Source organism: Neoarius graeffei, chromosome 5, assembly GCF_027579695.1.
Source record: "Neoarius graeffei isolate fNeoGra1 chromosome 5, fNeoGra1.pri, whole genome shotgun sequence".
Taxonomy (NCBI): domain Eukaryota; kingdom Metazoa; phylum Chordata; class Actinopteri; order Siluriformes; family Ariidae; genus Neoarius; species Neoarius graeffei.
The window spans coordinates 48,965,731-49,109,909 of record NC_083573.1 but is presented as its reverse complement, the minus strand read 5'-3'; the positions used below and the strand labels follow the sequence as shown (position 1 = coordinate 49,109,909).

The 144,179-nt window shown below is 41.2% G+C and overlaps 1 protein-coding gene across 10 annotated transcripts; it reads right to left on the bottom strand.

The window, feature by feature from the left end:
- Positions 1-70,681: 70,681 nt before the first annotated feature.
- On the bottom strand, positions 70,682-123,420 carry mroh1 (maestro heat-like repeat family member 1). 10 transcript variants are annotated; one of them, XM_060921898.1, is made up of 43 exons: positions 123,166-123,420; positions 121,988-122,085; positions 119,250-119,395; positions 118,137-118,268; positions 117,857-118,019; positions 117,415-117,513; positions 115,850-116,001; positions 112,000-112,140; positions 111,680-111,772; positions 111,201-111,279; positions 110,629-110,742; positions 110,321-110,394; positions 109,408-109,530; positions 107,021-107,128; positions 106,068-106,212; positions 105,440-105,483; positions 102,947-103,088; positions 102,355-102,407; positions 102,117-102,224; positions 101,833-101,952; positions 101,213-101,335; positions 100,934-101,080; positions 95,477-95,503; positions 94,569-94,691; positions 92,855-92,934; positions 90,536-90,674; positions 89,838-89,933; positions 89,651-89,755; positions 88,854-88,989; positions 88,387-88,499; positions 84,879-85,031; positions 84,498-84,652; positions 84,228-84,393; positions 83,555-83,760; positions 82,709-82,846; positions 82,467-82,581; positions 78,035-78,181; positions 77,557-77,745; positions 73,145-73,294; positions 72,856-72,990; positions 72,597-72,699; positions 72,375-72,440; positions 70,682-71,923 (listed from the first exon to the last, which is right to left on the bottom strand). In XM_060921898.1, the coding sequence occupies exons 2-43, from the start codon at positions 122,016-122,018 to the stop codon at positions 71,847-71,849; spliced, it is 4,956 nt and encodes a 1,651-aa protein (XP_060777881.1). In that variant the 5' UTR covers positions 122,019-122,085; positions 123,166-123,420; the 3' UTR covers positions 70,682-71,846. The 10 variants fall into 10 exon arrangements, with proteins under 10 accessions (XP_060777881.1, XP_060777876.1, XP_060777877.1 ...); XM_060921893.1 differs by having other exon boundaries at positions 121,988-122,066; XM_060921894.1 differs by having other exon boundaries at positions 121,988-122,062.
- Positions 123,421-144,179: the final 20,759 nt, after the last annotated feature.

The window sequence follows — 144,179 nt, the reverse complement described above, 5'->3', positions numbered from 1 at the left end:
CAAATGAGCCAATATTTGGCATGAAATTTCAAAATGTCTCACTTTCAACATTTGATATATTGTCTATGTTCTATTGTGAATACAATATCAGTTTTTGAGATTTGTAAATTATTGCATTCCGTTTTTCCTTACAATTTGTACTTTGTCCCAACTTTTTTGGAATCGGGGTTGTACATACGGTACACATAGACACACTCATTCATACCTTGAGGCAATTTAGCATAGCCAATCCATCAACTGAAACATTTTTTATAAGGTTTTCTCTTAGGAACTCAGAGAACATGCACAGGATCTCCACACAGATGGTAACAGAAGCTCAGGGAACCTGGAGGTGTGAGTCAGCAGTGCCACCCACTACACTGCTGCACAAGGCCAGGTATTATGAATAATCTACATAGTTTGAGAAGCAGATTTGGTTTAAAAACTTGTGTTATTATTTAACAAAAAAAACAGAATCAGGGTTTTTTGTAAAGCAACATTTATATCTAATTTATGAAAAGTGTCTTGGGTGTCATCGCTTTGCAATGGTCAGGAAGTTTTCTGCCACAGGACAGTCTTCAGGGCAGATGACTTTGCACTTTCCAATGACTTCAGAATGCAACAGACTTTTTTGGTGTCTTATTACCTTCAAGAGAGAAGAAGTAAGTGAATCTAGTGAGGGAATAACCGTTTTCTAGTTGTTATCATGTAAGGGTGTCACGCCTGCGTGTGTTTGTGCTTGGAGTACGCAGCGGTGCACCTCGGACTGCAACTCATGTTCATGCTGTGCTCATGTTCATTAAGACTAATTGATGCCGAGCACCTGTTCCTGACCACAGCACAATCAAGGCTCATGTATTTAAGGACTCACAGGACTTTGCGAAGTATACATGCTGCGTCACGTACCTGTGTATACCAAGCCGTTTTATATTGTGTTGTTGCTCTGGTTTTGATTTTGTTTGTTTTCCTGATCACGTTTTTTGCCTTGTCGAGATTGGATCGTTTGCCTTTTGCCGGTCCGCTGCTTGTTCCTGTTTATGCTCTTTGCCTCACGTTTCTGTATTGTTTACCAGCTTGCTTTTAATAAACTCTTCTTGCGAGTACATCTGTCTATCGCCTCCTCATGTGACAAAGTGATAACAGGAACTAAATTGTACCAACATTCCACAACCTTAAATATAACTATAAAGGGTGAAGTAGCAGGACAGGTAATTCACTAACTAACTAAAAATTGTGATTGCTGCCAAATTGCTGTTGTGTAAAAAGGAAAAAAAACACTTCAGGATGTGCTTTTATTACAAAAGAATCCCCTTTTGGGTTAGTAATCCCATCATGAAATATTTTTGTACGGTATATCAATAGACCAAGTTATGGATATTTTCCTATAACAGGACACCCCCTTGTATTTTATTCCTTCCATGTCTCCCACAAAGGCACAAGACTGCAACCAAAGCTAACATGGGTTTTTATGATGGGGAGGGAGTTCAACAAGCAGTAAAACCATCCTGTATCTCAAGGTTCCATTCTCTCCTAATCCCCTACAGCTAAAATAGAGAAACAAAAACATTCTCATTATTTTCCAAGTGGGCGATAGAGTCTATCATTGTCAGTGGGCAAGCGTCAGATGGAGAAGAATGAACTGGCACGGCACCCTTATACAGATAAGCTCACTTGGAGATTGATGATGGCATGCAATGGATGCCTTATCACAATGGACTGGCTCAGTGCTATCTATCTCTTTAGAGAGTATCTTCTCATCAAGGGTAACACAAGATGAAGAGTTTATGAAGACAGATGCTTCACTCTATAAAGGAAGCCATGGTGAGATGGAGCTGAGTTGGTTTGTTTATGTTGTCAGCCATGGTACTAAAACTCCTAATGTCCCATGGCTTCATGAGCACCATATTGTCACTAAATGAAGTGCTGAACTGCTTGGGTCATCACTAGGGCAACTCCTTATGCAGTCCCTCAGTAGTCAGCTCTGTAAAGTCCCATCGTAGTGGCAGCATTTTCAGCTCAGGTTTGTACAACCATAGAACTTTGAATTCACCAATATAGCATTGTCAGCTACACAGAGGACAGCAGGGAGTGTTTGAGAAGTTTTAACAAGTAGTTTTAACAAGCTGGACTGCATGGTTCTGCATTGCGCTTTGATGCTCGACGTCGCTGCGCTATGATGGTGTTCTGTCCTTAATGCTCTAAACAATCAGCATTTAGACTGGGAGAGCATGCTGCGATTGTCTGCATGTGATTTGCCTAATGAATGATTGCCTTGATTATGCATGGGATATAATGAATAAACAGAGGGTGAATATGGATGAAGAAATTAGTCATTACAATGGAAAGAAAAAGATGTATTAAATGATGAATAAATGTTCCACTATATTCATAAACCCTTGCTTGTTGTCCTTCGAAGATAAAAGAGCATTCTACATTAATCTATTATTAAGTTTCAGCAGCAGAAAAGTTGCATTATGTGAAAAAAGGTCTATCTTTTATTATGAAAACAAAAAACTGGTTATTCACTGCAGAAATTTTGCATACAGTTCTTAAGATTCATGATGAAAAAGAATTTGATTAGTAATAATAGTGTAGTTTTGTTGAGGTGTGGCTCACTCACAACCTCCCGTGGTGTATCAGCATGTTCATACACACAGGTTTTTTTTTTTTTTTCCCAGATGGTGCATGTGAGACAATATATTTGCCTGTTCTCTCTCTCTCTCTCTCTCTCTCTCTCTCTCTCTCACACACACACACACACACACACACACACACAAATAGACTAATCATTTGCACTGTACTTACTGTCCAAATTAAAACATTTAAAACTGAAAAAAAAAAACTCACAGCTGTTGGTTAATAAGTGTGTATGTAAACAAGTTGAAGTTCATGAGTTTTAGAAAGAGTTGATATTATGCATGGAGAGAATATTGCACTAGAACAGAGAATGCAGACTTCATTGCCAGAAAAGAGTGTACATTTAATAACTGCATGGCACAAGAACTGTTTGGCAAGATAATTGTATGGTACATCATCTTTTACACTAACTTCTGTTACAGCCATTACAATAGCTTATATTACATCCAGTACACTAACTTCCTTTGCTGGGGTGAATGGCCATTCTTGCTGCCACTGAATTTCTGGTGGAAGTATTCAAACGGACTAAAAATGTTTTTCTTTACTGATATGATGACCACATAACTTTTTAACTTGCCATGCCTTAATGTTTGTTTTAAAGTCCCTGTGAATGCGTTGCATGGTTGCTTGAACAGTAGTCTAAATAAGCAGTAGTCTAAATCACCATGTCCCTTATATTTTTATTTTGGACCTGTCATAGCAAGTTGCAATAATGCAGAAATGCATTTACAGTTTAGAGAACAAAAGTGTCAGATTGAATTTGCAAAGGCTTGGTGTGGCTGCCAGTTTTTATCCCTAACAAGCAGGAGTACATCTGATTCATTGCTCAAGTTGTTTGAAGACCGAGACCAATTATGTATGAATATATAGGAACTAAGATAGAAGAAGAAGCACTTTCTCCATCACCTGGAGGACTCCAGGCTCCTAGATCTGAGCAACGTCACTCAGGAAGAATTAGGTCTAGTGACTTCATCCTTCTGCTCTGAAACCATTACCTTACAGCTGAAAACAAATCCATCTGCTGATTACTGTACATTTTGTTTATGTTACTCTTGCATTTCATTTGATATCATGTTCTCATGACTACACATTGTCATAATTAGCCCCTACCAAGCGGGACTACAGCAGTCTGTAGTCATAATGGCTGGACTATTCCCAGCCAGCAAAGGACAACCATGCAGAAACTAGTGACCAATCACGCATGCAGCCATGACAGACAGGTCATTGCTGGCAGTTTGTCTGTAGCATGGCATATAAGTGATGTTTTTTTCCCATACATCGGATTTGCATCTGCCATGCCTGCAGAGAATTCAGTCGTCTTTTAATTACTTTTCCTGACATCAATGCTGAACTCATGAACTCATTTTTGACCTCTGTGCTTTTGAGCTAGAAAGTTGGAAAAGATGGATTTGCTTGTCTTATGTTAGCAACATGCTAGTCAGCTAATGTGAGCAATATGATTTATTTTTAATGTTCATTTACCTTCCAAAACTGTATGATCAGTGTTATATATTTAACAATGTGTGTATACTGATTGATCTAAAGCAAATACTGTTTTAAATAATGACATTTAAAGTGGAGAAATGGTACTTTATTTGATAACACTTTACAATACTGTTCAACAACTTATAGGTAACTAAGCAGGAATAAATGAGCAGTTCTTCATTAACACCTATCTTATTCCTATAAAATACAAAGGACTACTAGTTAATTACACAGTAAGTATGTTAGGAGGCGTTCACTATTAACTATGCAGTAATTAACTGGGTCTTAAGCGGTACTTATTGAATCTTACATGTCTCCTGCAGAACTATTAGATAGCTATGGCTCTTTTATAGTAACTACAGATTCATTACTGATCAACAAAAATTAATTCCCAAAAGCAAAGCCTAACCTTCCTCCTGGAGATTTGCTACCTTAATACAACCCTGATTCCAAAAAAGTTGGGACAAAGTACAAATTGTAAATAAAAATGGAATGCAATAATTTACAGATCTCAAAAACTGATATTGTATTCACAATAGAACATAGACAACATATCAAATGTCGAAAGTGAGACATTTTGAAATTTCATGCCAAATATTGGCTCATTTGAAATTTCATGACAGCAACACATCTCAAAAAAGTTGGGACAGGGGCAATAAGAGGCTGGAAAAGTTAAAGGTACAAAAAAGGAACAGCTGGAGGACCAAATTGCAACTCATTAGGTCAACTGGCAATAGGTCATTAACATGACTGGGTATAAAAAGAGCATCTTGGAGTGGCAGCGGCTTTCAGAAGTAAAGGTGGGAAGAGGATCACCAATCCCCCTAATTCTGCACCGACAAATAGTGGAGCAATATCAGAAAGGAGTTCGACAGTGTAAAATTGCAAAGAGTTTGAACATATCATCATCTACAGTGCATAATATCATCAAAAGATTCAGAGAATCTGGAAGAATCTCTGTGCGTAAGGGTCAAGGCCGGAAAACCATACTGGGTGCCTGTGATCTTCGGGCCCTTAGACGGCACTGCTTCACATACAGGCATGCTTCTGTATTGGAAATCACAAAATGGGCTCAGGAATATTTCCAGAGAACATTATCTGTGAACACAATTCACCGTGCCATCCGCCGTTGTCAGCTAAAACTCTACAGTTCAAAGAAGAAGCCGTATCTAAACATGATCCAGAAGCGCAGACGTCTTCTGTGGGCCAAGGCTCATTTAAAATGGACTGTGGCAAAGTGGAAAACTGTCCTGTGGTCAGACGAATCAAAATTTGAAGTTCTTTATGGAAATCAGGGACGCTGTGTCATTCGGACTAAAGAGGAGAAGGATGACCCAAGTTGTTATCAGCGCTCAGTTCAGAAGCCTGCATCTCTGATGGTATGGGGTTGCAGTAGTGCGTGTGGCATGGGCAGCTTACACATCTGGAAAGACACCATCAATGCTGAAAGGTATATCCAGGTTCTAGAGCAACGTATGCTCCCATCCAGACGACGTCTCTTTCAGGGAAGACCTTGCATTTTCCAACATGACAATGCCAAACCACATACTGCATCAATTACAGCTTCATGGCTGCGTAGAAGAAGGGTCTGGGTACTGAACTGGCCAGCCTGCAGTCCAGATCTTTCACCCATAGAAAACATTTGGTGCATCATAAAACGGAAGATACGACAAAAAAGACCCAAGACAGTTGAGCAACTAGAATCCTACATTAGACAAGAATGGGTTAACATTCCTATCCCTAAACTTGAGCAACTTGTCTCCTCAGTCCCCAGATGTTTACAGACTGTTGTAAAGAGAAAAGGGGATGTCTCACAGTGGTAAACATGGCCTTGTCCCAACTTTTTTTGAGATGTGTTGTTGTCATGAAATTTAAAATCACCTAATTTTTCTCTTTAAATGATACATTTTCTCAGTTTAAACATTTGATATGTCATCTATGTTCTATTCTGAATAAAATATGGAATTTTGAAACTTCCACATCATTGCATTCCATTTTTATTTACAATTTGTATTTTGTCCCAACTTTTTTGGAATCAGGGTTGTATAATTCATCCTGTTCCAGCACCTCAGTGTCTAAAATGTAAACATTTATATGAGTTTTTAGGTCTTCTCAGAGGAGCACAGGGTAGGAGTGTTGTTTTTATTTAGGCAGTCAAGGTCTAAAGAACAAACTGTACAACAATAACCTCCAAAAGTACAATGATGTAATGTCACAATTAGTAACAAATTCCCTATTAACATATTTTCAAATTTGTTTATAAAAATTATTTGAATAATAAAAATTAGTAATGAATTATCATTTGTAACACTATTCCACATCATCAATAACTACCGAAGAACTACACAGTAACACTTCAGTCATTACTAATGAGTTTAACTTTATTGTTTAAACTCATATACATACAGTTAAAATACATGCAACCAACATTATTAAGCAACTCATACAACTTAAAAATGTTATGGTACAAAACAGGGGTGACAAAGGGCTGACGTTTTCTTTATGTACCTATAGTAATATTTCAGCCTGGTTACCAATTAGCCTACTTAAATCTGTGCGATGTCCAATGTGTCATACCATTTAACAAAAGTGATATAAGATTGCATTACAGGGAATATGACAAGCTGGCAAGGGTCTAGACAAATGTCTTGGATAGATGGCTTCAGCAATTGCCTCTTTTCTTGAAGCCATGCCCATATATAACTGTTGATGAATGCCATGTTGCTTTTAGAGGAAAATATGCCCAGCAAGCCTAAAAAAAATCCAGGATAAAGATATTGGCTGCCTGTGATACAAAATTAAGCTATGCTTGGAAAGTGCAAAGTTACACAAGGAAAACCTCCAGGTAGTGACCCAGAAAAGAACCAGGGCATGAGGGTCTTCCTGGATTTGACAGTTGGACTATGCGGTCACCATGTGATTTGCGACAGTTTCTTCACATTCTACATACTTGGGGAAGAACAGTTGAAAATAAAGCTCACAATGTTAGGGACCATAAGAAAAATAAAACATGCTAGAGTTTCCAAAAAAGCTCACTGAAAACAGGAACAGAAATGTGACTTCTTCTGTGTTTGCTTTTACTGACACCACTGCGCTTTTGTCATACTGTCCCAGATAGATAGATAGATAGATAGATAGATAGATAGATAGATAGATAGATAGATAGATAGATAGATAGATAGACAAACAAACAAAAAACAAATAAATAAATGTCTTCTTGCTAAACCCAATGCATAAAGATGCAGCTGTGAGCAGCAGGGGGAAAATACTGAAATGATTTTGGATTATAATGAGAGGAAAGGTGGGATAGACAGTTTGGACAAAGTCACTGCCACATATAATTAGAGAAGAAAGCCTGCCTGTGGCAGCAGGGGCGTGGCCAAGCAGCAGTCTGTGAATGGAGGGCGGGGTCGGGGAAGGTAAGTGGCTAAGTCATTCCACCTGCTGTCAATTGTGTGTGTGTGTGTTTGTTTGTTACAGGGATGGAGCATAAAAGGAGAGAGGGAGCAGAGAAAGGGAGCTCTCTCCCTGACCACAATGCATGTATGAGTGAGTGAGAAAGAAAGAAAGAAAGAAAGAAAGAAAGAAAGAAAGAAAGAAAGAAAGAAAGAAAGCTAAATAAAGTGGTTTGTGTAACATCAACTCTCGCCTGCCATGCTTCTGTGCTCCACCCACATCAGGAATTGTTACACTGCCCATGGTGGCTTTTTCACCATCATTGGTGTAAGCACTTACAATGCTTTTGTCATTTGATGTGAAGTCAACAGTGATTGGAAGAGTGGTAAAATGAATTGGAGGGGAATTTTCTTGGAACAGTTAGGTCAGGCCCTTCTGAAGCCTCAAATAGAGAGAAGAGATTATCTTCCTGGATCACAACAAAGCTGAACCCCCTTATAACCCGACTGCAGCAACACCAGCAACAGCTCTAAAATGTGGAAGGCGCCATATTTGCATGGAAAGAAATTATTCAAAAACCCAAGTAATGTGTGTGAAATGCCAAAAATATATCTGGAAGGCACACACAAACCCTTTGCATGTATTGCACAAAGTTCAGCCTTACTTGAGTGCATGGGCAGCACTGGGAAGGGGCCAGGGGGTGCTGTAGCTACCCCTAGGATAGCCATAGCACCTCTTTAGCACCCCTAAGAAATTTCTGTGGTTTATATAGAATTTTTAATTTGTGAATACTATAATTTATAATTTGAAAATAAATAAATACATTAATAAAACAAACTGACTATTTTAAACTAAAAAACATAAAGCCAACAGAAGTGATCTGATTCAGCCAATGGGCCCAGCACGCACTGAACTTTTGACTTTACTTTCACGTCCTGTTAGCCAGAGCGCAATTTTTTTGTAACTTAGCATGAGCAAAGTATTAGTAATATTGCAATGGATCTTTTTTTTTTAACTTCATAAATGTCCACGCGTGGAGACTCAATCAACCGAGGCATTGTTTTCTATCTGATATCCAATGGCAAGTGCATGATAGTTTTCCTCTGTTGTCAATTATAAATTTAATGCATTTGGCGGTTGAGGCACAAATTCTGACTCTTTATAGTTATCTCTATGCAATGCTCCTTCACATAACATTAGGTCTATGGAGCAGAATACTGTTGATTCATTAGTAGAGGTGTTGGTAACTGACAACATGAGCCTGTGATCTCAGAATCTGAGGCTGAAATGTGCACAAATCTCTGTGTCTGTTATTGCCACTTGTGCGCAAGCCCTGGCTATGGCATAACTGTGTGAAATTTTATATTCAGAGGTGTGTTTACATAGGCTGGCTTGTGCACCTTACATCTATATCCCAAGAGCTGAATATCTCGCCTTGTGTTTAACATAGAATGGCATTATAAATGTTGAGGAGTAGTTATTGTGTGTGTGTGTGTGTGTGTGTGTGTGTGTGTGTGTGTGTGTGTGTGTGTGTGTGTGTGTGTTGGGGTGTTTTAGTAGAAATTAGAAGGGTGCTCGGAGAGCGCAGACCTCTGCCAAGGCCAAATGCCACAATGTTAGCAAATGTGAAACTAAATATGTTGAGCCACTCTGTGGGTTGGATCTACTCCAAAATCAAATGTATTCTTCCTTGGCCCATGCTATACTTTTTCACCAAGTTTCATGAAAAAACCGGTTGTTTTTACATAATCCTGCTTACAGTCAGGCAAACAAACAAACCGAAAGCATAACCTCCTTAGTGGAGGTAATTAAACTGTGGAGACCAGCTCATTAATCGGAAACCCTAATTTATCAGAGCACCCTCACTGAAAAGTCAAGCAACTACATAGCACCAGCAAAAGAAAATCTCTGGTGCTGCCCTAGCTTGATTGTTACCTCCATCCTTCTATTCAGCCTTTGTGCCTTGCCGGGCTAGAGACTAGCAGTCAGTTAGGCTTGGAATCCTTATGTATTGTAAATAGTGTGTACATAGTTTGTCTCAGTGTCTTTTGGGTCTAAGGGGCCGTGTGTGCATGCATGCGTGTGCGCACGTATACATGGAGTGGGCTTGTTATACACTGGAAATTTGTACACAGTTAGTTCGCCTATTGGACAAGTACAACTTTGTACTTGGACTGCTTGATAGTCTATTTAGATTTATTCTTTTCTCAATTGTATACATTTGTACTCTTTGGGGTCAAATTGACCCCAAACATAACCTATGTTATTTTCCAGGATAATACAACCCCAATTCCAAAGAAGCTGGGATGCTGTGTAAAATGGAAATAAAAACAGAATGCAATGATTTGCAAATCCTTTTCAACCTATATTCAATTGAATACAATACAACGAGAAAATATACAATGTTCAAATTGATAAACTTTTTTGTTTTTTGTAAACATACATTCATTCTGAATTTGATGCCTGCAACATGTTCCAAAAAATTGAAGCACAGACATGTTTCCCATTGTGTTACCATACATCACCTTTTTCTTTTAACAACACTCAGTAAGCTTTTGGAAACTGAAGACACTAATTGCTGATGATTGGAAAGTGAAATTCTTTCTCATTGTTGTTGATATACAACTTCAGCTGTACAACAGTCTGGGGTCATATTTTGCATTTCATAATGAACTACACATTTTCAATTGGAAACAGGTCTGGGCTGCAGGCAGGCCAGTCTAGTACCCATACTTTTTTTTACTACGAAATCACGCTGTTGTAACACATGCAGAATGTGGTTTGGCTTTGTCTTGCTGGAATAAACACGGATGTCCCTGAAAAAGATTTCTATCATGGTTTACCCAGAGAAAATGTCACATGAAGGGGACAATCACTAGGGGTGTTAAATGACACGTGTGCAGCACTAGGTTTTATATTCTAAGTTAATGACAAAAGCAGTGGAAATGAGACATAAGTGGTGGAAATGAGCTTTCTACTAAGGGTGTCTTGGCTCAATCGAGACAAGGTGAGTAGCATATGGGAGTGGCTCAGAGTAGAACTGCTGCTTCTCTGCATCAATAGGAGCCAGCTGAAGTGGTTTTGGCATCTGTCTAGGATGCCGCACAGACGCCTCCCAGGTGAGGTGTTCTAAACATGTCCAATTGGAAGGAGACACCAGAGCAGACCCAGGACATGATGGGGAGACTATATCTCTAAGCTGATTTGGGAATGCCTCTGTGTCCCCCAGAAGAGCTGGAGGAGGTGGCTGCGAAAGGGAGGCCTGAATACCTCTGCTGAAACTACTGCCCCCATGATCTGGACCCGCAGAAAATGGATAAACAGATTGAAACAGATTTTAAGGACTCATTATATTGAAAAAGATGTTACAAAGATGTACCATTCATTCACCCATTCATCCAAGAACCGTGGGAATCCCCCACCCAGTTTTAATATGAGCTATGGACCCGAGACAAATTCTCTTTGCCTCAGAAAGAGTACAGACTAAAGTACAACCCAGAACTAATTCCAAGCCAGTTTCTCCAAACAGTTCTAACTGGTCTCCAGGACAATATGATTCATATAGACCAAAAAGCCATACTTATAAAACCTGCTGATAGAAAGATGAGATTCTTTTGGAGAAAATGAATATTGTGTATAGCCTAGGAATTGAAAGAAAGAAAGAAAGAACAAAATGTCAACCACAACAAAAGCAAGGATTGTAAAGGTAGCAGCTGTGAATAACAAACAAGAGAAATTTGAACAAGATGGCTACAACCCCTCTGTTGCTCTCCTCTTCTTCTTCTTCTTTTGGCTGTTCCCATTAGGGGTCACCACAGTGGATAATATTCCTCCATCTCCTCCTGTCCTCCATATCCTTTTCTATTGCACCAGTCATCCTCATATCATCACATCCATAAATCTAATTTTTGGTCTTCCTGATTTCCTTCTACCTGGCAACTCCATCTCCAGCATTATTTTCCCAATATACCCTGGATCTCTCCTCTGTACGTGTTCAAACCATTTCAATTTTGCCTCTTTCACTTTGTCTCCAAGTTGTTCTACATGTGCTGTCCCACTAATATACTCATTTCTAATCTTGTTCAACTTTGTCACTCCCAATTAAAATCTCAATATCTTCAACTCTGCTACCTTCAGCTTATCCTCCTGTCTTTTTGCCAGTGCTACTGTCTCCAAACCATACAACATAGCAGCTGGTATCACTACTATCTTGTACACTATCCCTTTCACTCTTGCTGGCAACCTTCTGTCACAAATCCCTCCAGACACTCTCCTCCATCCATTCCAACTTGCTTCCACTCTCCATTATTTTGTACAGTTAACCCCAGATATTTGAACTCATCTGCTTTCACCACCTCTATTCCTTGCAGCTGTACCATTCCACTGTCCTCTCCCTCATTCACGCACATGTACTCTTTCTTGCTCTTACTCAGTGCATTTACATGCACATCCAAATCGAGCTATTGTCGGTAATCGAGCTAAGGGTCCCAGCAGGGGTGCCAGAGAAATCCAATCCTACATGCACACAAGGAAATCGAGCTATTGTGTGAGGTACATTGTGCACCCGAGCCACAGGTGGCGCTACACGCCCCATCATGTTGGTATACTTCCGGTTGTCGTCATGAAGAAGAGCTATTCAAGAGTATAAACAAAGTTATCAGCAGTGTTGCCAGATACTGCTGACGTTTTCCAGCCCAAAACATGTTCAAATCCGCCAAAATGAACTTAAAACCGCCCAATCTGGCAACACTGGCAGTTCCGTGTTCACAAGTGTGCTCAAAGCTCTTAGGCTTGCTCTAACAGACTGTATGGCTACAAACTGTCCTGCGCAGACCACTGTTTTGTAAGACAACTTATTTTGCACAATTGTATATTTTTCTAAAGTCCATTTTTTGCTTACAAAAAAATATTTTTTTTTGCTTACAATTTAACTTATGTCTTAATAAACACACAAAAAAGTTCAATTGTTTTGTTTTTATTGACATTCTTCAGATGTTGGACATATATATACACACACAAATACAATGAATTGTTTATGTACACAATTCACAGCTATGCAACAGCTGTACAGATGTATTTGGTGATACAGTAAGTGAGCTAAATTTTAACAGTGCAAACAATGCCACAAAAAGAAAAGATTCATGCCGTTGTCATGATTCGTTGTCATGCCGACCGAGGCTGTTGTGTTTCCCGCTTGTGGTCTCGTCACTCGTCACTTCCGGAAGGGGCAGTGCTGAAGTAAGTAGCTCGACTACGTAGCTCGATAGGATATACATGCACTAAGTAGCTCGGCTAAAATCGCATAATCTAGGTCGTGTAGCTCGATTCCGAGAAATCAAGTTCGGTTCGATTTCAGCCTAGCTAAGGTGTTTCCATGGCATTTAGAACTTCGATTTCAGTCGAGCAACGGCAGAAATTCGATTCTCTCTATGTGCATGTAAATGCACTGAGTGACTTACATTCCCCTTCTGTCTAGTGCATACCTCAATCAGTGCGTTTACATGCACATCCAAATCGAGCTGCTGTCCGTAATTGAGCTAAGGGTCCCAGCAGGGGTGCCAGAGAAATCCAATCCTACATGCACACAAGGAAATCGAGCTATTGTGTGAGGTACATTGTGCACCATACCTGTCAACCCTCCCGTTTTTCTCGGGAAATCCCTTATTTTGACTTATTTCCCGCTGTCTTCCCGTTTTTTTATTTTCCTGAAAATATCCCATATTTTCACAATATAAAAAAGTCGGTAGGTCCAGAATTCATGACGCGCCTCTGACAGGAGTTTACAGCAGGAAGTTGGGCCATGAATTCATGTCCCCGCCCTCTCAGGCATCAGTAATTACATAACTACGTCCGGAGGCGAGGCTGAACAAGTGATTAGGTCCAGTGTTGCCAGATTGGGCGGTTTCCCGCCCAAGTTGGGTGGTTTCAAGTTCATTTTGGCGGGTTTTGAACATATTTTGGGCTGGAAAACGTCAGCAGTATCTGGCAACACTGATTAGGTCTGAGGTGAAGATGGCGATGCTAATAGCTAAGAAAAACATTAGCCTCTCTTTCTTTGATGATTTCAATAAGTGCGTGGCTGGAATGTTCCCAGACTCTTCCATCGCAAAGAAATTTTCCATGGGGAAAACGAAAGCCTCCCAAATAATCAAAGGTAAGCTACACATGTTTACATTAAGTATGTCCTGGCTAAGACCTCATAAATAGCCTAGTGTAAACTAATTGGTGTATTAACTGTTTTATCCACTCATTGTCTATTTTATTTTCTATCTGAAACTTACCCATTTTAAATCACTCTTGGTTTAATATCTTATATTACTCTTTATCTCTTTATTACTCTATCTATCTATCTATCTATCTATCTATCTATCTATCTATCTATCTATCTATCTATCTAGTGTTCCGAGGCCATGACTATGGTAAAACCATAATAAATTGCAATGGAATTGAATTTATTGACTGGTTATATAATGACCTTTCTTATTTTAACATAAGATACGTATTTTAGCCCTTAATTTGGGAAATAACTGGTACCACTGAAAGCAAATAAAAATAAATGTATAGTTTATTCGCAAATGCACTCTATAAACCATAAGCATATTGAGTTTGGGTCTTGGCTATCACCAACATGCACCAGAGTACAGGAAATCACAAATACTAGATAGAAAATTGCCCCCCATTCAACTACACACCCACTTTTGGTGAAGGGTATGACTTTCCGAAATTTTCCCTTATTTTGAGTTAAAAATCTGGGAAATATCCCTTTTTTTCAAACCTCAAAGTTGACAGGTATGTTGTGCACCCGAGCCACAGGTGGCGCTACACGCCCCATCGTGTTGGTACACTTCCGGTTGTCATCATGAAGAAGAGCTATTCAAGAGTATAAACAAAGTTATTCCGTGTTCACAAGTTCCGTGCTCAAGCTGTTAGGCTTGCTCTAACAGACTGTATGGCTACAAACTGTCCTGCGCAGACCACTATTTTGTAAGACAACTTATTTTGCACAATTGTATATTTTTCTAAAGTCCATTTTTTGCTTACAAAATTTTTTTTTTTGCTTACAAAAAATATTTTTCTAAAGTCCATTTTTTGCTTACAATTTAACTTATGTCTTAATAAACACAAAAAAGTTCAATTGTTTTGTTTTTATTGACATTCTTCAGATGTTGGACATATATATATATTATATATATACACACACAAATACAGTGACTTGTTTATGTACACAATTCACAGCTATGCAACAGCTGTACAGATGTATTTGGTGATCAGTGTTGGGCACGTTACTTTCAAAAAGTAATTAGTTATAGTTACTAGTTACTTTTCCCAAAAAGTAACTGAGTTAGTAACGGAGTTACTTTGTCATAAAAGTAACTAATTACCAGGGAAAGTAATTATTCCGTTACATTTTGTCCCCCCCCCCCCCCCCCAAAAAAAAAAATCTAATTCAATTAGTGTAATCATAATAAAAGTGAATGTTAAATGTGTTTAATGACTGAAATGGACACTTAACAGAACCAGTTAGTAACATTATCTACACTATATTAATATTTTTGTGGGACAATGTGAGATAAGACATCTATCAAATGTAATATATTTTTGCAGTTATTAAAATTATGTTACTAATTACTGGCCACTGACGAGGACAAACGCTTTGTTCCTCGACATAATGTGCATTGCACGTAAACACTCTTGCCTTTTATTTCAAGTAATGAAAAGTCCTGGCTGTATTTCCAGTGTGAAAGCGCAGTGCTGGGCTGACCGCTCGCCATCGCTGGGTCTTCCGATTGAAAGTGCGCAGTAGTGCAGTAGGCGTGGCCTACCTACATATGTTGTCCAAATCTACTCTGATTGGCTTACTGTGCCGTTGTCTCGTGTCTCCCCGCCCCACACTAAAGCAGAGTAAAGAAAGGCTGAACTAGCAGCGTGCCAGATGAGAACAGCTTTAATAAAGTAACGCATAGTATTTTATTGTAAGTAACGGGAACGGCGTTATAACGATGTAAAAAGTAATTAGTTAGATTACTCGTTACTAAAAAAAGTAACGCCGTTAGTAACGCCGTTTATTCTAACGCCGTTATTCCCATCACTGTTGGTGATACAGTAAGTGAGCTAAATTTTAACAGTGCAAACAATGCCACAAAAAGAAAAGATTCATGCCGTTGTCATGATTCGTTGTCATGCCGACCGAGGCTGTTGTGTTTCCCGCTTGTGGTCTCGTCACTCGTCACTTCCGGAAGGGGCAGTGCTGAAGTAAGTAGCTTGACTACGTAGCTCGATAGGGTATACATGCACTAAGTAGCTCGGCTAAAATCGCATAATCTAGGTCGTGTAGCTCGATTACGAGAAATCAAGTTCGGTTCGATTTCAGCCTAGCTGTGTTTCCATGGCATTTAGAACTTCGATTTCAGTCGAGCAAAGGCAGAAATTAGATTTTCTCTAATGTGCATGTAAACGCACTGAGTTTCTCCAAGTTTTCTTTCACTTGCTGCTCCCTGTTCTCACTACAGATCAAAATATCATCTGCAAACATTATTGTCCATGGGTCTCTTGCCTGGTGTCGTCTGTCAACCTGTTCATTACCATTGCAAACAAAAAAGGGCTTAGGGCCGAGCCCTGGAGCAATCCAACATCCACCTTAAATGCCTCCATCATTCCCACTACACATCTCACAGCTGTCACACTGTCCTCATACATATCCTGCACCAATCTCAAATACTTCTCTGCCAATCCTGATTTCCTCACGCTATGCCACAAATCCTCTCTTGTCACCCTGTCATATGCCTTTTCTAAATCCACAAACACACAATGCAGCTCCTTCTGGCCTTCGGTATACTTTTCCATCAATATTCTCAAAGCAAATATTGCATGTGTAGTACTCTTTCCTGGCATGAAACCATATTGCTGCTCATATATCTCCACCTCTCCTCTTAGCCGAGCTTCCACTCCTTTTTCCCATAACTTCATGCTGTGGCTGGTCAACTTCATGCCTCTATAGTTACTGCAGCATTGAACATCACCCTTGTTCATGAATATTGGTACCAGTGTACTTCTCCACTTCTCAGGCATCCTCTCACTTTCCAAGATCTTATTCAACAATCTAGTTAAAAAGTCAATTACCATCTCTCCTAAGCATCTCTATGCCTCCACTGGTATATCATGTGGGCCGACTGCCTTACCACTTTTCATTCTCTTCATAGCTCTCCTTGCTTCCTTCTTGCTAATCTGCTGTACTTCCTGATTCAGTATCTCTCCCTCAGCAAACCTTCTATCTCTTTCATTTTCTTCATTCAACAGCTTCTCAAAGTACTTCATCCACCTTCTCAATACACACTTCACTTGTCAACACATCTGCATCCTTTATCAGCCAAACCTGCTGCACATCTTTCCCAGCTTGATCTTGTTGTCTTGCAAACAGGGGCGGAGCTAAGGGGTGGCTGGGGTGGCCGTGGCCACTCCAGGGCATGCCTTGGCCCCGCCCTGGCCACCCCAGGGCCGGACAATAAAATTTATAAAACCGATATGTCCCACGAAATGTTAGTTCCGCCCACTGGATTTTTGTTCCGCCTATTTGGTTTCTGCGGGAATGCATATTATCATAGCACACAAACATTTCGCGCGTTCAAGCAGCAGGTGGATGAGCAGGTTGTCGTGACGGTGGTGGTATCAGATAGTCATGGTCTAGTCCGACAACACAACAACCTACGAACTACGTGAACGTGCGATTAATTTGGGAGGTAAGTTATTCATCTCTCATACTCTCTTCAAGTTTTCTCACTTTGTAGACATACAGTTACAATTCTGTCCTCAGACAATTCAGAGTTCCAGAAATCTCCACTCTGCCACTTTGGTTTTCGAAAGTATCCGTTTTACCGTAGGTGACTGAAACCTTCGTTTACATGTAAATGCAACCGTACAGATAAATATGCGTCTTTATAGATATCCGGCTACAATGGGATTTGTGCTGTGTGCACACATACTGGACAGAAAGATCCAAGCAGGCATCGAAAAGCCTTCAGGCATACTTGATGTGACGAAAATACTTGAGCCAAATCGTGAAGTTTTCCATGAACTATTCAGGTTGTATAAAATCACAGTCACCATCCCTGTGAGCACAGCTTCATGTGAAAGAAGTTTCTCTGCACTGAAACTCATTAAAACGTACTTGAGGTCAACGATGGGTGACAGTAGATTGAACAACTTAGGCTTGCTCAGTGTGGAGTCTAGCCGAGCCAAATGCCTAAACTTGGATGAGTTTGTGAATCACTTTGCTCACTCTAACCGCAGAATACAACTTTAAAGTTAATGTTTGTCTGTTACATGAAAATATAGAGATGCTGTGTGTTACTGGTGGGAGTACACATTGATTGATTAATAATTGTCACACTCATACATACACAACACTCATGCATTCTCTCAACACACACTCTCCCCCTACCCCTCTCTCTCACACACACACACCACTCATGCACCACATTTCTATATTTACATGTAGCACACTCACTCATACACAACACTTTTGCACTCTCTTAACACACTGTCTATCTCACTCTCTCTCACACACACACACACACACACACACACACACACACACACACACACACACACACACAATTTGTGCACTACATTTCTATATTTACATGTAACATTCATACACTCTCAACACAGACACACAACTCATGCACTAAATTTTTATATTTAAATGTAACACTCATGCACTGTCTTAACTCTCTCTCTCTCTCATATATGAACACACTTCACTCTCTTAACACACACTATGTCTTTCTCTCACTCACTATAAGATACAACTCATGCACTCTCAACACACACCCTCTCTTACACACACACACACACACACACACACACACACACACACACACACCACTCATGCATGATGCACTACATTTCTATATTTACATGTAACACACTCACTGGTATACACAACACTCGTGCACTCTCAACACACACACACCACTCATGCACTCTGAACACACACTCACCCACACACCACCCATGCACTACATTTCTATATTCACATATAACACACACAACACTCATGCACTCTGAACATACACTCTCTCTCACACACACACATGACTTATGCACTTAATTTTTGTATTTACATGTAACATATCTTCACACACATACACAATTCGTATACTACAGCTCATCTATATCTACATGCAGTGCACTTTCCCCCTCTCTCTCTTACATACACACACCACTCATGCACTACACCTCATCTATGTCATGTGTTACATCAGTGTAACACTTTCTCTCACTCACACGCACACTCACACGCACACACACATTTTGTAACTCAACACATTTAGTTTGTACAGTACTTACAATGGACAATATCACAACATGTTGTAAGTGTTTACATATGTTGTATGCAGGGTGCAATTTGTCAAAAAAACAGAAGGAGGGATGGTTTTTTTTTAATCATGAAACGTCATAAAATTAAGGTAACAATAGGCTAACAGCTCAATAACATCCGATGATATCAAATGAATAACACTAAATGAAAATGAACACTAAACCAGAGATAGTAAATTCATCTTCCTATCTCTCTGACTAAATACACGAACACTAACACAACAAAGTTCGCATTGCTTGTCGCGTTGCTGTGATGTTTCTCTCCCTCCGGATTAAATAAACAGTGACTTGAAAATCACTAAAATACATGAATACTAAATGAACAGTTTGCTCTGATGGCGCAGTTCACATTGTGCGCAGCTTTCCGATTTAAACTGTTTTTTTCTCATCCTTATACTTCCTGTTTCATGGACTGTAACGGATTTGCTTATTTAGTAATTTTAATACAGAATTTACTTTGAAATTATAATCAGACACTCCAACGTCCCCCCTAAAAAAAAAAATCGGCCGTGAAAAAGGTGGCATCCGCCAAAAGGCGCGCTGTTTGCATCCCTGCATAGAAGGCAAAGATATTGTTATTATCTACAATGTATCTATTTGCTGGGGACGTTCATGAACATCAAAGCTGCCACTTCAGGTCATTTTGAAAGTGAGTGCAATGTAGACCATAGAAAACTGTGTCACAACATGCCTGTCATGTCAACTTTTTTTTTGGTTTGTTTGTTTTATTGACGGGGTTGTCCCCGAGGATTTTTTTTCAGCAGAGATAAAAACCAGAGGGGGGATGATCCCCCCATCCCCCCAGCAAATCGTACCCAGGTTGTATGTATGAGTTAAGTATACAAGTATTTTCCTTTTCCTGAGCAAAGCACTCTTTATTCAAGCCTGATTAATATCCTTACTACTTCCCAGGTGCCTGGGACAGGTGATCTTTTAGTTTTTACTTTTGCATTTTAATAGTGATCATTAAAATCCTGATGCTTAACTGGAGTAAACAAGTTGGATGGTTTCTTTGTTTTGCAGATGCTTTATGTTACATAAATAAATTAATACATTAATTTCTGACCTGTTGGCTCACATGGGTTTTGTTCATGAGTTAGGCACCAGATATGCCACCAGATACATCAGAATACAGGAAATCAAATCTAGCTAATTCAAAATTTCCCGGGGGAGGACCCCCGGACCCCCCCCCCCCTTATTTAGTCACAGCATGGCCACCCCTTGTATATCCTTGGCCCCCCTTTGGCCACCCCATGTAAAAAATCCTGGCTACGCCACTGCTTGCAAATTGGTACAGTCCCCTTTCTCCTTAGTGTCTAACCTTTCATATAATTCATCATACACCATTTCCTTTGCCTTTGCCACTGCTCTCTTTGCTTTCCCTTGCATTTCCTTGTTTTCTTGTCTGCTCTCTTGATCTCTCTTTTTATCCCAGTTTTGCTTTGCCAACTTCTTCCTCCTTATACTCTCCTGGACTTCCTCATTCCACCACAAAGTCTCCTTTCTTTGTCCTGATGCCACTCCCAGCACCTTCCTAGCTGTCTCCCTCACCACTTCTGCCATAGTTGTCCAATCATCTAATACCTCTTCACCCAATGTCTGTCTCACCATATCCCTAAATTCTGACTTACAATCATCCTGCTTTAACTTCCACCATCTGATTTTTGGTTTATCTTCCTGTTTCTTCCTCTTTTTTTTTTTTACCTCTCAGGTCATTCTCCCAACCACCATCTGATGCTGCTTAGCTACACTCTCCCCTACTATCACTTTACTGTCTCCAATCTCCTTCAGATTGCATCTCCAACATAAAATATAGGCGACCTGAGAACACCTTCCTACACTCTTATATGTTACTCTATGCTCTTTTTTCTTCTTAAAGTATGTATTCACTGCAGCCATTTCCATCCTCTTTGAGAAATCAACCACCATCTTCCCTTCCACATTTCTATGCTTCACTCTGTACCTACCCATCACCTCTTCATCACCCCTGTTCCCTTTTCCAGCATGCCCATTGAGGTCTACTCCAATCACCAATCTTTCCTTTTCTGGTATACTTTCAACCACTTCATCCAACTCATTCCAAAATTCTTCTTTATCCTCCACCTTGCACCCCACTTGAGGGGCATATGCACTGACAATGTTCATCATCACCCCTTCAATTTCCAGCTTCACACTCATCACTCTGTTACTCACTCTCTTTACCTCCAACACACTCTTAACATACTTTTTGTTCAAGATTACCCCTACACCATTTCTCTTCCCATCCACACTGTGATAGAAAAGCTTGAAACCATGTCCAATGTTCCTGGCCTTACTTCCTTTCCACTTTATTTTTTGTACACACAGGATGTAAATCTTTCTCATCTCTATCATATAAGCCAGATTTTTTTCTTTTTAAATAGTCCCAACATTTAAAGTTCCAACTTTCAATTCCACTCTCTTGCCTTTTGTACTCTCATGTTTCTTCCGAATTTGCCTTCCACCTCTCTTTCTCCTCCTTTTCCCACCAGTAGCATAGTGTCCATTGGTACCATGCTGGGAAACAGTTCCAGTGGTGGTCATTGTTAACCTGGGCCTTGACTGATCTGTTATGAAAGTCCTCTTCTTCATCATCTGCATAGTTGATTTGGCATGAGTTTTATGTCAAATGCTTTTCCTAATGCAACCCTCCCCACTGATCCTGGCTTGGGACCAGCACTAAGAATACACTGGTTTGTGCACCTCAGTGGCTGCCCCTGACAAAACAGAATAAAACAAAACAGAGTGAAACTTTGATGTAATGTGAAAATATGATAGTAATCTTCACATAATAATCTTCACATGGAATGTGGAGTGCGGATGGCTGAATAAGAGGATACTGAGTGGGTGACCTGTCATCACTGTCGGATGTCCATTGCTATCAATGATTATTGCTTCATTAAGATGCACAGAAATGGAGATGGGCCATGAGGACCACACCAGAGCTCCTCTCCTAATGAAGTGCCTTGCACAGTAAGGTAAGACAAATGATGTCATACCCCCATTGTGTTGTCTCTCTGGACCTCCAGACCTGACGCCAAATGGTGCACAAAAGTGCCACAGACCTGATGGGTATGGAAGTTGCCCCGGAGTGACAACTCATCTTATTCTTCACCAGTTGTGAGTGTCAGAAAAAAGATAGGAATCTGCATTTATGTGTTGACTACAGATAGCTGAATGGGAAAACATTGCCTGACCAACATCCAAGCCCCAGAATACAGGAGATGTTGGATAATCTAGGGAGTAACTCTTGGTTCACAGTGCTGGACTGGGGTAAAGCATATCAACAGGGCTTTGTGAGTGAGAGCAGCAGACCATATACCACCTTCATCATGCCATGGGAGTTGTATGAATATGTTAGGATCCCATTTGGTCTTACCAACACACCAGCTGTTTTCCAGCACTACATTGAGGGATGTCTGTGAGATTTAAAGGAGAGAATATAGGTCCCTTACCTGGATGATGTGCTGGTGTTCAGCTATGACTTTAATCAACACTTTGAGAATATCAAAAAAGTGCTCCAAAAACAATGTGGGTAGTGAGGCAATGTGGTATCATCTCATCTCATCTCATCTCATCTCATTATCTCTAGCCGCTTTATCCTGTTCTACAGGGTCGCAGGCAAGCTGGAGCCTATCCCAGCTGACTACGGGCGAAAGGCGGGGTACACCCTGGACAAGTCGCCAGGTCATCACAGGGCTGACACATAGACACAGACAACCATTCACACTCACACCTACGGTCAATTTAGAGTCACCAGTTAACCTAACCTGCATGTCTTTGGACTGTGGGGGAAACCGGAGCACCCGGAGGAAACCCACGCGGACACGGGGAGAACATGCAAACTCCGCACAGAAAGGCCCTCGCCGGCCACGGGGCTCGAACCTGGACCTTCTTGCTGTGAGGCGACAGCGTTAACCACTACACCACCGTGCCACCAATGTGGTATCAAACTAAGGAAAAAAGTGTCTTCTGTTATGTTGGCTGCATCATCTCAGCTGAGGGATGGAGAATGAACTCAAAAGAGGTAGAGGTAATGCAAGCCCTGAAGTAGGAGGACTAGTCACCATCCATGAGAGGAGAAAGTTAAATGGGCCTTCTCGTTATTATCAGTCCTAAATATCCAACTTCTCTGGATTGCCCATACCCTTGTATACATTGCTGGCAAAACCACAGATTGAGCAAAAAGTAGGTTAAAAAAAGAGGAGATTAGGCTATCAGCCAGCTCAGCTACTGCCATCCCACCCAGTTGAATGGACTGAAACACAGAAGGAGATCCTAAGCAAAATAATAGACCAGCTGTGAAACCCACCTATTGTGGCATATCTTGACTTGGAAAAGTCATTTGTGCTACATGGTGATGCCTTGGAGGAAGGCCTGGGAGGGAGCACTCAGAGTCATTGCTTATGGGTCTAGGACATTAACCACAGCAGAAAGAAATTACTCAGGGAGAGAAAAAATAAATAGAAATATAAATATGAACATAGATGGTAAAAGAGGGCTCAGATAAGTTACTATAATATGCTGAAAGACTCTGTGGCACTGTTTCTACCACTGAACAGGATCTGGTGCACCCTTTTTAATGAAATCAGTCACTGAGCCAGTATGGTCTGAATAGTTAGATTAGATGGATTAGATTAGATAAAACTTTATTGATCCCTTTGGGAGGGTTCCCTGAGGGAAATTAAGATTGCAGCAGCATCATTACAGATAAACAGAGAAAAGAAATAGAGAAAAACTTCTAGATAAATTAAAATAAATTAAGTATTTACATATACAAATATAAAATAATAAGATATGGGGAAGAGAGGAAGGGGAGAGAAGTGGGGTTAGGGTAAGTGTGTGTGAGGGGGAAGCAGGAAAGATATTGCACTTTATATTGCACATTATATTGCACATTGTCCGGTAATGCTTATTGTTAGGCTAGGCTAGGCTACTGCTCCTTCCCGTCCTCTGTCCTCCTGTTACCCCTCCTCCCCCCCAGAGAGGAGTTGTACAGTCTGATGGCGTGAGGGACAAAGGAGTTTTTGAGTCTGTTCGTCCTGCACTTGGGAAAGAGCATTCTGTCACTGAACAGGCTTCTCTGGTTGCTGATGATGGTGTGCAGAGGGTGACTGGCATCGTCCATGATGTTCAATAGTTTGTCCATAGACCTCTTCTCTGCCACCATCACCAGAGAGTCCAGCTTCATGCCGACCACAGAGCCAGCCCGTCTGATCAGTTTGTCCAGCCTGGATGTGTCCTTCTTGGATGTGCTGCCCCCCAGCACACCATGGTGTAAAACAGGACACTGGTGACCACAGACTGATAGAACATCCACAGGAGTTTCCTGCAGATGTTAAAGGATCACAGCCTCCTGAGGAAGTATAGCCTGCTCTGTCCCTTCCTGTATAAGTGATTGGTGTTACAAGTCCAGTCCAGCTTGCTGTCCAGCCACAGCCCGAGGTACTTGTAGGAATCCACAGCCTCCACCTCAACTCCCTTGATCAGAACTGGTCGTGACCTTGGTCTGGACCTCCCAAAGTCAATGACCAGCTCCTTGGTCTTCGAGGTGTTGAGCTGCAGATGGTTCCTGTTGCACCACACAGCAAAGTCCCTCACCAGGCTCCTATACTCCTCCTCTCTGTCGTCACTGATACACCCAATGATGTCTGTGTCATCAGCAAACTTCTGAATGTGACACAGCTCCGAGTTGTAGCAGAAGTCCGCGGTGTACAGGGTGAAGAGAAGAGGGGCCAGCACCATGCCCTGGGGTGCTCCAGTGCTGCTAATTACAGTGTCAGACGTGATGTCCTTCAGCCTGATGTACTGCGGCCTGTCACTGAGGTAGCTGGAGATCCAGGTGACCAGACAGGGGTCCACTTGCATCCTGTTCAGTTTGTCCTGAAGCAGTAGGGGCTGGATGGTGTTGAAGGCACTCTAGAAGTCCAAGAAGAGGATCCTCACTGTGCCATTTCCCTTATCCAGATGTGAGTGGGCTCGGTGTAGCAGGTAGAGGATGGCATCTTCCACACCACTGCAGATGGCTGCAGTGAGGGAGAGGGTGGGGGGGACGTGGGCTGGTTGAACCGATTGAAGAAGTCATTCAACTCGTTTGCCCTCTCCACTGTCCCCTCAACAACTCTGGTCTTTGTATTATGGCCTGTGATGGTTTTCACACCTTCCCATACCTCCCTCATGCTGTTCTCCTTCAGCTTCTGCTCCACCTTTCTCCTGTAGCTGTCCTTAGCTTCCCTCATGCAGCGTTTCACCTCCTGCTGTGCTGCTTTCATCGCCTCTCTATTCCTGCTCCTGAAGGCGGCCTTCTTCCTGTTGAGGACAGCTTTGACTTCCTGTGTTACCCATAGCTTGTTATTAGGGTAACATCGTACAGTCTTAGCGGGGGAGACCATGTCTGCACAGAAGTTGAGGTAATCTGTCAGACAGTGTGTCAGCCCCTCTATCTCCTCACAGTGTGGGCTAAGCAGCACATCCCAGTCCATGATGTCATAGCAGTCTCTGAGGGCATCTTCCATTTCAGGGGACCACCTCCTGATGGAGCTAGTTGTTGTAGGCTGCCTTTGGACCAGTGGGGTGTACTTCAGCTGTAGACAAACCAGGTTGTGGTCAGACCTCCCTAGTGGGGGGAGGGGTGTGGCTCTGTATGCATCCCTCACATTAGCATACAGCAAATCAATTGTCCTGTTGTTCCTTGTTGGACAATCTGCAGCCTGGTAAGAAGCAGCCAGAGTCCAAAGTAGCATGATTAAAGTCCCCAGAAATTATCTTAAATGCCTCAGGGTGCTGTGTCTGCAGCCTTGCTGTGACAGAGTGAATCCTCTCACATGCAGCGGCTGCATCTGCCTTCAGAGGGATGTAAACACAGATGGTGATCACATAACTGAACTCCCTTGGAAGATAATATGGCCGCAGGCTAACGGCTAGCAGCTCCAAGTCCGGGCAACATAAAACTGTCTTTACGGAGATATGTCCTGGGTTACACCAGTGGTTGTTGACATAAATGATGAGTCCCCCACCTTTACTTTTCCCGCATGTATTAGTGTCTCTGTTGGCTCTCACAGCAGTGAATCCCCGCAGGTCCACATTAGCATCCGGTACAAGGTGTGTTAGCCATGTCTCTGTAAAGATAAATAAGCTGCTTTCCCGGTAAATCTGCTGGTTGTTCAGAGCGGAAAGCTCGTCGACTTTATTCGGCAGCGAGTTCACATTCCCCATGATAATGGAGGGAATGGATGGTTTGTAGCGCCGCCGGTTGTCCGCTAGCCTAGCCTTTAGCTTAGCTCCAGCTTTGCAGCCCCGGGGTTTCCTCCTCAGCTCAGCTGGGATGGGGTGTCGTATCCCGGCTCGTCCCATTGTTTTCAGGGCCAGCAGCTCCTCTCTCAAATAAGTGAGAAAACTGGCTCCTGGTTGCATGTTAAAGTTAAATATATCCATGTTATATAGTTGAACACACTATGCCTTCGTAAGAAAAGCAAAAAAGTAAAAAAAAGGTGGAAAAAAGAGGTTTAAAGAGCTAAAAACTACAGAGCTACTGGAGAGGCAGCCATCTCACACAGCGCCCAGCTATAACTCAGCATAACCTAGTAATAATATCATTCCAGTCCCCAAAACTCTCACTTTTTTTAATCTTGTGTCGTTATCAATCACAGTTGCAGTTGTCTTATCAATTTGGGGATGCACCAACACATGGACCAATTATAAACACAGGCACCATACTTGTACTATCTAATAGCTCATCCATGATACTTATATCACTGCCAGTTTTTACTATAAATTATTATGTAATCTAAATAAACAGCTGAATATTTACTAGGTGTGTAAACCTCTGGCTTTCACATTATATGACATGATTCTGTCAGGACCACTTTTGTCAAGGAACTTTATTTACATTGCAATATTTGCAATAAGTTGTATTTGGCAGGTGGCTCTGTTCTGGGACCTCCCTGCCCTTCCATGTGCATAATGTGGAAAGCCTTGGGGCAGGGACAGCACGCCTTCCTGCTCTACCATGTGCCTACATGGAAAGGCTAAAGCAGGGAGAGTCGCAGCAAAAAAACCCAGAGGGTACAGAACAGAGCAAGCATCAATGGCAATAGAGATGACATTGATTAAGGTCAGAACATGGGACCTCCCTGCCCTTCCATGTGCCTATGTGGAAAGCCTTGAGGCAGGGAGAGCACTGACCTTCCCTTCCATGTGCATGGAATGGCTAAAGTGGGGAGGGCAGCAGCAATGGAAATGGCATGGGTTAAGGGGATGTTCCTGGTATGCAGTGATTATTATCTATCAGAAGTGGTCAAAAAAAGGACAGTCAGTGAACTACAGAAGAGCACCTGTAACACAACTGCTGAAAAACTTAATGCTGGCTAGATAGAAAGGTGTTAGAATGCACAGCGCATCACAGGTTGCTTGTATGGGCTGAGTAGCTGCAGACAATTCAGGGCACTCATGCTGACTACTGTTCACTAAGGAAAGTGCCTACAATAGGCATGTGAGCATCAGAACTGGACCATGGAGCAATGGAAGAAGGTGACCTGGACTGGGTTGTGAGCAGGCATCAATGATACAGAAATGACATTGATTAAAGTCAGCATAAAAGGGGAGGAGCTGGGGTGGAAGTGGGTTGCACAATGGCTTTCAAAGGAAACAGCAAAGGTAGGCAGGTTAAAGCAGCTTAAATAAGGTGCTCTATGAGAGATATGCCAATAGAATGCATAGAAGGGAATCAGCTGAGCTGTCAGCTGATGTGGGCTGGTTTGAGATAAGCTGAAGTCAACTGATGTAGCTGGGATTGAAGGCTGAGCTTGCCTTTGTGGCCTGCCAGAACTTATGCAATGCTTGATGTCTGTCAGGACCCCTTTTGTCAAGGAGCTTTATTTACATTGCAATATTTGCAACAAGTTGTATTTGGTGGGTGGCTCTGTTCTGGGACCTCCCTGTCTTTTAACGTGCATATGTGGAAAGCCTTGGTGCAAGGAGAGCGCACCTCCCTGCCCTACCATGTGCCTACATGGAAAAGCTAAAGCAGGGAGAGCTGCAGCAAAAAAAAACCTACTGCACCAGGCAGACCTCCCTGGCCTTCCACGCCCTCATGGAAGAGCCAGCAGGAGGAGCCTGCCAAACTACCAAGTAGGAAGCAAGCCAAACCAAGATGAAATGCAGTGAGGCAAGCTGAAGCTTCACAGATTGCTAGTTGGGGCAACACAGCTAGTAAGTTTATACAGAGTGCCTGAGCAGCTATGCAATACATTTATTGTTTAACCTAGCACAGTTGAATGAACAGGGCAGGTCAGGCTGGATGGTGCTGCCTCCAGGCGCAGTTGACAAAATTCTGAAATTCAAAGTGGGACAAGAATCAATCATTTGTTGTCCAAGCCTGGAACATCGGCTGTTTAAACAATGAAATTATCCAGTGCAGAGGACCTGTGAGACGTCTCATTAATCTATTAATAATGGAACTGAGGAGCGCCCTTGTTATTGATGTTTACAGCTGCCTCATGTGCCAAACAGGATTTGCTTCTTGACCAGTGTTTACCCCACAGAAGATGAGCTACACGATTGGGTAGATTCCATTAGAGCAGTGGAAGAAGTGTTAGCTGACAAGGATGACAATTCTTTAGGCCATGCATTGGCAAACCACTGATTATTTAACACCCCACTCTCACCCCCACCAACCAATGGAAGGGGCTGCATCTGTGAACAACTTAATTGCTAATGGAGATTCCAGGTTTCATTATAGAAGAATGAGATACCGTTCCATTTACCCAAGAGAAGGAGACCAGAACCAGCATTCAGATCTGCAGCCTGTGTCCAAGCTCACCCTATCATGGAGTTATCTTCAGCTTTAGAGAGGTCAAGAAGCCTGGATACAAAGCAGCATCCCTGGGGAATACTGCACATTTTGTAATTAAGATGCCCAAACATAGAAACAATTCCCTTTTGAAATTGCTATTGCCTCCTGCACTTCTCATGACCTCTCTTGAAATGATTTGATTTTTCTGAGAGGCAATGAAGCTTGCACCCAGTTGCTGTCTAAGGTGATACCTAGTTAAATTAAGTTTATTTGTATTGTGTTTTTAAGACATTGTCGCAAAGCAGTTTTACAGAAAATTAAAGACTTTAAACATGAGCTAATTTTGTTCCTAATTTATCCCCAATGAGCAAGCCTGTGGCGATGGTGGCAAGGAAAAACTTGCTCAGGCAAAATGAGGAAGAAACCTTGAGAGAAACCAGACTCAAAAGGGATCCCATCCTCATTTGGGTGATAACAGATAGCATGATTATAAATAATTTGCTTCTATAATGGTGTCCTACATAGTCACAAAGTATAACTGTGTAACCAGGAAAATCATGATAGTTTTAGCATGAAGTCTGTTTTGTTGAAGTTATAAACTGTTCATTGATGCTTTGCACGTCATCATTATGAAAAGCATATAAATCAATTATTAGGCCTTTTTTTCTATCTCTCCCCTCAAAATATTTATGGGGAGTTATACCTGTAGGGTTGACGTGAGTTGTCAGATTAAGTATTTGGGCAGTGACATCTTTGTTCTGCATCATCAAGCTGGCCCCATGGCTAACTGGGAGCATGGAGGATGTAAATAAACCCGCTACTGCTGGGAAACGCAAACTTGTAGAGGGAGCCGACCAGACTCCAGGGCTTGGATTCTGGAGTTCATGGTGGCAAGTGACACTGGACATGGCTGACAAGAAGTTATTCGCGTATGCTCTCTTTGGGCAGCAGAGTGGCCAGAGCTGGGACTGCACGGAGGTGCAACAGTGTTTTCATTTTTGGCAGCTTTCCTAGGAGCAGAGGAGCTGAAAAGATTTGCAGCCGGGGGCTCGATCCAGATACCCCCCACAATAACGCAAACAGTTCCTTGAGGGAAGCTCAGACTGGAGCTGTGATGCTATTTATTTATATGATTTCCAGGATCCTGGGCCCAGGCCATTCATTAAGCCTGGGAACAGAAGATTTCTACTTGCCAAACAAGAACTCTGGTGAATGGAAATGGTGCTCTCTTGCAAAATGGCTTGCAGAGGAAGCAGCAAAGGTAGGCAGGTTAAAACAGCTTAAATAAGGTGCTCTATGAGAGATATGCCAATAGATTGTGTAGAAGGGAATCAGTGGAGTTGTCAGCTGATGTGGGCTGGCTTGAGATCAGCTGCAGTCAGCTGATGTAGCTGGGATTGAGGGCTGAGCTTGACTTTGTGGCCTTCCAGAACTTACACTATGCTCAATTTTTGATTCTTAAGGCAATGATTTAATACTTGTCAGGTATGCGGCAGGAGATGGATGTAATTGCAGGAAGTTTTTTATTTACAAGCATGCATTATATACAGGACATGATGCAAGGTGAGAGTAACAAACACTAACAAATCTGAAACTGAAAGCAGAGTCATAAACAGGAACATAAACCAGAGTCATTAAACAAGATGAAAAATAAATGTAACAGTAGCAACTGAGATAAAACATTGCAAAGTCTTTGAGTAAACATCCTTATCGGCATGCACTGATTACACTTCAAATAAGCAACAGGTGTGAGCAACAGGCTTGAGCACATGAAGGCGTGACAGAACCCCCACAAGAGCTCCCTCCAGGAGCTAAAATCCTCCTTGGGCTGCCTCAGGTTAAAGGGCTTAGCACAAGAAAATGTCCCCTCAGAGCTCTGCGCTGGCTATGTGTGGACGTGGAGCCACGTGGATGGTCTTCGGCGTGTGAGAGGCTAGATAGAGGGACCGCTTGCTGATGACGAGTTGGTCCTATATTCTGCATCACATGCTGCTGGTATGGGGAGACCAGTCTGGGATGCCAGGATGACGATCGGCAACCAGAAAGGTACTACTCCTCCAGGGACCTTGCTCTGGGGGTTTAGGCTCCACCAAGTCCTCATGGAAGAAGCAGCACTGCAGCAAAATCCATTGGGTGGCTGCTCAACCCCTTCATATTGAGCCCCAGCCACTGGGGAAAAACAACAGATCCTGGCTTGAGCACCATGACATTAGCGTGGGACTGTCCAGCGTGCATGTATCTTCCTGCTACATCCATTGTTGAGGCAAAGTATTCTGTCAGGTATGTGGCAGTAGACAAATGTAATTGCAGGAAGGTTTTTATTTACAAGTGTGCATTATATGCAGGATGTGATGCAAGGTCAGAGTAACAAACACAAATGAACCTGAAACTGAAAGTAGGGTCATAAAAAGGAACATAACCAGAGTCATTAAACAAGGCGAAACACAAATGTGACAGTAGCAACCAAGATAATACTTCTCAAAGTCTGTGAGTAAACAGCATCCTTATAAGTGTGCACTGATTGTGCTCCAAATAAGCAGCAGGTGTGTCTAAGGATGCACACAATATGCTCCCTGCATGTGGATGCGAGCTGCCACTTGAGCTACACCAGGCTAGAGTGTGTAAAGGTATGACAATATTTGATAATACCACTGAATCTGCTATAATACAATATGATACGATTAGTAGACTCCAAATTATATGTGACCAACTTTATTCAGAATTTGAGGGAAGTCTAACGGTGCTTCAATAATGATGATGACATAAAGAAGGACTATTTTATGTATCAGAGTTACAGCAAAATCACCTTGCTAGCCTATTTACACAACAGGGTTTTATATATATATATATATATATATATATATATATATATATATATATATATATATATATATATATATACCAGTTGTCTGTTCTTTTTGGTAATAAATGTATAATCAATTGCAATCTACAATAATTGATTTAGAATAAATTATAATAGATAATGATCAAGTTATAATTGTTGCATCAATCACTGCTTTTTACTTCAGTGCTTCCAAAATTGATCCCAAATTCCCTAATATTTACTGTGGAGCTGTACCGCTTGGCCCATTAGTCTTTGAAATGTAGCCCAACAGGCTATATTTACTAGCCATGAGAAATACAATATTCTGTGTAGGATGATGTATTGCTTAGAACCTTTAGGAATACGCAGTTGTTTATATTTTGTTGAGTCTAGTGTGTCTCTTTTACTTTTAAGATGCAAATGTTTCCTCAGAAATCTCACAGTAAACTCTGACAAGATTTTTTAATAATATTGTTTATTAGCAAATACAACTGACCAACAGTGTGAACAGCAGCAGCTCATCAAGCTCAGTTTTGCACTTTCTTAAAATAAGAAGTAGCATGTGGTTCTTGCTTTACCTGTAATTTTACTGCTATAATCTACACCTACACTTTTTCCCTCAGCATCAATCTGTCAGCATCATATTGATAAACCAAGGACATAGGTGGAATCTCCATGAAGTCACCTTGCTGTGATTGTGCAATGACTGCAGGGTCCTTGATCAGTGAAGCTCAAGCTAATTATTGGAATTCTAGGCAAAGCAACACATTAGTGCACGTCCTCATGAAGCGGACAGCATTACCCATACTAATGCGCTCACCCCATGGCCGCTGAGCAGTGATGAGGTTGCAGCCTGAAGATTTTGCCTGATTATGCAAAGCTTTGTGAGGTGATATGGATTAAGACTAGACGACTTGTTACTGAGTAGCCAAAATCAGCAGCATTAACGAGAAAAGTTGCAGATCCAATTTAACTGTGCATCCCAAAGCAAGGCCATTGCAATGTTCTGTCTGATCAAATTGGACAGGATGCAAACAAGAACGTGCAATATAATCTGATTGTTTTTAATAAAAAGAATATAAAAGTATCCTGAAATTTAAGAATTATAAAATAATCTAATCACCATGTCATTTCACCACAGAAGATGTGGTTTTAAGCCAAAGCATCATCTCTCTAAAAGAAACAGAAAGCTGTGATGAGCTTTGTGTGCTCAAAGTGTTACATAAGTAATGATTTTATTATTATTATTATTATTATTATTATTATTATTATTTCTACGTTTCTCCATATATAGATGTTAAACCGGATTTGTCCTCAGGAGCAAGCAACAACTAGTAGCCTAAGGTCCAAAGGAATTTAATTATTTCTTCATAAGCATCATTTTCATTTTTCCAAAGCTTTATGCAATATTCTTGCTGTTCCTAACAAGGCAGTCTTTTGGAGATGTTCTATTTTAATATTCATGTCGATCTTTTTAATCCATTGACCTAACTTATTTGATACTGCTCCAAGGGCTCCAATCACAACTGGGATTACTTCCACCTTCTTCAAAGACCAAAGTTTTGCGATTTCTCTCTTCAGGTCTTGGTACTTTTCTATTTTCTCATTTTCCTTCAATCCAACTCGGCTATCCCAGGGCACTGCTATATATTATTATTATTATTATTATTATTATTACGCACTTTACTTTGAGCATACAAAGTGCACATTGACAAAAAAATACATTAATTCAGTTATGAAATAAATAACAGAAATTAATGCAATCATGAAAGAAATAAGTACAAGCCTATGAACATGACTATGTTTTATGAACATGAACGAGTATGTTTTAAAGCTGGATTTAATATAAAAACTTATCAAGTTTTTTTTTTTTGCTGGTGTTCTCAGAAAAATTATTCCAGAGCTTATGGTCCTTTATAACAACTTTTTTTCCCAAAACACATACAAATGTACAAAATATTTGTCAGAAAGGCAAAGTATTCTGTCAGTAAAGGCAGGTTGATTGGAGACAGATATATGTGCAGGAAGATTCTTTATTAAAAAAAACAACAACAGGCATATAGTCTAAAACGGCAGGCTGAATCAATAATGATAAACTGGCAGAAAGTTGAGTGAGGCACAAACAGACTAAACAGGGCAAGACTAGACTGGAAACCAAAACACAGAACAAGAGTCAATAACCAGGAAGACAACACAATAACCAGGAAGACAACAGCTCAGTAATGGTGGTTAACAACACAATACTTTGCACTGTCTGGGAGTGTGCAGCATCCTTTTATGTGTGTGCTGATTGCGCCTTAATGCGGGGCAGGTGCTGGTCATTAGAGGTGCACGCTGCACAGAGTGGGCGTGAATGAAAGTCTGTTGCACATGGCAATGTGTGCAGATATGACAACGTTATTTGTTAAAATTGTTAAAATATTAGTTGCACATGTTACAGTAGGTCTCAGGAGGTTTACCTTGTATGCGCTAGCCCTTAAAAAACATGCCAGTGGTGTGTACAGACTTGAAGATAATCTGACCAAAATCAGTGACACAACATGATTCCCTGAATGATTGCATTTGAGCTTGCTGGAGTTCAGGTTTTAAAAGTTGCTTTCAGGAAGGACTTTTTTATGGCAACCTTTACAAAATCTTGTTGCCATGGGGGTGGTTTTTCACTACTGATTTGACAACCACGAGAATTAGCTAAACTGTGCAACTCTAAAACTGTCATCACTGGGATCTTATTTACCTCCTCCAAAGGTCTACAAACTTCTGCAAGTTCTTTTGTATTGAAAGCTCTTTAATTTTCCTTATGGTGAGCAATGACAAAGTGATAAATTCCATTTCTATCTCAAGCTAAATATAGCAAATCCAAGGTTTTTGGAAATCAGAGCTCAGGGGCTGGTCAATAATTTGCCTGTCCAAATAGAATGCCTATATTAAAGTTTTCTGTTTCCAAAAGTTGTACAAATCCAAGTAATAGTCTAAATCTGTTACACATTGTAATTAGCTGCTTTTGCTTAAGGGCAAAGCATGTTATAGATTTTTTTTCTGTAATGAGATCAGCACAGTCAGATTTAGAGTTCTGTGTACAATTCAACAAAAGAATTATCCAAAAATCTCAGTTCCAGATCAGAATTTAACCATGCTTACTATTACAATCATCTACTGTCACCAGGGGTTCTATTGTCTGCATATCATAGTTACAGTGACAAGTATCCATATGGTCACAAACATCGGATATTAAAGACATTAAAGCCTAATCATAAATGCCATGTTTGTACATTCAACTGTAACTATAGATAGTTTTCACTGATGTCACGGCATTCTGGGGAACGCCCTCCAGCCGCCATCTTGTGGGGCAAACAAAACGGACCATCAGGCCCGGCGCCAGGAACAGTTTACTAAGGGGGCAATTAGAAATCGCAAGGGGGCAAATATTTTTCATATAGTGTGTAGTAGTGATGGCGGTCTGACAACGTGTTTCAAACAATTAACTGCGCCAACCACAAAACCACGGCCCCGAAGGTTGCTTTAGTACAGGAAAATCATGTGACATATTACCAGGGCAGTTGCGCTTTATCAACACCCATGCCCACCTGTTAACCCTCCCCTCCAATTTTCTCACAGACACGCGTTACAACCAGAAAGATGCCAAACATAAAACAACACACACAAACCTACAGGCAAGTCCTTTAAATTTAAAATACATACAAATAGCTCCGCGGCATGAAAACAAAACGTCAATGCAAGTCTAAGGTACTTGGCTCGGCGGCCAAAATCATAATTTAAAAAAAATCAACAGACCCTGCAGCTGCACCAGTAATAGCCTTCCCGACTCGCACCGAGTCAACGCTAACCACTTAATCCGCGATCCCAGTTTAGGCGTGTAGGGGACAAAACACTCTGAAGTGATGAATTTTCACCCCCGCTGCATGGGAGGTGATGTCAACGACACATATTCTTACGCTATTTGTGCACAAAGCGGACCATATATGAACACACACACCAACATAAACGGAGATAAACTTAGCCTACAAAGAAAGAAAATGGATTCACAATATTGTGATTGAATTCGTTTAATTCGGTGGGGGAAAGACTACTCCCGTAAACTGACTGCATATTGCAGAGACAGTGCACTTGTAACTGTAGACTACATGCAAAACCCCCGCCCGCACGACCCCTCCCCTTGTCCTTATCACAGGTTTGTGTGTGCGCGGCTGTGTCAGCATTTCACACATACACCCACAATAACAATTAAGAAAACAATTAAGTGATCTGAGTCTCCGTTGAGGGGGCGGGGCTGTAGCCACGAGGGGGCGATGCCCCCTTTCACCCCCCCACGGCGCCGGGCCTGCGGACCATCGCCATTACCGGCTACGTTATCTCAGACAAATTTATGAAGTTATATAGTCAGTTTTCTAAAATAAAGATCAATGTCGGCAAAATCAAGCAAACAGAAGTATATAGATACATTAGACGGCATGTCACGACAACAGTATGCAGCCAAACTGGCCTTGATTGGGGGAATTGACCCCTACGAAGTGGACAAAGATGCATTTTCAAGTGACTATGCAGGGCTGCCAAAGCCTGAAACTGCCAAAGCCTGCTCCAAAGCCTGAAACTGACTTCATCAAACTTTAAAGGCTGTCTGATATATACAACTTTATATATTCACAGCGTGCCTTTTCAGGGGCGCAGATAGGATTTTTGAACTGGGGGGGACTGAGCTGTCAGCAAATGATTCCATTTTGTATATATATATATATATATATATATATATATATATATATATATATATATATATACATATACACACACATACACACACACTACCGTTCAAAAGTTTGGGGTCACTTTGAAATGTCCTTATTTTTGAAAGAAAAGCACTGTTCTTTTCAATGAAGATCACTTTAAACTAATCAGAAATCCACTCTATACATTGCTAATGTGGTAAATGACTATTCTAGCTGCAAATGTCTGGTTTTTGGTGCAATATCTCCATAGGTGTATAGAGGCCCATTTCCAGCAACTATCACTCCAGTGTTCTAATGGTACAATGTGTTTGTTCATTGCCTCAGAAGGCTAATGAATGATTAGAAAACCCTTGTACAATCATGTTAGCACAGCTGAAAACAGTTTAGCTCTTTAGAGAAGCTATAAAACTGACCTTCCTTTGAGCAGATTGAGTTTCTGGAGCATCACATTTGTGGGGTCGATTAAATGCTCAAAATGGCCAGAAAAATGTCTTGACTATATTTTCTATTCATTTTACAACTTATGGTGGGAAATAAAAGTGTGACTTTTCATGGAAAACACAAAATTGTCTGGGTGACCCCAAACTTTTGAACGATAGTGTGTATACATGTTATTTCACCTCCCTCACTGTCATCACCAGGAACTACCTGCAGGCCAGGACAATGATAACATTTTAACATAGCCTATGGAAATCCAAAGTTTACACATTATCATCATGCACAGAAATTGCAAAACTGCAAAACTAGTTTTAAAACCGCTAAGTTCCAACTGTTAAACATAGTGAGAGGCTGGGCTACGTGTGTGTGTGCAAAGTGTAAACCAGTGCATCCTGACTTTCTAACTATGCCTGTGTGTTGCGTGAGCGGCAGTCAGTCAACAACTCTTCGCAAAGTTTCCTTATGAAACAATATGCTCGCTGAAATTATGGCAGGGAACGCCAGATTAACATTAAAACTGCCTTCTGAGCACTGTATCTACAGGCTACCACTGAAAGAAGGAAGCTACCAGAAAGGCATCACTCCGTACGATTTTACTTTCACTACGACATTACTTTGAACAGACTATCAAAAAATTGCAAGGTGATATGATAAAGTAAGGCACAGTTTACTTACAGTCTTTTTTTTTTGAAAAAACGATGCAATTGTTTTCTGCCTTTTGGCACCCTTCATCATGCCGTGTTGGGGTCCTGAACTAGGAGGAGCTGTCCCCGATATGCCTGTCAAACTTGTTGTGGGTAACCATAGCAACCAAGCTCGAGCTCGCAACCTGTGCAGTCTGCGCAGTTGCAACTATGTATGTACTGCTGTGCACCTCAATAAACTGAATGGTAATTAGTCTTTTGATTTTTCCGTGAGGTTTGCCTTATGCAAAGACGTTTTGCATACGTCAGCATAGACGTTTTTTCCTCCCTATAAGTGGGGGGGACCGAACGAGGTGAATTTAAATCTGGGTGGGACGAATCCCCCCCGTCCCCCCCTCTATCTGCGCCCATGTGCCTTTTGTCGGATGCCGCCTTTTTCACGGCTGAATTGCGCAGATCCGATTTTTTTTTTTTTTTTGGGGGGGGGGGGGGGGGCGTTGGAGTGTCTGATTATAATTTCAAAGTAAATTCTGTATTAAAATTACTAAATAAGCAAATCCATTACAGTCCATGAAACAGGAAGTATAAGGATGAGAAAAAAACAGTTTAAATCGGAAAGCTGCGCACATTTGCGCAGTCCTGCACACCGCTCGGGCTGCTCAAATGTGCGCAGCTTTCTGATTTAAACTGTTTTTTTTCTCATTCTTATACTTCCTGTTTCATGGACTGTAACGGATTTGCTTATTTAGTAATTTTAATACAGAATTTACTTTGAAATTATAATCAGACACTCCAACGCCCCCCCCTAAAAAAAAAATCGGATCTGCGCGATTCAGGCGGCATCCGCCAAAAGGCACGCTGTTTGCATCCCAAACACAAATCAAATCATACAGAATAGACCTAAAATGTTTTTCAAAAATGACCCTTGCGTGAGTGAAGTGACAAGTTTCAAATAGAAACGTGACAAACGAGCAATATTAAGTGTACATTACAATGTAAACGTACACTCAGCGGTTCCAGTTAGGCATTCTCCAGAGATTGTTCACATGATGTTTTGGTTTCCAAAAACAAACTTAAACACAATTGATTGTTTATTTAAACAACTTACCACTTATAAAATGATCGGAGCAGACTTTGCTGTGTTTGGAAGGCTGATAAACATTGTGGTTGATTCTCGCAAGCCATAGATTTCTCCTTTGTATGTTGAGTTTCTTTGTTTGCTCGCCTTCATGCTCCCGTACAGTGGGAATTCCATAAAAGCTCCGCTTGACTTCATCATCTGACCTATTACGACAGCCGTGAATACAACAGGTGTGCACCATTGCTAGCTTTAAATAGCCTGCTTGGGTTCTTTTGAAGACTTTGTACTCGCGCGTTACAATGTGTGCTCAGTGACCCGTACGGTAAGCTTGACCCGCAAGATGGCCGTCACTAGGGAATCCCTGACTCTGTGACATCATGTGAAAACTATCTATAGTGTATGTATAATATAGCTCATCTAGATGTCTCTAAAGTTGTCTGCTTCTGTAGGACACTCTGGAAACTAGTCTTTATTGGCCTGTGAGTGATTTCTTCAGCAGCTGATGATTGTATGAGTGTAATTCCCCACAGCATTGGCCATCAGGTCTCACTTCACCATCAACACCTTTTACAGCAGCTTTATGACCTGCTCTTTATCTGCCTACATTTTTGCTTGCTCTTTTTTGTGTCTTTCATTTCTTTTCCCCTCCCCCATATCTTTTTTCCTCTCCCCTTCCATCTCTTCAAGGTGGTGTAACAAGCTGCCAGGATGAAAGAGAAGTGCAATGGGAGGAGAAAAGGGGCAGAATTGAGCAGAGAGCTGAATCTCATCCACATCTCCCCAGACCCAATTGTTCATCCCAAGTTGGTGAATACCATCATCCAGCTATGGGTTTGGGATTGGTTTTAGCCATTGGACAGAAGCCTAGGGACATGAGCAAAAATCTGACAACAAAGAGAGAGCATTTCTGTGTGATGTAATAAACTGGGATACAAACCCATTAAACTGAGGGGAAAAAAAGAAAGAAAGAAACCCTGTATTGCCATCAGCACAACCTATCGATTACAACCCCATGATGTCATTTTGGCTGAGGTGCTTCAAAATAAAGGCATCACAGTAAACTACACTGAGCCTATTGCACAAAGGTTCCTAATAGGCCTCTGTCACTGAAAAAAACTGAGATATTTTTGGAGTTCTGAGGAGTCCTATTTCTTTATGGCAGAAGATTCTGATCCTTATGGACTCATTTCAGATACATATTTATTCTATGCCAACTCCCTATTCAAAAACAGGAAATTACGCACTATCTGGCTGGGCTGTGAGTTGTAAGAGAACAAAAATGTATATGGACTGCCTGGTGATTCTCAAAGAGTCGGGTGGGAAACTCTGCCGTAAGGCACAACCAGGGGACGACAACAAGGCTTTTCTAAAAATTTTCTTTTGTGTTGTCTCACAGAGTCCTGAGGGTGAATGTCCCAGCTGGTTACTCAGACATTGGTAGCAGACAGTGGTGTGTGTGTGTGTGTGTGTGTGTGTGTGTGTGTGTGTGTGTGTGTGTGTGTGTAAGGAAAGCTGCCTGGTGTGCCTGATCTAATCCACCTGCCTGTGTTGGACTGCACTCGTCCAGCTTATCTCAGGCTTAAAGGAGCTCTCCCTGCTGTTATAGCATGGAAACAGCAAAGGCCTTATTTTCTACCATTTGTATATACAAAATTAGTTTCATATGGTTGATTATTCAAATGTACATCTATTTAGGGCTTAGTTCATTGTGACCAGTTGCGCTAAAGCCCTAAGGTATTATTGTTTATGCTGATGGACAAACCATCTGGTGAAGCTGAATCTGCATGATTTGAAATGAGGGTGTAGGGAGGGGTTGGGACACATCATAGAAATGCTCTGTTTTTTTTTTCCTTACTGTGTATTTGAAAAATAATACAAAAGAACAGTGATTACGGCTGATAGATACGTATGCAACCTATTATCTTTGAATACCCTCCTTGTAATATCCCACCTCACCCCTGCCAAACACCAAAGAAAGGGTTTTTTTTGCATATGCATAACTGTTTAGGTAGAATATATAGATTTTCCCCCCTTAATTTATCCAATTTGGTTGCCTGCAACCCATCTACCAGCCAGCTCACCTCTATCATGTGACAACTACCAATAGCAAAGGTGAGGGTGAAGGCTAACACATGCTTCTTCTGAGACATGTGAAGCCAACAAACCAAATGCTGTCTATGCTGCATCACAGGGCAGCAATAAAGACACTTGGAGGAATACAATATCTACCCTCTTCCACATCCAAGCTCAACGTGCGGCTCGATCGGACTCGGTGTGCTGTAGCTTTGTACGTTACTCTGTGAAACTCTCTAGCGCCACCAACGGCTCAAAGTCTCAGGTAAATTTCCCATTCATTTCTATGGAGTTTTTGGAAAACTGCACACATCCCCCCCCTACGTCTCCATGGCCACCCCTTAATGTCGGGAAACTTTGCACACTGTTTCTTCACACAGTCAAGGTTCATCTCAGACTCCCATGATTGGCTAATACTGCTGTGATTGAGAGGGGTGAGAGAGTACAGACAGATTTGCTCTGTTGGTTCCCAGCCATCGGTGGCTTGCTATCTTGGGATGATAGGGCAAACGCTTTTCTGTTGTGACACTCAGGAGTCCTGAGAGCCACATTTTGAAATGTAAGAAAAATGAAAATGTTTATTTGTATGATAAATTGGTAAGAAGTTTACTTCACTTATTAGTTGTTGTGTAACCACATTTATTTTGCATTTTATACTGCTTTGGCAGAGCCATGTACAATTTGCAATACTGTATGCACCATTATTTTTGAATAATTTCCAGCTATCTCTCCATTTAGTGTACCCTATGTGAAGAGAACATGTTCATTAACCTGTTCTCTTCACTCTTTAAGCCCTCTTTGAGAGCTCTTAGCCCAAATTGCACTGAAGTGCCTGTTCAACGTCTTAAAATTGAGATAGACTGACAAAAGGGGGAACAAAGAGAGATCAAGAGCCTCCTATGCATCCTTAATGACAAAGAGGCCACCATTTCAGACACCAATTACTCAAGCAGATAGGACAAACGCACATGGGGAGATTTGGAGGTGGTCAGTGGGTTGATACGAGTGAAGGGAGGCTACGAGATCATCTTCCTATGGGATAAAGTACTGTATAATCATTGGGCATTAAGTTGAGCAATTATTGGCACCATGAAGCGAATATTTGTTGGGGGATCTAGATTTAATTTAGTCACAATATCAATCCCAAACAAACTTGCAGCCCTAGAGGCCTGACTTTGCCTGATAAGACTTGTGCTTCCAGCTAATCCTGATTACAGAACCCCCTCATGTACAAACTATGCACAAACACACACACACACACACACACACACACACATTCTAACAACTGGGATTGGCAATGAAAGATAAATTTATAAATCATAGACAGACAAGAAAAAAAACTTGAGAAGTGTATGGTTGTATGTTTCTGTCTATGTATTGTTGTTAAAGGGTGAAATAAGAGGCTATTATTGCGTCTAAGGGTACCAGATGAAAGCTGTTCTGTGTCAGTGGCTGACTAGATTGTGTGTGTGTGTGTGTGTGTGTGTGTGTGTGTGTGTGTGTGTGTGTTGATGGGTAAGAGTGACAGGGAAGCATCAGGCATCCAGTGCTCATTATCAGAGATTTGTGTGTGCGTGTGTATGTGTGAGTGCCTTAATGTATTCATCTAACCATTTTGATGACTGTGAGTGTGTTCACCCTGCAACCAAATGCTGGGGTGTGTGTCTGTGTGCTTTCGGCCGCTGATGTATTCCAGCAGCCATGTGGAAGGCTGGGCCGCTTAGCATGCGCTACAGGTCCCTTTTGTCCCCAGAGACAGTGATGAACGAGCACTTCCCTCACATAAAGACCTGAGTGTCACACACACTCATACACACACTCATACACACTCACTATCCAGCCTCAAATTCAAAAGAGGCTCTAATTAAAATGGTTTTTACACATTCATAAGCAGTGCCAACAGAGTGCTGGTCTACCTATAGAGATACAGTGTGTGTGTGTGTGTGTGTGTGTGTGTGTGTGTGTGTGTGTGTTCTCACTCTATATATTCTCTGACTATATGAAGATAAGCTATATGATCTGGTGCATACATTAGTGACTGCCAGTATAATTATATTCTCTGACTATATGAAGATAAGCTATATGATCTGGTGCATACATTAGTGACTGTCAGTATAATTATTAGTATTCGTAAAATTATGGATAGCTAGTTTTTAAATGAAGGATGTCCAGCAAAAGAATGACATTATACACCATTGTACTTGTGTGTTTCAAAGGGCAGGTCACTGTTCCGGATCATCTGTGTGCCGAGTCATTTCTCAATGTTTTTTTAGGAGCCACAACAAGCATTCACACCATGTGATTTTACAGGAGTGTCTTCAGTCTGAAACAAAGCCCAACAATTAAGTCTAGAACCAAGATTTAGGATTCAGCAGTCACAGAGAATTCTTTACAAAAGACTGAGAAAGTTATTAGAAGCAAGGGAAGAAATTACTTACTGTCAGCTATTTTACTTATCCTTTTTTTTCACATGCTCTCTGACTGGAGGTCTCTGCTGGATCCAGCAACGAGCAAAAGCTGTGTGGGTTTTTATTTTTTATTTTTTTGTAATTAGTGTCTGTTGTGGATATTATTACCAAGCTCGGGGATGTTTTAATACCTGCAGTGAAACTAACACACTTAGCTCTGCTAATAAGCTTTCCTTTGGCACAACATCTGGACTCATCACGTTTATTTTTATCTACAGCAGGAGTTTCATTCTCCCCTCACCATTTTGATGTTTCTCTTTAGTGAAAGTCAGTGAGCATACAATAAGCTATTGGTTTTTGTTTGTTTGGTTTTAGTTATATTTCCTGCTTTTGGGAGGTGCACCAATATCGTAAGTTGGTTTATCCTGTCATGACCGTAATGACAACACCTACAAATATAATACAAATAGATATTATAACAGCATGTGCACACCCACAAAAAGCTCCCTCTAAGAACAAGAGCCTAAAGAACATGACAGTGCAAGAAAGGAAGTGCCATATGTATCCATCCATTATCTGTAGCCGCTTATCCTGTTCGTGCCACACATATTCAGTGTTAAAACAGCATAGGTGCATGTATGATAAGGGGCATCTTTATATGACTGGATAGAAGTACTCTCACTGAAACAGATTGCTTTAGATTGCTAGATGCTGGTTAAAATAAATTCCTGGGTCCCTTGATAAACAAACCTTTATTAAATGGCTAACAATTAAGGCGACAGTCATTACCTGTAATTTAGGCTCTCAAATATTTACTGGAAGAGTGGTCAGGGTAATTGCTGGCTTTACCTATTTTGCTGGCCCTTATCAAATAGCTCTAGATTAAACAAAGATCATTTTTGTCCCTAAATTGTTTAAAGCTGGCAATGAAGATCGTTATCATTAATCTCAAGTCAAATTGCCTACCATGTCGTTTGCTGTACCAGAGACAATTAAATGATGTGCGGTGGCAGCCTATCCTCCTGATTCCTCTCTCCCCAGGATATCCTGCGCTCTCGTTCCCATGGAAGATTCCGGGTAATTATTCCAATTAGTGCCAGTGTGAAGTGATTAAACATATGCAGCTATCACTGAGGGAAGATTTCACCAGGTGTTCCTCTCACGGTATTTCTCCCTCTCTTTCACTTCCAATCCAATTGTCTTGAAAAAGAAACATGATTTGGAGTGTCCAAGCTGCCTGTCTCAGCCTCTCAGGGAAAGCAGATGCTCCTTCTATAATTATTCCCTGTTCGGAGGATGAGGACTGACAGGGCTGATATGCATCAGTATAAATTGGTATGGAGTGACCTCTGGCCATGACAGTACACTGAGGGCCAACAGACAAGGAGCAGAAGGAAGGTTCAGGTCTTAGTACACTAACAAGCAGGCAGCATGGTACATGCAAAGTTGATGGTACCATTAAGACCAGGACAGGATTCATTCAGTTTTGTTGCTTTTCCTCATCCCTCTTTTTTTCTAACAAGAAGCTGGACTGGAAGGAGAAGTTAGCCACAATAGGACATTTCCATCATCCAACCCAGGCTTGACTTTTTTCTTTATTCTCAGATACATTTACATGCTCTTCCTTTCTCAGTTTGAACTGAGACAATAGCTGACATATTTCAGATAGTTAAAAAACTCAACCACATAAGGACTTCTCTAAGCTGACAGTTCTCACTAGTTTACTCTTTGTCCTCTGCGTCCCATTCTGTCAGTATTTGTATTGCTCACACTTCTTCCTTCAGTTGCTCCAGTTCTCTAGAACACTCCTCTGTCCTTGCTGGCCATGCCTACTGTGTACTTTTGTGTTAAAAGGGTGGAGGGATCCAATCCACACAGCAACGATTGTATTAACACTAAAATAGTGAGAAAATGACACTTCATTCCACTCATTAAGCCAATTACACAGACAGTAATTTCTATCACATCTGATGTCAATGATACGTTTATGATTCGTCCTCCTCAGTTCTGGCCATCATTAGTATTAATGACGGACCATGAGATGACACTCCTAAACCATGATGAGTTTGGCCATCTGAGGGCCAATTCATTATATGGCAGTTATTAACAAGCAACGGCATGTCCTCTACTGCCGTGACACTTTAAATTGATTCTGAGTGGATCAAGCAGACATTTAATTTGGAGAAGCGTACTAATTCCGAGAATCTCCTCCTGACAAAATAATTCCCTGCATTCCCTGAGGGATAGTGCTTCTCTTCATCCACTAAAACACTTTAAGAGGCGTTTGAATTAAGTAGTTCAAGTGGCATTTAATTAGTTTAAAGAAGTGGGTGATTGGTTGTTAATTAAGAGAGCATTAACGATTGGTTATTTCTCATTAAAGGGTAGGACATTATTAACTAGCTAACACCAAACACAGATTAACTCATCTTACTATTAAAACAGAGCTTCACCTATGTATGTATTTATATACAGCAGTGCTGTAGTCGAGTCACTAAACCTCAAGTCTGAGTTCAGTCTCGAGTCCCCAGTGTTCAAGTCTGAGTCAAGTCCAAGTCATTAAAGAAAATTTTGAGTTGAGTCCAAGAACAAGACTCCAACTGCACCATTTGATGGTGGCTGTTGCTGCCGTTATGTGAAACCATCTACTGTGTTGGACTAATGTTACTGCTTGACTGCTCCATTTTAGTTAATAGACTACAGATAAAAAGCTTGTTCATCACTCATCAAGCCCCGCCCACTATCAACAGGGCAAATAACATGAGGGTTAACACTAGCTAGTTCATTGGTCAACAAGCAAGCCCCGCTATCAACAGGGCAATGAACATAGGTTGTCACTTAGGCCAAGTTTACATTAGACCGTATCTGTCTCGTTTTCTTCGCGGATGCACTGTCCGTTTACATTAAAACGCCTGGAAACGCCGGGAAACGGGAATCCGCCAGGGTCCACGTATTCAATCCAGATCGTGTCTGGTCCGGTGCTGTGTAAACATTGAGAATACGCGGATACGCTGTGCTGAGCTCTAGCTGGCGTCGTCATTGGACAATGTCACTGTGACATCCACCTTCCTGATTCGCTGGTGTTGGTCATGTGACGCGACTGCTGAAAAACGGCGCGGACTTCCGCCTTGTATCACCTTTCATTAAAGAGTATAAAAGTATGAAAATACTGCAAATACTGATGCAAATACTGCCCATTGTGTAGTTATGATTGTCTTTAGGCTTGCCATCCTTCCACTTGCAAGTGGTAAGTGACGCGCATGCCCGATATGCACTGGGATCACACACACAGCGGCTCAGTCCCGAATCACTGCTCGTGCACTTCACTCACGCGCTCTGTGAGCTGCGCAGGGCCGGAGTGCGCACCCTCCAGAGGGCACTCGCTGTTCAGGGTGGAGTGATTTGGAGCGCAGGATGCCTGCAGAGCCGAGCGTATCCATGTATTGGCATTGCTGTGTGCACGCGAATCGTGTATTGGCGTTGCTGTGTGCACGCTAATCGTTTTAAAAACGTTAATCTGATGATCCGCTGATACGGTCTAATGTAACCCCCACCTTACTTCTCTGGCTGTAGTCTTGCCAAATGACGATTGAAGTTCAAGGTTGTCCCCATCATCTCCTCGATAGTTCTTCTACATATGGAACACATAGCAGTGCATTTTTTCTCACTGCATGAGAAGTCTGTATCAGCAAAGCGGACAATCCTAGGGACGTTCTCTCCAGGCATATTAGCACCATTAATGTTAGTTTGTTCCTGAACATGACGTATGAACAAATGAATGTGCGTTCTCTTGCATAAAATTAGTACAAAAATGAATGTAGATAATATACGATGCTAAATAATTATGGCACATTCCAAAAAGTAAAGAAAAAATCCAAGTCCTCATCTCCAATTTACGAGTCTGAATGTAATTAATGCACAAGTCAGAGTCATCAGTGCTTAAGTCCAAGTCAAGTCACGAGTCCTTAAAATTAGGGCATTAGTTGGACTCAAGTACTACAAGCCTGATATACAGTACCACTCAAAAGTTTGGAAACACCTACTCATTCATAATTTTTTCTGTATTTTGACTCTTTTCTACATTGTAGAACAATACTGAAGACATCGAAACTATGAAATAACATCTCATCTCATCTCATTATCTCTAGCCGCTTTATCCTTCTACAGGGTCGCAGGCAAGCTGGAGCCTATCCCAGCTGACTACGGGCGAAAGGCGGGGTACACCCTGGACAAGTCGCCAGGTCATCACAGGGCTGACACATAGACACAGACAACCATTCACACTCACACCTACGGTCAATTTAGAATCACCAGTTAACCTAACCTGCATGTCTTTGGACTGTGGGGGAAACCGGAGCACCCGGAGGAAACCCACGCGGACACGGGGAGAACATGCAAACTCCGCACAGAAAGGCCCTCGCCGGCCCCGGGGCTTGAACCCAGGACCTTCTTGCTGTGAGGCGACAGCGCTAACCACTACACCACCGTGCCGCCATGAAATAACATATGGAACAAAAATGAAATTATATGGTAAACAGAAAAGCATTTAACAAAACAAAGTATGTTTTATATTTTAGATTCTGCAAAGTAGCCACTGTTTACCTTGATGACACTTTGTACACTATTGGCATTATCTTAACCAGCTTCATGAGGTCGTCACCTGGAATGCTTTTCAATTAACAGCTCTGCCTTGTCAAAAGGTAATTCGTGCAATTTCTTGCCTTCTTAATGCATTTGAGATCAAACAGTAAATAATAAAAATACAGTAAATAGCCTTTTCCATAACTGTAGTAATCCATATTATGTCAAGAACCACTCAGCTAAGTAAAGGGAAATGACATCCATCATTACTTTAAGACATGAAGTTTCTTTTAATTAATAAAAATAAAGAAAAACATTTAATTAGAAGGCATGTCCAAACTTTTGACTCATACTGTATATAAATCATTGACTATACTAACATATTCAGTTGTGCATGATGAAGAAATTACTTTGAGATGAAATGAGATGTAGGGAAATGTAAAAGGAAGTGAAAGGTAACAATCTTTAAAAATGGGAGAGAAGGTAAATACAACCAAGTTCTCAACCAAGTTCTGTTCTCAAAGACTGAGCTTGATTTCTGACTCATGAGGAGTGGCCAATTAATTCTGGCCTGCACCAGTCTAACGCTATGATAACAGCAGGTCCAGCATATAATATGGCCTGAACTGTGGGGCAATATTCTCCCATTCCATTCCAAGCTATGGACTAATGGGTACCATCACATGTGAGCCAAAGCAATTGAGCTCTAGATTAGACCCATATGTTCTCACACAGCCGGGTCAACTCCACATACACACACACTCTGTCACATTCCCCTCCCCAGACAGAAAGGAATAAATGAGTGTAATTTCAGTAGAGATACAAAAAGACAGAAGCTAAGCCTCATCTTAACACGTTAATTTTTATTTGCAGATGTTCATCTGATGTTTTGATTACAGTGTCCTTATAAATGCAGAAGAAAAAGTGCTAAAATGAGATCATGTTTATAACGAGCAACAAGTCTTGAAATCCATGTAATATTTTAAGTTTACTTCCACATGAGACAAAGGCTCAAACATATTTATTACAATACAGTGTGCTGAAATGTAATGGAAGAACATTAGAAGTTGCCAGTTTTACTAACTTAAATGAAGCATTCATGATTGATGAAGTCGTTTTTTTTTTTTTCTGACAGCAGCAATGGTGCATTGATGTAATGTTGGTGAGCTGTAGGCCTATTTATGACTGAATAATTTGTATGCAGAGTTTCTAGACAGCCAGGTTGGCAAAAGGAGCCAATATGCAGCACTCTTCTTGATCATAGAAACGTTTGCAAGAGTTTTCCCCATTAGAACCTTTCCATTTTTTCCAAGTTAAATAGTTAATAGTTCATGCTTTTTAAAGCAACTTTCCCTGTAACTTTTTTTATAAAAAGCAAACCCTCTGTTATTGGGGTCAGGTTAAAAAAAAATCCCAAACTGCTAAGGGTAAAAACAGAGACACCATCAGAGTTCCAGATTTAAAGGAAAACTAAGATTTTTAACTTAAATTATTTCAATAAGTTTTGTCCCTAGTAAATATTTGGACATAAACAGGATGGAAAATAGGGCCCAGGTTAAAAAAAAAAAAATCAGAGAGTTTTGCAGCACCCTCATCTCATCTCATCTCATCTCATCTCATCTCATTCTCTCTAGACGCTTTATCCTGTTCTACAGGGTTGCAGGCAAGCTGGAGCCTAGGGCTGCGCGGTATGACGGTAGAAACAATATAAATTTGGCCACGGTAGAGACTTGTGCTCTGCCATCATACCGTCGATGACATCATCGCACCTGCCTCTGTGTGAAAATGGCCGCAAGCACAGGAACGGCGGAGAAGGAGCTAGTAAAAAAAAAAAACGGTGCTACATCCGTGATTTGGACGTGGTTTGGGTTTAAAAAGTTGGATGTTGAGCAGAAAAATGTCATCTGCAAAGTGTGTGGAGTAACTGTGACCGCCAACAAAGGTAACACGAGCAATTTATTTCACCATTTGAAATCAAAACATGTGCTCGAGTATGCAGAGAGCCAGAGGCTGCGCTCGGCTCAAACACCGGCTCAGTCTACGAACACGGGAGGAAAGAAAAAAGTTTCCCCCACGACGCAACAGCAGACCTCCATTGCGCAAGCCTTTTCCAAGAGTACTGCTTATGACAGAAAGAGCACGCGGTGGAATGACGTAACAAGAGCCATCACAACACACTTGTGCAAAGACATGGTCCCTTTCCAAACAGTGGAGCGCAGCGGGTTTAAACACATGATTAAAACCCTTAGTGCCCCTTCAGAGAGGGCATTTAGCACTGGTGGCAACACTGTCACATGCCACCAGTCTGCATTAAAGCCAGAGACTGTGGAAAAGCTTGTGTTTCTGGCTAACAACCTATAAAAGAGGATGGGAACTTGGGAAGTAAGTGAACTGGAGTAAACACTAAAGTTCAGTGCTGCAGCTTGTGATTTTAATTTGAAATATGCTGCTTTTTGTTATTGTTTTTTACTGAAAAGATGCTAAGTGTACTGTAAGTGTTTCTCTCTTAAAAATATTTTGTTCAATCAGTCAGTGACACTTTTGCACAACAGAGAAAACAAAGAAGTCTGTTCTGTGTACTTGAAGTAATTATTTAGAATTGTATTTTTGTGTTCTTTAATGGCCCTTTTCCACTACCCTTTTTCAGCTCACTTCAGCTCGCTTCAGCCCGACACGGCTCGCGTTTCGACTACCAAAAACCAGCACGACTCAGCTCGTTTCAGCCCTGCTTAGCCCTAAAACTCGCACCGTTTTGGAGTGGGGCTGAAGCGAGCCAAGCCGTGCCGAGTGAGGCTGGGGGCGTGAGCAGACACTCCCCTGTGCACTGATTGGTGAGGAGGAGTGTCCTCACATGCCCACACACGCCCCGCGAGCGCGCTGGGATCTGTAAACACCGCAAACCCGGAAGAAGAAGAATTACGAGAATTTCTGAAGCCTTATGCGCCTCGCCTCATCTATACGCTCTTGCCAGTATCTGTCCGCGTTGTCGGTGACAACAAGCCACAGCACCAAGACCAGCAACACTAACGACTCCATGTCCTCCATGTTTATTGTTTACTATTTGGGTCGTGAGACTACCGCTTAAAAGCTCACTGAATCAGTGACATACAGAGCATCGTGGACGAGTTCGCGGAGCGCAAGGCTCGTCGTATGCTCTTCAAATAATGCGCGCAGTAGGCTATTGATGTTTTATTATGAGCCATGTACAGTATGTCGCCTAATGTTTTTTTGTTTCTGAGTTACATGTTCGTTTGAAGGACTTAATGTACAAAATAACATAGTTGCACCCCGTAGTGTTGAAATTGGTAAACACAGTGCATTCAGTGAGGTTTGCACCGCCCTCCTTTTATTTCTGACTCTTCCTGTCACCGTTGCAACCTCTGAGCGCTCATTCGTATGCCCTTCAAATAATGTGCGCAGTATAGGCTATTGATGTTTTATTATGAGCCATGTACAGTATCCTAATGTTTTTTGTTTCTGAGTTACATGTTCGTTTGAAGGACTTGATGTACTAAATAACATAGTTGCACCCGGTAGTGTTTAAATTGGTAAACACCGCAGTTGCGGACATTTTGTAGCCTAAAATGATGTTATGATAAGCTTTAATAAAGGGCCCGGTCATTTGCCCCGCCCCCGGCCCGGCTCTGACTTGTTCCGCCACGGTCACTGATGTCACTGTTTGCGCTGCTTAACGACATCACGTGACGTCCACCCACTTTCGCTAACTCCACCCAATGTGTCCACCCACTTCCAGCCAGCATGGTTCAGCGCGGTTGTAGTCGAAATGCAACTCCAACAGCCCCACTCAGCCCGACTCAGCACGGCACGGCTCAGCCGCGTTTGTAGTGGAAAAGCGGCATAAGATGTGGAAAATTTGTTTGGTAACTTTTGCACTATTTTGGATTAGAGAAGAAAACCTTCTTGTTGGCAACCAAAGTTCAGTGTTTGTGTTTGCAGCCTGATTGTAATTTGAAATATGAAACCAAATGTTCAATGACAGTTTTTGCACAAGAGAACAAAAGCCTGTTCTGTCTGTGTACTTGAAGTAGTGTTATTAGAATATCTATTTATTTTTTGTGTTCTTTAAGATGTGGAAAATTTAATGTTTGGTGTCTTTTGCACTATTTTGGATTACAGAACCTTTTCACTGTTTTTGCCATTTGCCTGATAGAAAACCTCTCTTACTTGAAGTACTGTTTACAATATCCACTTTATTTTTGTAAGAATTTTGTACTTCTGAGGCGCTATCCTTACTTCTGTTGTTCTTCTGCACAATAAATGCTCAAAAATTTACATTATATCTTTGCTTTTTTGTTGTTTAAATCAATTTAGCTTTGCTAAGGGACTACAAAACCCATTCAGAAACACTTCCATTATAAGTTTTATACCGCGACATTTATACCACGATATATACCGTTACCATGAAGAGATTCAATTTATACCGTGATATGAATTTTGGGTTGTACCACCCAGCCCTACTGGAGCCTATCCCAACTGACTATGAGCGAAAGGCGGGGTACACCCTGGACAAGTCGCCAGGTCATCACAGGGCTGACACACAGACACAGACAACCATTCACACTCACATTCACACCTACGGTCAATTTAGAGTCACCAGTTAACCTAACCTGCATGTCTTTGGACTGTGGGGAAACCGGAGCACCCGGAGGAAACCCACGTGGACACGGGGAGAACATGCAAACTCCACACAGAAAGGCCCTCATCGGCCATAGGGCTCGAACCCGGACCTTCTTGCTGTGAGGCGACGGCCCTAACCACTACGCCAGCGTGCCGCCGCAGCACCCTCATAATTTTTATTTTAAAATTTACCACACCTTCTCTGTTGAAGACAGAGGGGGCAGGCACCCTCTTCTTCCACAGCCATGCCTTTGTAATGTGTGCAGAATGTGGTTTTACATTCTCTTATTGAAACATCCCTGGAAAAGATATTGTCTTGAAGGCAGCATATGTTACTCCAAAACTGCAGTGTACTTTTCTGCATTAATGCTGCCATCACAGAAGTGTAAGTTACCTTTGCCAAGGGCACTGACACAACCCCATACCATGACAGACCTTGCCTTTTGGACTTGTTACTGGTAACAATCTGGATGGTCCTTTTCGTCTTTGATCCAGAGCACATGGCATTTTTTTTTTTTAACAAAAAAGGCCTGGAATACTGATTTGTCTGACCACAATACCGGTACATGTTTCTTCTGTGTGCTGGTCCATCCTAGATACCTCTGAGCCTAACGAAGTTAACAGCACTTCTGGAAACAGTTAACATAAGGCTCCCTTTTTGCATAGTAAAGTTTTAACTGGCATTTGTGGATGTAACTCCGTATTGTAATGTTTGACAAAGGTTTGTCAAAGTAATCCCAAGCCCATGTGGTTATATCAGCTATAGATGAATGACGGTTCTTGATGCAGTGCTGTCTGAGGGATCGGAGATCACAGGTGTTCAGAGCTTAGGTTTGGGCCCTTGCCGTTTACACACCAAAATTCCTCCAGATTCCTTGAATTGTTTAATGATGATATGCACCATTGAGGGTGAAATATCCAAATTCCCTTGTATCTTTCTTTGAGGAACATTGTTTTTAAACATTTCAATAATTTTCTCACGCATTTGTTGACAAACTGGAGATCCTTGGCCCATCTTTGATCCTTAAAGTATAGGCTTTTCCTGGATACTGATTTTGTACCAAGTCATGATTACAATCACCTGTTTCACATCATTATTTGTCATTATCACATCATCATTTGTTTTACCTCACTACTAGCCCTAAATTGCCCCCATCCCAGCTTTTTTTGGAATGTGTTGCAAGTCTGAAACACAGAAATGGATGCATATTAACAAATGACCAGAAAGTTGACCAGAAAAAAAAGAAAAACATGATATTGGGGGGCGACATAGTGGTGTAGTGGTTAGCACTGTCACCTCACAGCAAGAAGGTCCGGGTTCGAGCCCCGTGGCTGGCGAGGGCCTTTCTGTGTGGAGTTTGCATGTTCTCCCCGTGTCCGCATGGGTTTCCTCCGGGTGCTCCGGTTTCCCCCACAGTCCAAAGACATGCAGGTTAGGTTAACTGGTGACTCTAAATTGACCGTAGGTGTGAATGTGAGTGTGAATGGTTGTCTGTGTCTATGTGCCAGCCCTGTGATGACCTGGCGACTTGTCCAGGGTGTACCCCGCCTTTCGCCCGTAGTCAGCTGGGATAGGCTCCAGCTTGCCTGCGACCCTGTAGAAGGATAAAGCGGCTAGAGATAATGAGATGAGAGATGAGATGATATTGGGGGGCGGCACAGTGGTGTAGTGGTTAGCACTGTCGCCTCACAGCAAGAAGGTCCGGGTTCGAGCCCCGTGGCTGGCGAGGGCCTTTCTGTGTGGAGTTTGCATGTTCTCCCCGTGTCCGCATGGGTTTCCTCCGGGTGCTCCGGTTTCCCCCACAGTCCAAAGACATGCAGGTTAGGTTAACTGGTGACTCTAAATTGACCGTAGGTATGAATGTGAATGGTTGTCTGTGTCTATGTGCCAGCCCTGTGATGACCTGGCGACTTGTCCAGGGTGTACCCCGCCTTTCGCCCGTAGTCAGCTGGGATAGGCTCCAGCTTGCCTGTGACCCTGTAGAACAGGATAAAGCGGCTAGAGATAATGAGATGAGATGATATTGGGTTCATACTGTATGCAATGAAATACAAGTCAAAGTATATTTAGAAAATCACTGCTTTCTTTCTTTCTTTCTTTCTTTCTTTCTTTCTTTCTAATTTGCATTTTCCATATTGTCTCAACTTTTTCTGATTTGGGGTTGTATATACACACACACACACACACACACATCATTCATAAACCATTCATCCATTATCTGTAGCCACTTATTCTCTGTAGGGTCGCAGGCACGCTGGAGCCTATCCCAGCTGACTATGGGTGACAGGTGGGGTACACCCTGGACAAGTCACCAGGTTATTGCAGTGCTGACACAGAGACAAACAACCATTCACACCTACGGTCAATTTAGAGCTACCAATTAGCCTAACCTGCATGCCTTTGGACTGTGGGGGAAACCAGAGCACCTGGAGGAAACCCACACAGACACGGAAAGAACATGCAAACTCCACACAGAAAAGCCCTCATTGGCCGGTGGGCTCGAAATCAGGACCTTCTTGCTGTGAGGCGACAGTGCTAACCACAACACCACCGTGCCGTCCCATTCATAAACCATGGTGTGTATATATATATATATATATATATATATATATATATATATATATATATATAATTTTTTTTTAAGTCAAAAACTTTATTAATGAAAAGACACTTCATGTCTTAAAGTAATGATGGATGTCATTTCTCTTTACTTAGTTGAGCGGGCCTTGACATAATATGGATTACTACAGTTGTTGAATAGAGCTATTTACTGTATTTTTATTGTTTACTATTTGATGGCCTCAAACCTCAAATCCATTAAGAACGCAAGAACTCCCAGCTTTTTCTGATTTGGGGTTGTCAAAAATAAATTCTAAGAAACCAGACTGGAAAAATGTAGCAGAAGCCTACAAAACTAACTGCATCATAAAGGTGATTTCTTTAAGATACATTTTCTTAAGAGATAGAACCCAGTCAAATGCTTACTCAGCATCTGGTCCAGTTGTCTGGATGTGTTGCAGCTAAAAATGTTATTCATTGTAAAAAGGCAAAGCAAAAGATAATTCTATATGCTATATTTTATATGCATATGTGCTATATGTAAGATTTTTTTTATTTAAAACATTCAAAAATTAAATAAAATTATCAACAGAATATGAAAAAAGTAACAGCTTTGGCATTATGTCAAAGACAATTCTATGTATAGTGTTGCAGAAATATCTACTGAAGTTACCATGCTTGTCGCAGCGACCTGCCGCAAGGAGTGTCTGAACGCAGGCTCACATGATCGACAGCTGCCTCCGCCACTCCCTGCCACGCTGAATCGTGGTGCTATGCTGCCAGCGCACGGCTTGACAGCACGCTGTGCTGAACAGGTGAAGCCAATCACAACGCTAATTAGCATGGCAGCGGTCGTTCTAGAACAATAGGCAGAGTTGGCGTTCAGTTTGTAACGAAGCAGCAGCACAGCAGTTGCAACTTCTACCTTTTCTTCTGGAAAAACCCTACTATATTTTACTACTACCACAATTCTACTACAACGTCAACTCCACTGAAATCAATAAAACACAAGACGAGTGGAATCCTGTGTCCGAGTCCTTCCCTTTCAAGTGTGGGAAACCCATGATGCTCATATACACTTGACAGTGAAAAACCGATGCACCAGTGGAAACTGACGACTGCCAGACGACTGCCAGTGAATCACCGCTGCACCAGTGAGCCGCCTGCCAGTGGACCACGGCCTAACCAGTGCATCATACCTCTGACCACTGACCAAGAAGCAAGACTCCACTCGTGCCACAACCCAACAGAGAGGGAAGACACTTCACCTGGGGGCCTGGAGGATAAAGCTTGGAGTCATCTGGAAAAAAGAAACAAAATGGCGAAGTCATTAGAAGAACTGAAAACAGAGCGAACCACAGCCAAAAGACTTTTCTCCCATCTTGCTAACTGCATAACAAGAACACACTTAGAGATGACTGTGGAGGAGCTAAAGCAAAACTTCAACAAGCTTACAGCAGAGAGCTCGAGAGTCATGGAGGCGAACGAAGAGATTGAGGCCGCCTACATGGCTGAAGCAGATGCAGCCACTGCAGAGGACCTGGGCGCCGAGAAGAAAGCCGACCTGGAGAAGATAGAGGCATACTATAAGCAGAGGACTAAAGAAGCAAAGCTCCTAATTCAACAAACACTTTGGGAATCGTATGGGGAAAAAGAGCTGCCCCTTGCCCTACACATCACTGAAACTGACTGCAAGAACGTCTCCTCTGCCCAGCTCGATGTGACTCTGGAGACATACGAGTTCATGCTGAAGCACTTCGAGACGTTGGTGCTGAAGGCAAAAGAAGCGCACCGTGACTGGAACCGCTGGGCTCCCGCTGCAGAGCAAAGAGACTTTGATCACCGCATGGCAGAGCTCAAAGTGCAACTTCCCCAGCTGGTGTCGTGCAAGGCTGCCTTCATCAAAGCTGCAAAAATCAAGACAGACTCTGAAGAGCCCAATGTCCACCGTACAGCTCCAGTGCCAGCAATAAAGCTGAAAACCACAGCCCTTCCAAAGTTTGCTGGCAACCAGCAAAGTTACTACAGGTGGAAGAAGGAGTGGGAAGCTCTACAGAAGCAGGGTGAACCAACAGGGTCTAGAGAGGTCAAGAAATTCCAGCTGCTCGACAGCATCGATGAGAAGGTGGCTGGAAACCTACACCTGTCGACCTACAGCTCCTCAAACAAAATCTTCAGAGTTCTGGATAACCGGTTTGGGAACCAAGCCAACATCGCTCTCGAGATCATTGAGGATCTACAAGCAACTCCTCCAGTCAAAGCCGGCCAGCCAAGAAGAGTCATCAAGCTCATCCAAACAGTGGAAAAAGCTCTCTACGACTTAAATGAACTGGACAATGCCAAGGCCATAAAGAACCCCATTGTGACCAGATCCATTGAGGGCAAGCTTCCAGAAACTTTAAAGAAAGACTGGCTCACCTATGCTGCTGACGTGAGTAATGCTGTGGACCGTCACAACCATTTTGACAAGCTGCTGGCTTACCTAAAGTCACAGGAAGCCATATATGAGCAACTTGACCAGCTGAAAGATGGCGTTGAACCTGCCAAAGACAAGACCAAGTTCCTGAAGCAAGCCAGAACAAAAGCAACCAACAGTCTGGCAGTGTCGTCCAACAGTGATGCAGCAGGCTGCATCATCTGTGGTGACCCAAAGCACTGTACTTCTGCAGAAAGTTTAGAAGCAACCTCAAGCCATCGGAGAAGAGGGATGCAGCACAACAACTTGGTGCCTGCAAAAGATGCCTCGAAGTCCACACTGGTGAAAGCTGCAAGAAAACCACTTACCTGTGCGGGAATCCAGAATGCAAAGATCAACACCACTACCTCCTCTGTCCAGTTGCCAGACCCCAGTCCCAAAGAACACCCAAGTTCAGTCCAGTGAGGGCTGAGGGCAGAAGACTCACTGACACCCAGGAGCAGTTCCTCTCCAAACTCACACCAGAGCTGGCACAACAGTGTCGAGATGCCTTCTGCAACATAGCGTCCGGGGCATTCAACTCCAGTGCTGCTGAGAGAGGTCTTCTAGATGAACACTGCCTCACTGAGTACCCAGTCATCCTAATGCTCCTCAATGTCACTGCTAATGACGGACAGAGTGTCGGGACCCTCATCGACCTGGCATCAGACACAAACTACATAACGCACAAAGCTGCAAGCAAGTTGAACCTGAGAAGTGAAGACATGACGCTGGAGGCTCATGGCGTTGGAGGGATGAAGGTGTCTGTTGCAACCAAGCGCTACTTGCTTAAGATACGAGTCAGCACCCCAAGAGGGACACTCAAAGCACACCAACTCATCTGCTATGGACTTGACAAAATAGCAGAAGTCCACAGACATGTCCCGGCAGAAAAACTGCAGAAAATCTTCTCAGACATCTCCCTGGAAGATCTGGCAAGACCAAAGGAGATCCAACTCCTCATCAGCCACAAAGATGGGCAGCTGGTACCCCAGAAGGTTCGTTCCATCGGTGACTTGGTGCTCTGGGATGGCCCGCTTGGCAAGACCATTGGAGGCACACACCCAGACCTCTCTGAAGAAGTCACCTTAATGGCCCACACCTCCAAGACTCACTTCGCAAGATCCATGCGCACTGCAGCTGTCAGATACACCAAACTCACCTGCAAAGTCCCAGTCTCCTGCCAGTCTCCCAGACATCCCAGCTCCCAGTCCAACACAGCCACTAGCAACAGAGACTTCCTGAAGTGGTGGAAATGGGAAAGCATTGGAGCAGCTTGCGAACCGAGATGCGGAGGATGTCGCTGCGGGAACTGTCAGCCTGGTGGGAAAGAAATGACGCTGGCTGAAGAAAGGGAGATAGAGATGGTGAGGGACGGCTTGTGGTGGCTGGAGACCAACACAGCCCTGAACCACATTGGCACGCCAAGTACCCATGGAAAGAAGACCCAGCATCTCTTCCCAACAACAAGAGAGCAGTTGAAGCCATGTTCCGCAGAACTGAGAGGCAGCTGGCAAAGGAACCAGAGTGGAAAGTGGCCTACGCCTCACAAGTCCACGAAATGGTGAGCCGCAGAGCTGCAGTAAAGCTGTCCAAAGAGGTTCTGCAAAGCTGGACCGGGCCAGTGTGGTATATAAGTCACCTGATAGCCCCAAATCCACATTCAGTCTCCACCCCAGTGAGACTGGTATGGAACAGCAGCCAGAAGTACAGTGGCTTCAGCCTAAACGACATCCTGATCAAAAGGCCCTGACGTCCTGAACCCAATCAGAGGTGTCCTGATGAGGTTCCGTGCTGGTGTCTTCACAGCTTTAGGGGACATCCGCAAAATGTATAACTCTGTCTGGCTTGAGGAAAGAGAAGTCCACCTGCACAGATTTCTGTGGCGTGACACAGAAGTTGCAGAGATCGAAGAATTCGCCATAACAAGAGTCAACATTGGAGACAAACCTGCTGGTTGCATAGCCCAAGTTGCCATGCAAGAGACCGCCAGCCTGCCTTCATTCAACCACTTCAAAGAGGAGAGACGTGTCCTCGAAGAGGATTCCTATGTTGATGACATATTGACTTCCCACAACAACCTCGACCACCTGAAACGCCTTACATCCAACATTGAGCAGATCCTTCAAGCAGGAGGGTTCTTCATGAAGCCCTGGATCTACTCGGATCAAAGTGGGGGGAGCAAGTCGAGAGGTGAGAAGATTGAGTCAAACACCATGATCCTGCCAAACCAACTCACTGAAGAGGATAACAAAGCCCTGGGCCTCGGCTACACCGTCGACGATGACAAGTTACATGTCATGGTTGCGGTGAACTTCTCCAAGAAGAGGAAGAAAATGCACCTCGGCCAGGACTTCTTGAAAGAAGAAGTGAGAGAACAAACCCCCGACCCACTTACTAGAAGAGAGCTGTTAAGCCAAGTCTCTGGTCTCTATGACCCTCTCGGCCTTGTGGCCCCAGCAAAACAGAAGGGAGCCATCCTGATCCGCAGGGCCTTCCAAGAGGCAAAAGTCATGTACTGCGTAGAAGACACCTGGGATGCCACCTTGTCCAGAGAGCTCAGAGACAATGCCATAAAGCTCCTCGAAGAGTACGCTGAGCTGAGCCAAGTTAGATTCCCCAGAGCTCTCACACCACCAGATCCAGCTGAAAGACCATGGCAGTGAGCGTGCATATGGTGCCGTGCTGTACCTGCGTTGGAGCTGCAGCCATGGTGTCGTCGTAAGGCTAGTTGAGGCCAAGGCTAAGCTGACCCCCCTTGACCATAAAGGTGACCCTGTGAAAGCAGAAATGTGTGGAGCAGTCTTTGCAGCATGGCTGAAGAATTACTTCCAAAAGCACTGCCGAATTGAGGTCAAGAGGTGGTATCATCTAGTCGACAGCCAGACCATCCTGGGTGCCATACAGTGTGAAAGTTATGGATACCAAACCTTCTACGCAAAAAGAACTGGTGAGATCCAAAGCAGCACTGACATCCAAGATTGGTGGTGGATTCCAGGTGCCGAGAACATTGCAGACATCATCACCCGAGGGGCCAGTCCTGATGACCTAATCAAGAAATCCAAGTGGCAGTCAGGTCTGCAGTTCCTTCAGCTTCCTGAGGGTGAGTGGCCAAAAAAGTCAGTGAAAGATGTTGCTGCACAGGCAAGAGACAACATCACAAAAATGCAGAAGAAAACATTCACTGCTATACTCACCCAAAGTCAGCTGAAGGCGCAAAGCCCAATTGCAGTCCAGGACGAAGCACAATCCAAGTCCAGAAACCCACCACCAACAGTAGCAGCAGTCCAAAATCTATTGGACGAAAGGCGCTTCAGCAGTCTAAGATGGCTGGTCGGGACGGTTGCATGGACTTGGAGGGCGGCTAAGAAATTCTTGCATGCCAAGAGGGGAGATGAAGCAAAGTGGGAGGCAATACCTTCATCTGGCGTCATCACTGTCAGCGAGTGGAAAAGCGTGTTCCTGAAACTATGCCTGGCAGCACAAGAAGGTGTGAACTTCCCAAACACAACTACTGACAGGCTTGTTGTATACAAAGACCAAGTAACTGGGATCCTGATGTGTGGAGGGCAGATACAGGCCTTCAAAGAGGACCGTGAAGCTGTTCCCCTGCTACCATACCAAGCCTGGGTCTCCACTCTCCTGGCCCGTGAAGCACACAGTGAGGGACATGACGGAGTGGCAGGAACTCTGCTGCAGATGTGAAAAAGAGCCTGGGTGATCAGAGGAAGAATTCTGGCCCAAAAAGTTGTCGACAACTGCATCATCTGCATGAAGGAAAGAGCAAAAACCTGTCAGCAAATCATGGGTGACTTACCTGAAGAGCATGTCAATCCAGCTGCGCTATTCCAGTTCACATCCATCGACCTGTTCGGACCATATCAAGTGAAGGATGACGTCAGAAGGAGAGCAAGCATGAAAGTATGGGGCGTACTATTCTGCTGTATGTCAAACCGAGCCATCCATGTCGAACTGGCAAACACTCTAACAACAGAGAGCTTCCTCCTTGCTTACCAGAGGTTCACTTCTGTCCGTGGTCATCTGCAGAACAAACTTCACTGGAGCGAAACCTGTCCTGGAAGAAATGTATACTTACCTGAGACAACTGAATAAAGAATCACTTGAAGAGTATGCTGCCAAAAACGGTACCTGCTGGACGTGGAAAATCCTTCCAGCTGACTCACCCCACCGGAATGGTGCTGCCAAAGCTGCTGTCAAGGTCACCAAAAGAGCTCTGCAAAGCCTTGGTGGCGGAGGAGGCCTTACCTTCAGTGAGTTCCTGACAGTGCTTAAGCTAGCTGCTAACCTTGCCAACGAAAGGCCAATCAATGCCAGAATTCAGAGCCGTGAGGACCGCATCAACTACATAACCCCAAACACACTGTTGCTTGGCCGAGCCACACAAGCTGGAGACTTCAAAACAGTAGACTACACCACCTACCCCTTCAAGAGACTGCAAGAAATGCAAACACAAGTTAGCCACTTCTGGAGGTCCTGGAGCCAACTTGCAGGTCCAAACCTGTTCATCCGCAGCAAGTGGCACACTGCAAAAAGAAACGTTGCCGTCGGAGACATAGTGTGGCTCTGCAACCAAAACGCACTGAGGGGGCAATTCAAGCTTGTAAGAGTGGTCAGCGTGAATGCAGACTCCAAAGGCATTGTCCGGGATGTCCATGTGAAAGTCCCCCCAGGTGGATGTGCTCAGGTGAAGACTCCAAAGCCAACCAAAAAGTCTTGGGACCCGCAGGGTACCACACTGCATTGGGATGTGCGACGGCTCATCGTCCTCCTCCCAGTGGAGGAACAAGTCAGCAGAGACCAGCTCGCCTGATGGGTGCGATCTTCCCATGTCGCGCCACGCCAAGATCGAGTGGGAGGTGTCGCGGCAACCTGCCGCAAGGAGTCTCTGAACGCAGGCTCACATGATCGACAGCTGCCTCCGCCACTCCCTGCTACGCTGAATCGCGGTGCTACGCTGCCAGCGCACGGCTTGACAGGTGAAGCCAATCACAACGCTAATTAGCAGGGCAGCGGTCGTTCTAGAACAATAGGCAGAGTTGGCGTTCAGTTTGTAACGAAGCAGCAGCACAGCAGTTGCAAAGAGAATTCGCTACTAACACAAACCTTACAGCACATCGGGGAAAAAAGGATGAAAAAGGCTACCGGTTTTTCACCTTCTACTTCTGGTTCTACTTCTACTTCTGGTTCTACTTCTACCTTTTCTTCTGGAAAAACCCTACTATATTTTACTACTACCACAATTCTACTACAACGTCAACGCCACTGAAATCAATAAAACACAAGACGAGTGGAATCCTGTGTCCGAGTCCTTCCCTTTCAAGTGTGGGAAACCCATGATGCTCATATACACTTGACAATGCTAACCAGTTAGCCTTGAGACAGGACAGCTCATCCTGTCTCGTAATACCATTTTGTACCTCAAGAGGCAAGAGCGAGTTACTGTAATGTCCAGTCTGCCCTCAGTCTGATGATGAGGGCATGAAGAAGTCAGTCAGGTGTTAAACACTGATGGGGAGTTGAGCAAACCTGCTTTCTAAACTCATATAAAAGTGGTTGTAAAATGAGCTGGAGAGCCATATTGAGTTCAAGACAGTCACTACCGTGTGCCAAAAAAAATTGCTAGATTTGTCACGAGGCTCTTTTTGAACTAAAGTCGCTTAAAGGGGTCCAAAAATTCACCACACTGAAGTTGCATTTGGATCTGGAAATGGTTATTGGCATCAGATTTTACAAGTAGATAGAAGCAAAACAAAAGTTAATATTGGCATTCCTTTCCACCGCTGGACACAGCTCCAGGCGGGTAAAGGGATAAAGTTTGCTGAACTTGCAATGATTTTTTTTTTTTTCTTGACGGGTAAATAAACACCTAGTAATGCTAAAGTTGGCTATTTTGCAATAGCTTACAAAAGTAGCTAATTGTATAACATTACTGACAGTGTTAATATGTTTGCCAAGTTAGCTGTTTGTTGATACACAGTTAAGTGGTGGGTTCCCCCAAAAGCCTCTTAACACTAAGAGCATCTTAACTAGGAGAGAGAGTGTTCATTGTGCTGCTCGCTGGACCATTTAACGATGATCTTTGTGCTACGATGCTTTTGGGAAACTCGGCACAGACGAGTTAGAATAGCTGTATGTGACGAACTCAGTTTGCTCATCCTCTAGACCGCTCCCAAACTGATGTAATTTTATGTAGCAAACAAACCAGATGTACTGACCTTGTTTGAAAAATTCAAACCAAATCATTGGTGCAAATAATGACAACACCAACTGTACCAAAAACATTCTAAATGGTATCGATCTATGGTTTTGTTTTACAGATTTTCTAGCTAAAAACTGAGCTTATCAAGCTATAACAAACTATAGGCTGATGCCACATATGAAGGATATAAAAGTGTTATCTTGACAGAGTTTCAGCAGTTTGGTCAAATTTTGCATATTATTACTCTGCTGTTAGTTAGTTAGTTAGTTAGTTAGTAATTGGCTTGATGACTACATTTAGACTGTATGAACCCAGTAGTGGATCGATTAAAAAAAATAGCTTTATGCTATTGTGGTAATTCTGTGAGAGTGGTGTGGTGATGCGTTTGGGAGGAAGGGGGAGTTGGAGGAGGTACTGTGCATTTCCTTGTTTCTTATGATTGGAGTGGAAACCTCAACTTTCTGGTGATATACTGCCCCCTATTTGTTTGGAGTATGAATTCAACAGCTATCCAATTCTTACATATAGCACCTTTAAAGCTAAAGACTGGCTAAATGTGCCTTGAGCACAATAGCAACCATCTAAGCACACTGCAAATTAACATCTACTAAAGACATAATGGAAGTCCAATATGACAATTACAGTATGAATTTGACAGCTCCAACACCCTGACCTTAACTACAGCTGTGTTGGATAGAGAAAGAACCTATCTTGCCCATTACAAAACTTCAAGGACCATCATGCTCCTTCAGTTGTACACTTCAGACAACCACATAAATACCTTAAACGGGGGGGGAATTATTTAAAGGAAATAAACCATTGAGATTAAGCAAAACAGACAGACTTAACCCTTACCCTTGGCTCTCTTTTTACTGGAATTGAAGAAAATAAAAGACAAGTATACTCATGATTAAGCAGATATTTTAATGTTAGATCACAGGGACCTGATAAACATAGACTCTAGGAACACACACCATTATATTTTACCATCATTGCCCCTGCAAAGTGGTGCATAATAAAACATTATCAAGGTGTAAACGAGTCCTAATCTCTATGCTGGAGGATCAATAGGATGCCTTTGGGGAAGATCCACTTGATTACAGTAAGGGATAGTCAGTTTGTCCAAGACAGTACTGCCTGTAAGCACACATGCACTCCAACACACACACACACACACACAGCCTCAATTCCCTGTTCAACCTCTAACCTTCAGAAACTCAACATTTAGGATTAAAGCAATGCATTTGCCTGCAGATTAGAATGGCATATTCATGAATAATGTGACTTTTCAGTCTATTGAGTCATCAGCTGATTAAAAAAAACCCAGATGCAAATTCATTTAATTTCATGACAGCGTTTTGAGCTTAATTTGTAACTCAAGTTGAATGTTGAGGAAATATTTCTAAAGAATGTGTGTGCTCTAGGTCCATCTAGTGGCCATAACTTCCCACTGTAGACCAACCTACAAGGACAAAAACACATCTACACTTAGATACAATACTTTTATATGAAAGTAACATTTGCATGATAGAGTTTAGAGAGGCTTTTTTTGAGGATACATTACAGTAGATATAGATAATATTTTAACAGATGATCACAGATAACGCATTTCTAGCATGTTTACGCTATACATTATATGCTCAGGGCGGCACGGTGGTGTAGTGGTTAGCGCTGTCGCCTCACAGCAAGAAGGTCCGGGTTCGAGCCCCGTGGCCGGCGAGGGCCTTTCTGTGTGGAGTTTGCATGTTCTCCCCGTGTCCGCGTGGGTTTCCCCCACAGTCCAAAGACATGCAGGTTAGGTTAACTGGTGACTCTAAATTGACCGTAGGTGTGAATGTGAGTGTGAATGGTTGTCTATGTGTCAGCCCTGTGATGACCTGGCGACTTGTCCAGGGTGTACCCTGCCTTTCGCCCGTAGTCAGCTGGGATGGGCTCCAGCTTGCCTGCGACCCTGTAGAACAGGATAAAGTGGCTAGAGATAACGAGATGAGATGAGATTATATGCTCATATACACCCATCCCCCCCTGCTGTTTTATGCAGTTATCTAATCAGCTGATCCCTTGACAGCAGCACAATGCATACAATCATGCTGATACAAAGCAAGAGCTTCAGTTAATGTTCACTTCAAACATCAGAATGGGAAAACTTGTGATCTCTGTGACTTTCACTGTGGCATGGGTGTTGGTGCCAGATGGACTGGGTTTGAGTATTTCAGAAGCTGCTGACCTCCTGGGGTTTTCACACACAACAGTCTCTAGAGTTTACATAGAATGGTGCAAAAAACATTGAGTGAGCGACAGTTCTGTGGGTGGAAATGCCTTGTTGATAAGAAAGGCCAGAGGAAAATTGCCAGATTGGTTCAAGCTGCCAGGAAGGATATAGTAACTCATAGCAACTCTTTACAACCATGGTGAGCAAAAAAGCATCTCAGCATGCAACAGCAGAAGACCACACTGGGTTCCACTCCTGCCAACCAAGAACAGGAATCTTAGAATCCAGAACAAGTTCCTATTAAAGTGGCCAATGAATGCACATGTTTACTCTGCATGACAAATTCACTCTACAGAAACTTGTTCAAAGCCCCCCCATTCTAAAATGATATTCAGTGTCATTATGTAAAACAGGGGAAATGAGAAAATTGCTCTCATTTCCATATAAACCCTGGTAGGGCATTTGAAGTAAAGCAAGTGTGAAACTCAAAGAGAGAGAGACAGATAAACTGTGTCCTTCAGATGTAGTGGTTCAGCAAGCCTATTAGTGTAATAGCTTAGTCTGTGGCATCTAACAGTAGAAACTGGGAGTCCAGCCCATCTGTAGACCATGGTGAGGACATCCACTGTCCAGTGAGCCTGCCTCTGCTAAGACATATCCTTCCTCTTCAGCAGATGAGCAGTTGGTCTGAGCATCATCCAGTCTAAATAATACCACAGGGCACGTACTGGGTACAGCAAGTAATGCTCTGCAGACTCACCTTCATTTAAAGTGCCAAGGTGAATTATCTTATTCACAAAGTTGGGTGATACAGCCTTGGTTAAGAATCCCAGTTTCAACTACAAGGTCTACCAAACCCATGCAAGATTAGTGTAGCAAAGTGATCACTAGCAAAAATACAAATTTCAGAGATGCCCATTTCAGTTCAGTATCTGACATAGGCACATAAGGGGAGGCCCCAAGGGATTCCTGCACAAGGCACAATCCCATGATGGGTTCCTAGGAAATCATGGTGAATTGGAGGCACAGCACCCCTTTCATATAATAATAATAATAATAATAATAATAATAATCATACGAGACCCCAGAGAGATGCCATCCATGGTACTGTGGTACAGAGAACTAGCCAAATACCATTTTCATGTAGATGGGGAGTTACTACCATCTAGCAGTCCTTGAAATAAAGGTAGTCCTGGGAATCGGGCAATGCACTGAATCCAGCAAATGAGATGCACACCATTTGCAGAATAGCTTTCACTAAGGCTTATGTATCAGGGGTCCTTTGCGTTCAGGAGTATTTTCTGGGCTGTTTGGTCAGAGTCCTCAGCTGTACATTCAGTCAAAGAGGCCCACTTTAGTTCTCCTTGCAGAAGAGGTCCATCTACACTTTGCCAAATAATTCCCAAATATGGCTTAGCATTTCTGGGTACAGATGCCACTCCCTTGGACATCTTATACAGTCTTCACAGTGTGTCCACTGTATAATTGTATAGCCCCATCAACTGCTGTCAGTGAGGCTAGTCTAGGGCAAGGTGGAGAGAGCTGCTCAACCTTGTGTCACTTTGATGATCGATATAGCTGACACAAGGTTGTGACAGAGCAAACCAACACATGGCGATGTCTCAGGCCCAATGAGAAGAACTTGACAGCCAGAGGACTGCCTTCAATTAAGGCTTTCTGATGTGTTCTTACCCCAGTTTGATGCACACCCTCCCCCAGGCCCCCTATGGTACTGCCCCCAAACCCTAAAGGCATCTGTATCAGCAGGCGTATGGCCAGACCCAACATGATCATGAGCCATCATATTAGCCACAACATATGCCACACAGTTCATACATAGATAAACCAAGGACTATACAAATCCCTCTTTAAAGCTATCAAAAGCTTTGTACTATGGTATAGTGAATTCTGTCATGACCAGACACTGTAAGAAAAGGGTGCATTCAGTGCTCTGGGTTTCAGATCACCATTTAATACTACTTCAGCTGTCGTGCCATCGTTTGAAAGACTGACGAGGAATTTAGAGTCTGTCACTTTCTTTTTGTTGTGCTGACCAGTCTTCGCTGGATGTGGACATTTGCGACGAGCAAGCTATTTGGGTTGCAGGACATCTATAGCAAATCAGGGCCTAAAATTGCCAGCCGAGTGTTCTGTGCTGGCATCACTGTTCAGTCAATGCAGACAATGTTGAAGTTAGAAACTGCATACCTAAGATGGTCAATACTAAGGCAGTAAGCACATAGTTGGTACAAATTGGCTTGCAAGGGATTCAGACACATGCAGCATTTCTCTTTTGGCTAACCACTTATTGGATCTATGCAGGAAACCAAACCCAAGTATAGAGAAACAAGATGTCTGCTGTTGAGAGAAAACGGTCACCAACAACAAAGCTGCATATTAATAGAAATCCAGCCAATTTCCCAGACTCGAAAATAAACAGGGCATGACATGGTGAAGGAAACCCACTCAGCTATGCTACAGGCATGTTAGTTACAGGCCTATTAGTCAAGGATGTGAAATATTCAGACAGAACAACATAGAAGACGAAAATGACCCAGCAAAGAGAAATGAGAAGTTAGTGCTTATTGAATAGAAAGTAAAAATTACACACACAAAGACTGGGAACAGTAAATGATAGTTAATACAGGCAAGTAATGCTTATAAGGGAATATGGACTCAACAGACAACTCTATAGTTTTTTTTTCTTTTTTTTTTGGGGGGGGGGGGGGGGGGAGGGAGATGGGGATGGAGCACCATCCCAATTTTGGCGAACATAACTTCAAAGTAAACTCCAGTCCACAATGAAATTCTACATTGCTGACAAAACTCACACAGCCTTCATGAGAACCCAACTGAAATGCATGTTAATGTTTGTGGGTCAAATTTAAGCTACAACCCCAATTCCAAAAAAGTTGGGACAAAGTACAAATTGTAAATAAAAACAGAATGCAATAATTTACAAATCTCAAAAACTGATATTGTATTCACAATAGAACATAGACAACATATCAAATGTCGAAAGTGAGACATTTTGAAATTTCACGCCAAATATTGGCTCATTTGAAATTTCATGACAGCAACACATCTCAAAAAAGTTGGGGCAGGGGCAATAAGAGGCTGGAAAAGTTAAAGGTACAAAAAAGGAACAGCTGGAGGACCAAATTGCAATTCATTAGGTCAATTGGCAATAGGTCATTAACATGACTGGGTATAAAAAGAGCATCTTGGAGTGGCAGCGGCTCTCAGAAGTAAAGATGGGAAGAGGATCACCAATCCCCCTAATTCTGCGCCGACAAATAGTGGAGCAATATCAGAAAGGAGTTCGACAGTGTAAAATTGCAAAGAGTTTGAACATATCATCTACAGTGCACAATATCATCAAAAGATTCAGAGAATCTGGAAGAATCTCTGTGCATAAGGGTCAAGGCCGGAAAACCATACTGGGTGCCCGTGATCTTCGGGCCCTTAAATGGCACTGCATCATATACAGGCATGCTTCTGTATTGGAAATCATAAAATAGGCTCAGGAATATTTCCAGAGAACATTATCTGTGAACACAATTCACCGTGCCATCCGCCGTTGCCAGCTAAAACTCTATAGTTCAAAGAAGAAGCCGTATCTAAACATGATCCAGAAGCGCAGACGTCTTCTCTGGGCCAAGGCTCATTTAAAATGGACTGTGGCAAAGTGGAAAACTGTCCTGTGGTCAGACGAATCAAAATGTGAAGTTCTTTATGGAAATCAGGGACGTCGTGTCATTTGGACTAAATAGGAGAAGGACGACTCAAGTTGTTATCAGCGCTCAGTTCAGAAGCCTGCATCTCTGATGGTATGGGGTTGCATTAGTGCGTGTGGCATGGACAGCTTACACATCTGGAAAGACACCATCAATGCTGAAAGGTATATCCAGGTTCTAGAGCAACATATGCTCCCATCCAGACGACATCTCTTTCAGGGAAGACCTTGCATTTTCCAACATGACAATGCCAAACCACATACTGCATCGATTACAGCATCATGGCTGCGTAGAAGGAGGGTCCGGGTACTGAACTGGCCAGCCTGCAGTCCAGATCTTTCACCCATAGAAAACATTTGGCGCATCATAAAATGGAAGATACGACAAAAAAGACCCAAGACAGTTGAGCAACTACAATCCTACATTAGACAAGAATGGGTTAACATTCCTATCCCTAAACTTGAGCAACTTGTCTCCTCAGTCCCCAGACGTTTACAGACTGTTGTAAAGAGAAAAGGGGATGTCTCACAGTGGTAAACATGGCCTTGTCCCAACTTTGAGATGTGTTGTCATGAAATTTAAAATCACCTAATTTTTATCTTTAAATTATACATTTTCTCAGTTTAAACATTTGATATGTCATCTATGTTCTATTCTGAATAAAATATGAAATTTTGAAACTTCCACATCATTGCATTCCGTTTTTATTTACAATTTGTACTTTGTCCCAACTTTTTTGGAATCGGGGTTGTATTTTAGGAGCTTAGCTTTGCAGGGCATATTAACATTTAATGTTAAGAAATAATTAACAATTATTCCATGAACTCGAGTCGTACATGAGCTGATAGTCGAGTAGACTATAAGCCGTGTATGAGGAGATTGAGTGGAATAACTTATTCTATCCACATTCACGGGATTTTGAGAAACAGCATTTTTATTTCTATTTTTTGCAAATTCAATAAATGAAAACTTTATGCAAAACATCCAACAAAATAATTCCTGCTTAGAATGTAAACAAACCGGTGAAATGACAATAGCAATTTGTGAAAAATGCTATAATTCTTGGGGGGCGGGGGGGAAGATACGTTCTTACCATATACTTTTATTCCATATTTTGTTGCGCTTTTTTTGGGGGGTGGGGGTGGGGTGTTTTCAAGTAGTTTTTTTTTTACTTAGTCATTGGTTGATTCAGCAATGCACTCCACCATTTTGTATATGAGCTTATTACCTAGTAGTCAGAGCGCATGACTGCTCATATCCAGTGAATGTGGATAGAATAATGCATTTTATCCACCTTAATAGATATGTAAGAGAGGATATATGGCTGCAATATGGAATGTACAGGAAATATCAGCTGTGATACAGAATGAATACGCAAGTGTTGGGTGTGCTTTCAACAACTTTAATTAAATCATCCCACATTCCATGATCCTCCGTTAAAAAAAAAATTCTCAGATAACCAGGATAAAGTTCAGAAAGATGTGAAATGTCACAAATCACCAAAGCAATCATCAAATATAGAATCAGGTCTGTATTGTCAAAAGACAGTCTAAGGAGTCCAGTTCATTATTTGAAATGGAGTTTAGAGTTCTTAGTTGGATAGCATGAATTTCATATTAAACTATCCATATGACACCCTGGATTAATAAGGACCATGTATATTTATATTAAAAAACAACAACAAAAACCCCACCCCACCAACGATCATTGTAACATTCACATGGAAATCACAAAACCTGCTTCAATGCAATTTATCAACAGTAGTATTAATTTATCAAGTTATCAACAATTGTATTAACACATCATTGTCCCATAAGAAAATACTACTACTGCCATTCCACCAGCAGCAGCTGAATTGCATTAAAAATGGAATACGAAACATTCACCATTACCTTAGTTTACAACACTATGTGACAATTATAGGATTTTGGCACTGGTATGGCATGACTTGTCAAATGTCTACATGTTCTGCCTGGGGTCTAGAGGAAGCACAACACAAATACGTTCACCTCAGTAGATGAACTTCCTGCTACCGCAAATACTTTATGCTAGAAAAGGCTAGATCAGTGGTTGAGTGCACTAATCCTGTCACTGTGGATAATGGTAGCTTGTTGCACCCTTCCTATAATTTATTGCTGTGTTTTCATGAGAACACACCATCAGCTTACCAAAACAGAATAAAAACAATGGGTGCAATCTGTGAGCTCAGTCAACAGCAATTATAATACACAGTGTCTAGAATGGACAATTTGAAATCTAATCTCTAGACATCCAATATTTAAAGGGATCTAAAGGGAGCTTTACAGCTTTTACTGCCCACTATGTAATAAAAACTATTACAGATGAGTAGGGACACAATACAGAATTACTATATCTATACTTGTCAAAATTCTCCAAGACTCTGGACTGACATTACAGAGCTTCCATTTATCTTTACTTTCTTAGTAGTGCACAGTCTTTGGTCACCAAGAAGGATAATTCAAGTACAACATATAGGCTGTCAACTTTTTCCAACCAACAATAATGGGCCAAGTTTAAGTGAGTGTTCAGTGAAAGTGCCCCATGGCTTCTGCTGCCTTTGCTCGAACCAGAGGATCTGGATCCTGTAGCAGCACGACTAGAGCTAGGAGAGAGAAAAACAAACAAAAGTTGTGTAAAACACCTTGATGATCTAGTGTTCAACAAACAAGCACATATGTGCATTTATGTTTTCTTTTCAGCACATAAATGCATACTTGATTGGCGAAATCAATCCAAAAGTTGACTTGCATTCTCATTATTACTCCATGCGCATGTGTTTTAGGTTATGGTTCGTCAACTATGGATACTTTTTTGGACAAAAAGCAGACAGTGTCCTAGAGGTCATTCTGATGGTATGATCATTCTTCCATTATTAATAAACAACTAATGTGTGCCTGTATGATACTACAAGCAACTTCTGATCTGCATAAGTAGAACAGATAAGTCATTAGTGTGCTAATACTTATGAAGGACACCAGAGTGAAGAAAACTAGTGCATGCCACAAGTAAACATGAGCAGAGACACAGAGGTGAGGCTTTAAAAACATAGTTACCCTTAGTCACTATCCCCATGTTCATATGGGAGAAGTGCTCCTCAGGCAAATTTCCCAGTAGAAACCCTAAAATTGAGAAAAAGCACATGCACGCGCGCACACACACGGAAACTTGACTTCAGGCAATAAAAATCTAATCTGTGTACAAACCTTGACAAGAGTACATGTCATTCTGTTACTATAATCATCATCAAGCTCGCATGAGTACAGGGATTATCTTACCTATGAACATGGCAGCACTTGCTCGAATCTCTGCCCAGTTGCTCTTGAAGAACTGCACGACTGTGACATGGTAGAAATTAAGCATTCCTGGGAAGTCTTGAATCTTTGAAAAAAACCACAGTGTGTTTTAAATAAAGATTTTGATAAACTGTACAGGAAGATAAGAGATTAATGCAAGCTAAAGGAAAAAAAAAAAAGGTTACAGTGCACAGTAACTTCTGAGACGATATTCATAAAAGCATGTGACAATATGACTCACTAGGTATTTGACAAGGTCATTGACAAATTCGCCATAGTGAAGACGCTTTTCTTCATGGAGATGGTTCTGAAACATGTTTGTGATCTGTTCGGAACCCAAGACAGGAGCGCACACACGCATGGCATATTTACATGCCTGAAAACAAACACAGACCCACACACAAGTTATCACTATTTTTTCCAACGTTTCTCCATTTTATGCAATAAAATTAGAAATTAGCTATAGTAAACAGGAAAGTGTAAACAGCAGAGCTTGGTGTCGTCAAGCATGGTCTCTGAAAAACACTGACCTTGACAACCTGTGCACTTGGGTCACTGAGGTGCAGGAGTAGACTGACCAACACGTTATGAATCTGGTCTTTAAAGACCGGTTCCCCTGAGCTGAACTTCGACAGGTTCCCCAACAGCATGATGGAAGCACAGCGGATCTCGTCATTCTCCTGTAGGATACATCACCAAAGCTGTAGAGGCTATCACACATCCATCTGAAAAATGGAATTCTAAAGGCCTCTGCATGCTCTTGCGACAAGGCTTTCGCAGATAAATTACAGCTGTCTGCGAAAAGCTATCGTTGAGCGGGGAGTAATAGGCGTGCGCGATGTTATTCACCGGCACAACGCAAGGGGGCGCGAAGTCGCTAGGAGTAGTTGGTGGGTGTGGTTAGTGGAGTGTTTATCCTCCGATTACTTATAATGACTAGAACTTTTTTTTTTTTATAATGACTAGAACTGGAGTCGTATAGATGTACGCACTTCCTCAATCAACCGCTCTTCATGCTGCTCCATCTTCGCATGCCGGTCGTGAAAACAAACCAAACCGGGAAAGTAGGGAAGCGGAAGTGCGTGTACAGCGGATGTAGAGTGGACCAATCAGAGCCCTCTTGTCTGCGAGGCTTCTGCGGTGGTCACAATTTTTGGGAGGTGCGCGCAGAGCGTCTGCGAGGGGGGGGCTACGCAGACACTGTCTGTGACGCTATCTGCGAGGACTGGGTTGTCAGCATAAATTGGCCTTAAGAGGCTTTTGGATTGAAATTGTGTTGGGCTGATAATTTAGTACACACCATGGAATCTAAAAACATCTCACACAGAACCTATAAATAAAGCAAACTCTCATAGAATGAGAACTTGTGTACAAATGCAGAAAGGAATCTGTACTGTAGGGCTGCTGCACACAGTCAAGATTTTGTAGTTTAAAAGGTCTCATTGCATCGTTTTTTCATTAATTGTGCGGTGGTCTCCAGTATGAATGAATGCCGTGAGCCGGTTTTGGTGAAAAAAATGCTGTGGTTCTCCCGTTTCAGGCTGCTCTAGTTTGGTGGAGGAGCGGGTAGGGAGAGAACAACAGGATTTCAGCTCTTATTCATTAATATTCATGACATGTAAATGTGTTACCTCTGATTGGCTAACAGCACTGTGACGCTACCTCCAGTGGGTCAGAACAAGCAGATGTGGGTGTCTTACTACGGCGAGAGAGAAGGAACAAACCGCAAAGGGAAAAATACCGCGCGCTGACGTCATTGATGTGTGACGCGAGAAAATGAGAAAATAAATTCAACAAATGTTCGGGTTTTTACTGAACAAACAAATGAATAAAATGAACGAGTGATTTAAAAAAAAAAAAGTGGGTGTCTTTGTAAAAACTGTTTTGATTGGCTATTATGGTCTCGACATCGAGGTTTTGACCAATAACAATGTAGATAACACGAATTTTACATCACATTCAACGAGATTAAACGAGACTAAAGATGGAGACTTACACATAATCTGTAAACATCGTTGGAGTTAATAAAGTTTGAACAGCATGAAGGAACATACCCCAACCCCCCGAAATTAATTAAAAAAAAAAAAAAAAAAAAAACACACAACATCTCAACGGATTTGGCATAATATAAAAAGGTCGGTTTTTTTTTTACTCAGAAAAAGCGGAAATCCGCGGAAAACTCTCATCCCTGCCTAGCTTGTGACCATGTCATGCATGCTAACGTGGAGAATATGAACATGCTATTTTGTAACAAAAACCTTTGAACAAAAAGTTCATGTTTTACTTACAGCTTGTGAGCTGGTGGTCGATCGTCTTGACGGTACAGATCCAGGGATTAAAAACAACCTCGAAGCAAAACCACTACTGAAGGCACCGAAGTTTGAAAAGTCACTGTGGTTGAAATGATCAGAACACAGTACTAACGCTGCATTATACTTCGCTGGTGGTGTTCCAAAGATAAATTCCAACCATTTCTTCTTCAGCTCTTCTATCTTGGGCAAGAAATGCAACGTTGATGTCTTACTGCCACAAATAACACAGGCACGAACTTGTTCAGACATGTTTTCAACTTGCTGTTAGGTCCTCTTCGTTAGCTACTGACGAGATAGGCTCTGCTATCTCTCCTTGCGCTTAAATCCGAACTTTCTTCCCATGGGCAGTCGCAAGCCAAGGTGGGCGAGGCCATGAATACTAATTTTCGAAGTGACGTCACTTCGTAGGGCTTTTTCAGATTCGCTCGTTTTTCCGACTACTTTCTTTCATAAGCTAATACAGGGAATGGGAGTAGAATTACATTTTCACATGCAGCATGCATATGCAACTCGGAGTGAACTATGGTATTTCAAAAAGAGCCAGTATTAAACGTTTTTGGTGGAAGGGCACCTTTAAGGTGACTGTATTTAAATGATGGATGATGCATACATTTCATTGTTTGTAATGGCAAAATAAATAAAATTTTAAGAAGCCAAACCATAAACAAGGCCATAAAAGAACCCACAACACTATCATGGTCACAAAATAATCACAGATCCATTGAATCCAATTAGCTTCAGGTTCACAAAGCTACCATTCATAAACAGATTTGTAAACCATTTGTTAAAGGAAAGAAAAACAGACAAATGCTTAAAATTGATATCAACTAGCTTTTACTAGTTTTTCCTCCATAGTTATTAAAGGGATCCTTCAGACTTAAGCTGCTCAACTTGACAAGGGTGCATTCTTGTCAAATAATTGTCCGAAATTCCATCTGGTATTATTCTAAACCAGTGGTTCTCAACCGGGGGGGCGCGGAGGTACTCCAGGGGGGTCGCGAGTAGGCTTCATGTATGGAGGGAAAAAAAAATCTGGGGCTAACAGGCTATAGTAGCTAAGCAGATGCAACACATTTACCCATGTCAAAATGCAGGACATTGGACTATTACATACAAATCAATACTATTATAAAATCTATCATCAATCTATCATAAAATCTTGTGTGTGTGGCCGCATCAGTCGGGGGAACTGTGATATGTTCCCAAGCCTTGCAGACTTTATCAGTAATGCAGGCACTTCCCACGATTTCTCATCTGTCTTTCAAGCAGCGTCAGAGCACCTGTCGGTAATTGAGAAAACAGTTTGCGGCATACTTCACAGAGGATTATCGCTCTTTTGCGTGGGTTCGAGATCCATTTGTGTGTACTGCTGACGAACTTCCAGTTGACATGCAGGAACAGCTTATTGAGCTGAAGAGTGACAGTAGACTTAAGGCAGTCTTCACCTCATGCCCTCTTTCGACATTCTGGGCAGCACTGATGCAGGAGTACCCGCAACTGTGTGACGTAGCCTTGAAACTGCTCATCCCATTCGCATCGACCTACTTGTGTGAGGCAGGATTTTCAAAAATGACTGCGCTCAAAACGAAATATCGCAATCGTGCGCAAATTGAGGATGACTTGAGACTGTGCTTGTCAAACATTTCGCCAAGAATCGAGGATCTTTGTAAGGCAAAGCAGGCTCAGGTCTCGCATTAACGCAAATGCAGATCACAAAGGCACAGTTAAAAGTAAAACCTAAATTCACGCCTGGTCCCAATTCCCAATGATATCAATAGCCAGCTAATGATAAGCCTAATAAAATACCTAATAAAAACACTAATAATAATAATAATAATAATAATAATAATAATAATGATGCCTATTAATAATAATAGCATAATAATAATAATAATAATATCAACAACCAACAACAGCAATAATAATAATAATAATAATAATAATAATAATAATAGGCCTAATAATAATAATAATGCCTGAAAGAACATAAGTCTTGTACTACTGCCAACAGCTTAGTAATGATAATAGGCCATAATAATAATAATAATTATAATAATGCCCGAAAGCAGATTAGAAATGTGGTGCTACTGCCAATTATAACAATAGCCTAATAATGATAATAGGCCTATGTATTTCTATGGAATGGATAATGCTACTACTGCTGCTACTACTACTACTACTACTACTACTACTAATAATAATAATAATAATAATCTAGCCCAGGGCTATCTATCTATCTATCTATCTATCTATCTATCTATCTATCTATCTATCGGTCGATATAAGGTGCTGTAGGTCGGGTGGCGTCACTGCGGGTGAGTGTGTTTGGGGGGGGATGGGGGCGGGGCGAGAAGAGGGGCCCCCAACTGCAATGAACCAGCTTTGGTGGGGCCCAGGTTGCAAAAGGTTGAGAACCCCTGTTCTAAACAGTATCATGGCCTTTAAGAAAGGATGCTCTAAAGCTGCAAGAAAGACAAAATGGAGCGCAACCTACCTAATACATGCATAGCTTAAAGTGACCGTGTTTAAATGATGAAAACAAGCAATTTAACAATTTAAAATCGGTGAAAAGGCAATATGTAGCACATTAAATCCTAGTAAAGCTTAAATAATTTGTTTTATTCACTCACATTCTCTAGGAAGGGTTTAATCTTCATGAAGATGTAAACTACCATCATGTGGACATTCTTCTCATCCAGGTAGAGCAAAACCTTGGACATGCCAGACATAGCCTCAAGAGTGATGAGTTTCCCCGGGTCGTCCTTCTCCTCCATCCCTGAACTCATGGCTGCCAACAGCTCCTTAGCATATTTATTCACCTAGACATGGTGAAATGAATATGCGGTGAATTCTCAGCAGACATTAGTGTATCATATCCATTACTCTTACAATACATTAATAAAAATGCTGATACAAATAAAATTTTGACCTCTTAGCACAACTATGAAAAAGTATGCAACTGACTGGCTACATGTTTATATAAACTGTACATATGTCTCCTATGGGTGCTAGTTGTTACACCATTGTTACACCATACAGTCAGCAATTTTCAACACGATGAATATTTGCAGCCTGTCACAGTCCACACTGTAGAGCAGATCCTAGTACCTTCTCTGGTGAGCCAATGGCGATATTCCCCAGGCCTCTGATAGCCAACATACGGACAGTACAACATGGGTCTGAAATCCTCTCCATCATGTTGTTCATCAATATATCAATTATCATCAACTCCGTCACCACATGGTGGTTAAGCAGCTTGAGACAGAACGCAAGAGATTTGGGTCATTGTGCATTGAAGCGAAATTTGTTTCAAAAAAAGTTTACACACAATCTTTAGACCTCTTTCAACTTTTTTAAAACTTGGGTCATCAATTAGGTTTAACCTGGGCAAATCAAGTCTATGCCAATTATTTCAAATGGCTTCTAATTTCCCCCCCTCACTCACATTCTTACTTAGCCGAAACAAAACTTTTCAGAGAAATAACTAACAATAACAATACAGTATTACAGTATGAGAAAGCATTATCAGGAACTATTGGTGCCCTTTTTAAAGATGGATAGAAAATGTTATGGAGAACTGTCTGGACTGAATTTCTGGCCTCGATAATCACCTCATATTTATAGACCAGTTAAAAAGGACATCATGGATGACTACTTAAGAGTTTCTAAACAAAATCAGATGAACTTAAAATGAGAACATTTTGTTTATAAGAATTTCTAGGGGTGTCAATAATTGAGACACGTGGTTTTGGTTAAAAAAAAAAAATTATGGTAATTTTTTATTTTTAAAATTCCCTCTCAAAACTTAGATTTCTCTAAAAAAGGCTAGATTCATTAATTCTCTATGCTGCTCATCTATTGTGGGTCGCAGGTGGAATGGAGCAAATCCCAGCTTACATTGGACGAGAGGCAGGGTACACCCTGGACAGATCAATCTATTACAAAGCTAACAGAGAGACACAGACAGCCATTCACACCTATGGGGAATTCAAAGTAGCCAGCTGACCTAACCTATGTGCCTTTGAACTGTGGAAGGAAACCAGAAGAAACCCATGCAGGCACAAGGAGAATATGCAAAAAGGCCCCAGTTGACTGGCACGTTCAAAACCAGAACCTGCTTGCTGTGAGGTGACGGTGCTCAGTGCCGCCTCAAAAGGCTAGATGTCAACACACATTTGACAGAGAGGAAAAAAAAAAAGGCTAATTTGCATTTGAAAAATCTAAAAACTCTGTTATGGTGTTAGTATCGGTCTATAGACCCCTTCGCAGTAAACGTCATTCATACGCAAGAGGAAATTGCGCTCGCAGCCTGGACCCAAAAAAGACTCAGAAATGCCTTAGTTGTTGTGTTGTCGGGTGTCAGAATCGTAGCAGTGATGGGGTTAAAATGTACAGAATTCCAGCAGGATCTCACCCATTCAAAAAAAAAAAAAAAAAAAAAAAAAAAAAAAAAAATCGCCGACGTCTATGGCTACAAGCCATCAAACGTGTAGACTGGGATGAAAGCACCATCAAAAATGCACAGGTTTGCAGCGCCCACTTCATCACAGGTAAGATCAGGCTATTTATTAAATCTTTCTTTTTTTTATTATTTCTAGTCTTCATTTATTGATGTAGCAAAATACTTTGGTAACGTTTGTCTGATTAGCTGGGTCATAGTTACACAATGTAATGAATATTGTTAGCATGTTAACTTAGCTTTGCATGCAATTTTGTTTGTAGGAGAGGTCTCGCTTGACTCAAGCAGTCCAGATTTTGTGCCATCATTATTTGTGTTTGCCGAAAATCACAATTTTAAAGCAAGGATGGAAAGGTAAAATTGTGTGCCCTCACTCTAAATGCTAACTTGCGTTGACTGCTCTAACCTAGCTCCCGCCCCGTTCAGTTTCATTTCTGCTCTCTGCCTCTCGCTTTTTACGCAGCTCTGATTTCTCTTAGCTGCACTCTTTACACTATCATTCCTTTCATGCCATTACCTCCTGCAAATTGCTGTTTAGTGTTGGTATTTGTTGTTGTAGCTAAAGCCACATTGCCATCACATCACTGGCATAATTTGATTAAAACAAAATGAATATGAATGTCCCATTGTTAATCAAGTTGTACATGCCCGCACAATCATATGCGTCTAAAGACTTGTAGGCACGAAGTTTTTCGTGGGTGTACACTGAAGTCTTGTCAATAAGGTACGAGTATATATCTGGCCATTGTATACCAGGGAACTTACTAACATCGTCCGTCCACTCTTTAATTAAATGTGGATCCGGTAGGCGATGTCTACTTGTTAGAGTTAACTTATTTATGTAGCATTCTCGATCTTGTAACGACAATTGTTTGGCATAATCTGACAGCTCATAATGCCGGTCTATGGGCAGCGCCATTGTTTCTGAGTCCAGGCTGCGCGCGCATCCTGGCAACGGTCGGTTTGTTTACAAACATGCGAAGGGGTCTATTGGTTGGGTTCCATTTGGGAATCTTTTAGAGCTTTAATGTTTGTCAGGGGCGGCACGGTGGTGTAGTGGTTAGCGCTGTCGCCTCACAGCAAGAAGGTCCTGGGTTCGAGCCCCGGGGCCGGCGAGGGCCTTTCTGTGCGGAGTTTGCATGTTCTCCCCGTGTCCGCGTGGGTTTCCTCCGGGTGCTCCGGTTTCCCCCACAGTCCAAAGACATGCAGGTTAGGTTAACTGGTGACTCTAAATTGACCGTAGGTGTGAATGTGAGTGTGAATGGTTGTCTGTGTCTATGTGTCAGCCCTGTGATGACCTGGCGACTTGTCCAGGGTGTACCCCGCCTTTCGCCCATAGTCAGCTGGGATAGGCTCCAGCTTGCCTGCGACCCTGTAGAAGGATAAAGCGGCTAGAGATAATGAGATGAGATGAGATGTTTGTCAGTAATTCTACAAAATATTCATAAAACTGACTTCTGCTATTAAAACTGCAAACAATTTGGAAAAGACTTTAACAAGCAAAACATTGTATTCATGTTTTTGCCTCTTGTACAACAAATAAACAAACTGGACTTGTGTACCAAATCAACTATGGAATAGTGACAGAATATAGATGGACTGAAGGGTACATAACTTTTCTTCAGTGAAATTTGGAAGATAAAATCATGTACATATCAGACATGAAATTACTAGCTCGTTAAAAATTCAGTATAGTTTTTTTTTTTTAATTGCAACTAAATGTTAATCATTCATTTAATTCCTGCACCTTATTCCCTATTGGTTATTGTCAAGTATGGAAATGATTAGACAAAATAATTTTTTTTTTAATGGCCATTCTTAATTATTAGTTTCTGATATACATGAAATATATATTACATCAATATAATATAGTGACATTTAACATTTATTCCACAAAATCGAGTTGTACGAGCTGATAGCAGACAAGGCATGTAGCGCAGAGTTGGCCATCAGCCATGTACGATGAGACGGAGTGGAATAACTTTTATTCTAGCCATATTCACTGGATTTTGAGACAGAGTGTTTGTTATTTTTTGCAAATTTGTTTTAAAAAAAAATTTATACAAAATGTCTGACAAAATCATTTCTGCTTTGAATGTAAACTAACTGGCAAAATGACAGCAGTAATTTGTGAAAAATGCTATAATAATTCTTGGGGGGGGACATTCCCATCATCAAATACTTTCATTCCTATTCTGTTGCTTTTTTTGTATTTTTGTTTTCAAGTAGAGCTTTTATTTCATCCTTGGTTGGTTGAGTAACATGCTCCGCCATTTTGTTCTTCAGGGTTTTTTGGCAGTTGGCAAACCAACTTAAGTGTGGAACAGATGTATGGTGGGGGTGGAGGGGTAGGAAACCTATATTCTTTTAGCCATTTCTGTTCCTTGACACCATCATTTTGTTTTTCTCTACTCATGGTATATGAGCTGATAACCTAGTAGTAAAGTAGCCAAATCAGAGTGCGCAATTGCTCATATCCAGTGAATTTGGATAGACTAAAATACAATATGCCATTATGCAAAGCATTTTAAAATCTTGGGTGGCATGGTGGTGTAGTGGTTAGCACTGTTGGCTCACAGCAAGAAGGGTCTGGGTTTGAGCCCAGTGACTGACATAGGCCTTTCTGTGTGGAGTTTGCATGCTCTCCCTGTGTCTGCGTGGGTTTCCTCTGGGTGCTCCAGTTTCCCCCCCCCAGTCCAAAAACATGCAGGTGAGGCTAATTGGTGGCTCTAAATTGACCCTAGGGTGTGAATGGTTGTGTCTGTGCATCAGCCCTGCGATGATGTGGCAACTTGTCTAGGGTATATTTCCCTGCCTCTTGCCCATAGTCAACTGGGATAGGCTCCAGTTTGCCTGCGACCCTGCACAGGATAAGCGGTTGCAGATAATGGATGGAGAGATTTTAAAATCTCAAAAATCTGCTGGAAACAATCTACATATTTTTAACCAATATTAATTTTATCAATTACATATGCTCAGTCATATGCATCAAAAACATAGGTTAAGCCAAAAACCACTGAAAAATTGAAGGAATATTAAGCTAAAATCAATGACCACAAAAGGCATTTGCAAAGTTCTTACCTCAGAGAAGAAAGCTGTGACTGTGATTCTCTGGCACTCATAGATGTTACTGAGGGACGGACACAGGCTTTCCACTATAGCCGGGATTCGTGGACCTGCATGCTTTGCCATTGCTCTGAAAGGGACAAACACACTTGGGGTTCATACATGACATTACTTCTGGCCCATTACCTCAACCAGCTAGCATTTCAGATACCAATTTGGTCAACTTAAGCCATTTATAAAGGCTTTAGGCAGCATGCCTGGAGAGAAGAGTGATCCCCGCTGTATGCTGCTGAGGGTCCTTCATCTTGTCCCACACTGCATCCTGGTCTAGCACCTTTACTACAACATCCAGGTGAGCTCGAGACAGCAAGATGTGCAAGGCTTCAACTGCTATACTGTAGGGGGGACACACAAAACCATTTGCTTTTTACTTTCCGTACTGTGTCGGTGTCATTGTGTTGAATGCAAAAATGAATAGAAAACATTCATGCTCCAAATGACAATTCAAAAGTACTCCAATACAGCTAATAAAAACTATAGTAATATTTCCATTATAAGTATTTTCTCATGAAAAAAAAAAAAAAAAAGTTAAAACCATTCAACATACTATCCATACATTCTGTACGTTTCGGTCTTTTTAAAATGCCAAGGCGAAAAAAGAGCATCAGTCAGTCAATATCAGATTCCTTTTGTTCAACTGCTGCGAACAGCCGTGTCTGCAAAGTTATAATGTCTATTTTCGTTAAACATCTGAGAACTGTGTTGTTTGCAGTTGTGTACACCTAACCTCAATAAATCCCATCATTACCAAACAATATTAATTACTCATTTTAAGGATTAAATTCTTTGTTTTGCATTCAGCTGAATATAGGTCTAAAAAAATGACTTGCAAATCATTGCATTCTGTTTTTACTTACATTTTACACTGTGCGGCAACATTTTTGGAATCTGGGTTGTAAATCATGGTTTTTCTCCCATATTTGGTCGTCTGCTAATTCCCACCCACCACCCTTCATTGTACAACAGCTACCAGTCAAAGCATGAAAGTTACAGAAACAAAGATTTGAACTCGAGTTATCCACAGTTACACTGATGTGACTCACCCACAGACATCAAAGTTGGTGGTGGTGCTTTTGCTGGGGCATTTGCTTTCTGCTCTGATACTGTTGCTGTTAATGTCTTTGGGCAGCTGAACCCCAACACTGGAGCCCATGCGCACCAGCAGGGTACCGAACAGCTGTGGAAAAAGACTGATCACAGCTTCCTCAGTGTGTCCATTCAGCATCATCTCACGCAGGGCACATGTCATCTACAGATACACACAGCCAGATATAAAGCAACTGCATTAAGACAAACAAGTATGATTAAGACAGGAATGTGGCTGCTCTGTATTCTCACACAACAGGATTTAGCACAGTTTTATTAAACTGGTTTCTCACTTGAGGTGATATTTGCACACAAACGGTTAAGGCAAGGCATGTACAGATCTCACAGTGTAATATTTGCAGAAAAGCTACATTTCGACCAAAACCAGATTTTTCTTCCATGTTTTTTAAGCATCTTCCAGAATTCCACCATAACATCATCCAATGTTTTTCCAGAGCTCCACACATATGTGGCCATGACAGTACATATCAGCAGTCCTCTATTGGAATTTTGTAATTTTTTGCTAGTTGTATATCAATTAGCAAAATTCCAGCATGGCTGATTCTAAACGATATCAGTGCGAGAACATGTTCATCTAGTGAATACAAACACACAAAAAGCATCACTCACTGCTAATGGTTGACTGGTGGCCATCTTAGTCATGCCTGGTTTCAGTATGGACTCCTTCTTATCCACATAGGGTACAATGACGTTCAACTTCTCCATAATCATCTCCATGATCTGTCGAGCTACAGTGCTGTCGGCTCCCAGAGCGATCCACATCTCACTGCTCCAACTGAGGGACAACACACACACGATCCAGTCTGTGAACACACTTGCTTTGTGGAAAAAAAAAGTTTCCACCCACCATAACAAGACAACCGACTGAATATTCTATACCTGTCAAACGGAAGAGGATACGAAATAAGTGTGTTGATGACTGTCTGCAGGTGCTGTGTGGCAAGGATCAGGATGGACTGTGCGACTGCAACCTTCACCTGCTCTTCAGAGATGACCTGCAGCCGAATATGCAGCACCTCCAACATCTCCGGTACCTGAAATACAAACACAGAAATGAGAAGTGAACTGCAGAGTAGTGAGAACGTACAAAATATGCTTGCACTGCATATTACTTAACTATGCACTCATTAACACCACCTACAAAGATAAATAAATAAATAAATAAATAAATAAACAAACAAACAAACAAAAACACAAACAAACCACATTTTAAGACTAGGACATTTTACACAACCTGCCAATAATTGTAGGTACTATTACCAGGTCTTGCAGCATCGCTCCTCTGTTTTTGAGCAGTGTGTTCAGAATGACACTGGAGGCTCTGGAGCAATTGGACTGGGAGTCTACCAAACCTTCAAACAGCATGAAGATCAGTGTGCTTAGCTGCTGCTGAGGCAGACGTTTACTGATGATCTGCCACAAGACAAAGAGACAGAAACTAGCATCATGAATAAGCCATAGGTCATGTAATCTTCACAAGTCTGGCAAGTGCTAATGATAGCATAATTGGACACACATCATTGGGACAATAGTCTTGGAGTAGCATTCATCACGATTATCAGGAAATTGTGTTGATTTTTTTTTTTTTTTGTTCTCTAAAGGAAGGGGCAATTAGTTAAAAAAAAAAATCACTACACTATGATTTATCAATTAATTTAACAGTAACACTGATTACACACTGTTTTATTAACAAACAATTATTCACCAAAGGCAAGTGAATATCAGTGAATAAGAACAGAGGCAAAGTCAAGGTTATTATTCACAGACATTCATGGAGTTCGAGGCAGATAATTGTTCAAGTATGAATATGCAAGTATTTATTTAAAAAAAAAAAAGTGTAAAAGATCATTTTATTTCGTTCTTCAAAAGCAGCATGCAAATGTAATGCTCGCAGACTTGTCACTTATCTATGCCGAGTCGCATTAAAGCATGTACGCAGAACCATGGCCTCGCTTTTATTTGTAAATGCCTTGAGACCTCAAGAATGGCACAGGAATAATTAAGACTTAACAACAAATCTAATATAGTAATTTTTATGATTAAAGTGATTCATATAGGTAGTGGTCTGCGTGAATGACCTTGATGTCCATGACATCACAGCAGGAAGTCTATCGGTCTCATCGCCATTTCCGCTATACTAAAACACAGAGCTGACTGCAACTCCAATCCTCCATTTTGAGCTAATTTATCGCCATGCCACGTAGATGTGTTTTTGGCTGGTGCAGCAACATAACAGAAGCTGGATTTGCGTTGCATTCATGGCCCAAAAATGTTCAAACTGCAAAGATTTGGACGCGTTTTGCGAATAGTTTACGGGCACATTGGGCGTTTACGAAGTGGTCTCTCCTCTGCTCTGCACATTTTACTGAAGACTCATACGAAACCTCTGATCTGTTGAGGAACGTTGGCTATAAGCCTATTTTGAAAGAAGGTGCAGTACCAACAATTAAATAAAACTACAAGAAAAGGAAAGTCTCATCTCATTATCTCTAGCCGCTTTATCCTGTCCTACAGGGTCGCAGGCAAGCTGGAGCCTATCCCAGCTGACTACAGGCGAAAGGCGGGGTACACCCTGGACAAGTCGCCAGGTCATCGCAGGGCTGACACAGACACAGACAACCATTCACACTCACATTCACACCTATGGTCAATTTAGAGTCACCAGTTAACCTAACCTGCATGTCTTTGGACTGTGGGGGAAACCGGAGCACCCAGAGGAAACCCACGCGGACACGGGGAGAACATGCAAACTCCGCACAGAAAGGCCCTCGCCGGCCACGGGGCTCGAACCCGGACCTTCTTGCTGTGAGGCGACAGCGCTAACCACTACACCACCGTGCCACCCAGAAAAGGAAAGTATTTATCTATTTTTTTAAAAGGAAAGTGAATTTAGTTCCACCAGTCCTCCCGGAGTGAGCAGAGGGTTGTTAGTAAAACCCGGGACGGAATGTGACATATCGCTCGGGCAGTGACCTCCCAGCGGTTGTTGCAAAAACCAGTGACATCCCGTTCCGTGTTTTAGTAATTGCCTGAGCTGAGCAGTAATGGTGGAGTACTCAGTAACGGAGAGAATGGAGAAAAAGAGTGGAGCAGCCGTCTTATTTCTAAACTGGATGTTGCTGCCATCTTGCCCTTACGTGAAAGAAGTGAATGAACAGAGAACCAAACGAACAACTGAAAGTCAGATTGTTTCAAAACAAATCGGCCACAAGATCCGCCTTCAAGAAGCGAGAACACAGACGGGTAAGCTCCGACTCTCATTTGGATACAAAACGACAAAAACAACACATTGTTTACCTGCATTTAGATTAATACATGTAATTTGTATTGTGTGTTTAAGTTACTGGTACAAGATTATTTAATTTGCTTCATAATGTGATCGTCTCAGTTCATCTGATTATTTAATGAGCCTTTTATGTTTTATCAGTGAAAATGCATGCATGTACATGTATGTTGCATGAGTTACAACACCTATCCTGTTTTAATGAGAGTCAACCCACAATCAATGAGGTCAAATCAGTCTTAGTTGAGCACGTCGGTAATGGTATTTCTTACTTTCACCATCAATTTTTATGACTTTGGTCTATAGCTGTAAAAGGCCTCGGCCTTAAAACCGGTTACCGCTGTGATGTCACGCACTCAGGGCTGGCTGGCTCAGCGGGGCAGCTTGAATGCCAACTTTGCGGTCGATTTTAAATCTCAAAAATATATTTTTTTTAAATTCCCATTTATGCAGCATACAAGAGTCAAGGATGGAGATACTATCCACTCAAATTTATTTAAAAATAAAAAGGCTCTGCATATCTCCTTTAAATGCTGTTTTGAAATAGATCTTTAGTAGCCTGGGCCCGCCCATCCTAAGCGTGACGCAACATGAGGGCCTGTTGTGAGCTTAGTCTGGCCAGGCAAGCTATCTACAGCTCTTCCAAGCTCCCGAAAAATCGGGACCCAATCAACTTTGAGCATCTCCAACGGCCCTGGGTAGAGGCGTGTTCAAGGCACTGACGTAGTAGAACTGCGACCGGAAGCCATAGATTGTTTACAGAATCTATGCCGGAAGCGCTTCATTCACACTTCCGCATCTATTACGCATAGATACTGTATTGAAAGCATTCAATGGGAAGTTCTCATTGAAAACGGAGCAAAGAGCAGCCCTGGAGGTCTTTATTGAAAGGAAGGACGTTTTCGCCTTGCTCCCGACCGGCTTCGGTAAGAGTTTAATCTACCAGTTAGCCCCGTCGCGTCGCATATGTCAGAGGAAAGAGTGATGTGATTGGTTTAAGCATCGTCACAGCCTTTTCTGGCTTCGACCAGTAGCAAACTGAGGCATTTCAGGGAGGCGGGTCAACCACGGGCTCTGGGAAACGGTTGGGCTTAATATCTTGGCCAGACCAATAGCTCGGAGAGCTTTGAAGTCGCATTAGCCAGGCTAGATCTTTAGTGCTTTTAGGAACAGCATTTTCTTTCATAATCTGTCATTCTTCCTCACTTACGGTAACGAAGCGATTGACCACCATTTTGCCGAGTCGCTCGAGAGAGTTGGACCATTTCTCGATAATCAGCATGTGCGATTTTCTATAATCGTCAGTGTATTTATACTAGATATTAGCTTTTGTTTTCTACTAGCGCCGTCTAGCTTACAGTGCCAAAAATAAAGGGAGGAAAAAAATGAATATTAAATATAGTCTTGAAGGTGAGCAAACCTTTTTCAAATGATTATCTCTCAACAGATGCTTTAATGTGTTGCAATGATTGCATGATAGATCACCTTCGTGAGTTCAGAGCAGGTTTTATAGAGGACCGATGGATCAGGGTCATTTAGTTTCTCTTGCAACGTTAATAAACTTTCAACGGAGTCATCTTTGTAGTCCAGTGAGAAGCCTGAAAAGCACAGTATAAACAAACAAAGAAAAACGTGATGGGGGTCATTTGCATTTTTAATTGGATACAAAATTACACAAAGACTTGAAAAATTTAAATGTCCCAAAGAAATAAGTCATAGAATTGCATTTAAAATAATTTGAAGTATTCCCTAGTATAATATCAAGTAAATGTGAAAAGTCAAGCCTAATAAAATGCACCGACAGTGAAATAAGCAAACAAACTGAGAAGCTAAGACAAAAACAAGTTACCAATATTGGAAAGATTGTTGAGCTAATGATCAATAAGCACAGTCAGTCAGACAGTATAAAGCATGAGTAATACAGGGAGTATTATTATAATATAGGGTGTTACCTTCATAGCGCAGCTGAATGTGTAAGAGTGAGTAAATGCAGTCTATGGCAGCCCTACCCACCGCAGCATTGGGGTCCATACAGCGTGGGGCCAGACGCCCCAACAAAGCTCCAAGGTTATGGAACGTCACTAAGGTCTGCACAAAAATTTAGATGTGGTTTGGATGATGCCAGGATATTTGGCTAATGGGCTCATACAGTATCACACCATATGAAGTGACAAAAATATTGGCTATGGAGTGAATAACAAAAACTGATTAGCCAAAACGCTTTGCATCATAAGGTCACAAGAACTCAATTCATTTTAAAGCAAATTACTACCAGTGGCATCTTCTGCACCACTACTGTTGATGCACTACCTTTCAAAAGACTGGACACACAAGACTGAAAATATACGTTTTTCATAGTCTTAAAGACATTTTAATAAAGGCTTATGGTTGAAATGTGAGGTCACAGTAATGTCCGCGTATACATTCATTTAATTTGTCCGTTTTACTTAAGTCATTTTAATTAAGATGAAATCATTTCCCCATGAAGTTTGGCCCATTTATAAACTTTAAGAAAACCCACCTGGGTGATGCTCCCTCATGAAGCTGGTTAAGAAGATGCCAATTGTATGCAAAGCATAAATCAGGAACAATTTAAAACAAATATCTCTCATTTGTTTAACACTTTTCTTAGACACTGCATAATGTGTGATTTCACAGTGTTAATGTCTTCATTATTATTCTAACATAATCGATAACAGTAAAAAATAAGAAAACCCAAACTTTTGACTGGTAGGAGTGTAGGTCACACCTTAACATTGAGACTGTCCAGATAGAACTGCAGCATCTTGGCTACAGTCCTCACTGCTCGCTCACGCTCATGGTCCTGTTTAGAGCTCAACCAGCCCTCTATATGCTGGAGAGAAAAACAAAACCACTCAAAAATGAGGATTTAATAAAAGTAAGACTTATGATAGCGTGCGTGAAATTCTGCTTACCTTGAACATAGTCTGAATACCATCTGGACTTAAATCTCTGGCCAGAACACTGCACAGCAGCTCGTGAAGGGCACTGAAGGTGTATGCATATAAGGCCTGAAAAACAAAAAGAGGCTGTTAGCTGCTGAAATACATCTGGATTCCATCATATGACGCATCTCTTATAATAGTGATAGCTTTTTAGAGGAAACCACTGTAACAAAAAACACACTATTGTGGTACATTGGTGTCAGACGTGCTAAAGTGATACATGCTGTACTATATAATTACATTTGGGCTTATATGATAGTTCTAGGAAACCAGATCCAGGTTAGTTAGGATTATACTGCTCCAACTGGACAGTTTTGGAGACATCCATGCCAAATGGTCATTCCTGAACACTTCTGAATCTTGTGTTGGTTTAGCAGTTTGACTTCTTTACTTTGGAAAAGTATTTTCCCCAAACCGATATAAATCACCAAACAAACAATGACTCCACTTTAGAGTGAATCTTGTATAAAAATCACTGTGGTTCTTCAAAACGATTTTGCTTCTGCCCATCATTCATATTTTGCAAAATGTGTACTTTCCAAAATATTAATTCAATGTTATGTTCAACCAGAATAGACATAACTACCACCACCATCTCATTATTTTCTAAAAACAGTGGATGAAAATCAAGAATGTACATGTGTCTGTTAGCCAAGTTTCATTCTCACCTCTCGTTCCTGGGGCTCAAGAACCTCTTCATCTTTGGCTTTTTCCACCATGTCTAATGTAGGAAGCCCAAATACCCCATTTATACATGTTTTCAGCATGTCAAAATTTTCATTTTCAGTCAGCGGTGGATCCAAAGTACTGAAACATTGAGTGAAGTTTATTTTCCAAACTTTTTGGGGTAATGTTTGAAAAAATTCAGAAGTTCTCTCTCTAAACTCAAAGATAAATTTGGTTTTATAAGGTTCCATCTACCAGCCAGTCATCATCCAGGGTGAACAGTAGCCTTGGCCAATCATCCACGTTCTACACTACATGTCCAAAAGTTTGTGGACGCCTCACTATCACACCTATACATTCTGGGAATGCTTTCCACTAGATTTGAGTGTGGCTGAGGGGACCACCTTGGTCAGGCATTGATATCAAATGAGAAGGCCTGGGGTTCGGTCAGCATTCTGGTTCATCACAAATGTGTTCATCGAGGTTGAGGTCAAGGCTCTGTGCATGCCACTTGAGTTCTTCTAAACCATGCCTTCATGGAGCTTGCTTTGTGTACAAGGGCCGTTATTATGCTGGAACAGGTTTGTGGTAGTTCCCTTAGGTCCAGTAATGGGAAACTACCACTACAGCATACAAAGGCATCCTATACAATTGCCTGATTCCAACTCTGTGGCAACAGTTTGAGGAAGAGCCACATGTGGGTGTGATTGTTAGGTGTCCACAAGCATTTGGCCATATAGTGTATGTGCACTGATAGAAAAGAACAGACTTAAAGCCTTAAGGCATGTGTCCATGCAGTGATTTTCTCTGGCAGAAAAGCACTGGCAGGGTGCCAGAAGAACTTCATGTGTGTCCATAGAGCATTTTTCTATGGCAGAAAAGTGCTGGCTTCATCCCAACAACATGTCATTCAATAAATAATGTTAATGAAAAAATTAAAAATCCACAACTCTGCATGTGGAATTTGTTTCTATGACAATATCATGACAACATATACTCTAGTCGCTGTTGTACGATAGACCAGCATCATCCCTTTGCTTTTTATTATCCTTTTGTTATTCTTAAGGCCAATTTATGCTGACAACGCAGTCCTCGCAGATGGCGTCTGCGTAGCCCCCCCTCGCAGATGCTCTGTGCGCACCTCCCAAAAATTGTGACCACCGCAGAAGCCTCGCAGACTGCGTCGCAGACAAGAGGGCTCTGATTGGTCCACTCTACATCCGCTGTACACGCACTTCCACTTCCCTACTTTCCCGGTTTGGTTTGTTTTCACGACCGCCATTTTTAAAAACACGAGCGAAGATGGAGCAGCACGAAGAGCGGTTGATCGAGGAAGTACGTACATCTATACGACTCCAGTTCTAGTCATTATAAGTAACCGGAGGATAAACACTCCACTAACCACACCCACCAACTACTCCTAGCGATTTCGCGACTTCGCGCCCCCTTGCGTTGTGGCGGTGAATAACATCGCGCACGCCTATTACTCCCCGCTCAACGATAAATTACAACTGTCTGCGAAAAGCTATCTGCGAAAGCCTTGTCGCAAGAGCATGCAGAGGCCCTTAGGCTTGGGATAAACAGACATGGCCAGAACAAGCTTTTCCTCCCTTTTCTTGGTTATCAGGATGACGAGTCTCACCCATATGATTGAGTGCCTGAAAAGGCACAACGGTGACATCGACATCCAGTTTTCAACTAGAAGCACCTGGAGGGGCCGGCCAATAAATAGATAGGAGGAATGTTCTTTTTTAAAAAAAATAAAATAAAAAAAATAAAGGGGAGCTGGGTGCAGTGCGTTCTCTCCCCACTGGAAACCGTTTTTTTTTTTTTGGGGGGGGGGGGGGGGGGGGGCTAGGTGGACACTCACCTTTAGTATGGCAAGTCTGAGAAGAAATATACTTTTATCTCTAGTTGTTCTACATATGCTCCATTCTGTACTAAAAAGTAATTACAAAACAGATACAGCACACAACTTATAGTATTTTTTTATGACAGGATAATACGTCTCCAACTTTGGCCAGTGTTTGAAAACTGTCTTCCGCATTGCCTCAGTATTTTCAAAATGTAAATTTGACAAAGTATATCCCATGTAGAGCTGTAAATACAAGTTACAGAAATTCAGGCTTTTGCTAGCTGAATGTCAAAACGATCTCAAAACAGCTCTTTGCGTAGATAGAACCTTATAATGCCAATCTTAAAAAAAAAAAAAAACCTGAAATAGTAGACTCTCAGTGCTAAAGGATATTTAAAGTGCATTACTACAATTACTGTAAAATGTTACAAAGATAGAACACTGGCTTTGCTGCCTTAAAGGATACTTGAGATTGGCACATGTTGTCATCACAAGGTGGCGTACTGGAGTACAAACAGCATCGACTGGCTCCGCTTTGATGAAATCCTATTGAAACAGAAAACAAGATTTCTCTGGTTAGACTTGAACATTTTAAGGCTGAATGGCTCAACTTCACAGAATAATGACAGCATTTTATGGGAAATTCTTCTTTCTAAACCTCTTATTCAATGAGATGCCAGGTTATTAGATACACCATTTATTTTCACACAAATTATGCATTCCAACAAATCATACGTCACATGATTGCACTCTGTGGTACAAATCAGACAGACTAGTATTTTTAGCATCAATTAGCATTCAACTGAGAGGTGGAATGAGCAGTTGGCACTAACTGTGAAGGTAATGGCTTTCTTCTCACATTGACTTTTCACTCACAACCGTTTTAAGGTGGGGTTTACATTAGACCGTATCAGTGGATCATCAGATTAACGTTTTTAAAAACGATTAGCGTGCACACAACAACGCCAATACACGATTCGCGTGCACACAGCAACGCCAATACACGGATACGCTAATCACATGACTAATTAGACGGCACGCAAGTTGAAATGTGTAAATGTGTAATGTGTAAATTTCTCCTCAGCGGCTCGGCTCCGCAGGCATCCTGCACTCCAAATCACTCCGCCCTGAACAGCGAGTGCCCTCTCCGGCCCTGCGCAGCTCACAGAGCGCGCGAGTGAAGCGCACGAGCAGTGGTTCGGGACTGAGCCGCTGTGTGTGTGATCCCAGTGCATATCGGGCATGCGCAAGTCACTTACCACTTGCAAGTGGAAGGATGGCAAGCCTAAAGACAATCATAACTACACAATGGGCAGTATTTGCATCAGTATTTGCAGTATTTTCATACTTTTATACTCTTTAATGAAAAGGTGATACAAGGCGGAAGTCCGCGCCGTTTTTCAGCAGTCGCGTCACATGACCAACGCCAGCAAATCAGGAAGGTGGAGGTCACAGTGACGTTGTCCAATGAAGACGTCAGCTAGAGCTCAGCACAGCGTATCCTCAATGTTTACACAGCACCGGACCAGACACGAACTGGGTTGAATATGTGGGCCCTGGCGGATTCCCGTTTCCCGGCATTTCAATGTGAACGGACAGTACATCCGCGAAGAAAACGAGACAGATACATACGGTCTAATGTAAACTTGGCCTAAGAGTTTACCAAGAATAGTACAACAATTTGAAAAGCAATCAATCAGTGATCATCATTTGGATGAAGAGAGTTTATGAATCTGAGAAGTCAAAGAAAAATTCAGTAGCTTTCCCAGCCCTGGATTTCAACCCTATCAGATATCTTTGGAATGAGATGGAAAGAGCTACATCCAAATTGCAGCAACTGCACAACACAATTATTTCCATATGGTACATTGCTGCATAATGCGTTTGGCATCCACAACGCATTCACAGATAAATCTGTTTTTGTTTTTTTTCTAAAACGCCATGAAAGTGCATCACACTGCTGGATACCTAATAAGTCGGCAAACAATACTTCAGTAACTTGTGTCCTGAATCTTAACCTGGTTTATGCATCAATCTATGGGAAAACTCCCTCACTGACAAGTCTATAAAACAATTCATTTCGTCTCACCAAAACAAGACAGCAATTCTATAAGAAATCAATGGAAATAACTGGCTTCATGATCAAGTGTTTCAACTGATGCCACAGAAGTCACACACACCATCATTATTCCCATGAGTTTCTGCTTGCGGGTGAAGACGTATCCCTGTTTGTGAACGCAGGTATTAATGGCTTTTGCAATCAGGCCAATACTTTCAATTAGACTCAGCTTCATGGTCAGGTCCTGTAGAGATTTCAAACACAGCGAAAGACAAACAAAGATTTAATTATTAGGTTGATCACTTTACACACCACTCTCCAAGTAAGCCATACTCATTAGTATTTAATACAAGCCCATGTCAGGGTGGCAAGCCATAAAACGAGATTTTTCATGCAGTAAGTTGATTCCAGTTTCATCCTGTGGCACCCAAAATTTTACCTAAACAAAAAGTGTGAAGATAGATTCAGATCGACTCTGTTAGCATTTCCATTTTTTAGCAAAGCAATTTTAGCTATTCAGATTATTCTGAATCCCATGTACAAACTATAGATAGAGACAGAAAAGGCAGATCACAACCCACAACCTCAATATTGTTAGTGGAAAGACAGATTAAGTAGGTTGTTTTAGGAAAGGTTTAAAGAACTAGACATCCACAGAACCATCAGTGTGAAAATCTAGTAACAAAAACTAGTGTGTTAGTTGACAGAGATTCATTCTTAAACTTTCTGAACTTCTCAAAGCCACAGAACGGTGTTTACTGAGGCCCCAAGAGGAGCTCCACAGATAATTCAGTACCAAATCTTCTCTAAATAAACAACTAAAGGTCTTGAAGTTTAACATTTCTCTTCTCCGAAGAGACCGATTTACAAAGAGATAATCAAAATGTTTATTTTTCTCACTCTTTTTCTGAGAAGTTCAGAAGTTCATGTACCTTGAATTTTCATTTAAGGCCTCAAAGATTAAAGATAAAAAAAAGGTTTTAGTTGATTCTGTACAGGTCAGAGTAAGAAAGAATCTCCTTATGGTACCTTGGTCTCTACTTTAATTCCCAGAACCTGTGCAACATAAAAGTAATGATGGAGCTTAATGTAGGACACAATATCAGAACATACCACATTTCTTTAAGGATGTATGCTATTGTATGGGATATACACAATTGTAAACTGTTTAGAAAATGTCATATAGGGTTAGAGTATGATATTCACCATATCTAATGTTAGTCTAACACTACACAAAGAAGAATAAACACAAAACTAGAACCTTCTTGTGTGAGGTTTGTATTCACCGAGTTTGCATAAGTCTCTGAAGAACATTTCAATATTGGTTGTGCGCATACATCTCTCAAGTATACAAGAACAAAACTAAATAAAGAGCACCTAATTAGGATAAAGTTTTCTTACCTTTATTTAAAAAAAAAGTGGTGTTTTTTTTAATTAAATAATCAATCCACTTCCCCCCCCACACACGCAGCCCTAGATAATCATTATATTTAAATACACCAATAACCTCCATATACATTTAAAGTGAGACTGAAATGAACAGTTCTTCTCAGTGTCATTTTCTAGATTTTAACACAAACTTTCAATTTTCGATGTAAATCGCAAGGTGTGGAGATGAAAACTCAACGAAATAAAAACATTTAAACCACCTATCACGAAGCGATGCCTGGAATTCCCTTCCCTTCCACCAAGAATGGCTCAAACCAGAAATGACGTAGATCGGGGAACCCCTGCCTGGAAGGTGCGCCAACAGAACGTTTTCATGACTGAACATAAACTGTGAGCTATGAGCAGTGTCCAAAATCACTCACTCATTCACTACTCCCTACCTAGAGGATTCTATATAGAGGACTATATAGTGAGCTCATTGGTAAAATGAAACAACACTTTCGGACACTACTCCGCCGCGCCGTTATTTACGTCATTACTGTCACACAATTAAAATGTGCCAGATCAGTCAGCTGATAGGTTTTCAAAATATACATATTATACTGACGGCGTCTCCCACATTAATAAATACAAAGGACTTTGTTTCTGTTGCATCTTTCAATCAAGGCTGAATACCTTCTTCTTTGCCGCTGCCTATGAGTCCACTATATATGGTGTAATAATTCTCACTATATATTCAGATAGCACTACAAAATGGCAAACTGACTATATAGTGAGCAATTTTGGACATAGCGCATGTCTTGTATGATGTGGATGAAGGAGTTAGTTGGGGAGAGGAGGAGAGGGAGAATATAGGGCTCGGGATACAGCCCTACCGGTTTCAGCCGTACCAGGACCGTCACATTGACGACCATAATAACGAGGTGAGTGACTGCTACTCAGATCTCAGCAAGCTGACAAGTGGACATGGTGGAGGGATGATTGTAACAGACCACCTGTTTCACATTAATAATTACCAATACCAGCTGCTGTTAGAATCTTTTGGGACATTCCACCGAATGGGTGCCATTTGCTTGTTGTACCACTCCCAAATTAAACTTAATTTGTTACATCTTTTCAACACTGATTATAACACACATATTTAACTATTCAAAATGTGTATCGGTCAACCTCAGGCTACATTAATTATTTTTTACAAGGTTTGGAAGTCAAAGATGGCTGCATACTCTCTATATGAGTAACAGGACTGAAAGTAACAGGACTGAGTTTTTTGCCTAGGATTAGCTAATACATGGAATTAAGCCACATGGCGTCATCGCTAATAGCATGACCACACTTAGCACATTCTAGTGATTTACCAAAAATCTGTATTTTTAAAATAAACAAATATCTAAGAAATAATTTAAGTAACAGGACAGCATGTTGACATTGACCTTATCAAAGTTAAAAAAAAAAATCATAAAATATACAGAAAAGTAAATGAGAAAACTAACTTTTGGTCTTCCCATGGCCTTCAGAAGACACAACTGATGTAACTTCCTGTTGAGCATGTGATTTATGGAATGTTCCAAAGTTGTCAGATGGGGTAATATGTTTGGGTAACAGGACTGAGTGAAAACCCAGGGACACTACTAAAATGTGTATTTTAACCAAGATATTGTGGATTTCTTATGAAAAAAATATATATATATTTAAACCATGCACAGGATATGGAGTCACACAACAGTGCAAAAGAAATACTGTTTTGAAGGATTTTAATCATAATATTTCATAGTTAAGTATAAAGTTAGAGTGCAGGGACAGGTAACACATGCTATTTTTCAGTGTTTTAGGTAGTTTTTATTAATCCTTAAAATATCTTAAATTTGAAATCAGATCAACGTGCAGGACATTCTGCATAATAAGGAAATGTCTTTTAAAGTACATTTTTATGTGCATTTATACATATAATTTTCTAGGGACGGAAATGGCACCGATTCGGTGGAATGGCTCTTCTACTGATGTAATTGTTAGTATAATAGTTATTCCTGCCAATAAGTTATAACTTGGGGCAAGATAAAAAAATTTTGTTCCAATTCGGCAATTGCTTAACTGAATACCGACCTCCCAAAAGCACAGAGATACATCGCTTAGTGCATCAGGTGGGTGAAGTATTCTGTCAGGAATGGGTGGGAGATGGATGCAAGTGCAGAAGATATACAAGTTATTTACCAGCTAGGAGGTCCATATCATGAAATATCGTGACCGAGGTCTTAAAAGTTCTGGGCCGAGGTCAGTATTCAAGGCCGAGGTCACGGTATTTCACCATATGGACTGACCTTAAGCTGGTACATAATATATTTATTTTTTTCTTTACCACATTCTAACAGAAAACAAGAGCGCCCGAAAAGGAAAACCGAGACGAGCCGCCATTTTGAATCCTCATTCATGGCTGTAATGCAAATTGCTTCCTCCTCGGTATACATGTGCACTTCCATGGCAGGGGAGAAAAAAAAAAAAAAAAACACACTACATTTTGCCACCCAAGTAGTCCCCTATTTATACAAAATTAAGTCATTCAGGATTCAGCCATGTTTTTCCTCGGCGTTAGCAAGTTACAGGTTTTTAGCTTTCTCCTGAAATGTTTTCTTTTATTTCTTCTTCCTTAGGGTAGTAAAATTCACTTTTGCTATGAAGACCGTCATTATCGCTATCCATGCTGTAAAATTAATGCTATTCTCCTGAGAAATGCGAAAATAAATGTTGACAAAAATTGCTACCATGTTTGTTGTTGTGAACGAGCGAGTCGCCAGAGGTCCATAACCGGGGTCCATAACTGGAGTCCATGCTGTAGGATACGGACCTGCTCGCCAGCCAATCAGAGCGCAGGATTTGATGGAAACCGGACCACGAAAAAAAATAAAAGTTTATTATTAAGGAAAAGTGGAAACCGGCAAATAATCTGAAGCGGCGAGCATAAACTGTGAAACAGGCAATAGGTCAAGTGAGGCACAAACAGATTATCAAAGGCTAGGCAGGAAGCAAACACAAAAAACAGGAAATCAAGGCTCGGAAACCAAGAGAAGCAAAGAGGAACTAAGGCTCGGTAATGTGTTAGCAATGCAATACTTCACAACCTGCGAGTGTTTTCCAGGTCCTTATATAGGTGTGCTGATTGCACCTTAATCCTGTGCAGGTGCAAGTCATTTACGGCGCGCGCTGTCCGGAGCATGCCCGAGAGTCAGTCTGACGCATGCGCCACGGCACGCAGGTGTCACATAGTGTAGACAATTGTAGTGGAAAGTAGCCACTAGACTGCAGCCAGTGTACCAGAACAGTGCTAGTGTAGAGCTACTCAACTTATTTTAGCCTTCAAGTAATAAAATATTTTCCCAGCTACCCAAGAGTACCTACCCACTGTTCAAGCCAGTGTTTGTCATTGTTTTCAAGCATTTTCAACACTCTGAAGTAATGGAGTAGGTGTACAATAGAGCGCGCCATCTGTCTGCCAGATTGCTTTATTTTCATGAAGTCACAGAGAAGAGTAAAATTATTTACGTGTCAGTATTAATTTGAAACCTTTCCAGTATTGTAAAGTACTACAAAGGAATACTGCATTAATACCATAATATTTCTAAATAAACTGCCATGTTAATATGTGACTGGGCTTGTCTGTATTCCTTTGGTAGTGATGGAAAATGATGTTTAAAAGTCCTGGCTTCAGACGCCGTGTGCGCACTTCCGGTTTCTGGAGATTCCCCGATCTACGTCACAAGGTATTGCAGTTCCCATCTGCTTGATCGTGCTGCTTTGATGGGTTCCCCCCCCCCACTTTTATTATCAAATACTTCTTTGCCATGGCATTGTGGGTGAAAACGATCATAACTATCTTTATTTTCATGGAGTCATAGGGAAGAGTGAATTTATTTCGGTGTCTGTATTACTTAAAAAAATGCTAGTTTCATTTATTACTGAAACATCTTTTAAGAAAATCAGTGTTCTCATTTCTGCAGCTGCTGTAAATGCACATGCCTTAGTTAAAGACATAATTAATAAGAGCACTGAAGAGTAAGAAATACATCATCCACACCTAAAATAAAAGTGTCTTTCTCCTGGACTTCCAATAGTGAAATATTAGTAAACCAATTAACTTTATCAGAATGTGCGGAGAAGTGATTTTTTTAAAGATTTTTTTGGGGGCTTTTTTCACCCTTATTGGATAGGACAGTGTAGAGACAGGAAATGAGCGGGAGAGAGAGATGGGGAGGGATCGGGAAATGACCTCAGGCCAGAATTGAACCCGGGTCCCCGGATTTATGGTATGGCGCCTTATCTACCTGAGCCACAACGCCCCCAGGGAGAAGTGATATTAATAACAAAACTGGTTAGTAGAGCAGTCGCAGCTTTCAGCTACCACACAATCTCTATGCCACGTACAAAACAACTTGTACTTTAAAAGATGTCTTCAGAATAAAGTTTAAGTAAACTTCACTGAAGTTTTTTTAAGGGATTTTAAGCATAATCATTATTACAAATTTCAAAGCAAAATCAGGAATGAAGTGCACCATTGCTCCTTGTAACTTTTTGAAATTGGCCTTTTAGAGGACTTTACCTCAGTCAAGATCTCATTGACATTAGGTCATTCAGGGTGAGTGCCAAGCTAAGCATGGCTGCTTCTCCAGCAGACACTGGTTTTCAACTACAATACGAAACCACAGAAGTTTTTTGTTCCATTTAGGAAAGAATTATGACTCCGAGGTGTATCGTGGTCTGACTAACTTTTTTAAAACCAATCATGATTTTTTTTTTTTTAAACTATGCCTAGTTACAAAATGGAAGTTTCAAATCAAATAGTTTAAATAAAAATAGAAAACAAATCTTCCTGCAATTTTACACTTTGTATGAGCCCATTCACTAACATTATTATATATACACAGTACATTTATAATTCTTACATAAATTCAAGTGTCAGACAGCGCATCATTAAGTAAGGAAAGTGCCTATGCACGTAAATCAGAATCAGTTAATGAGTCAAGCTTTTTAATGGTTTATAGTAGCAAAAAATAAATAAATAAAAAGCAGTATTGCAGCGTAATGTGTCATTCCGGTTAATTCTACCTTGGTGTTAAAGAGCTTGCTGATGTTGTGGAGTATGTCGTTGTCGAGACGAATGAGAAGCTGGTCTTCTGGAGCATTCAGGGCCACGTAGCCATAACACAAAATCAAAGTGCTCTTCATCTTCTCTACATCCACATCATTCTTATCCTGCTTGACAAGACATCCATAAAATAGAAAATTAGCAGTAACGAGAACAATAACAACAACGTCTGTGAGCCTTCTATTGATTTGTTTGAAACATTTTGGTTTCCTCTCACCAGAGATGCCAGCAGAACCTACTTTGAGCAAGCTGAATATCCCAGAGGCTTTCTTGAAGGCATCAGATTTCCCAAACTCGTCAAGCTTGGCCAGAGTGCCATCCAAATGACTGCTGGCACACAGCCCCAAAGCCATCGCTACTCCCTGTGAAACCAATCACTCCCAGTTATTCTCATTATTATATATTAGTAGATTTTAAATGGTTGTTTAAGTATCCAATTTCCAAGCAGCGGTTCAGTGCAATCATCAGTATGTACCATTCTGCAATTAGGATACGCTGAGCTGCATTCTCTGATCAGATCTCTGTAATAAAACCATACTGCTGACCATTCCTGAGCCTAGCCATGACCTCCCTTTTCAAATTAGCAGCAAGCTGCAAATACATTCTTGTCACAAGACCACATTTCTCTGAACAGTCCTGATAGAACGAAACAACCAGCGAAATCATGCGCCTTTAATTGGATGCTCAAACAGGAAACTGCACTAAAGGTCATGTCAAACAAGTGAGCAGACGGGCCCATGACTGAGATTACAGAATCTGGAGTGCTTAAGACGATGAATGAGAGGCCGGACAGATGCTGGCAGATAAAAGAGGTGAAAGCAAACAGAGCAGTGTGTGTAATGTGTTTTCTTTGCTGTACCGCTCTCTCAGTGGCGTCGTTATGGCGGGTGCTGATCAGAATCTCCTGGAGCTGTTTTCTCACCAGCTCCTTATTGGAGGACTGCTGCAGAGCCACACCAATGCATTTATACAGGAAGCTCTAGAGAGAGAGAGAATCGAGCGTATCAGTTTAAATGAGCCGACAGACTGTTAGAAATAACTTGTAAATATTTTTAGAGCACACTCCAGCTTGGCTTTGTATAATCCATAAACCTCAAACGTATAGCCAGAACAGAGTAGTAGTTTTACATTACCAATACTGACCTTCTCCTCCAAAGAATGGTTGTAGATTGGGAGATATCGGGTTGCCTCAACCACCAGCTGAGAGATCCACTGGCCATCATCAATGGTTAGCAGAGTTTTAGACAGGAACTTTCCCAAGAGAACAACATAATCATCATAATATACCACAGATAGTTTGCTTCTTTTGAAGTGCCTAAGGCAAAATGAAATCATTTATTTAAAAAAAAAAAAAAAAAAAAACAGAACTATGGCTACTTACCTGAAGGAGGCGGTCTTCCCATTTCGTTTTGTCAAATGCTTCTGGTGTGGATTCTGATCATGAAAGGATGGTTAGTTCCATGAAAAAGAACAGTTCATTAAAGCTGGAGTAGCAAAAAAAATAAAATAAATAAAAAAAATGTGCCTTACATCCAGCTTTAAAAATGAATGCTATTTAAACCATATAATTTTATGAGCATGTTCGGAAATGTAATATTTTCCTCATTAAAATGACACAGACTCTCTTGTTGACATTTCTGGCAATCACATAGGAATTCATTTGTTTTGGAGAAACGAGTGCTTTTAGCAAAAGGTTTAACTTTCAGAGACATTTTGAGAATACTTTTTAAATTTACAAGTCCTCAGTGGGGAAAAGCAACTGTAGCAAAACAAAAGTGTAAAAAGTCATGTTAAGTGAGTGTTTAACTGTGAATAGGCTTAAATCATATAGTGTGCATCATAAATAAGATGGATTATAGGGAGTTCAGCTTTAACTGTACCAAATTGGAGCAGATTTGTTAAATTACGGTATTATTTGCACGGCCTCCTACTGATACTTTCAGCCACAGCTTAGATGAGACTTGAACACTGACCTTCCAGATAGCTAAGGAGTCTTGGGATCTCGCTTTCCCATAATGCTTCTACTTTAGGATTAATGTTGGGACTGATGGCATTCAGAAGACTCAGAGAGGGATGACCATGACCTCGATACGAGAATGGGAAAAAGGCATTCACCTAGGACAGTATTCACACAATCAGTTTAACAATGGTCACCACGGGTGCGTGAACAGAGCAGAACTGAGGGTTTTAATACACCCACATAAAATGCAATAAAACCATGAGTATAAATAACTTTTTTTTTTTTACACTTAAGACACATTCCTATTTTACACAGTATCATTATACTGTAGATGATGCACATCATTAATATTGAAATGACAAACAAAACATTGTACATAAAATGTTTGCTGGGTTTATCTGCCAAATTCCATACTTCATTATTTAAACTCTGGACAAAAATTAATTCATAGACAGGAACAGTAAGTTACAAAGATTTTGGCACCCTTGGTCAAGATGGATAAAAAGGTTACATTAAAAAAAAAAAAGTCTTTATGGTTAAGTAGCTGAACCTCACACAGGAAATGTGAAAATTTTTTAATTGAATTAAATTTATTCTAAGGAAATTTTATTAAAGGATTGCGATAAGTATGTGAAAAGTAAGATTCTGTGGTTTATGACCCATTTCTCCATGGAATTCTATGATTTGGATCCAGAGACAAAAGAGTTGTAGCTTCTTGGCAGAGGCAGACAGGTTTTTACGGCTACTTCATCCAGTCCATAATGTCGTGTATCCTAACAAAGTTTCAATGCCTTTAGAGAAAAGAAATGGGTTCCGAGTTCACTTTTTGCCTCATTACATTTGTGTATTTCTAACATTCTCCATGCTGATAAATTACTAAGGGAATTTGGCTAGGGGCCAGCTTATATCCCAGCCAAATACAGTACAAGACCATGGCTGATCACCACGTTCTAAAGATTCAGGTGTATTTAAAAAGGTTTTTAAACAGGTCACTTTATTAGGCTTCTTATTCATACCAGTATGAAAACAGCCTCAAGCAGGCCACAGCAAGAAGATAAGCTTTTCAATATTTGGTGGGTAATGTACACTCACTGAGCACTTCGTTAAGAACACTATTACTAATACTGGATCGTGCCTCCCTTTGCTCTCAAAACTGCCTCAATTCTTCATGACACGGATTCCACAAGCTGTTGGAAACATTCCTTTGAGATTCTGGTCCATATTGACATAATTTTAATCACAATTTCTGCAGATTTTTCAGGTGCACCTTCATGCTGTGAATCTCCCGCTATCCCAAAGGAGTTCTACTGGATTCAGATGTGGTGACTGGGAAGGTCACTGAAGAACACGGAACTCAATGCCATGCTCATGAACCCAGTTTGAGACAACTTTTGCTTTATAACATGGTACAATATCGTGCTGGAAATAGCCATTAGAAGATGGCAAACTGTGGCAATGAAAAAAATGCAGATGATCAGCAACAATACTCAAATAGGCTGTGGCATTCAAGTGATGGTATTAACAGGCCCAAAATGTGCCAAGAAAACATTCCCCACATCATTACATCACCTCCACCAGCCTGGACTGTTCACACAAGGCTGGTTGGGTTCATGGATTCACACAGTTGGAGCCAAATTCTGACCCTACCATCTGTGTGCCTCAACAGAAAACAAGATTAATCAGACCAGGTTACGTTTTTTCAGTCTTCAACTGTCCAGTCTTCAACGCAGCCTCAGATTTCTGTTCTTGGCTGACAGAAGTGGAACCCGATGAGGTCTTCTGCTGTTGTAGTCCATACGCCTCAAGATTCAAAGTCTTGAGCATTCGCAGATGCTTTTATGCTCATCACAATAGTACAGAGTGGTTATTTGAGTTACTGTAGCCTTTCTGTCAGCTCAAACCAGTCTAGCCATTCTACCATGACTTTTCATCCACAACCACTGTTGTTTTTTTTGCATCATTCTGAGTAAACTCTAGAGACTGTTGTGTATGAAAATCCCAAGAGATCAGCAGTTATAGAAATACTCAAACAAGCTCATCTCGCACCAACAAATCATGCCACAGTCAAAATCGCCGAGATCAAAATTTTTTCCCTCATTTTGATGGTTGAGGTGTACATTACCCGAAACTGTTGGTCCATATCTACATGATTTTATGCATTGCACTGCTGGCACACAATTGGTTGACTAGGTAATTGCATGAATGAGGTGGTGTACAGGGTGTTCCTAATAAAGTGCTCAGCTAGGGTATGTAAAAATTGGAATGTGCTTCAGTTTGCTCAAAAGACTTTTTTGGGGGCATCAATAATTGTGATGCATGTAGATTTGTTAAAATATACATTTTTGATTCTTTTTTTTTTCCTTAGAATAAATTCAATTCAATTAAAGGTTTAATTTGTCTCATATCTTCAGTCTGAGATTAAGTGCATTCATAACACAGACATTATTTTGAACTGTTATTATCCAGGGTGTCAGTAAGAATTCTGGAGATGACCTCATTCACTTACCAAAAGCCTCATCATTAGTATGTATGGGGAGGGAAGATTGGAACCTATGGAGACAGATCGGAAAGTATGTACAAATAAGATAAGGATAAAATAAATAAATACAAAAGCGAATTAGGAAAAAGGGCAGACAAGGGTAAGCTATGTGCAGTCACCTGATGCAAAATAACTACAATTAACAAGTAAATGATCAGTAAGTCGAAAGTTCAGTTTAATCTTTGCTGCTGTGAGAAACAATTATCCTCCCTCCCAGAACACCAGACCTATATTCACATGATAAATATAGCTTTTGGTTTGACTAATTAGAACCAGACAGAACTGGCCAGCCAAACAACTTTTAATAAAAACAATGTCTGTAAGTGAAATGTTGCTTCCAAAATGAAGTGGAAAAAGCAGGCAAAAAAAGGCATCTTGCCAGAGCTGTGAGCATCTGTGGAGCCAGAGTGTGTGTTTATGCAATGGCCTGGTTTAACCGGCACAGGATCGCTTAGCCAGTGGAAAAGCCCTCTGCACTTAAAAATATTTGGAGCTGCATTCATCGATGACATCATGATTGGGTTTATGTGCATGTATTTGATGACGTGTGTGCATGAAACGCATAGTACATACGTTAATATTTAATAGTGCTCACCTGGAGCACTGAAGTTGATTATAAAATTGGGTTCCTGGGCTGATCGCTTCTTATTGGCCAACAAGATAAGGCTCTTGCAGAGAGGTGTGGTGGCGTTGAAGTACTGACTTGGGGTCAGGTAGCACAGCAGCATCGGCCACAGCACCTGCAGCACACAAACTGACCTGTCACCATGGCTTACGCACAGCACAAGATCTGCTCAGCAATAGTAGATTTTTTTTCCTAACTTGATAAAGTAAAAAAATAATAAAAAAAAAAAAAAAACACAACATAAAATACATATTGACACAAACGTCATTTAAATGACGAGCCAAGTTACTAATCCAGAAGCAGCTCATAGCATCTAGGTAGTTCTATATAAAGAACTTCAAAACAAAATCACTAAAAATAGCCCCGTCTCCACACTTTATAAAATGCTCGGAGTGCCAGTGTGATGACAGAGTGCTGTCATCAGCCCTCTGTTAATATTGGGAGCTATACAGGAAAAGAGCTGATCTCTTCCAGAACAAACACACATACATACATACATACATACATACATACATACAGACACTGCTATTAGGGGTTGGTGCTGCTGATGCTGGCTGAAAGTACAATTTACGGTTAAAGGTTCATGACGTTCCTTCCTGGTGGTGTCAGAGATAATTTATTTTTCCAGGCTAAACCACTGCTCTATAACTCATACGACAGTGCTTACTAATTTTGCTATTATGTTAGTTTTGCTTTGTAGAAAATTGCAATGAATGGGAGGTTGTAATGAATTATTCAAAATTTAGCTGTTTTCAATGTTTTGTTCCTTTGTGTGTATAATTAAACGATAACCTAAACTCTTTCTTCATGTCAACATTCACCAGTGATAATTACTACTAAGCTTATGTGCATATTTATTATTATAGCCATTCCTAACCTTCTGGGCATGTGTCAATGTGTGCATTTTTGTCTGCAACTCTCACATCAGTCAGGCAGCCCACAGTCGTGGTGAAGAGATGGAGTGTGTTATCACACATGCTTCTCAGTGCCTCGTTAGTCACCTCCTCTGGATCTAAGGGCCGTTGTCCCCGCTGCAGTGCAATCCAACATCATTAGCATTTCCACAGAATAACAATATTGATATCAAGTAGTTTAGCACTGTCTGCTGTCCATTTATAAAGTAGCCTCTCTAATGGTTTTATACAAAATTCGTGAACAAAAGTGTCTTCCATTTCATTAAATTATCCTCAAGTTACACAGATGAACAAAATACTAAATCTCAAAACAACTGAAGAGAATATAAGGATTTAGGCTATTTACATTAGCAGATTCATATCAGACAGGAGTCTGTTCTTCACTCCCATTCATAGAATACCAAGTTGTGGAAATTGTCATATACAGTGGGGCAAAAAAAGTATTTAGTCAGCCACCAATTGTGCAAGTTCTCCCACTTAAAAAGATGAGAGAGGCCTGTAATTTTCATCATAGGTACACTTCAACTACGAGAGACAGAATGGGGGGAAAGAATCCAGGAAATCACATTGTAGGATTTTTAATGAATTAATTGGTAAATTCCTCGGTAAAATAAGTATTTGGTCACCTACAAACAAGCAAGATTTCTGGCTCTCACAGACCTGTAACAACTTCTTTAAGAGGCTCCTCTGTCCTCCACTCGTTACCTGTATTAATGGCACCTGTTTGAACTCGTTATCAGTATAAAACACACCTGTCCACAACCTCAAACAGTCACACTCCAAACTCCACTATGGCCAAGACCAAAGAGCTGTCAAAGGACACCAGAAACAAAATTGTAGACCTGCACCAGGCTGGGAAGACTGAATCTGCAATAGGTAAGCAGCTTGGTGTGAAGAAATCAACTGTGGGAGCAATTATTAGAAAATGGAAGACATACAAGACCACTGATAATCTCCCTCGATCTGGGGCTCCACACAAGATCTCACCCTGTGGGGTCAAAATGATCACAAGAACGGTGAGCAAAAATCCCAGAACCACACGGGGGGACCTAGTGAATGACCTGCAGAGAGCTGGGACCAAAGTAACAAAGGCTACCATCAGTAACACACTACGCCGCCAGGGACTCAAATCCTGCAGTGCCAGACGTGTCCCCCTGCTTAAGCCAGTACATGTCCAGGCCCGTCTGAAGTTTGCTAGAGAGCATTTGGATGATCCAGAAGAGGATTGGGAAAATGTCATATGGTCAGATGAAACCAAAATAGAACTTTTTGGTAAAAACTCAACTTGTCATGTTTGGAGGAGAAAGAATGCTGAGTTGCATCCAAAGAACACCATACCTACTGTGAAGCATGAGGGTGGAAACATCATGCTTTGGGGCTGTTTTTCTGCAAAGGGACCAGGACGACTGATCCGTGTAAAGGAAAGAATGAATGGGGCCATGTATCGTGAGATTTTGAATGAAAACCTCCTTCCATCAGCAAGGGCATTGAAGATGAAACGTGGCTGGGTCTTTCAGCATGACAATGATCCCAAACGCATCGCCCGGGCAACGAAGGAGTGGCTTCGTAAGAAGCATTTCAAGGTCCTGGAGTGGCCTAGCCAGTCTCCAGATCTCAACCCCATAGAAAATCTTTGGAGGGAGTTGAAAGTCCGTGTTGCCCAGCGACAGCCCCAAAACATCACTGCTCTAGAGGAGATCTGCATGGAGGAATGGGCCAAAATACCAGCAATAGTGTGTGAAAACCTTGTGAAGACTTACAGAAAACATTTGACCTCTGTCATTGCCAACAAAGGGTATATAAAGTATTGAGATGAAGTATTTGGTCAATAACAAAAGTTATTTTCCACCATAATTTGCAAATAAATTCTTTAAAAATCAGACAGACAATGTGATTTTCTGGATTTTTTTTTCCTCATTCTGTCTCTCATAGTTGAAGTGTACCTATGATAAATTACAGGCCTCTCATCTTTTTAAGTGGGAGAACTTGCACAATTGGTGACTGACTAAATACTTTTTTGCCCCACTGTACACACACAGTATAAGTCAACAGTTTGGACACACCTACTTATTCATAGGTGTATTCTGGACTTTTACCATTTTCTACATTGTAGGACAAGACTGAAGATATCAAAACTATGGAATTACATGGTAAAGTGTTTAAAGTAGGTTTCATATTTTAGATTCTTCAAAGCAGCCACTGTTTACCTTGATGACAGCTTGGCACAATATTGGCATTATCTTAACCAGCTTCAACATTGAATTAAAAGGTGTGTCCAAACTTTTGACTGGTACCGTATTTAATAATAATATTATACATCAGCATAGATTGCTTTTATTACTTTCAACAAGCTTGGTGGCATGCTGGAAAATACTTGGTAATGTACTGACACATACATGGTAAGTGTCAGACAGAGCACAGTGCTGAATGATAAAGCGCACAAGCGTGTCTCCTCCCTCCAGCTCCAGGTAGCCATGGTGAGCCATCGCACTGATGACCTGCACAACTCTCTTCTTTACCTGGACAAATAAATAGACAGGTCAACCGCCCAAAAAATCTAGATTCTGTATCAAAAATATGCAGTTTGAGGGTTTTTTTTTAAAGTTCAAGTAAATTTTTTTTACATATATATTCCCCCAAATTTATGTGCAGACACATAGTGCACATCAGGTAAAATTTTAATTTATACACTTACAGAACACTTTACTAGGAACACCTGTACACCTATTATTCCTGCAATTACCTAATCAGTCAATCATGTTAAATGCATAAAATCATGCAGATACAGGCCAGCAGCTTCAGGTAATACTCAAACATCAGAATGGGAGGAAAAAATGTGATCTCGGTCAGACTGGTTCGAGCTGAAAGCCTATAGAAAGGCTACAGTAACTCATAACTACTCTGTACAATTATGGTGAGCAGAAAAGCATCTCAGAATACACAGCACATCGAACCTTGAGGCAAATGGACAGAAAACGGAGTCTGCAGGGGGCACATGCCCAACAAAACTGGACAGTTGAAGACCGGATAAACGTAGCCTACTATGATGAATCTCAATTTCTGCTGAAGCACACAGATGGTAGGGTCAGAATTTGGTGACAACAGCATGAATCCCTGGACCCAACCTGCCCTGTGTCAACAGTCCAGGCTGATGGAAGTGGTGTAATGGTGTGGGGAATGCTTTCTTGGCATACTTTGGGTCTGTTAAGACCATCAATCATCACTTGACTGCCACAACCCTACCCAGTATTTGTTCCTAATAAAGTACTCAGCGAGTGTATATTACATACCAGTTATTGAAAAGCTCACCTTATTGCTCTGGTCTGCTAGAGGCTGTCTCATACTGGCAAGAATAAGAAGCTTCTTGTTTTCCATGATGGAACCTACAACAAATACAGCAATATATTATCTTAAAAAGACAAAGAATATTTTAGAAATGTTTGTGTATATTTAGCACTCAGTTTAAATTTTATAGATCACGGAAATAAAATGCTTTTAATTTTCCTAACTTGGAAACATCTTCCACACATGATACATCAGATAACACCGACTTGTTGAATCAGGAGCCTCTTAAATCTCTCACACAAGTGTAATATTTGATGACGACAGAGTCTCACTTGTGGAGTTGATGAGGTGTCTGAGTACAGCCAGGGCGCCCATTCTGTTTCTCTCATTATTGTTTTCCAGCCTCTGCAGGACAAACACCATCAGTCGGTCTGGGAATGTGTTGGCTGTGTCAAAGACAGACAAAGCAGCTAATATTACGCTAGGACTAGGACATACAGAACTGTATTATAATCCACAACACAATATACAGATATTTGCTTGTTTTAAGTGCACTTTCAAATAAAATAACAGTATCAATTCCTCACTCAAAACACCCCAAACGTTTTACACAATCATTTAACTCAACTTGAACTTAATCCCCTATTCTCCAACCAGTACATTACAGCAGCAGTCACCTGATTGTGAACATACACTGCACTCTGACCATTCACATTTTAGTCAGCAAAGCAATGGTTCCAAACAGTAAATTGTCCATAAGGGGAATAAACTATCAGGGGAAGTTATAAAATCACTGTCACAGGGTTTATAAGCTGTAGAAGAAGTCAATGCTTCACTTAAATCCACTGACTGAGAATAAAATTGAAACGAATTACACTGTTTGGAGGGGGGAGGGGGGACCTACCAAGGATGGTGAAGCATCGCAAAACTTCATTGTGGTTTTTCACAGCTGGAGGATTATTATAGTCCACAGGTGAACACACCTGAAAAAGAGTACATCAGGGTACAAAGTTGGACAAATTTGTTGTCTAGCACAGAATAAATCTCTTTTCTTTGCTTAAACGAGGTAGACGGTCATAAACAGTTCGGTGTGCTTGAATATGAAATTGTGAGCAAAATATAATGCATCAATAAACATTAATAAAATGAGCCATTAGAGTGTCTCATTATTTAAAAAGGTATAACAGGACATGTCTTTTTTTTGGCAGGTTTGCACATGTGAGCTGGGTAGATATTTAAACAACCCAAGCCTGTTCAAAACCTGTTCTGTTGCAATAGCATGCTGAAGAAGACTACTTGCAAAACAGTTAGACACAGCCCATGTGTCTTCCACAAGAGAAAGAGAGAGACACACACAGAATGCATGAAAAGAATTTCCGCAACCTGCTGGTGCAGAGCAAAAAGAAGGCTATCCATCTGAGTCTCGAGCACCCTGCTGCCCATGTTCACAGAGGCCTCCAGGACCTGACAAAGGCTCTACACACACACACACACCAAAATACATACCAAAAAAAAAAATAAATAAAATAACTTGAGTGAAAGGTTATATTATTTAATAGCTTTGCTCATTATTCACCACTGATGCAACCAACAAAATACATCAAAAGTAAAACCTGCCAAGACTATAAATAAAGTGCTGAAACAATGTTAGTATACTGGAGCTTCAGTGAGTCAGGTCACTGTGAAGTCATGAAGAGCTGCACCTTGCTGATGATGTAGTGCTCAGGGTTTTTCTTGTACAAGTTAAGAATTGCAGGGAGGAGTTTAGGGAGCTGCTCCTCCAACTTGTCATGGGGCATCAAGTGACTCATCAATCCCAGAGCCTCAGCTACAGTCAGACGCAACTACAAGGTAAGAGCGCGCACACACACACACACACACACACACACACACACACACAATCCATGTGGGGACCTTCCATTGAGCTACTTAAAGCTATGCATATAGCTAAATCTAAGCCTAAACTTAACCTCAGTAACCTTTCCCCATTTATTCCCCAATTTGGTCACCTGCTAATTCCCACCCACAAGATAGCTCTTCTCCATCATACAACAACTACCACGTGTATAGATAGTTTTCACATGACGTCACAGAGTCGGGGATTCCCTGGTGGCGGCCATCTTGGAGGTCAAGCTTACCGTACGGGTCACTGAGCACACATTGTAGCGCACAAGTTACATTCATTTATATATTATTTACATTTATTTAAAGCTAGCAATGGTGCAAACTTGTTGTATTCACGGCTGTCGTAATAGGTCAGATGATGAAGTCAAGCGGAGCTTTTATGGAATTCCCACTGTACGGGAGCACGAAGGCGAGCAAACAAACTCAGCATACAAAGGAGAAATCTATGGCTTGTGAGAATCAACCGCAAGGATTATCAGCCTTCCAAACACAGCAAAGTCTGCTCCGATCATTTTATAAGTGGTAAGTTGTTTAAATAAACAATCAATTGTGTTTAAGTTTGTTTTTGGAAACCAAAACATCATGTGAACAATCTCTGGAGAATGCCTAACTGGAACCGCTGAGTGTAGGTTTACATTGTAATGTACACTTAATATCGCTCGTTTGTCACGTTTCTATTTGAAATTTGTCACTTCACTCACGCAAGGGTCATTTTTGAAAAACATTTTAGGTCTATTCTGTAGTCCTGAGCGGTGTGCAGGACTGCGCAAATGTGCGCAGCTTCCCGATTTAAACTGTTTTTTTCTCATCCTTATACTTCCTGTTTCATGGACTGTAACGGATTTGCTTATTTAGTAATTTTAATACAGAATTTACTTTGAAATTATAATCAGACACTCCAACGCCCCCCCTAAAAAAAAAAAATCGGATCGGCACGATTCAGGCGGCATCCGCCAAAAGGCGCGCTGTGAATATATAAAAGTTGTATATACCAGACAGCCTTTAAAGTTTGATGAAGTCAGTTTCAGGCTTTGGAGCAGGCTTTGGCAGTTTCAGGCTTTGGCAGCCCTGCATAGTCACTTGAAAATGCATCTTTGTCCACTTCGTAGGGGTCAATTCCCCCAATCAAGGCCAGTTTGGCTGCATACCGTGAGATGTGTATCTATATACTTCTGTTTGCTTGATTTTGCCGACATTGATCTTTATTTTAAAAAACTGACTATATAACTTCATAAATTCGTCCGAGATAACGTAGCCAGTAGTGGCGATGGTCCGTTTTGTTTGCCCTCCAAGATGGCGGCTGGGGGGGGTGTTCCCCGGAATGCCGTGACGTCAGTGAAAACTATCTATTCTCCAGCCAACCTCATCTTTTCAAAGTGCTACTCATGCTGCGTCACTGCACAACATAACACACTAAGGCCAAGTTTACATTAGACCGTATCTGTCTCGTTTTCTTCGCGGATGCACTGTCCGTTTACATTAAACCGCCTGGAAACGGGAATCCGCCAGGGTCCATGTATTCAATCTAGATCGTGTCTGATCCGGTGCTGTGTAAACATTGAGATACGCGGATACGCTGAGCTGAGCTCTAGCTGGCGTCGTCATTGGACAACGTCACTGTGACATCCACCTTCCTGATTCGCTGGCGTGTAGTTATGATTGTCTTTAGGCTTGCCATCCTTCCACTTGCAAGTGGTAAGTGATGTGCGCTGGGATCACACACACAGCGGCTCAGTCCCGAAAACACTGCTCGTGCACTTCACTCGCGCGCTGTGTGAGCTGCGCAGGGCCGGAGTGCGCACCCTCCAGAGGGCACTTGCTGTTCAGGGCGGAGTGATTTGGAGCGCAGAATGCCTGCGGAGCCGAGCGTATCCGTGTATTGGTGTTGCTGTGTGCACGCGAATCGTGTATTGGTGTTGCTGTGTGCACACTAATCGTTTTAAAAACGTTAATCTGATGATCCGCTGATACGGTCTAATGTAAACATGGGCTAAGAGAGCACAATCTAGCCTCTTTTGTATACATGATGGGCTCACAGATGCCCATGACTGGCTAGTGTCACTGTGATCAACCTGGGACAGACAGTCATCCCGCACACCCAGAAATCACGGCCAATTTCGCTCCCTTTGCTGGGAGCGTTGCCGGGATTTGAACTCTCAGTCTACCAATGACAGACCAAATGCTTTTTCGCAGGAGTCCATAGCTTTTAAATTTTCAATTAAAGCTGCAATTTTTGGTTTAAGAGAAATAACATTTTGCTAATGGGGACTAACCCATGTTCAAATTAACAGATATTTCCATCCTTGAAATAAAACATGAATTCTAAAATTCTCTGAAATAAAAAAATCTTATTGAAACACTAGTGTTTATGGAATTTAAGCATTTTCATACTTAAACAGTATTATGGTTAGTTAATCAAATGATGTTAGTATACTGTATAAGGGCATTTCAGATGAGAAGCAATTCCTGCTCTCCATTCCCACACCTTCCTACCTTTTCTGCACGTCTGTTACGAGAGAAAAATTATTACTGACGTTTTTAAAAGTGTGAGTGTGTGTGTGTATGGGGGGGGGGGGGGGGGGGGGGAAAGAAAATCGATAATTCTAGGACAATTCTATGATCACTTACTCTGAGCCTTGCTCCGATCGCCTCCCAATTTATGTCCCTGCAAATTGTAATACACATTATACAGCTCTGCGTAGTCTGTCAGTGGCAAAAGTAAATTTTCCTCTATCTTGTCACCTCAAAGTAAAGTGTGATCTAATCAGATAAGCAAGAGATCACATATTGATTGGTCAATTTCATACAAATAAATAAAACCTCACCCCATCACCTCAAAAGTTGAATTTTTTTTCCCCAATCTTGGAGGCAGGCAGATGTATTCTTGATCCATGCACACAATCAGCAAGTCTCTTGGGACTGTACCCGCCTGCCATACCCCCACCCAACCCACACACCTCACCCTCCCTGCCCACTTCCTATTAAAAATGAATTGAAGACTAGCAGGTGTCACTTCCCATGTGAAAAACCACACACTGCAGCATTTTGTAAAAACGAAAAATTATTACTGTAGCCATAAAGGGGGAAAATGTATTTTTCTTCAGACTCATTCATTGTTATATCTCAACAATTAATTAGTCTGAAAAATGTTTGTTTTTCCCCTTCTCTTCTCTCCCTCAGGCTTTCATTTTAGGTTAATTTTTCTTTTATTAGTCTTTAGGTCTTAAATGGCTACAGATACAGATTAATCCATGCAGAGAAGAGAGACATCACTGACTAACTGAAAATGTTCTTTAGTGAGTTTCTTACAACAGCATATTTCTACCAGAAAGGTCTCCAAATACCAAATCCACTTTCTCTTGTTTGAGAACAGTCATGTTCTTTGAGTAAAACAATGCTGTGCTCTTCCAGTTAGTGTGTGAAGTTTGCATTGTGGACTTTTGAATGTCTGTAAATACTCTAAAATTACAAAAGGGGTGTGCTCGGACTTCAAAAGTAGGTTAGTCAGATTTTTACTAACGAAAAATAAAATTTACATCACAGCCTTCCTCTTAAATCACTAACTTTTTCTCAAACAAGCTCACTGAGTCTCAAACAGCTAATCGAGTTAGCACTAATTGGTTTCTTGCTCTGTCGAATTTCTTGTACCTTGGCATCTCTGCTTTGCAGCCAGCTATTGAAGAGAATGTCATAGGCAGCGTAGATTTCACTGGAGAATGTGTCCTTGCGTACTGTGGGGTCTGGTGCTTTGTCCAAGTTGGCCAGGTAATCAAGAATGCTCTCGCTAAAGCGTGAAAGAGCTAAAGGCAATAAGGACATTTGATGTTAGCAGCAGAGTAGATATTTCAACATCCATCATACAGCACAGGGGGAAGAAGAAAAAACACCCCATCCCACCTGTGTATCACCTTCCAGGAGATCCACAGGGAAGTTTACAAAGTCTGTCAATATTTTGAAACTAAATGCTAGAAAACCTCAAAAGAGTAAGGAGAAGAGTTACTGTTTGAAGAGAAATGATTTATAAACCAAGATTAAAAAAAAAAAAAAAAAAAAGGCCTATAGTAGTAGCCTAATGATGATAATCAGAGCAGAGAGCCCCAAGATGTTATGGAAGTCACATGTAATAAGCAATTATTCTATCCACATTTCACTGGATATGAGCAATCGCATGCTCCGAATGGCTACTCTACTACTAGGCTATCAGCTTCTATACCATGAGTAAAGGAAAACAAAATGACAGAGTGCATCAAGTCAGATATACCACTTGATCAAGTATTTCAAAGAAACAGAAGTGGCTAAAAGAATATAGGTCTCCCCCCCCCAAAAAAAAAATATCTCCTGCTCCACACTTGTCGCTACGCGCCTCGTCGGCTATCAGCTCACGTACGACTCGATTTCGTGGAATCACTGCTAAATATAGACAATAAATAGCAACGATGACAAGCCTCTAAATGAGAATAGCATAAAAACTTGACAAAAATCCCTTTGCAATAACACATTCATCATAAATTGATGAAGTTTGATGACAGAATTGGCCTTGTGGTAATTTTATCCCAACACAATCAGTGGGCTTCAACTGTATCGACAAACTCGTCTTAACTTCACGCATACTGCCAAATATTATAAATCACTAACCAATGTTAGATCAAGTTAAAGAAGAGCTGAACAGTATTAAACAGAAACTTAATCTAAACATTAAACTAAAAGCATATTTTTGCCTCTGTGTAAGCTTCCTCTGGGTAATCTGGTTTTCTCCCACCTCCCAAAAATCATGCCAGTAGGTGGACTGGCAACTCTAAATTGCTCCAGTTTGTGAATGCATGTTGCCCTGCAATGACCTGGTGTCCTATCTAGAGTATATTCCTGCCTTGCACAAAGTGTTCCCAGGACAGGCTTCTAGGCCACCACGTTCCTGAGCAGGATAACGCATTTACGGAAGATGAATGAATGAAAACTCTTATCGATAAAAAGGAGCTCTTGCTCGTTTGCATCCATCACATCGTCTTAACGCAGGTGGCGGCTTCACTTCCCTGAATCTAATCTCATCTCATCTCATTATCTCTAGCCGCTTTATCCTTCTACAGGGTCACAGGCAAGCTGGAGCCTATCCCAGCTGACTACGGGCGAAAGGCGGGGTACACCCTGGACAAGTCGCCAGGTCATCTGAATCTAATCTTTAAAATTAATTGTCCTGCAGTTAATTGTAGGCTTACCAGATGAGAAGACCCACTTCATGTTGTCTTGCTTGGCCAGTCCTAACATAGGCAACATAGTGCCCAAGATAGCACTGAGGAACGGCACCATGCCATAAACTGCAAGAAAACACAAGTCATTCAGGAAATAGTGCGACTTTACAGGAGGAAAGTGTCAGGGAAGTCAAGTAAAGGCCAAGTAAAATGGGCAAACCAATCTAACATATGGTATCGTAAACATGAGGTTAAGAGAGGAACTGAAATAAAGCCATCGGTTGAAAGGGATGGTAAACACTATACTTAACATTCAAGGCCTCCTGGAAAGAATGTACAAATCTGTCAAATAATACAAATCCATCACAGGAAATGTGTTTGAGTGCTTCGTATGGAGTTACAATGCCAATAGACGTTTAGTTTAAACAGGTGCAAACAACATTGTTACTCTTAATGTATGAGTATGTACCATTGGAGTCGGAGAGACTGGCTAATGTTTGGATCACAAAGTAATGAGGTAGAACCCCTGGCTGGAACTTTCCAAGGATGTCCTCCATGATTTCATTGATATACTTGTTCCCTACCGCAACCAAAATGTTACTAGCCGTCTGCTGCCAGTCAGGAACGACTTCCTGCAGAGAAGAAACAAAGCTGAGATACTACAGTGAAAGCAATAAAAAAATTCCATCATCATTCTGAAGGTTCAAAACAAGGATATATCGTGGGGCAGTCCTTGAACTATTTATTACCTTAGACCTGGTCATTTCATCTGAGGCCAGTGAAATTGTCGTCTTTATTTTAGGGTAACTGATGTCCTCAAGCTTGCTTTTTACCACCAGCTCTATGGTCTGTAGAACCACCACTCTGTGCCCTGCCACCAGCTACACAAGACACACACGATTCATATTAAGCCTCTAACAAACAGATCTAGAGAAATTGGATAAAATTAAACAAAATCTAAAAATAAGCACATGAATAAATTTATGCAAACAAGTTTAATAAAGTGAATAAGAGATGGGTGAAATGGAAATTTCAAATCCTAAATCATAACAGAATAAGATTTGTCTACATCATACAGTCCTAATTACCCGCATACTGTCAGAATACTGGGGTCAGAATTTACCAGAAACCTGCATCTTTAAATTCATTATCTCCAAGAAATTCTATATGTCGTCATGCATTTGGCATTCTGCTAAATCTTCTTTAAGATAAACACAATACGATAAAGCCTAAATATTTAGTCATCCATGTAGCCATCAAAAACTATCTACAAACAGTATGTTATTTTAACCTTGCTGTTATATGTATAGCAGATACACTGATTCAAACATTAAAAGCAGTCACATTTAACTTAAAGCCCCCCCAATAAAAACAGCACATGCAATATTGCAGAATAATATAACAGATAATCAGAGAGATCACATGCTGAGTCATATTAGTGTGGGAAGGAAATGACAGATTCAATATAATGGCTCACTGAAGGACTCCGCTTTGAGTACGAAGGCATTTTAAACAGTCCTTGAGGACCGTTAGTCAGTGAACATTTCTTATATTCCATTGCCAAACATTTCAGAGTAGAAAAAATCTCTCAAATCACAGATCAACTAGTTGGCTGGGATAAATGTAAATCTTGGGATGACAGCTGCTTATTTAAGAGACTCAAATACCACTGCGTGTTTCCTTTTTAAGGAAATTGCAAAAAAAAAAAAAAAAAAGACAAGCAAATATTACAAAAATATACATTATATTGCCAGTGAAAGATGCTTGATTTAAGGCAAATGGTCCTTTCTAGGTGGTTTTGTTAAGAACAGCGAATGTCAAGTGTCAGGAACACAAAGTGAACACCAGCATCATTGCCTAACCTTGGAGTGTTTAAGCAGGTAGTCCTGGCACATAGACAGCACTTTATCTGGCTTCTGGTTCCCCAGTGTGAGGATGGACTTCCGAACCTGCTCTTGTACACCCACATCCTTATCATTAGCTGCATCCAGTAGAGCCAGGGTCACCTCTGATCACACACACACACACACTTTTGTAAATTTTCAGAAGGGAAGGAAAAAACGCACACATACTGTTGAGTTAAATGGGATCCCTTGTTATTATTAACAATATGACCTACTTCTTGAAATCCCAAAATACTCAAGTTTATTCCAGTTATCATCATGCCTCTGTGGCACACATGCACACACCCAGGCTACCCTCTATCTAGGTTTTTTTTTTTGGTCTGATATAAAATTAGTGTTAGAAAAAAAAATCTTTACCAAGTATTAGCAACTCCAGAATGTCACAAGCAGTCATGAAATACATCTGACTAGAGTGCTTAGGGGAAAAAGTATTGCTTTTTACTGCCTTAGATCACAATTTCATTGGATAGTTCCTGTCCAAGTTTCATGACAATAAGGCATGTGACCATCATCCAGCTAGTAACATGCTTTAGTATTGTAACTATAAAAGCAAAACAGGTTGTATTTAACAACTCTGCAAACGAACACTTCTCAAGAAAACATTTCCTTATACTCTCTCTACCAACAGACAGTGTTAAATAATGCTAGTGTTCAATCACATTAGGTGGATTACAGTGATTATAGCACATGCCAACAGTGTTACTGAGAGAACATGGTGTTTAATACAAAGTAAAGAATGTGGAGGCTTAAATTAGGGTATTTCTAAGTAAAAATGCACTGAATCTCTAATAGTTGCACATATTCAGTCCTGAGCACATATACCTAACGCAAAAAAAAAAAAATCCCAAAACAATGGTACCACTTCAGTTTGTTTAGCAAGATAAGTCCAAAAACAAAATTACTCAATATACTGGAAAATTAAAGAATTTCCCTGTTAATCCCATCTGTTTTATGATGTGAAGAAAATGATAATATCAGAAGAAATGTGAAAGGAAATGCTTAAAATCTGGACTCTATGAGCAGAAGATACCGATTTGGTCTAAGCCCAGTCTATACAGAGCTTTCAATGGGGAATCACGACTGACAGCAACACAATGGCAAACATTAAATATTTAACCATTAATACATTCGTTATCCATCTTACACACCAATCTCAAGAACGAGATTGCACACAGATTATGATACTAATCTTGGTTGTGTAATTTTAAATTCAATTTTAAAAGATTACAACCACTTTGAAGACAGGTGGGTTTTTTTTTTTGCTTGACAATGTAAAGCTAGACTGTTTAAGACTGAAATTTCTTTTTCAGTCGCTATAAGATATAGGAGATGGAACGGACCAGGTTGCATTCACTTTCAGAACAAGCAAAAAGTCAATTATTTTGTTCCACAACTGGTAGGAAATGCCATGAGCTGCTTACCAAGTCAGGTGTATTGAACCCAATGATAGAGCTCATACAATTATGTTTATGAATGGATATGGGATACCTTCAAAAAGGTGAGCATAAACATAAACCAAACCACAGATTCTGCCAAAATGCTGAGGTGGACAGATGCAATACAGCACTACAGAGTACTTCATAGCATGACAAAACAACATAAACACTAGTTTGATGTCAGAATGCTTCTTTAATCCAGTCATTGTTTAAACTGTCAGTACCTGTGTACTGTGGTGCTATATTGTGATGGTGTCCTGATAAAATATAATATCCACTGTATAATATAATAAGACACCATGTGGCGCCGATCCCCATTTCCATAGCCCTCGGCATCTCGCCTATTACATAGCTAGGGTTACAGTGGGGGGCTAGTCCTCTGGTAACCGCGAGAGTTTGACTACCCACTCGCATCTGGATTGCGGCGTGCCTTGCCAGACAGCAGTAGGCACCATTTTTATGATGGTCTTTGGTATGACCCGACTGTGAGTAGAACTCCCGATTGAGAGGCGGACACACTAACCACTAGGCCAACTCGCGGTATAAGATAATATGCAAAAAGGCAAATAGATCCATGTCGATTTCTGGAAGCCAAGTTGGCCATAGTAACCCGGACAAGCAGTAGAAGATGAATGTTGGCCATCTTTATATAGATTGCACCAATGTTGGGTCAAAGGAGCACTTTTCATAACAACCCTGCCAACACCGGGTTGCCCAGCTTGGTAAAAATCTCATCTCATCTCCTCTAGCCACTTTATCCTGTTCTACAGGGTCGCAGGCAAGCTGGAGCCTATCCCAGCTGACTACGGGCGAAAGGCGGGGTACACCCTGGACAAGTCGCCAGGTCATCACAGGGCTGACACATAGACACAGACAACCATTCACACTCACATTCACACCTACGGTCAATTTAGAGTCACCAGTTAACCTAACCTGCATGTCTTTGGACTGTGGGGGAAACCGGAGCACCCAGAGAAAACCCACGCGGACACGGGGAGAACATGCAAACTCCGCACAGAAAGGCCCTCACCGACCACGGGGCTCGAACCCGGACCTTCTTGCTGTGAGGCGACAGCGCCAACCACTACACCACCGTGCTGCCCTGGTAAAAATGTTTGTGTAAAAATCTTTCCCGTCCTGTTTGAACAGTGTGACATAAGATAAAGGTGCGTTGGAAGGTCAGATCAAGAAGCAGGCCAGGAGGTGAAAAGTAAATAAATGTGACGTGATAGTGAAAATAAGAGCTCAGAGTGTACTTACGCTCCACATCACTCTCCTCGATGACCCCCATGGCGGTGGAGTGGAGATCATCTAGCTATACATCTGTGATTCCTGCTGGCTTTTAAAAACACACAACACTTATGAAGAGAGAGACAGAGAGAGAGAGGGGAAAGGGGGGGGTGTTTGTGAGAACTTTTCACTGACAATTATTTAATGAAAGTTTTATTATTAAAATACTGCCTACAGCAATTTCTAATAAAAGGATTTTGTTTGTTTAAAAGGCAGAAAGTTCAAAACTGTCAGATATGGTGGGGAAATTGGGTCCCCACCAACATACATACATACTGTACACTACCGTTCAAAAGTTTGGGGTCACTTAGAAATGTCCTTATTTTTGAAAGAAAAGCACTGCTCTTTTCAATGAAGATCACTTTAAACTAATCAGAAATCCACTCTATACATTGCTAATGTGGTAAATGACTATTCTAGCTGCAAATGTCTGGTTTTTGGTGCAATATCTCCATAGGTGTATAGAGGCCCATTTCCAGCAACTCTCACTCCAGTGTTCTAATGGTACAATGTGTTTGCTCATTGCCTCAGAAGGCTAATGGATGATTAGAAAACCCTTGTACAATCATGTTAGCACAGCTGAAAACAGTTGAGCTCTTTAGAGAAGCTATAAAACTGACCTTCCTTTGAGCAGATTGAGTTTCTGGAGCATCACATTTGTGGGGTCGATTAAATGCTCAAAATGGCCAGAAAAATGTCTTGACTATATTTTCTATTCATTTTATAACTTATGGTGGGAAATAAAAAAAAAAGTGTGACTTTTCATGGAAAACACAAAATTGTCTGGGTGACCCCAAACTTTTGAACAGTAGTGTACATACATACATGATGCATGACAGCTTTACACCGACTACCTCGATTATCTAACTGTGACTACATTTCTCCTCTAGTTTCCATCTTTTACCAAGGCGTGACATATTTAAAGCAACATAAAAACACAAGTAAACAGACCTACGTGGAGTCACAAGCTGCCTTGTCAGTTAGCCAGCTAGCAAACTGCTCACTTCCTCCTCAGCCGATAGGAACCTAACCAGGGCTAGCTAGCAAGCAGGCTAATTCACATTAGCCTCCTGACAACCAGGTTTTAAAACTTAAAAAAAAGAGAGAGAATTAACAGCTGTAATGCGGTAGACTAAACTCAATACTACCTTTCTCTCTTTGTTTCTGCCTTGTTCGCTTGGTGAAAACACAGCCACAGTGGATCCTCACTCCACAACATGAAACACAGCTAGTTAAATCCTCCGACTGACGCAGATCCTGTGAGTCACTAATATAATTCATCCATCCGTCAGAGTTAAAAGCCAGCGATTCTGTTAGTCGACATGATATATTGCAACACTGTGCTGCATGTAAACACGCAGGATCATGTGCTTCCTGATTACATCCTATGCAGCATACTAATTAGTAGGCGTGGTCTTCTGGTGACCTGCTGCTGTAGTGCGCGTGTGCAGGTTAGCATCGCCCAGGCAGGTGGGCGTGTCCGAACCAGCAAATCATCAGAGAGGAAAAACTGAAGGTTTTTTGTTTGTTTGTTTGTTTGTTTGTTTTTAAATAAGGAAAAAACTATCCATCCATTATCTGTAGCTGCTTATCCTGTTCTACAGGGTCGCAGGCAAGCTGGAGCCTATCCCAGCTGACTATGGGTGAGAGGCGGGGTACACCCTGGACAAGTCGCCAGGTCATCACAGGGCTGACACATAGACACAGACAACCATTCACACTCACATTCACACCTACGGTCAATTTAGAGTCACCAGTTAACCTAACCTGCATGTCTTTGGACTGTGGGGGAAACCGGAGCACCCGGAGGAAGCCCACGCGGATAACATGCAAACTCCGCACAGAAAGGCCCTCGCTGGCCATGGGGCTCGAACCTGGACCTTCTTGCTGTGAGGCGACAGCGCTAACCACTACACCACCGTGCCGCCCGCATTCCATGCTGAAAGTAATAAATACAAAATCACTGATGGGACTAAATGATGGAGAATTTGTTGTGCGGGTCACTATGCTGGAGAGTCTTTTCATTCTCACTGAAATTCTGTGTGATCACCTGCAGTCCAAGGATTTAGATCTTGCAACTTAGTAACTGAATGAGTTGCTTCTGTTGATGATTCCTTCCATCCATCCAACCATCACTGCTTATCCTGTGCAGGGTCGCGGGCAAGCTGGAGCCTATTCCAGCTGACTATGGGCGAGAGGCAGGGTACACCCTGGACAAGTCACCAGATCATATTGTGTATTTTGCATCAACACAGTTGCAAGGAACAAGGTCTGGGAAAGCGTCAGTGACCTACAGTGCCTTGCAAAAATCTTCAGCCCCTTGGTGTTTTTCCTGTTTTGTTGCAATACCACCTGAAATTAAAATGGATGCTTCACATCTGGGTCCTGCATCCCCCTTTCAGGGTTTATTTCACAATAATGATTGGCTTGTTGTACATTAACCCTTACATAATAGTATGGCAGATGCCGAAGTCTAATAACAAATGGGTTAAAATGTCAGTTAGTTTCCCAACACATTAGTTCCTGCTATCAGTTACATTTGACCAGCTATATACAGTTGTTCCCACACCAGCCTCTCTTTCTTCTTTCTTGAAGTTAATAAGACAAAAAAAAAAAAAAATCTTGTCATGTGACAGAGGAACCAGAAAGGGCAAACTCCTCTGTCCTGAATATTCATGTCTTGTGGATGCTCCTATTCAATGTAGACATGAACACATTAAAAACTGTAATTGTTGGCCAATTGCTGTTGTAAAAGAAGAATATTATCTCTGATACTCCATCCATTATCTGTAGCCACTTATCCTGTACATGGTCACAGGCAAGCTGGAGCCTATCCCAGCTGACTATGGGCACAACCTGGACAAGTTGCCAGGCTAACACATACAGACAAACAACCATTCACACCCACGGTCAATTTAGAGCCACCAATTAGCCTAACCTGCATGTCTTTGGACTGTGGGGGAAACTGGAGCACCTGGAGGAATCCCACACAGGGAGAATATGCAAACTCCACACAGAAAGGGCCTCGTCAGCCACTGGGCTCGAACCCAGGACCTTCTTGCTGTGAGGCAACGGTGCTAACCACTACACCACCATGCCACCCCTTCTCTGATACTCAAAATACTCAATTTTAAAGTTTATTTATTTATTGATATATTATTATTAGTTCAGCAATTGCTGCTGGATTTGCAGTTAAAGATAAAGACATCCTCAGCACTCCTACTTCATGCATTCTTGGCTCACAGACACCTCCAGTTTGGCTTGTGTTACTGTTGTTGTTGTTGTTTTGCTTGATAGGAGAGAGTATGCCATCCTTCCCACCCAGAAAGGACAGCCAGATTTGCCCCTGGCCATAGAAGGCTGTGTCCGGATTCAAACTGTCAATCTGATGATCTTTTGACAAGAGGGTAAATGCCACTCAGGAGCAGGGTAATCTTACAACCCCGATTCCAAAAAAGTTGGGACAAAGTACAAATTGTAAATAAAAACGGAATGCAATAATCTGCAAATCTCAAAAACCGATACTGTATTCACAATAGAACATAGACAACATATCAGATGTCGAAAGTGAGACATTTTGAAATTTCATGCTAAATATTGGCTCATTTGAAATTTCATGACAGCAAAACATCTCAAAAAAGTTGGGACAGGGGCAATAAGAGACTGGAAAAGTTAAAGGTACAAAAAAGGAACAGCTGGAGGACCAAATTGAAACTCGTTAGGTCAGTTGGCAATAGGTCATTAACATGACTGGGTATAAAAAGAGCATCTTGGAGTGGCAGTGGCTCTCAGAAGTAAAGATGGGAAGAGGATCACCAATCCCCCTAATTCTGTGTCGACAAATAGTGGAGCAATATCAGAAAGGAGTTCGACAGTGTAAAATTGCAAAGAGTTTGAACATATCATCATCTACAGTGCATAATATCATCAAAAGATTCAGAGAATCTGGAAGAATCTCTGTGCGTAAGGGTCAAGGCCGGAAAACCATACTGGGTGCCCGTGATCTTTAGGCCCTTAGACGGCACTGCATCACATACAGGCATGCTTCTGTATTGGAAATCACAAAATGGGCTCAGGAATATTTCCAGAGAACATTATCTGTGAACACAATTCACCGTGCCATCCGCTGTTGCCAGCTAAAACTCTATAGTTCAAAGAAGAAGCCATATCTAAACATGATCCAGAAGCGCAGACGTCTTCTCTGGGCCAAGGCTCATTTAAAATGGACTGTGGCAGTGTGGAAAACTGTTCTGTGGTCAGACAAATCAAAATTTGAAGCTCTTTATGGAAATCAGGGACGCCGTGTCATTCGGACTAAAGAGGAGAAGGACGACCCAAGTTGTTATCAGCGCTCAGTTCAGAAGCCTGCATCTCTGATGATATGGGGTTGCATTAGTGCATGTGGCATGGGCAGCTTACACATCTGGAAAGACACCATCAATGCTGAAAGGTATATCCAGGTTCTAGAGCAACATATGCTCCCATCCAGACGACGTCTCTTTCAGGGAAGACCTTGCATTTTCCAACATGACAATGCCAAACCACATACTGCATCAATTACAGCATCATGGCTGCGTAGAAGAAGGGTCCGGGTACTGAACTGGCCAGTCTGCAGTCCAGATCTTTCACCTATAGAAAACATTTGGCGCATCATAAAACGGAAGATACGACAAAAAAGACCTAAGACAGTTGAGCAACTAGAATCCTACATTAGACAAGAATGGGTTAACATTCCTATCCCCAAACTTGAGCAACTTGTCTCCTCAGTCCCCAGACATTTACAGACTGTTGTAAAGAGAAAAGGGGATGTCTCACAGTGGTAAACATGGCCTTGTCCCAACTTTTTTGAGATGTGTTGTTGTCATGAAATTTAAAATCACCTAATTTTTCTCTTTAAATGATACATTTTCTCAGTTTAGGGGTGGCACAGTGGTGTAGTGGTTAGCGCTGTCGCCTCACAGCAAGAAGGTCCTGGGTTTGAGCCCCGGGGCCGGCGAGGGCCTTTCTGTGTGGAGTTTGCATGTTCTCCCCGTGTCCGCGTGGGTTTCCTCCGGGTGCTCCGGTTTCCCCCACAGTCCAAAAACATGCAGGTTAGGTTAACTGGTGACTCTAAATTGACCGTGAATGTGAGTGTGAATGGTTGTCTGTGTCTATGTGTCAGCCCTGTGATGACCTGGCAACTTGTCCAGGGTGTACCCCGCCTTTTGCCCGTGTCAGCTGGGATAGGCTCCAGCTTGCCTGCGACCCTGTAGAAGGATAAAGCGGCTAGAGATAATGAGATGAGATTTTCTCAGTTTAAACATTTGATATGTCATCTATGTTCTATTCTGAATAAAATATGGAATTTTGAAACCTCCACATCATTGCATTCCGTTTTTATTTACAATTTGTACTTTGTCCCAACTTTTTTGGAATCGGGGTTGTATTATGCAGTAGATTATCAGCTCTTGCAGTTGATTGCAATTTAGCCTGAAATGTTATATTGAGGGCGGCACGGTGGTGTAGTGGTTAGCACTGTCGCCTCACAGCAAGAAGGTCCGGGTTCGAGCCCTGTGGCTGGCGAGGGCCTTTCTGTGTGGAGTTTGCATGTTCTCCCCGTGTCCGCGTGGGTATCCTCCGGGTGCTCCGGTTTCCCCCACAGTCTAAAGACATGTAGGTTAGGTTAACTGGTGACTCTAAATTGACTGTAGGTGTGAATGTGAGTGTGAATGGTTGTCTGTGTCTATGTGTCAGCCTTGTGATGACCTGGTGATTTGTCCAGGGTGTACCCCGCCTTTCACCTGTAGTCAGCTGGAATAGGCTCCAGCTTGCCTGCGACCCTGTAGAACAGGATAAAGCGGCTAGAGATAATGAGATGAGATGTTATATTGAAACATTTTGAACCTTTTAGAACATTATATAAAAGTTAAAATCCAACAAAAGGTTAAAATCCAAAACATATTATGTTTAACTGAGGTTCACTGTATGCCAATTGGCTTGCAAAGAGTTTAAGGACTGATCTGTAAGATGTTTATATTTATTTTTCACATATGTCAAAGATTTATAAGAAACCTGTAGACCAGGGTTTCTCAAACCTTTTGCAGCCAGAGACCCCTTTAACTGTAAAATAAATTTCATGGAGCGCCTCTGAGCATAATCCAACTATACAAATATTAGCCTTAAATGTGTACAATAATTTATTGATTATTGAAGCCAGAGAGCTTTTATTCCTAAACTTTCTATCATCCATGTTTACATTATTTATAGGCCTACTTGTTTTTTCAGTTATTGAAGTTTGGGTTAAACCTGTTCAGTTCAAGTAGGCTAGTAAGAAAACACTACATACTGTATATACTTATACATACTGTATAACTTTGATGATAGTGGGGTGTGATTTCGACAAATATAACAAAACAAGAAAAAAATAGTAACCCCCCCAAAAAAGTAGAACTCTGGACACTACTTTGAAATCCACTGCAAAGTATACAAATTCTTGTTGTGGTGGTGAATGTGGAAATGGTATTCATCTCATCTCATTATCTGTAGCCACTTTATCCTGTTCTACAGGGTCGCAGGCAAGCTGGAGCCTATCCCAGCTGACTACGGGCGAAAGGCGGGGTACACCCTGGACAAGTCGCCAGGTCATCACAGGGCTGACACATAGACACAGACAACCATTCACACTCACATTCACACCTACGGTCAATTTAGAGTCACCAGTTAACCTAACCTGCATGTCTTTTGGACTGTGGGGGAAACCGGAGCACCCGGAGGAAACCCATGCGGACACAGAGAGAACATGCAAATTCCACACAGAAAGGCCCTCGCCGGCCATGGGTCTCGAACCCGGACCTTCTTGCTGTGAGGCGACAGCACTAACCACTACACCACCATGCCGCCCTCATCATCTCATCTCATTATCTCTAGCCGCTTTATCCTGTTCTACAGGATCGCAGGCAAGCTGGAGCCTATCCCAGCTGACTACGGGCGAAAGGCGGGGTACACCCTGGATAAGTCGCCAGGTCATCACAGGGCTGACACGCCCTCATCATGTTGTAGTAAAAAAAAAAAGAGTCTGCTCCTTCGCTCCTCATAATAATAATAATACATAACACATCTCTGAATCTAAATTATTCCAGAGATTCTAAATTTTTGGCTTTGTTCAGCAGTTTGTCCTCCCCCCACAATCAAGGAACAATTGAAGTTAATTACACTAGAGGGAGCTAAACTGCTCAGATTTCCTCTATATGCAGAGTCAGAAGTGCACTTTTTTTTTTTGTCTGTGCAGTGAAACATTTGATTATACAGCAGTATGGAGTGTACATGCCTACATCACATAATGCACACTGACACATCATAAATAAATATATCTTCTCCATGCTTCTTATTTTTATAACATGCAACTTTAAACTATCCCACTATCTTAAGTAGCTTCCATGATGGGGCATTTAACAAGGCAGCAGAAGGTTAGACATTTTATTCTACAACCCCAAATCAGAGAGCAGTGGGATGGTGTGTTGAAACTGAAATTAAAACTGAAAACAATGATTTGTACAGTGTCTTGCAAAAGTATTCATCCCTCTTGGTGTTTGTCCTGTTTTGTTGCATTACAAGCTGGAATTAAAATAGATTTTTTTAGGGTTAGCACCATTTGATTTACACAACATGCCTACCACTCTAAAGGTGATTTTTTTTTTTATTGTGACACAAACAATAATTAAGATGAAAAAATAGAAATCTGGAGTGTGCATAGGTACTCCCCCAAAAAAGCCACCTTTTGTAGAGCCACCTTTTGTTGCAATTACAGCTTCAAGTCTCTTGGGGTATGTCTCTATTAGCTTAGCACATCAAGCCACTGGGATTTTTGCCCATTCCTCAAGGCAAAACTGCTCCAATTCCTTCAAGTTCGATGGGTTGCGTTGGTGTACAGCAATCTTCAAGTTATGCCACAGATTCTCAATTGGATTGAGGTCTGGGCTTTGACTAGGCCATTCCAAGACATTTAAATGTTTCCCTTTAAACCACTCCAGTGTAGCTTTAGCAGTATGTTTAGGGTCATTGTCCTGCTGGAATGTGAACCTTCATCCCAGTCTCAAACCTGTGGCTGACTCAAACAGGTTTTCCTCTAGAATTGCCCTGTATTCAGTGCCATCCATCTTTCCTTCAGTCCTAACCAGCTTTCCTGTCCCTGCAGATGAAAAATATCCCTACAGCATGATGCTGCCACCATCATGCTTCACTTTAGGAATGGTGTTCCCAGGGTGTTGGATTTGCGCCACACATAGCATTTCCCATGATGGCCAAAAAGATTAGTTTTAGTCTTATCTGACCAGAGAATCTTCTTCCATATGTTTGGGGAGTCTGCCACATGCTGTTGGGCAAACTCCAAACGTGTTGTCTGAAGCAATGACTTTTTTCTGGCCACTCTTCCATAAAGCCCCATTCTGTGGAGTGTATGGTTTAAAGTGGTCCTCTGGACAGATACTCCCATCTCCACTGTGAATCTTTGCAGCTCCTTCAGTGTTCTCTTTGGTGTCTTTGTTGCATCTCTGATTAATGCCCTCCTTGCCCGGTCTGTGAGTTTTGGTGGGCAGCCTTCTCTTGTCAGGTTTGTATTGGTGACATATTCTTTCCATTTTGCTATAATGGATTTAATAGTGCTCTGTGGGATATTTAAAGTTTGGGATATTTTTATAACCCAACCCTGATCCATACTTCTCCACAACTTTGTCTCTGACCTGTTTGGAGGCTCCTTGGTTGCTTTGCTTAGTAGTGTTGCAGAGTCAGGGTCCTTCCAGAACAGGTAGATTTATACAGACATCATGTGACAGATCATGTGACACTTTGATTGCACAAAGGTGGATCTTAATCAACAAATTTTATGACTTATGAAGTGAATTGGTTGGACCAGCTCTTATTTAGGGGTTTCATACGAAAGGGGGCGAATACGTATGCACACTCCAGATTTCTGTTTTTTTTTTCATCTTAACTATTGTTTGTATCACAATAAAACATGAATTTGCACTTTTAAAGTGGTAGGCATGTTGTGTAAATCAAATGGTGCTCCCCCCCCCACCCCCCCAAAAAATCCATTTTAATTCTATCTTGTAATACAACAAAACAGGACAAACACCAAGGGGAATGAGTACTTTTCCAAGACACTGTAAATCTGTTTTGCACTCAAAACAATACAACAGCACATTATTTGATGCTTTACCTTATTATTATTTTTTCTTCAAAATAAATACTTGTTACCATTCCTTCTCACAACACTTAAAGGATGTCTTGGGACTGAAGACACCAAGTGATGAAGCGTTACAGGTGTTATTTTGTCTCATTCTTCCTGCAGTTATGCCTCAAGATGTGCAAAAGTATGGGGTCATCATTGTCTTATTTTTTTGTTTTAAAATTCACCACACATTCTCTATTGGGGACAGGTTAGGATTGCAGGCAGGCCTATCCAGCACCCGCACCCTCTCCTTCTGCAGCCATATCTTTGTAATGTGTGCAGAATTTGGTTTTGCGTTGTCTTGTTGAAGTACCCCGGAAAAGGTGTCATCTTGAAGGCAGCATATTTTGCTCCAAAATCTCAGTGTACTTTTCTGCATTAATGCTGCCATCACAGAAGTGTAAGTTACATTTGCCAAGGGCACTGACACAACCCCATACAATGACAGACCCTGGCTTTTGGACTTGTTGCTGGTAACAGTTTGGATGGTCCTTTTAATCTTTGGTCCAGAGCATATAACACCCATTTCTTCCAAAAAAAGACCTGAAATACTGATTCATCTGACTACAATACACGTTTCCACTGTGTGATGGTCCATCCCAGATCCCTCTGAGCCCAGAGAAGTTGATGTCGCTTCTGGACACAGTTAACATAAGGCTTCCTTTTTGCATAGTAAAGTTTTAACTGGCATTTGTGGATGTAACTCCATATTGTAGTGTTTGACAAAGGTTTGACAAAGTAATCTTGAGCCCATATGGTAATATCAGCTATAGGTAAATGACGATTCTTGATACAGTGCCGTCTGAGGGATCAGAGATCACAGGTGTTCAGCTTAGGCTTGTGCCCTTGCCCTTTATGCACCGAAATTCCTTCAGATTCCTTGAATTGTTTAATGATATGTTTACTGTAGAGGGTGAAATATCCAAATCACATCCTATCTTTCTTTGAGGAACATTGTTTTTAAACATTTCAAAAAAATTCTCAAGAATTTGTTGACAAGCTGGAGATTCTCAGCCCATCTTTGCTCCTCAAAGACTTGGCCTTTTCTGGATACTGATTTTGTTCCAAATCATGATTACAATCACTTGTTGGCATCATCAGTTCCAAATCACATCATTATTTAATGGTTTTAACTCATTATTAGCCCTAAATTGCTCCCATCCCAGTTTTTTGAAAATATCTCTGGTTTATACTGTCTGCAGTGAAATAAAGTCAAAATAAATTTAGAAATCATTGCTTTCATTTTTTATTTGCATTTTCCATACCGTCCCAACTTTTTCTGGTTTGGGGTTGTACGTGAGTATCTTTGAACTGGATAGCAGCAGGATTGCGGTTTTTAACATCTATTTCCAGTGAGCACATGAGCAAACATCAAAACCCAGGTACTATTTATTCCTTTTTTCCTAACTAACATTCTACTATGATGGATTGATGTGTAGTGCTTTTATCTCATTTGAGTTGTTTTCTTTTCTTGTTGTTTTTGAATTCACAATGAATAGTCATAGTTCTTGAATCAGATGCGAACTAAAATGATTTCCTAAATATGTATTTACATTTAATCAATGTCGTTTGTGTAGCAATTTAAACTATGTGATATTCTGTTCCAGAAAGTTTTATGTATGCGAGATTATATGAGCTTGGCCAAACCCTTTGTGTAGTCTATATCAGGGGCTCATGAAGCATTAGCCTGGGGATCTGTGAAGGTTTTTTTGTTTTGTTTGGGGTTTTTTTAAGTCACAACCCACCATTATTACATTTGTTATATTTAGTATTGAACTCTTATAGTTTTTAGTCTGTTGAATTAAATGGTTTTAATCCAAACCGAAATAACTCAAAAACAAGTAGGTCTATAAATAAGTTAAACTTGGAGCTAATTTGTTCTGCTGCTGGAAAGTTCAATAATAAAAAGCTCTATGGCTCCAATAAATAACTAAAATAGTAGTGTACACATTTAAATTATATGCATGAAATAAATCTGTACCGAATGGGCCCATGGAATTTACTTTACAGTTGCAGTTCCTGGCTGCAAGAAATTTAAGAATTCCTGATCGATATAACATAATTTTATGAACATAATACACAATCAGTGACATTTTAAAAGGTCTGACAGCTTAGTGAATAAACAAACAAGTAAAGCTTGAAAGTGCGTGCAAGTGATGTAAGATTTGTGCTTCACAGATGGTTATTTGGAATAGAGATTTTGTGAGACTGCATGAATTAACTCTGTAATAACAAGGCAAAGTGAGACAAAAGAGGTGTGTGTGTGTGTGTGTGTGTGTGTGTGTGTGTGTGTGTGTGTGTGTGTGTTAGTATAACATAGAATTATGTGGTAGAGTAAAAGCAGGAATACTGAGACAAATGAAAACAGGAAACTTTGCTTCAGGGCACGTGTGTTAATTTTTTTTTCCTTACTCTGCCACATACTGTGGACAATTTGCTTTCTAGTCATAGAACCAAACTTATTTTCAGAACATATCAAACTACTTGAATACTTACTGGATTACTTCTATATTTAAAGCTATTGGGGGGGGGGCACTCTTGAGTCACTGTGGAAAGCTTAAAAACTGTCCGTGTTGTCTCCAAAACATAAGGCATGAAGAAACGTGTGACTATCACTTATGTTGAGTGTCAATTCTGTGAATGTAACATATAGTATCTGGATGGCACTGAGATAGAGCCATGGACTAGATAACTGTCTGAAATGGAGGACAACTGCCTTGATGCCTTGCTGTCTATGTTGTCTTATGAATCAATGCTTTAAATGAGTCAATGCTTTAGAGAGTAGTACAGTCACAATGCAAACAACCCCCAAGACATCTTTTAGGTTGGAAATAATAAAAAGCATATTCTGTGATTTCACAATTGTAATCACAGAATTTGAAAATGATTACAAATAACTTATTTATCCACAAACTGTTCCCTCTCTCCATCACCACGTTTGTTCAGACTTAGATGCCTCACCCAAAATAATGTACCAGATTAGAGAACATCTAAGATGACAAAGGATGTATGAATGCTGCCTTCATAAACTGGTCAGATGAAGGCATCACAGAAGGTAGCATTTAAAAGCAAAAAATGTTTGATGCAGATAGGCATGTGTTGCTGTCCTAACCTTCAAGTGGAACCCGAGTAGCATTTTGCATTGTTCAGACATTGATGTAGAATGGCTCCCAAATTCCAATGACACTGGATATCAAGATATATACAGTATATACACACACACACACACACACACACACACACACAACCCCGATTCCAAAAAAGTTGGGACAAAGTACAAATTGTAAATAAAAACGGAATGCAATGATGTGGAAGTTTCAAAATTCCATATTTTATTCAGAATAGAACATAGATGACATATCAAATGTTTAAACTGAGAAAATGTATCATTTAAAGAGAAAAATTAGGTGATTTTAAATTTCATGACAACAACACATCTCAAAAAAGTTGTGACAAGGCCATGTTTACCACTGTGAGACATCCCCTTTTCTCTTTACAACAGTCTGTAAACGTCTGGGCACTGAGGAGACAAGTTGCTCAAGTTTAGGGATAGGAATGTTAACCCATTCTTGTCTAATGTAGGATTCTAATTGCTCAACTGTCTTAGGTATTTTTTGTCGTATCTTCCATTTTATGATGCACCAGATGTTTTCTATGGGTGAAAGATCTGGACTGCAGGCCGCCTCTTTAGTCCGAATGACACGGCGTCCCTGATTTCCATAAAGAACTTCAAATTTTGATTCGTCTGACCACAGGACAGTTTTCCACTTTGCCACAGTCCATTTTAAATGAGCCTTGGCCCAGAGAAGACGTCTGCGCTTCTGGATCATGTTTAGATACGGCTTCTTTTTTGAACTATAGAGTTTTAGCTGGCAACGGCGGATGGCACGGTGAATTGTGTTCACAGATAATGTTCTCTGGAAATATTCCTGAGCCCATTTTGTGATTTCCAATACAGAAGCATGCCTGTATGTGATGCAGTGCCGTCTAAGGGCCCGAAGATCACGGGCACCCAGTATGGTTTTCTGGCCTCGACCCTTACGCACAGAGATTCTTCCAGATTCTCTGAATCTTTTGATGATATTATGCACTGTAGATGATGATATGTTCAAACTCTTTGCAATTTTACACTGTCGAACTCCTTTCTGATATTGCTCCACTATTTGTCGGTGCAGAATTAGGGGGATTGGTGATCCTCTTCCCAGCTTTACTTCTGAGAGCCACTGCCACTCCAAGATGCTCTTTTTATACCCAGTCATGTTAATGACCTATTGCCAATTGACCTAATGAGTTGCAATTTGGTCCTCCAGCTGTTCCTTTTTTGTACCTTTAACTTTTCCAGCCTCTTATTGCCCCTGTCCCAACTTTTTTGAGATGTGTTACTGTCATGAAATTTCAAATGAGCCAATATTTAGCATGAAATTTCAAAATGTCTCACTTTCAACATTTGATATGTTGTCTATGTTCTATTGTGAATACAATATCAGTTTTTGAGATTTGTAAATTATTGCATTCCGTTTTTATTTACAATTTGTACTTTGTCCCAACTTTTTTGGAATCGGGGTTATTTATATATATATATATATATATATATATATATATATATATATATATATATATATATTCACTGGATATGAGCAATCATGTGCTCTGATTGGCTACTCTACTACTAGGATATCAGCTCATATACCATGAGTAGAAAAAAAATGGCAGAGCATGTTGCTGAACCAACCAAGGACAAAATAAAAACTCTACTTGAAAACAAACCTCCCCAAAAATAAAGCAACAAAACATGGAATAAAAGTATTTGATGATAAAAACATCTCTTTTTTTCTTTTTCAAGAATTATTATTACAGCATTTTTCACAAATTGCTACCATAATTTTGCCGGTTTGTTTACATTCTCAGTGGAAATGATTTTATTGGACATTTTGTATAAAGTTTTTATTTATCGAATGTGCAAAAAATAAAAATGCTATTTTTCTCAAAATCCAGTGAATGTGGATAGAATAAAACAGTTATTCCATTCAGTCTCATCGTACATGGCTTATAACCAACTTTGTGCTACGCGCCTCGTCAGCTATCAGCTAATATACGACTTATATATATTTCACAGTCCAAAACACAAACAGGGTCAAAACTAGAGAAGCAATACAAAATACAAAGCTTTCACTAAGTCTGTGTGTTACTGAGAGTCCTTATATGTGCATGCTGTGATTGAGCTCAAATCAGTAACATATGCATACTAATTAGTCCTAATGGCATGCATGCACTTTGCAGTCTGCAGCTGCATGCTCCCGAGCTGCAAAGCTCATGGACGTGAAAGATGTGACCAGACAACTGTTTGACATATTGAGTTTGATATTAGATCGTAAAGTGAAAGCGAGGGCGGCACGATGGTGTAGTGGTTAGCACTGTCACCTCACAGCAAGAAGGTCCTGGGTTTGAGCCCAGTGGCCAGCGAGGGCCTTTCTGTGTGGAGTTTGCATGTTTTCCCCATGTTCGCGTGGGTTTCCTCCGGGTGCTCCAGTTTCCCCCACAGTCCAAAGGCATGCAGGTTAGGTTAACTGGTGACTCTGAATTGACCGTAGGTGTGAATGTGAGTGTGAATGTTTGTCTGTGTCTATGTGTCAGCCCTGCGATGACCTGGCGACTTGTCCAGGGTGTACCCCGCCTCTCGCCCGTAGTCCGCTGGGATAGGCTCCAGCTTGCCTGCGACCCTGTAGGACAGGATAAGCAGCTACAGATAATGGATGGATGGATGGATGGATGGATGGATGGATGAAGTGAAGTGAAGGCGCTGGTTCCCTGCTGTCCACCAGGTACCCAGCAGAGTCACACCATTATAAATGCCGTGGTGTTGTTTCTGGCGCATGGCATGTGGTATCAAAGAAATAAATAAATATGTATCATAACTGATGTGCATCTCATTATTGGTCTCACTGTCACAAGACAATGCAACAATTTATTGACATGAAATGCACTACACTATACAATTCGATGGTTTATATGCAATATTATCATTATTCTATTCAGGTTGATTTTGTGCCCTTGTAAATATTTTGCTCATACACTCATCAAGAGCTCCACTTTTAGGCAGTGCCTAAATATCGATCAGTGGCGGCTGATCAATACGGGGCACTGGGGCACCACCCCCTTCCAGTTATCCAGATGAGAAAGACTACGTGATATTAAACATAAATTAATTAAGCAAAACTATTTATTAAGTCAAAATTGTTTCCTCAACCTACTTCACCCTGTATCCATCTTATTATTTTTAGCCCATTTTTAAACTGCATTTATTTAAATTTTATGTGAACACCTACACTTCCTGTATACTTCCGTCTGCCGGGGCGCCAGTCAAACGAGTGTGTTTGTGGCTACACAGACGTTTGGAGATCAGGTGACCTGAGGCTGTGTTTTAATTGGTGGATTCAAGATTTTGCCTGGGGCACAGCAAAGTGCATCACGGACACACCTTCTTTAATTAGCAGCCAATTGGAATTGCTTTTAAGGGTTTTTTTTGTTCATGTGATTGGCCAGTTTTCTATGGACCTTCATATTCGTGCCTGTCACTCACTGCTGTTCATGAGAACAGAGCTTTCACAAGATGGCAAGTTCCAGTGGACCTGCGGAGAAAGAAAATTCTGTTATTCCTTTACAGATGCATCCTTTTACACAGCATACACTGAAAGAATTAAAAAAAGAGACTAAAGGAGCTTGGACCAGACCAACCCAATTTAACCATTAAGCAGCAGGCAGGTGATCAGGGACTGGCTTAAGACCTGGTCCCACAATACCAGTAACTATGACTATAACTACAACTATAAATAAATCGGTCCCCTGCAATTTATGTGGTTGGTGGTTACACCAGACTGATAATGATACCGATAGCCCAGGCCTGGGTTTATCGGCATCGGTGAGATTCCTTCTGGAACAATTTTTCCAGGCCTGGACCTGATCCGATAAAACATCTGACCAATCAGTTAATTGTTTACATGTGACGTTGTCTATTGACATGCTATTTTTCCCAGGCATCATTGTACATCCTTGTTGCATCATGAAGTCATGGAATACGGATTCACAGGAAATGAAAAATATAATACAAAGCACGGAACTTTTATTCACAGTTATGTGATATTTTCTGTGAAATATCAATAGTAAATTAATAAACATATAAATGCAGGTAAGATATTTTAATTATGAACTTCGGCAGTCCAAACTTATGAAAACTTCAGAACTGCAATAACTTTGCCCCCAATGCTGATCTCCCCACCCCACCCCAATTTTTTTTTTTAGCACCAGCCACCACTAATATCTATATTATGCTTCAGCTGCCAACAATTCTTTTAACCCTAACTGATACAGTGAGTAGCTTCTCATTTCTTAAACAACCATGTCAGAAGATGTATCCTGTGGTCGTGGAAAAGATGTTACTGTGTTACAGAAGGGTCAAATTATTGGCCTGGATCAAGCAAAGAAAACAACTAAGGAGATTGCTGAAATTGGGTTAAGAACTGTCCAAAGCATTATTAAAACCTGGAAGGATAGTGATGAACCATCAACTTCATGGAAAAAATGTGGTTGGAAAAAAAAATCCTGACTATGATCAGAGATCACTTAAATGCTTGGTGAAGTCGAATAATAAAAACTAGATAGAACTCGACGCCAACGGCGTCGATGGGGATGCCTCCACCTGGTAGACTACATGCCTTATTAAGTTGTGATTTGGGGATGGACATTTGACCTTACAGTAATCTTGACCTGGTGAAATTGCTTGTATTAGCCTTGGAGATATTGTGCTCACAAGGTTTTCGGACAGACATTTGACCTCACAGTGACCTTGACCTTTGACCTTTTGATCTCAAAATCTAATCAGTTTATCTTTGTCCCCAAATGCACAAATGGTGAAAGTTTGGTGAAATTCCTTTGATTTGCCTTGGAGATATTGTGTTCACAAGGTTCTCGGACAGACATTTCACCTCACAGTGACCTTGACCTTAGAATTTTTGATCTCAAAATCTAACCTGTTTATATTTATCCCCAAATGCACAAATGGTGAAGGTTTGGTGAAATTCCTTTCATTTGCCTTGGAGATATTGTGTTCACAAGGTTTTCGGACAGAAATTTGACCTCACAGTGACCTTGACCTTAGACCTTTTGATCTCAAAATCTAATCAGTTCATGTTTGTCCCAAATGCACAAATAGTGAAGGTTTGGTGAAATTCCTTTCATTTGCCTTGGAGATATTGTGTTCACAAGGTTTTCGGACAGAAATTTGACCTCACAGTGACCTTGACCTTAGACCTTTTGATCTCAAAATCTAATCAGTTCATGTTTGTCCCAAAGCGCACAAATGGTGAAGGTTTGGTGAAATTCCTTTCATTAGCCTTTGAGATATCGCGTTCACAAGGTTTCAGGACAGACGCATGCATGGACGCACGCACGCACGCACGCACGGATGCATGGACGCACAGACAGACAGACAACCCAAAAACATAATGCCTCCTGCACCTTACAGTGGCGGAGGCATAAAAATCATCAGTAAAAAAATCATCAGTATGTTTAATAGTGAAAGTATGTGATTGGGACTAAACATCTGTGAGGCCATAAGAAAACCACTTATTAATGAAGCAAATTGGAAGAAAAGGCTTCAATTTGAGAGAGCATAAAGATTGGACTCTGGAGCAATGGAAAAAGGTCATGTGGTTTGATGAGTCCAGATTTACCCTATTCCTGAATGATGGGTGTGTCAGGGTAAGAAGGGAAGCATATGAAGTGATGAACCCATCTTTCATAGTGGCCAGTGTACAAGCCTCTGGAGACAGTGTTATGACCTGTGGTTGCTTCAGTTGGTCAAGTTGAGGCTCAGCAACGTTATGTGGCAATAAGATGAAGTCAGCTGATGACCTGAATACACCAAATGACCAGGTTATCCCTCCAATGGATTTTATCTTCTCTGATGTCACATTCAAGATATTAGGGCTCAGATTGTGAAAGAGTGGTTCAGAAAGCATGAGGAATCATTTTCACACATGAATTGGCCACCACAGAGTCCTGAATTTAACCCCATTGAAAGTCTTGGGGATATGCTGGAGAAGACTACGCTGTGGTTTGATTCGCCCGCTGTCAAGACAAGATCTTGGTGAAAAATTAATGTAACTCTGGATGGAAATAAATCTTGTGACATTGCATAAGGTTGTTGAAATTATGCCACAGCAAATGTGTGCCGTAATCACAGCTAAAGGCGGTCCAAAGAAATATTACAGTGTGCAACCTTTTTATTTATGTTTGTCTTTTTGCTTGGGCAGTGTATTTTACAAGGCAATTGAAGCTTCACCTTCTACATTGCTTGTGTTTTTCACTCTGTCAGAGGCATGAATTAAAGCTTAACTGCAAAGTGTGAGACAAAAGTATTCTAGCTTAATGAAACAAAGATGAAGTCAACAGCCTGTGCAGCACCTCTAACCATTTTAACAAAAATTCAACAATGCTAATACTGTGTTCTGGCTTGTGTTTGTGCATGTGTAAATGTGAAGGATTGGCAACCATAAAAGGCAGCCAGTTAGCAATGTTTTCAGTATGAATTTTCAACTGGAAACTCATTTTTAAAATGGACAAGTCAAACTGAAATTAAATAATTATGCCCCATAAAATGTAGTCCCTCAGACAGTGAGTCAGTGGAAGCTTACACTCACTTGAATCTTTTCAATGGCATGACAAATTGTTCGCTCCAGCACAAACCTCAACCACATTTAACAAAACACGTTTTGAGTTGGAGAAATTAAAAAAAAAAAAATACTGCTGAGCTGATGGGAACAGGGGAAAAACAGGGGCCGCATACGAAATAGTCCAGCTCTATATGTGGATCAATTTTGCTCATCATAACAAAGACTAACACACATGGAGGAAGTATCTGAACCCAGATCGGTGTCTAACCTGCAAATACAGGCTTGTGTCTGTTTGTACAGCTGAATGAGCTGAGATATTCTTCACACAGACACCTCGTCCCAATGGACCAGCACACAACTATCTGAGATACAGCTGATATCTAAGGGGAATTGTTCTGTTTGTTTTTGTTACATGCCTTGGGCGGGATCTCTAAAAGTATCAGGTGACAAAATTGATTGCATTTCTTATGTTAGAAAATAAAGCATTGAGGTAGGTGTTGATCACAAGAGACAGAGGATTATTTACTACTGTCTCTGGTGGAAACCTGAGTATTCTGAATGTTTGAGTCTTCACTCCGTGAGTGAGATTAAAATATCAAGGTTTTGTTCTGGCTGAGTTAAACCCGAACCATGAAAAAAAAGGGTTCTGTCTAGTGTGTGTGTGTGTGTGTGTGTGTGTGTGTGTGTGTGTGTGTGTACACAAGTGGGTATGACTTAGACCATAGACAAAGGAAATTGAAATAATAAATTTTAGAGGAAGTTATTTTGGTTATTTCATTGTTTTGTCACACATCTGAGAATTTATGGTACTAAAACCTACAATAATATTGTGGTCCAAGAAATGATAAGCCATAATGCCAAACTGAAAATATGACTATAGAGCTGCCTGTAATGTCCTGTTGTGTAATTTCCAATTGGAATTTATCTCGTAAGAAAAAAAATGAGATCAGAAGGTGATGTCATACTGAACAACACATGACCCCCCCATGAGTCTCTCTCTCTCTCTCTCTCTCTCTCTCTCTCTCTCTCTCTCTCTCAATATGGAAAATGATAGTTAACCTAGGTAATCAAATTAAAAACTATATAACAACAGTACCTCTGTTATGAATCAAGAATCATATTTAATGTTTAGTACAACAGCAAATACTGGACATTAAATTACATGCCTGGTGTATGCAATTTCATTCAGCCTATAAATAAATAAATTATATAGACACAGTGTGTGTGTGTGTATTATATATATATATATATATATATATATATATATATATATATATATATATATACACACACACACACACACACGTGTGTATATCTCATCTCATCTCATTATCTGTAGCCGCTTTATCCTGTTCTACAGGGTCGCAGGCAAGCTGGAGCCTATCCCAGCTGACTACGGGCGAAAGGCGGGGTACACCCTGGACAAGTCGCCAGGTCACCACAGGGCTGACACATAGACACAGACAACCATTCACACTCACATTCACACCTACGGTCAATTTAGAGTCACCAGTTAACCTAACCTGCATGTCTTTGGACTGTGGGGGAAACCGGAGCACCCGGAGGAAACCCACGCGGACACAGGGAGAACATGCAAACTCCACACAGAAAGGCCCTCGCCAGCCACAGGGCTCAAACCCGGACCTTCTTGCTGTGAGGCGACAGCGCTAACCACTACACCACCGTGCCGCCTATGTGTATATATATATATATATATATATATATATATATATATATATATATATATATATATACACGAGGGTAAGTCAAAAAGTTCAAAGACAAATGAAAAAAATCTTTATTTATGAAAATAACAAAGCTATTTCTCTACATATCCTCCATTTAAGTCTAAACATTTCTGCAAGCAATGTTTCCATCAAAGAATTCCTTCTTTGTATTCCTTTTTTGAATTATTTTGAATTCCTTTTGAAATTATAACATCTGTCTTAGAACTTTTTGACTTACCCTCAAACACGTGCTTATAATGCAAAGTATTAACCTTGTCTATTATTTTTTCTTGCTTTTAGAACTATTATCCATTTTTTAAAATATTTTCAATGAATCAATAAATTCAATAATTTAAGATTGAGATAAGTACCATTTTCAAGTACACAAATACCATGATCAATTAGAAAGGAGTAATACCTGAGGGGAAGTACTGTCATAGGAACATAATCAACAATGATTCTTCTCTCTTTTTTTATACATTGTTAACCATGTTTATTTTTCTAAACAATCATATATTTTACTCACTTATAGTTACATTTAAAGCTGTTAAACAGCCACAAAACAAAGTAGTTCCTGTTGTCTTGCATCATAACAGTTAGAAATAGTTGTTCCCTCAGTAGCATTTCTTTTTTCTTTCTCTTGAAATGAATACAATCAAAAAAATGCAGCTTGTCATGTTACAAAGAAACTTTAAATTCCTAAGTCTTGAAAATGTTACAGCTTTACCTCTGAATTTTACAAAGCACTGCCACAGGAGAATCCTTCCAAAAATGTTAAATAATGCAATAAATAAATGTTCTGTTGTCCCTGGTTTGATCCTGGGCTCAGATTACTGTCCCTGTAGAGTTTCTGTGCATATTCTCCCCATGTATATATGGGTTTCCTTCAGACTCTCTGGTTTCTTCCCAGGTCATAAAAACATGCCAGTGGGTGAATTGGCTAGGTGTGTGTGTGTGTGTGTGTGTGTGTGTGTGTGTGTGTGTGTGTGTGTGTGTGTGTGTGTGTGCGCGCATGATGTATTAATAATTATTGTTAATAATTACAGTATTAATAATTACAGTTTTGATCTTTACTAAAGTAAAAACACATACACAACTTTACTAAATGTATATGCGTACAGTATATGTATATATTATATGGATACGAGTGTTTTACTGGGAAATACACCACTCGCATTTTTCGTACGAGCTACATCCAGGACATGGAGAATCAAAACTGTGACACAGATCTCTGTATGTCACTCGTGAGGAAATTAATGAATTGTTTTGATAAATTTGTTTACTTTGTTTGTGAACATGTCTATATAATAAAAAGATATGAAGTTTGAAGATATGAATGTTATCTTCTCAGCAACACGGTGGTGTAGTGGTTAGCACTGTCGCTTCACAGCAAGAAGGTCCTGGGTTCGAGCCCAGCGGCCGACAAGGGCCTTTCTGTGTGGAGTTTGCATGTTCTCCCCATGTCTGCGTGGGTTTCCTCCGGGTGCTCCGGTTTCCCCCACAGTCCAAAGGCATGCAGGTTAGGCTAATTGGTGACTCTAAATTGACTGTGAGTG

Excerpts from the sequence above, each read along its gene's own strand:
- mroh1 (XM_060921898.1), bottom strand. The coding sequence starts at position 122,018 with ATGGGGGTCATCGAGGAGAGTGATGTGGAGC. Across the intron at positions 116,002-117,414 it reads GAAGTGGGTCTTCTCATCTG|CTCTTTCACGCTTTAGCGAG; the intron begins GTAAGCCTACAA and ends TATTGCCTTTAG. Across the intron at positions 101,081-101,212 it reads GGATATTCAGCTTGCTCAAA|GATAAGAATGATGTGGATGT; the intron begins GTAGGTTCTGCT and ends CTTGTCAAGCAG.